General features: G+C 44.8%; 3 protein-coding genes and 1 long non-coding RNA gene across 9 annotated transcripts in view; 1 reads left to right on the plus strand and 3 right to left on the minus strand.

The window, feature by feature from the left end:
• The window catches only part of CFAP99 (cilia and flagella associated protein 99), a 33,319-nt gene extending 2,885 nt beyond the window's left edge, over nt 1–30,434 (minus strand). Inside the window, exons 1-14 of the mRNA XM_081911923.1 lie at nt 30,328–30,434; nt 28,705–28,835; nt 26,262–26,406; nt 25,682–25,776; nt 20,985–21,097; nt 16,723–16,891; nt 15,447–15,527; nt 14,191–14,262; nt 12,818–12,871; nt 12,265–12,353; nt 9,959–10,163; nt 7,892–8,033; nt 2,265–2,416; nt 1,224–1,429 (exon numbers count right to left, since the gene is read on the minus strand). Of these exons, the coding sequence (XP_081768049.1) occupies nt 1,224–1,429; nt 2,265–2,416; nt 7,892–8,033; nt 9,959–10,163; nt 12,265–12,353; nt 12,818–12,871; nt 14,191–14,262; nt 15,447–15,527; nt 16,723–16,891; nt 20,985–21,097; nt 25,682–25,776; nt 26,262–26,406; nt 28,705–28,818 (1,637 nt within the window). The 5' untranslated portion in view covers nt 28,819–28,835; nt 30,328–30,434. The remainder of the gene's footprint in view (nt 1–1,223; nt 1,430–2,264; nt 2,417–7,891; nt 8,034–9,958; nt 10,164–12,264; nt 12,354–12,817; nt 12,872–14,190; nt 14,263–15,446; nt 15,528–16,722; nt 16,892–20,984; nt 21,098–25,681; nt 25,777–26,261; nt 26,407–28,704; nt 28,836–30,327) is intronic.
• Nucleotides 30,435–33,714: 3,280 nt separating this feature from the next.
• MXD4 (MAX dimerization protein 4) lies at nt 33,715–57,301 on the plus strand. 2 transcript variants are annotated; one of them, XM_081911900.1, is made up of 7 exons: nt 33,715–34,104; nt 34,474–34,561; nt 45,047–45,076; nt 47,565–47,679; nt 47,993–48,152; nt 53,370–53,706; nt 53,967–57,301. In XM_081911900.1, exons 1-6 carry the CDS (start codon nt 34,041–34,043, stop codon nt 53,510–53,512), a joined length of 600 nt encoding a protein of 199 aa, XP_081768026.1. In that variant the 5' UTR covers nt 33,715–34,040; the 3' UTR covers nt 53,513–53,706; nt 53,967–57,301. The 2 variants fall into 2 exon arrangements, with proteins under 2 accessions (XP_081768026.1, XP_081768027.1); XM_081911901.1 differs by lacking the exons at nt 33,715–34,104; nt 34,474–34,561 and adding an exon at nt 34,586–35,623.
• On the minus strand, nt 55,941–58,332 carry LOC309370310. Its single transcript, XR_014168509.1, has 2 exons — nt 58,089–58,332; nt 55,941–57,707 (listed from the first exon to the last, which is right to left on the minus strand). It is a non-coding gene; the product is annotated as an uncharacterized lncRNA (long non-coding RNA).
• Nucleotides 58,333–74,918: 16,586 nt separating this feature from the next.
• Nucleotides 74,919–114,863, minus strand: NAT8L (N-acetyltransferase 8 like). Of its 5 annotated transcripts, none has more exons than XR_014168483.1 (6): nt 113,990–114,863; nt 102,861–103,025; nt 89,280–89,466; nt 88,974–89,026; nt 88,192–88,323; nt 87,404–87,674 (listed from the first exon to the last, which is right to left on the minus strand). XR_014168483.1 is itself a non-coding variant. In XM_081911876.1 (5 exons), the coding sequence occupies exons 1-4, from the start codon at nt 114,354–114,356 to the stop codon at nt 88,981–88,983; spliced, it is 765 nt and encodes a 254-aa protein (XP_081768002.1). In that variant the 5' UTR covers nt 114,357–114,863; the 3' UTR covers nt 87,404–88,323; nt 88,974–88,980. The 5 variants fall into 5 exon arrangements, 2 of the variants coding, with proteins under 2 accessions (XP_081768001.1, XP_081768002.1); XR_014168484.1 differs by having other exon boundaries at nt 88,177–88,323; XR_014168485.1 differs by having other exon boundaries at nt 88,161–88,323.
• Nucleotides 114,864–121,896: the final 7,033 nt, after the last annotated feature.

The following is a 121,896-nucleotide window of genomic DNA, read 5'->3' on the forward strand; positions in this document are numbered from 1 at the left end:
TTTGTCATTCCTTCATTACATATATAGCAGAAGCATCATTTTAAGACAACCATCATCACAAGCATGGCAAATTTGGAACTATACAGTGGTACCTCGCAAGACGAAAAACGCGCAAGACGAAAGAGTTTTCCGTTTTTTGAGTCGTTCCGCAAGACGAATTTCCCTATGGGCTTGCTTCGCAAGACGAAACGTCTTGCGAGTTCTTGCGAGTTTGTTTCCTTTTTCTTAAAGCCGCTAAGCTGTTAATAGCCGCTAAGCCGCTAATAGCCGTGCTTCGCAAGACGAAAAAAACGCAAGACGAAGAGACTCGCGGAACGGATTTTGTCTTGCGAGGCACCACTGTACTTGACAATAAAACAGCACTAATATTATTTCTTTATATGAAGACAACTTTTATTTTTGCTTTTTGCTTTAATGGCTTGGACATTGCTACTTAACTCATATGTCACACTCTCCAAAATCCCACTGACCAAAATCAAAGATGCTTGCTTTTTGGTCCTGAGCTCTCGCAGGAACCAGGTGATTTGTGAAAGAGTGCAAGACGGAAAAACCCAAGCGTCTTGATCTGGCACTCGTGTGAGCCGGCTGATTCCTGCAAGGCATTCCGGGATCCAATCCGAATCCGGAATGGCTTCTGTAATTCCAGGATGTCCCTCTTAATTCAGGACTGCTGAGGGGTATGATATGTAACTACTTATTCTACGTGCCTATTCAATGGTTTTGTTTTCATCTTTTAATTGGCATCTGTTATAATTGTTCTCTCTGATTTATATACATTATAGAATGAAATTTTTAAAATTACCCAAAACATCCATTTCAGTCCCCTCTGTAAGGACACACCCTGACTTTTGTGTTTTGTTCTGAAGGCATTTAGTGGTTCTTGTTCTGAAAGGGTGAATGACAGAATAATCTACTCTTGAGCCTTGTTTTTGACATTTCCCCCACATGCAAGGTCCTTTACCTCTGAAATGGTGATTCTGGTCATCGAGTGAGAGCACAAAGAATTCAGATTTACTATTAAATGTCAAAATTTACTCATGTTATCTGCTGGACCCCTCAACTTGTGAGTATTACTAAAAAGCAGTATTAATTAAACTTCTGAACTCCGTCACAGAATATAGCTATTTCCTATCTATTTACTTGAAGAGCAATTAATCGTTTTGTTTCTGTTAATACATAATCCACAATTATGTATTATAAATGCTACAGTGCTTCAAACTAACTTCAGCGCAGCTGCTCTTCCAAATTGGTCTCTGAACATGGAGATCTGCTCAAGTTTGTCCAAAAGAAGCTGTTCCTTCGCATATTTTTCTTGGATTATCTGATCCCTCTTCTCCTCTTCGGCCTTCTTCTGAGCTTGTTTCAGTAAGGCTAAGCGTTCCTGCAGTTCTACGATGGACATCTCACCAAGAACACCATGGTTAGGAGTCTATGGAGAAGAGAAACCGGCAAATTCTATCTTTTTTTTATTATACAAGCGTCCCCCCCAATTATGCATGATCAACTCGCGTGTGACCATGTATGTGTGCAGCGCCAGAAAATCAATCAATGAATCAACCAACTGATTTCAATTCAAACCTAGAAATGGTAGGAGAGAGCTGGAAAGTCCTCGTGGCTTGTGAGAAACCCCTTCCCGGAGCCCCAAAAGGCTTTAAAAAAGAATGCATGGGTTTCAAGATGGAATGTGGAAGCTCTCACTGCTACCACCCTGTTGGGCAGGGAACCCGTAATGCAGTAAGATTGGGCGTGCTGTTCACTGCCATTTCTGGTGCTCTGGAGGCAAAGGTTAAGAGTATGGGTTGGTTTGGTTATGTAGGGTTGTGAACAGCTCTGAATTTTTTGCTGCAAAAGAAAAGAAATTTCCCTAGTTCCCTGCTCTGACAAGGATCCCCCTTAAACACATTTTGCTTATGCACACAGCGGCCCGGAATGTAATCCCCCTGTAAGTGGGGAGTCGCCTGCACATTAATTGACACACAACTCTGACTTCATTAGAAAATTATTTGAGGTTTGAGTTGGAATGGAGAGCTATGACTGGGTATAGAAATGGCTAGTTATTGCATTGACCAGAAGTTGCTTTAAGGCAGTCAAGCCCTGGCAACCTACAGCTGGAGATTTCCAAGAACATCTCTCTCATCCTAATCTATCTCACAAAGGAGCTGTAAAGTCAGGTGCTGGACTGAGATCTTTGGAGGAAGAACAAGATGGGAAAGTAACAGATAAATGCACAAAAGCACTTTTGTAATCTGTCTTAATGAGCTCACCTGGGTTAAGTCAACAAAATTTTGCTTCATTAAAGGCAGATACTCTATCGCTCTTATTTGTTGAATCAGTTCATATCTTTTTTTGAATCTCTCTTCTTCTTCTTTCAAACTCTGAAGTAGGATTTCCTGGCTTTCTTCAGCAACTTCCTGAGCTGTTAAATGGTAGGAAAGATGTGCAATCTCCATAGCAGTGCATAAGGTTAAGTAGAGGGGATTAGTAATGTAGGTTGGAATGCTGTCCAATTCTGTCAAGACTGGAATTTGAATCGGATTTGGGGTTCTCAGTAAGCAGAACACATGGTGATCTTTCAGGCAATCATACCAAAATCTGCCCTTTTCTCTGGTGTTTAGGAGTCTGTGCTTATTGATTCTATCAGTGTAGACTTACAGGGATATACCATATTTTTCACTCTATAAGATGCACCAGACCACAAGACGCACCTAGTTTTTGAAGGAGGAAAACAAGAAAAAAATTATTCTGAATCTCAGAAGCCAGAACAGCAAGAGGGATCGCTGCGCAGAGAAAGCAGCAATCCCTCTTGCTGTTCTGGCTTCAGCGATAGCTGTGCAGCCTGCATTCGCTCCATAAGACGCACACAAATTTCCCCTTACTTTTTAGGAGGGCAAAAGTGAGTCTTATAGAGCAAAAAATATGGTATTCCCCTCTACCCTTGCTTATCCAGAGACCTCTAGCTTCTGGAGTTTTCTAATGACACAATTACCGAAATTTGCAAAAAGTATCTGGGCTGGCCCCGTAAGACCTTTAAGTGTTATGGGAATCTCTGGACCCAACAAGGCTCCCGAACCCATTTTGAGGCCCCTACCTCCAATTTTCAAGCAAAATATAGCTGGACAATTCATGGGATTCTGGCTTTCAAAAATCCCTTGGTAGCTCACCAGCTTGGAGACTCAATTATTCATTGTCTCAAAGCTAGTGCTGTATTATATCCTGTAAACTCTGAAAGTGACATAGGAGGTGCATGCTTTGCACAGGAATGGCCCATTGACTCGCTTACCATGAATGAGCCTTCTGAGCTCCCACAGCAAAGCTCCCACATGATGAGTTATTTGTCCCAATTCATCTGAGCAGCGGCCATGTGATTTTGCAGATTAATTTAGCATCCTTCTTCCACTTTCCCTCCAGTTGTGGTCTAAACCACTGAGCCTCTTGGGCTTGCAATTCGGAAGGTTGGCGGTTCGAATCCCCGCGACGGGGTGAGCTCCCGTTGCTCTGTCCCAGCTCCTGCCAACCTAGCAGTTCTAAAGCACACCAGTGCGAGTAGATAAATACGTACTGCTGCGGCGGGAAGGTAAACGGCATTTCCATGTGCTCCGGTTTCCATCATGGTGTCCTGTTGCGCCAGAAGCGGTTTAGTCCTGCTGGCCACATGACCCAGAAAGCTGTCTGTGGACAAACACCAGCTCCCTTGGCTTGAAAGTGAGATGAGTGCTGCAACCCCATAGTTGCCTTTGATTGGACTTAACCGTCCAGGGGTCCTTTACCTAGTTTTTTGTATGTGACAAAGCTCTGACTAAGTCGGATTCAGAAGAAGGATGATAGAGAAAGAAAGAAAAATCCACAGAACAGACCAACCCCTACAGTGGCTTCCTCCCCTTCAACTCGTGAGTCTGAGGCATATGTCTTCACCCCGGTATGGCTCCCCTTTATCACATATGCAGCACAACAAAGCAATGTCATAACCCCGCCAACAGCATACAAACCGATATGCCTAATCTGACCCAACACCCCATCGAGCATACAAACAAACCCCACAGCAACCACCTGAACTCAACCAACCAAGCTCTGCATCCTCTAATCTCTTGCACTGCCAACAAAAATAAATATATAAACAAAGGACCTACTCGAGTGACACTGACACAAAACCACTGCACAAACACTATGCAATAGAACAAAATAGCACCCCACTATATAAATGTGACCCCTCTACATTTTGTAAAACACTTGGAGATTGATTGATTGATTGATTGATGGATTATTTATTCATTCATTCATTCATACATACATACAATCAAGCATTATACAATGGACCCTCTGGATATGGATTTAATTTGTTCTGGGGGTCCGTGTGCACCCTGAAATATCCGTAACGAGAGGCATGTGTATGTGTGAGTGGTGAAACCCAGAAAAATACTTTCGGGTTTGCCACTTTCGCAAAGCGGCCAACATTCTCCTTTCCCTTCCTCCCCCACAACCAACACTCTGTGAGGTGAGTGGGGCTGAGAGACATCAGAGAAGTGTGACTGGCCCAAGGTCACCCAGCAGCTGCATGTGGAGGAGTGGAGACGCGAACCCGGTACACCAGATTACGAGTCTATCGCTCTTAACCACTACACCACACTGCTGTATGTGAAGCAGAGAATAGGGAAATGGTAGCAGAGGCACCTGAGGCCTTAGGAACTTGGCAACTGTGCAGAGACCTGTGAATGGATCCCCCTCTCTGCCCACCAAGAACCTTTCCCCCTACCCCAGCCCTGTTTCAGGTTGCAGGGAGCAGCATGAGGGTGATATGGCATCCCTGTTCCCTCCAACTCCCACCTCCTGACTCCTGCAGCCGCCAGACTCCTACCATTACTTCCTGGGTCCCCAGTTGCTGCCATGATGGCAAACAGACTACCACACTGCAGCTGTGCTAACAATCCTACTGTTAATGATTGGAAAGCTCTCGAGCATGTTATCTCAAAGGTACTATGCACTACATACAGACTCAGATTCACTGGTCAGGAGTCTGGAGGTCTTGAAATCTTTGCAGATGCAAGTTTTGGCAGTGACACCAAAGATGCCACAAGTAGATCCAGGAAGAGCTACGTGTACAACCAGTGTCTGTTTGACTGGCTGTGCAAGAGGCAAACCACAGTTAACCTAAGTTCTTGTGAAGCTGAACTCAATGCACTGTCATATTCACTTATGGATTGTGAATGGTTGATGCAACTGTTTAAGGATGTCAGGGTTACTGTGCAATGTCCTATACAGGTGTATCAAGACAACAGATCCTGTTTGGCTTTGCTAGCTTCAGAGAGCTGCAAGCATGCCTGTTCCTTAAGGTGGAATGGAAATGTCAACAACGTCTGCATTTTAGTCTCCAGCATACTTCCATTCCAGGAGAAATCTAGAAAGCCACAGAAGGAGCCTAGAAAGCAAAAAAAAAAAAGAAGGGAGAAAAAGACTGCCCCTGCTCAAAAGAGAGCTTCCTCACTAAAGGCATAGCTATAGGAAGGTGGGACATATGGTTGGCAAGAAGCAGGCATCTAATTGAAAGAGGCTCTACGACAGCAGAGAAATTCATCAAATGTGTGTCTCATCAGAAGAACACATCCTTGTCCAAACACTTCAAATAGCGTCCCTTTGGTCTGGTCAGTCTTGGCTGGAGTCCAGCATGGCAGCAACAGCTGCCTGGCCCTGTGGTTGAAGAGCTATGCTCTAGAGAAAATGAACGCTGCACCAAATGTGGAGGCAGGGGTAAACGCAGAACAACATGAGTAGTGAGCTCAAATAAATAATAATAATAATAATATTTATTTGTACCCCGCCCATCTGGCTGGGTTTCCCCAGCCACTCTGGGGAGCTTCCACAGAGACCAAAATACACTAAAATGTCACACATTAAAAACTTCCCTGAACAGGGCTGCCTTAATGTCTTTTGAATGTCAGGTAGTTGTTTATCGCTTTGACATCTGGTGGGAGGGTGTTCCACAGGATGGGCGCCACTACCGAGAAGGCCCTCTGCCTGGTTCCCTGTAGCTTTGCTTCTCGCAATGAGGGAACTGCCAGAAGGCCCTCGGAGCTGGACCTCAGTGTCCGGGCAGAACGATCGGGGTGGAGACGCTCCTTCAGGTATACTGGGCCGAGGCTGTTTAGGGCTTTAAAGGTCAACACCCAACACTTTGAATTGTGCTCGGAAACGTACTGGGAGCCAATGTAGGTCTTTCAAGACCGGTGTTATGTGGTCTCGGCGGCTCAAAACCCTGATGCCTTCTGCTTTCAGATACATGGAACCTGGTCCAAGCTGTGGCTGGAAGCGGATGAGGATGTCTCCTTTGCTCTCCCCACAACTATGCATCTTGCAGCCAAGAGATGAATCATTTGGGAACGTCCATGGCAGGGTGAACTTACCGTATTTTTCGGCCCATAGGGTGCACCGGCCAATAGGGCACACCTAGGTTTTTGGGGGCGAAATAAAGAAAAACATTTTTATTTCCCCCCCAGGCGTGGGGCTGGGTTGGGGGAAGCCCAAGCTTTCCCCGACCCCAGCCCCCAGAACAGACAGCTCTCCGCAAACCGTGGGAGAGCTGCGCGAAGTCGCACAGCTCTGCCACGGCTTGCGGAGAGCTTCCTGAAGCCTGGAGAGCGAGAGAGGTTGGTGTGCACCAACCCCTCTTGCTCTCCAGGCTTCAGCGAAAGCCTGCATTCGCCCCATAGGACGCACACACATTTCCCCTTCATTTTTGGAGGGGGAAAGGTGCGTCCTATGGGGCGAAAAATACGGTACTCTTCCAATGCTGGGCAATGCATGCTAAGATCCAAGAGAAGCCCCTGGGGGAATTCAGGGTGGGCAGCTGAGGAGCAGTGGCCTGGCTGAAGATAGTTTTAGGCATGGCTTCACTAGAAGCAGATATTGTAGTGCCTTGGTTGGCAGCCACCCATTTAGGCTCAATGTGCTCATCCTTGCTTGCAGGCGCCATAGAAAAGACAGAGAAGAAGAGGAGTGGAGAGAAAGGTAAAGACTTTGTATGTGTGTGAGACACACGCATCAAGGGGGAGTCAGAAATAGCTGTGGTAAGCAAGGGATCCAAGAAAATGGAGGGGGAACAAACAGAACACCTCTTTCCATATGAACCTACCTGGACCCTGAGATCATCCTCTGAGGCCCTTTTTCGTGTGCCTCCTCCTCGAGAGGTCCGGAGGGTGGCAACACGAGAACGGGGCCTTCTCTGCAGTGGCTCCCCGCCTGTGGAATGCTCTCCCCAGGGAAGTTCGCCTGGCACCTTCATTATACACCTTTAGGTGCCAGGCAAAAATGTTCCTTTTTAACCAGGCATTTGGCTGACCTAATCAACATCCTATACCCTTTAAAATGTGACTGGGTTTTTTTGGGGGGGGCGTGTTATAGGATTATTGTTTTTATTCTGATTTTATATATTGTGACCTTTTTTGTGAACTGCCCTGAGACCCCCAGGTATAGGGTGGTATATAAATTCAATCAATCAATATTAGAAGGATGATTGGCTGCCTCACGGGGGGGGGGGGGCAAGGACAAAGCACTGGAAGGAAACTATAGAAAGGATGCTATACTAATTTGCAAAATCACAAGGTCTTGGCGAATCAGGACAAGCAAGCCATCATGTTTCCCATGCCAGCCTACACACAGTAGGCATATTTTAGATGAATCCTTCAACAAAAGCAAATTTGTCCCTTGGCTCTCAAATTCTGTGCACACATATTTATGGGTGGAATGTCTCAGGATTTCATATATCTCTCAACAGGAGCTTTTCAATAGCTATTTATAATACAGCACTTGAATCTCTCTCTATATATAGCAATGCTTTGCTGAGCAAATCAGAAGAAAATGTACCTTTTAAAAAGACACACAGATCTGGCACTACTCGTACCTATTTGGTGCTTCTGTTTTTGGAGCTTCATTCGTGCTTGCTTCACATTTTTGCGTCCTTCCACCACTTGCTGCACCATTTTTTCCCTTTCCTTCCTTTCTTGAATGCGCCTTTCTGCAATTTGCTGGCTCATTTCCGCTTCCTAAACTCCAAGCAAAATTGAAGCCAGATAAATTAATTACAATGAAAGCTTCTTGCTTTATTTGTTTTTTAAAAAATCTTAAGCATGCATTTCTTAAATAAATAAATAAATAAGCAAGCTTCCTTGACCTTAAAATGTTAAGCATTTTTTTAAAAAAAATAATATTTATTACTTTTAAAACTTACAAGAAAGAAAAAAGAAGAAAAAAGACAAGAAAAAACAAAAGAGAGAAAAACAAAGACAATACAATACAATACAATATAAACAGTACAAAACACAACCTTAACACACTAAATTAAACAAAACAAAACAACAACATTTTAAAAAAAACATACATCATACCATTTCATTACTCTATCTTTCATTCCCTTGTTTCATAGACCTCCTCTCACCTCCCTTTTTGTATTCCACTTCTATCAATTGTTTCAGCAAATCCTTTCCATCTTTCTCTATTTTTTGTCATATAAATATCTTAACATATTTTTAACCTTATTTTCCATTAATGCTAAAGTACTTATTTATACTTAACTCCTTATAACATTTCTACTAAAGCCATAAAAATTCATTCCAACAATTTTTCTAACACTCATTAATTATACAGTATTTCTATATATAAACTTTAAACTTTTCCAGTCTTCTTCCACCATCTCTTCTCCCTGGTCTCGGATTCTGCCAGTCATTTCCGTCAATTCCATATAGTTCATCAACCTGGAGATCTTCTGTCCGAGGCTCTTAACGCTTTTCCAAGTCCCTTCTGCAGGTCTTCTTCATATTCTTTAATGCTGAAGAGCAGGTCTCGGGGAGAATCCAACCTAACAATGCTTTTATTCCTTCTCGACAGGTCAACCAACTCTCCATAGTTAAAACCAAGGTCCATATAATATTTCAAGACATGTTTCAAAGTTCCTCCAAATCCAAAGGCCCCCACAACTCCAATCACCTCCTGACCCAAATCCAGGACCCAAAGGTCAGTAAATCCCTGCATAGAAGGGTCTATCCAACTTTCCTTCTCCAGTCCAAGCAGGGCTCCGATCCTCAAAATCTGACCTTTTTCTATATTCAATCATAAAAGGCCTCAACTTATAGTCCTCAATTTGCCTCTGGAAAAATGCTAAGCATTCTTTACTCTTTCAAATCTGAACGAAAGCCCTAAACCTGAGATTGTTAGAGCTACAGATAAAGAAACAAACCTGATTTTAATCATTTCCCTACACCTGGCTGAAGATTACCTGGGTTAAACTGCTGCAGCAAAATCGGCAAAGATTACTGTTGTACCTTAAAGGCTAACAACTTTATTATGACATTCTTGGATCTCCTTTGTCCATTTCTTTAATTCTGATACCGGTATTGTTTCTGAGGCTGTAGACTGCATCATGTTCTACAAGGTAGCCGCTGAGTGGCAAATGATGCTCGATATTGATATTGATTATTGATATGCGCTTTATTGATTGGGCATGATGGCAGATGCACTCCTTGTAAAACTAATCTTGTGTGATGACCCCCACTGCCTCACAAACAGTACTGACATCAGCATTAAAAAGGCAGATAAAGGAAGTTGGTCCAACATGGTGTAGAAATTTTCCACAAATCTTAATTGAACAATTTATATATCCATATTTCTCCCCTCCCCCCTCTTTGGCTTCCCCCGTATTTCCTTATGGATTTATTAAACAAATTCTGTACCCTGCTGGTTTTACCTCTTATATAGTTGCGAAAGTTTAGTCAAAACCTGCCAATGGGTCCAAATTTTTATACTGTCTTTTTATATAGTTTATAGATGGTTCCCACTCCTTTTTGAAATCGTTGTTGTCTCTCGATGTGGACTTTGCCTCTTCTCCACACCCTCTCCCTCATTTTGCCACTGAACATACCCATACACAGGAGTCGCGGCAAGATAAAATACGAACAGTATACTAATAGAGTACCTCTTCCCTCTTCCGCTCAGCTTTTCTATGGTTTTCCAGAATGCGATTCTGACGTGCAAGAATGGCCTCCTCGTGGCTTAGCTGTCCTTGCAGCCTCTTACATTCTGCTTCTGCCAGCTTTTGGTTCAACTCTCTCTCATACATTTCTTTTTGCCAATCCAGAAATTCAGAAGGATCCCGAGCCCCTCGTAAAAGCTGTTCAATCCTGTAAGAAAAAGAAAACAGGCTGCTCTGAGGAACTGAACAGAGTAGAGCTGTCAAGGTGAACATGGCATTACATAGCAACATAGTAAGTGAGTTTAAATGAGGCAAAAAAAAATTAAAATTAAAATCAGGGTGCCTGAACTGGTCTGTGGCTACCTTGGGAAGATTTTGGGACTATGGTAAAGAACTCACTGAAAACATTACCTCAGAGTTCATGAGTAGTGAAAATAAAAAACCCATTCATAAATTTATAGTACCGTATTTTTCGCTCCATAAGATGCACCTGACCATAAGACGCACATAGTTTTTAGAGGAGGAAAACAAGAAAAAATATTCTAAACGAAACAGTGGATGTATGATTTTTTGGGTGCAGGCTGTAGCCATGGACATGCTATGTGATCTGATGGTGATTTTGGGGTGACCCAATGTAAAAATCCTGAGGATCCATGGGCTTTTACCTCCCCCCTCCCAGGCAGCCTCCGCTAGCGTCCCTGATCTCTCTCCCGATCCCACCGATCAGCTGCTTCCTTTCAACACTCCCTTCCCTCTTGTTTGCCTTAGTGTCTTTTCCTTAGCTAGAGCAGTTTTTTACTCCTCCTTTTCTTCTAATTTCTCTCCTCATTGATTTAGTCTTCCTGTTTCCACTCTTTGCATGTTTGCTGTTTTTGCCTCCCCCCTCCCAGGCAGCCTCCTTTATTGATAGCATCCCTTATCTCCCTCCCCGATCGCTTGCTGATTAGTGCCTTTGTTTCCACACCCACTTCCCTCTTTAAAAAAAAAAAAAAAGCACGATCTGCTTTTTGCCCCTGGGAAATTCGGCTCCAGGGACCACACATTCACTCCATAAGATGCACAGACATTTCCCCTCACTTTTTAGGAAGAAAAAAGTGTGTCTTATGGAGCGAAAAATACGGTAATTGCTACAAGGTCTCTGTTGAAGTCTTTGCTTCAGTTAGTTTTTATTTCATTCATCTAATGAAGCATTCTGTTTTCAGCAGTGGTCAGCTCCTAAGTAGGGCAGGAACAATTGCATTCACATGTTCTTTGTCTCCAGTAGCCAGTCCACAGGTATCCCACTTCTGTACATGTGTCTATTCTGCAAATATTTGATAGAGCTTTCCTCCATAAATGTCCCTAACTAATCCCTTTTTTTAAAGCTGTCTAGGTTCCTGGTCACCACCAATCTTGCACTAGTGGATTCCAGGTATTGCTTGAAATCATTCCTTTTGCCTGGCCTCAACCTACACTCACCAGCCCTACTGAAGAGGCTCCTCATGAGGCCGGAGGAACATCGCAGGGCTAATGTTTTATTGATTTAAAATGCTGTAAAACGCTTTGAGATTTTTATTAAAAATATAAAGCGGTTAATAATAATAATAATAATAATAATTTATTATTTATACCCCGCCCATCTGGCTGAGTTTCCCCAGCCACTCTGGGTGGCTCCCAATCAAGTATTAAAAACAATACAGCGTTAGAAATTAAAAAATAATAAACATACTGTCAGTCAATGTCATTTGTCTGGAACTCGTAATACTGTACTATGAAAGAGAGAGCTTTCTATTATCTCTATAATTTTATACAGATAATTATATAAACTTCTATCAAGTCATGGCTGCATATACCTATTTAACTTTGTTTTGGAAAATAAATGATTGTATTTCAGCAGTGTGATCTTGGGGTACAGTGATTTGAAATACTGATTTGTTTTGTACTGTATTACCAGTAAAGCACTATTTAAGAGGCCTGCATTGCAGTCCTTCACCACCCCAAATTTGGGCTGGACTGTAGAGAACTGTATGGCATATTTTTAGTATGCCTTCTCCTCAGGCAGGGCTCTGGCCTTGTCATCACCTGATGAAGTAACAAGCTTCTGATGAGCTGGCTTCTGGAATCTTTCATGAACGTTTGGAAAAGAAGCGAATAATTATATTAAGAACAACTGATTAATTCACTTTGATGCAATGCTGAGATTCCAGAATTACAGGGGTGTGGACTACATGACCCTTGAGGTACCGTCCAACTCTACAATTCTATGATTCTGTGACATCTTTCAGTTAATGCATATTCACAAACAGAAGCAGCCAAGGAGTAAAAAGTACCTATTAAGCTCCTGCTCCACTTTTCGTTGGTAAAGGACACCTTCTCTTAAGATTGCTGTTGTGTTTAGTTTCACAGGTACGTTGTCAATCTGCCAGGAAATTTAGCACATAAATAAGAGAATTACAAAAAGCAATATAAAAAGAATTACAAAAGCAGTAACAAATCTTGGAATGATTTAAATATAATAAAGGCAGTTTAGAAAAGCTTTAATAAATGGTGCTGAAAGTTTGAATCCACAGCTGATATTCAGCCAATAAAACCAGCCAATAAAATTCTAAAGAACTTTTTAAGGACTTCAAATGGTTAATGTAATACCTTAATTTGTATTCTGAACACTTCAACATCCCCCATGTATTACACTGAGCTAAGGGTATGATGGACAAGGAAAATATCATTAAAACTGGGATTCTTACCTAACTAAGATATTTAATTATTAAAGAGAGGTGTGCACTCAATTGCAGAACTATTAACTTTTATACCAAATCTGAAATTTTACCTCTTATTTCCTGCTGGTTGGAACATCAGGATAACATAATCAAACAAGTTGCTCACCTCCCCTTGGATCTTCTGAGCTTGAAAGGTCTCCGGAACAGTCTGAATTATACCCTAAAAATATAATATAATATAAATATAATAATTATTTCACTTAGTGGTATATTGCCTCTGAATACGAAAAGTCAGTATTTATTTATTTTACAGTTACAGATAGGTAGCCGTGTTGGTCTGCCATAGTCAAAACAAACAAAAAAAATTCCTTCCAGTAGCACCTTAAAGACCAACTAAGTTAGTTCTTGGTATGAGCTTTCGTGTGCATGCACAGTGTTTCAGTGTATCTGAAGAAGTGTGCATGCACACGAAAGCTCATACCAAGAACTAACTTAGTTGGTCTTTAAGGTGCTACTGGAAGGAATTTTTGTTGTTGTTGTTTTTATTTATTTTACGTAAGTTCTATCGCGCACATTCTCCATAAATTTATGTCCCGATGGTAACTAACAGAGTAGTAAGAAAAATAACACTGATGCTACTAATACTATACTATACTAATATAGCAAGTTCAAAAGAACTAAAGCACTGGCAGCCCACTCAAATGTTTAATAGACAGCAAAATCACACTCTGGTAAATTTAAAAGGGTAACATCAGCAGTTCTTGAAAGCCTGGGGAAACAAATGCTTTTGCCTGGTGCCTAAATGATAGCTTGGAAATGTGGCAGCAGATAGATCAGGAAGGGCAAGAAAGAAACCCTAGCTGGAGAAGCAAAGTGCCCCATCTTCCTCTCCCCAGAAAGCCTTCAATTTGCTTACTTAGGGTTATGACAGGATGGGGAATGTGTGGTAGGTTACATTATTTATGCAATGTTTGCAACAACCCAATAAGGTGGCCCAGAGTCATATCCTTCCCCCCACTATTACAGGCCAAGGAGGTGGGATTGAGGCTGGGGTAGAAATATCTTGCCTAGGCCACTTAGTGAGCTTGTGGCCCCAATGAGATGTGTGGTAGGAACTAACTGGCTCATAGCTGCAATCCAAGTAAGCAGTGGCGTAGCGTGGGGGGTGCAGGGGGGGCCGGCCGCACTGGGCGCAACATCTGGGGGTTAGGGGATAGGGGGCGCAAATCCACGGGTTAGGGGGCGCAAATCCATGGGTTAGGGGGCACAAATCCACGGGTTAGGGGGTGCAAATTACTTGCCTTGCCCCGGGTGCTGACAACCCACGCTACGCCACTGCAAGTAAGGATTACACCGTATGTCATTCTTCTATACTAGTTGTGTTGTTTTAATAGTCAATACAAAAACTGCAGTTCAATATTATGATCTCAACAAGGAAATCTCAATAAAATGATTGATCCTAACATCCCAATACTAGAGGCAGACTTATTATTCATTCCCACACTACTGAATATGTATATTCATGCTGATTTTACTTACAGCACCACAGTGACATCCAGGTTTGGGGGCTGCACAGGAGAACTGGTTAACATTTGCTTCCAGCAGCAGTTCCTAAAGGGGACACGATAATTTTAGTAACATGATACCTTTCCCCACTTTGTGCAGTGGGGGCGCAGCTGGTGGAGAAAGAGAAGATAACGTTAAAGTGGATGTTTGGCTGTGTGAAAACATCAATGAAGATATTAATGGTAAGCTAGGGATGAAAAGGTTTAACAGTTTGTGGGGAGAGTAGATCAAATGCATCCAGGGTAGAGGACTGGGATGCATTGAAGATGCAAAGTAGAGTGTCTAAAGGTCCCCTGAGACATCATTTTTATTGCAAATCCATGGTTATTTGTGCGTGCCCCATGCCCTGCCATTGTCGCTGGTGCGGCTCGCCCCCGGATGGGCACCCAATAGGGTGACAGTGCGGGAGTGTGGTTTAGCCGCTCAAATGCGGCCACGCCAGTTCTCCCCGCCATTGCACTCCGATTTCCCTCGAGTCACCCACCCACCACTCCCTTTAGGGCGTAGCTTCTCGCTTGACCTTGCTATGGACCCATGGTTGGTCACCCGGGTTGCCTAGGGGGCCTGGTAGGAGTTTTTTTCCAATTGGCAAATTGGCACCGGCCTTTTGGTTTTTTTCGCCTACCTCGTAGCAATCGTCACAACTTTCTTGGTATTTGGCGGTTAGGCATTGGAATGTGTTGATGGTGTATGGAAGGGCAAGGTGTGACCATCGCCTACCCCTTCACTTATGGGTATTCCGTTAAAGGAATCAGGCGGTCGTGGATCCTGTCCGATGCCCTGTGGGGCGGGGGGCCATGGCACGACCCCCAGTGACATCAGGGGAGAGCTTATAGTTGTGTTTGCATCAACAGACTCCCCCTAATGGTGGTTAACCCTCTTCAGACTCACCCCTCTCCGAGTGGGTGGAGTCATATTTGTGATTTTCCAATGCCTAAACCAATACCTCTCACATGCTGTAATCAATAAAGTTGTGGCCTTTTCTAGCGCATTAACCTTATATATTGTGTCCACGTGTCTTTATTATTCCCAAGCGGGGGTCGGGTCCTTGAATCACAAGTGGTTTTCCAACTGCCCCACTCTTTTCTGCTCTTCGCCGCTGAATTGGAGCAAATGTCAAGCCACAGAAAACCTGCTTGACGTTCAGTTTCCCCTGAAGGAAAGTGGTGGGGCAAGCAGCAGTGCGGACAAGCCCTAAATAGATTATAAAGAGACAATACTGAACTTGCCTCTGCTTTGCGACGATTCTTCAGTTTAATTCCTTCTAGCTGCTGCTTCAGTTTTTGGGGTTTATAAGTACTTTTAGGAACCTAGGCACACAAAAGCAATAATTTAGAGTTAGAAAGTACTAGGTAACAAAGAGGTTTGGAAGGATTTGAATAACATATATTTCAACAGTTTGCTTTAGAACTAAAGAATACCCCTGCTGATTTAGACCAAAGGCATATCTAGTCCAGCACCCTGTTTTTGACAATGCCTAACCAATTGCTTGGTTGACGGTTTCATTTTTGGAATAATAATTTTTCAGAGTAGTTTTTACAGTTATATCAAAAATTACTGATTTGGTTATACTATGAGAAATACATAGACATATAATTAGGAAATTATTGCGATGTTTCATAAGTTAACTGTTTATATCTGGACAACTTTTCTGCTGTGCTTTATTGGAAGGAAAAAAATAAGAATTTCCTTAATAACAATTTATTGAACTAAAACAATATCATTATAGCATATGTATCCATATTTGTTAACTGATGTGGTTAAACAATTTTTAAAAAACTTAGACTGAGTTTTAGCACACATGAAAAACTTAAAATGAATCCTTATTTCCTGATGAATAGCCTTTGGACTGTAATGTAACTTAAATGGATAACTATCTTTAGAAAGATTTTCCCCTCAAAAGCATTTTATTTTAAAAATCCAATTTAAATTTTAAAAAAATCTGATTTAAATTTAAAAAAACAATTTATATATATATATATATAAAATCATTGATTTTTATCCACCCTGTTCAGTGGCATATTGTCTTCGAATCTACAGTTTCCATATAGTCATTGTGACAAGTAGACATTGAGAGCTCCATGATCATTCATGGATTTGTTTAATCTTCTTTTAAAGCTGTGGCCACCAGCACATCTGGTATACTTTCTTTTCTGGATCTACTTCCAGTCCCAATTATAGTATTATGAAAAAGTATAGGTGCTGGGTACCGCCAAACTTTGGGGGCACCTGGCGTGTACACATATGGCCCAGGGAGGCTCAATAGGGTCTGCCACAGGGAGACCCACTGGGGACCACCGCAGCTGCAGGTAGCTCTGGCAAGGCCCAATGGCCCAATGATACTGCCCTACATAAAAACAAGATTTTTATAGGATTCATCTTCAATAATTAATACGTAGCGCTTTCTTCAACTGAGGCTTGTCTTTTAGAGTCTGTTAATTTATTTAGGGTTCAGATATTATCAGAAATCAGACAAACTTTCTTTGGTAAAAAAGCAGCACTCACAGGCTTCGTTTTTTCTACTGGTGGAATTAGCTCAGGAACCATAATAGCTCGTGGATTAGGGACTGTCAAGTTAAACGCCTTTGGTTCAGTTGTCTTTGACGCTGTAGCAGTGCATTTAATTGATCTGTCATCAAGCTGATCAATCAGTTGTTTCATTTTGGGCTGCCATCTTCAAACAAAAAGAATATATAACCTTATTTTCATTTTTTATCTTATATTATTTTCTAACAGACTATGGAAGGGAGGAATCACAGTTCAGTGGGAAGTACATTTTTTGTATGTAGAAGTTTCCAGGTTAAATTCCTGGAACCTCCAGTTAAAAGAATCAGGTCATGTGAAACACTTCTGCCTTGAGAGCTGAAGCCATCTGAGTTAGGTGGAGAAACAGTCTGACATGGTTAAAATCAAGTCTCTTTATGCCTGTTAACTTTGGTAAATATAAACTCTATACAGTTTTCCCCAATGCCTTTTAAAATTTTATTTACCCTGTCCTTTAGGTTGAGGGTAGTATAAACATTAATATAGAATGTCTTCCAGTTTTATGAAATCCATGACCATATCATATGTGGCCTGAATGACCCAATTTGTAGTAAATTTTTGGGAAGTACAGTTTCAAGTATTCGATGTTGAGATCCACATTTCCTCAACATACCATTTCCAATGGAATGCACCAATTGGACTCTGGGAAGTACCTGTGATGCTATACTACCCAACAGCAAGATAGTGAGGTCTCCCTGCTACCCATCAGAGAATCCAGCAGGCCGTATAAAGGGCAGCCTCATCTTGTAACATCTATTGGAAGATATCTTCTCTCAACACCAAAAAACACCAATCTGAAGCTGCTAATCTTTTTTAAAATGTACAAACAAGAATACACACCACTCGGTCACTTCTTAATTATTTTAAGGTAGGAAAGTACAAGAGACAACCCACCGCTCCCCTCCCCTCAAATACATAAAACGAATATGAATTTAAGAGTTTTAGTTGGCCTAAAGAAGGAAGGGTTTGCCCTCCATAATATGGATTACAGAGAAAAGTGAATCCCTTTTACTTTCCCCATAACAACCCCTGGACCTATATGTCTGCCATTTGGGAGGTTTAATACACTTGGTTTAATACACTCCTGTGCCTTAAAAAAACATCTAATTCTGCCCAAAGGGGAGCAAGTTATAACTAAATTCCCTAGAAGAGTGAACCCAGAGGCACAGAGCTGTATTTTATACGGAGTAGCTTGGAATCTAAATTACAAATCAAAATGGACAGAGCGAGTAAAAAACATATTGGATTGTTATTATTGTTTAAAACACAGATACAAGATAAATCTGCCTGTAAGTCTAAAACAACACTTAGCTAGAGGATCCGATAGTCTGACGTGGTATAAGGCAGCTTCCCCTGTTCCTAAGAACCTTAATAACAAGAGGTTTACAGAGAAAAGGTCATGCAGCACTGAACTGATGCGGAAACCACAGTGCCTCAGACACTTCCTGTATGGCAAAGCAAGATGGCCAATGCACTATAGTTACTTAGGCTGCTTTCCTAGGCACACTTACCTGGGAGTAAGCTCTATGGAACACAGTTACTAAATAAATAAATATGCATAGGTTTGTACTGTTCACAACTTCAATGTTCAAGGTTTCTGCTTCTGCTTGTTTTGGGTCACTAATAAAGTCCCATATTTACGTTTTATTCTGAATAACTTTTGTTTTCCTTGCTTATTATTAGTTATTATTATTGTTATTACGCATTACATTTGTTAGTTGCTATACACAAAGGTTTAAAAGCAAGTTAAAGAGATAGAATACAAATCAGGTAAAATCCATTAAAAGCCAGAAAATGTAAAAACAAAATAAAATATGAATTCCTAAAAATGCTCAACAACACAGAGGTAGCCAAGGCAGCTTCCATGGCAAAACCAGGGCTGAATTCTGATTGAAATGGAGCTTAAAAAATCAGTTACATCCAAGAAAGCCTGGAGCTAGTTAGTGACCACCCACTCAAAAATCCTGCCCAGGAAATGGACAATATTAATTTAAATTTATGGATTTAGAAGGCATGTCCTTACCACTGCTGCCTTTACTTTATTTACTTTGAGCATTTGTACCTGCTCTTCAGGCAAAAAGGCTCCCAGGAGGTGCCTGATGGAGCTGGGCCTCCAGCAAAGCGGATTCAATGAACCCTGCTTCCTAGCTCTCTTAGACCCAAAAGGACCATTTTCTATAGGCTCCCTGACCCAAACCTCCTTGCTAGCTTTTATCAGCCATAAGGGGCAAGGAGCCACAGTTTCCCATACTAGTCCAAGTTCCTTGTCCTTGAGTCACCACTACTGAAATTTTGGCAACAAAACAGGACTAGACTGCACTCTAGAGACTTCTTGAGATTCACTTGTGATGATAACCTAATCAAACTCATGAAGGGTCCAAGCAATTTTATCTTCAAAATGTTTTTCAAAGTGAAAGCAGGCCACTGTCTGTTCCACCTGCCGTAACGTAAAATGCCTCATTACTACCTAGAAAAACTCCACTGGGTGGCATAGTGAAAATGCAATGGAAACAACTAAGTTCTTCTTCTCTAACAATGAGGAGGCTCGTTCGTCTTGAGTTTTCATCCACTTGCGTTCAAGCCACTGCCCAGCTTGTTTCATTGCCCTAAACTTTGGAATAAAACAAGCAGGCAAGTCAGAAAGGGTGCCTAAGGATGACTATGTCAGTGGCCTAAATCAGCTGTATATTCCATGGGTCATCCTGGGATTTGACAGGACTGCCAGTCACATCAGATGGAAAATCCTACAGAGCTGTCTGGAAACCAACTGCCTCCATTAACCTCCGAGGGTAGATAATTCTATCAGGGCCTCCACGTCTGAGGAGGGGGAAAATGCCTGAAGCCATAATAATAATAATAATAATAATAATAATAATAATAATAATAATAATAATAATTTATTTATACTCTGCCCATCTGGCTGGGTTTCCCCAGCCACTCTGGGCAGCTTCCAACAAAGATTAAAAATACATTAAAACATCAGTCATTAAAAACTTCCCTAAATCTCAGCAGGATGTGATCTCACCTGTTGCATTTTCAGATCATCCTCTTTCTACCTGGTTGAGAAAATCAGATGAGGGCTGAGGACCATAGCTGTCAACTTACAGATTTGAAAATAAGGGGCCAGCAGCTTCGAAAATAAGGGATCAGCAGCCAGAATAAGGGATTTTCTGGTCACAGGTATGTTCAGCTTCTGAGCCCCTCCGAGCCAAAGGCAGAAAGCCCAGCCAGCAGCCAAACGAAGCCTCAAGCGGTGGTTCCCACAGCGCAGCAACCCGGCAAAGGGGATGCAGCAAGGAAAACCACCGTCGCCTCTCCGCTGGGAAGCGCTGAGCAAAGGCGAGTCCCCAGGCAACGCGGCCGATTTGATCGGCACAAGGCATGCAAGCTCCACCCCCCAGTCGTTCTTAGACTCCTTATTGGGTGAGCAATGCAGCCAAGCAACACAGTTGGAGCCTCCCTCCTCCCTGGCCGGCAGGGAGGGAGGGGGAGGAGCTGCTTCCTTTGAAACCCGGGACATTTAAGGGACATCATCAATCCGGGACAGCAGCGGGACACGGCGCTGGGATAAGGGAGTTTCCCGCCAAAGAAGGGACGGTTGACAACTATGCTGAGGACTGCCACATGATATTGGGACAGACCCATGGTTGTTATGGTGGCCATGAAATTCTGAGACACCTCAGATTTAGTGGACTAGGCATGTATGCTGAAGTTCTCCAGAACCAACAGTCTGGGAGTCTCAAGACCACATCTGAGACCACCTCTGTTGGCTCAGGCAGGAAGACAACTGGACACCAGGGCAGGTAGTAAACTGACAGAGTCCCTAATCTGTCCTGACTTCCCAGTACAGACACACTAGATCCCAACTTAAGCAGACTGGAAGAGAGATGGAATTCCTACAGACTACAGCCCCACCCTGCTCCTCAAATCTGCCCTGATGATGCATCAAGTACCCAGGTAAGACCAATTCCACCCTGTTTGCTTACCCAAGTCTTGGTAATACAAACAGTTCAGCCTCCTCACAAATAAATATATAAATTATAAACTAACCACGGTGAACTGGATTTTTTGGGGTGCAAGTGATGCTTAAGATAATTAATTATCATTCATTTATTAACAGACAAACTGCAATCCTATGCCACTTTCTGGGAGTAATCACCATCAGACATAATGAGACTCACTTCTGATTTAACACGAATGGGACTGCACTGATTATTGCTTACCTTAGCAATGGTTCGATCCAGTTTTCTTTTACATAGGCAGAATCATATATCTGGTTCCATTCATCTTTTATCCATGTGTGCAAATTTATAACATCGAAAAAAAATCTAAGGAACTAAAAAGAATTTGCTTTAGTTAAGGAATTAAAATCAGAGAAAACCCAGTAGCCACCTTAAACATTGGGTCAGATATTGTACTTTGTTTGTCCTAATAACTGCATCCAGTGCTTTTTTCGGGGGGGGGCGCAGGTGTATGCATACCCCTAAACATTTTGTGAATCTAAGTTTGGCCTCATTGAGGGGCAGTATTTCAATATGAGTAGGAAAATGAGAGTACCCCTAAACATTTTTTTAGGAAAAAAAGCACTGACTGCATCCAGTCCACATCCGTTCCTATGTCTATTTGAATTCTGTTGAGATTACTGAATATCCTGCAACCACAGGGTTAGATTGAGAATTATCAGGGGTGGGGGGTTATTGGGTTGTTGTTTTTATTTTGATTGTGTACTTTGTGGTTTTCTATTCTGATTTTATCCTGTGAACCACCCTGAGACCTGAGGGTATTGGGCAATATATTAAACAAATAATTAAATATCTAGAAGAAGTTGAGAGGCAATTTTAGCTGATTTCTACTTCTTCCTGCAGTCCCCTGTGTAATAGAAATCTGTTTCACTAGGCTAGCAGAAAGTACAGAATATGGGAGGAGACGGGAAGGCTGCAGGGGGAACTGAAAATTGTTAGGATATTTCCGTTCCACCTTAAGAGAGAGCAGGCTTGTGAGTCACAGAGTCTGCGCATGTCCTGTTTCTCAGGATGTTTTAAGTTTGCTATTGCTTTCGTTTTCTCTCTCTGCGCCAGAACACGCTAGCAGTCGGTCATGTTTTTCTTTGTTCTGATCAACGCTGAATAAACATTCTAAATGATACTCTCCTGAGTGCAACTTTTGCTGTGTGAACTCTGCTGAAAGAGTGTGCACCAGCCCAGGAATGTGGCAGGAATGTTTCTGAGGCTTGGTGCCGCTAATTCCAGATACTGCGTGACTACAGAGATCAACAGATCGTCCGGAGACGACGTGAAGGCAGTGATGGCCTTTGTCTCCCTGGCAGTATCCCAACAACAGGTTATGGGCCCAGCACGCTTCCGCTGCGCCGCGGTATCGTTACGTTTAGGGGGGATTCTGACTTAGAGGCGTTCAGTCATAATCCCACAGATGGTAGCTTCGCCCCATTGGCTCCTCAGCCAAGCACATACACCAAAGGTCTGAACCTGCGGTTCCTCTCGTACTGAGCAGGATTACGATCGCAACAACACATCATCAGTAGGGTAAAACTAACCTGTCTCACGACGGTCTAACCCCAGCTCACGTTCCCTATTAGTGGGTGAACAATCCAACGCTTGGTGAAAACAAGGTTTTGCTTGCTGCAAAGACTACTCCAAGGGCTAAAGCCAAGTTTGTTGTGGACTCAGGGTGCACGCGCCATTTAACAAAGGATAGGCACCTGTTTATCTCCTTTACACCTCAAGAAGGAGAGATCCACCTGGCTGATGGAAGGACGTTGCAAATTGCAGGAGAAGGGACTGTTAAACTTGCAAGTTTGCATACAACCATAAGTAATGTGCTTTTTGTACCTGGAGCCAAGGACAATCTACTGAGCGTCCCACAGCTGACTGGGCGTGGTTTTGAGATTTCCTTCAAGAGGAGCGTCTGTGTCATCAGGAAAGGCAAAGAGGACTTTTTGCATGCAAAGTTTATGGATGGTTTATTCTGTATAACTTATGATGACAATGCTGTTATGTCTAGTGTTGATTCTTGTTGTGTTGCACTGACTAACTCTAAATCCATTAAGTTCACCAAGAGTGTTGAGTACAATCCTAAGTGGGGGGAAAATGTGGGAATTTTCCAGAGTTACCCAGAGGAGGATGAAGGTGATGGGGAAAAGACAGATGATGTTGAGAAAGCTGAGGATGAGGATGATGATGATGATCAGAGTTCGGATTCCAGTTCAGTTGGTGGCGCTGCTGCTGCTGTCAGTGACAGTGATGACACAGCAGACTACAAGAGCGCAAAGGCCTCAGTCAGACCATCTGATGCGTCTGACAATGAACTGGAAGAACCACTGTTCACCATTGGTCACTTTTCTCCTAAGAAGGAGGAGATGAGTCCAGAAGACTTACGTCTGGTTCGCAGATCTGAGAGGGCCACCAAAGGCAGACCTCCAAAGAGGTTTGCTGATGAGTTTGCTAAGACAGCAACAGCTGTTCTTAGTAGCTCAGAGAAGGTGTGGGAACCTTCAAGCTTCAAAGAGGTTCAGGAGTTGACCTCTAAAGATGCTGAGCCTTGGCTTAATGCCATGAAGGCTGAAGTTGATTCCTTGAACAGGAACCAAACTTGGGAATTGGTACCGGTAGTCCCAGGAATGAGACTGGTTGGCAGCAAATGGGTCTTCAAGGCCAAGACAGACCAGAATGGCAAGGTTGTCAGACACAAAGCCAGGTTGGTTGCCAGAGGTTTTTCACAGGTACCAGGACAGGATTACCACGAGACCTACTCACCCACCGTCAAATATGAGAGCATTCGGCTAATGCTCAAGATAGCTGCAGAGGAGAAACTGCATGTTTCTCACCATGACATTAATACAGCTTTTTTGTACGGGATTCTGGGGGAGGAGCTGTATATGCTTCCACCTGATGGAATGCAGATACAGAAGGGAATGGTCTGTAAACTGCGGAAATCCTTATATGGTCTCAAGCAGAGTGCCAGGTGTTGGAACACAAAACTCACTGAGACGTTGCTTTCTCTAGGTTTTCACCAGGGCAAAGCTGATCCATGTGTGTTTGTCAAAGAGGAGGGGCAAAACAAACTGTATTGTTTATGTTTTGTTGATGATCTTCTGATGTTTTGGAAGAATCAGGCTTTTTACCAAAGCACCCTAGCTCAGCTGAAGGAGCACTTTGACATGAAGGATCTTGGTGAGGTATCCAACTATCTTTCTCTGCAGGTGGAGAGGGACCAAGCAGGTAATTTTCTGGTACACCAAACACAGAAAATTGCTGATGTATTAACCAGGTTGAATTTGGTTGATGCAAACCCAGCAGACACGCCGATGGTGACGGGATACCAGGTAGATAGTACTGCTGAAGAGTTCTCTGACACTACGCTGTACAGATGCATTCTAGGCAAGTTGAATTTCATTGCTAGATGCTCAAGACCTGACATTGCTGTAAGCACTAACCTGCTTAGCAGACATGCTAACAATCCTACTGTTCAGGATTGGAAAGCTCTGAAGCGCATAGCCCGCTATTTGAAAGGGACTATGCACTACAGGCTGAGGTTCACCAGTCAGAAGACTGGAGGTCTTGAAATCTTTGCAGATGCAAGTTTTGGAAGTGACACCACGGATGGTACAAGCACTTCTGGAGTGTGCTACATGTACAACCACTGTCTGTTTGACTGGTTGTGCAAAAAGCAGACAACAGTGAGCCTAAGTTCCTGTGAAGCAGAACTCAATGCTCTGTCATTTTCACTCATGGATTGTGAATGGTTGATGCAACTGTTTAAGGACATTGGGGTTTCTGTGAAATGTCCTATACAGGTATATCAAGACAATAGATCCTGTTTGGCTTTGCTGAACTCGGAGAGTTGCAAGCAAAGAACCAAGTACTTGCAGATTAAGCTACATCGTGCAAGGGAGTGTATTCAGAAAGGACTGATTCAGGTGTCCTACATGCCAGGAAATGAAATTCCTGCTGAACTGTTGTCTAAGATTGTTAACAGAGAACAACTTAAGGTTTACGTACAGAAGTTGCAATTGGGTGAACCACAGGCACTACAGGTTACACGGAAAGGGGGAGGATGTTAGGATATTTCCGTTCCACCTTAAGAGAGAGCAGGCTTGTGAGTCACAGAGTCTGCGCATGTCCTGTTTCTCAGGATGTTTTAAGTTTGCTATTGCTTTCGTTTTCTCTCTCTGCGCCAGAACACGCTAGCAGTCGGTCATGTTTTTCTTTGTTCTGATCAACGCTGAATAAACATTCTAAATGATACTCTCCTGAGTGCAACTTTTGCTGTGTGAACTCTGCTGAAAGAGTGTGCACCAGCCCAGGAATGTGGCAGGAATGTTTCTGAGGCTTGGTGCCGCTAATTCCAGATACTGCGTGACTACAGAGATCAACAGATCGTCCGGAGACGACGTGAAGGCAGTGATGGCCTTTGTCTCCCTGGCAGTATCCCAACAACAAAATAACAGTCTTCACTGGATCTCAGTCCCTTCTGTGAATGGAAGAAGCCCTTCCTTTTGTGGACAAATAACTTTGGATCCGACCCATCTGGTTTAGAATCATAGAATTGGAAAGGGATCCCAAGTGTCATCTAGTGATTCTAGTCGAACCCTCTGCAATGCAGCAATCTGAACAGTCTCCCATCCAATCTGAAACCATAAATGACCCTGCTTAGCTTTGCAAATGTGACAGCAGTTTTATTGCTGCACCACTAGGAGGGGTAGCTTGCCATTTGCTGAGGCAAGTAATTATATGGTGGACAACCTTTGTCTAGTTGATTGACAATGACATTTTTTCATTATTGATGTCCAGATATGTAATTTAATACATTACTGGGGGGAACCAGTTAACCCATAATGGATAACAAAAATGTTGGATTTTTTTAAAAAAAACAATTGCTTAACTACATCAGTTTTATTTACCTTACATATTTTAACAGGATCTGCTGCCTTGACCATTCTTGAGAACTGCTGAAGTCCAAGTTCATCCAATTGAAAAGTGGCCAAATAACAAACAACTATCAGAAACAAAATAGATTTGTATTTTATAGATGAATATGGATAATGATACAAAATTGATAACTTTACAAATTTAGTATATAGAAGGGTTCTCAAATTTTTGATCCCCAGGAGTCACATGAAAATTACTGAGGCCCACCAGTTACCAACTTCTTTGCCACAATGATTTCCTTGTGGCAAGGAGTTCTCTGGTTCAGCTTTTCTCAAGCTCATTACAGTGTGTCTAGCGGTTTCATGACTCAGCCTCACAATTTTAGGCAGAATATGCTTATCCAAAGGCTCTGAGTCAGTGGTGGCGAACCTATGGCACACGTGTGTGTGTGTGTATATATATATACACACACACACACACACACACATATATATAGTCTGTTGATTGCAAATAAATGATAATGACAACCCCGTGTAAATTTCCTATGTCATTATATTGTAATTATGTAATACCCAACACTAAATCATTATATTCTGATTAGATAATACCTACCAACGTAAAGATTATGCTCAGACAACAGGCAATGTTTTCCATCTCTGGTATAAAATGCATTGACCACCACATCCAACAGAGGTTTATATTCTATACAGCCAGATAAAGTTGCCATCAAAAAGGTTTCATCTGTTACACTGAAAGCCTGTAGAGATTAAACTGATTACAATTTGGGGAGCAAAGTCCAATGCATGGAACAAAACACCACATTTCTCGGCCCAATGATAACATGGATTGGCCATTAAGGAAGGAACTATACGAAGACTGCCACTGGCTTGAGTCACTACTCCATAGAGCTAACAATCCAAGGTCTCTGACAAGATGAAGCCCACAAATAATTTGCTGGAAAAGGAAGCTCCTTGTTATGCACTGTGCTCGTGAGTTTCTCCAGCATAACTACCTGGGTGAGGTCAGCCATTGGTTCAAGATTACTTTGAAAGAGAGGTTGGTCCAGTTCTTGCAGTGGACAAACATCATGTTATGTGTAGAGGAGTGTTTCCTGTATTCCACCTTGTGCTCTATGTTGTAGCTCTTTCTAAACCATTTTCTGTAACAGTGGAACATCTGGTGGACCAATTCCTTTTGTCCCATAACAAAATCTACAGTGAGGTTTGTCATGATGTGCTGCTCTCTGAAGTCCGTTGCTGCGTAATTTATTTCATACTTGTCAAAGTGAGATCTCTGCAAAGTGTTGGTGCCCCTCATCTCATAGTGCTAAGGCATGGGTAGGCAAACTAAGGCCTGGGGGCCGGATCCAACCCAATCACCTTCTTATTCCAGCCCGCGGATGGTCCAGGAATCAGCTTGTTTTTACATGAGTAGAATGTGTCATTTTATTTAAAATGCATCTCTGGGTTATTTGTGGGGCCTGCCTAGTGTTTTTACATGAGTAGAATGTGTGCTTTTATTTAAAATGCATCTCTGGGTTATTTGTGGGGCATAGGAATTTGTTCATTTTTCCCCTCAAAAGGTCTGAGGGACAGTGGACCCCCACAAGGTCTGAGAGACAGTGGACCCCCACAAGGTCTGAGGGACAGTGGACCGGCACCCTGCTGACAAAGTTTGCTGACCCCTGTGCTAAGGCAAGAAACCACAGCTGGTGCATTTTACTGTCACACATGCACAACACATACATGTTCCCAAATTATACATCTATTTTGATATTTAATCAAGAACTACAGTTCCTCACAGCAAAATCTGAGCTTCCTAATAGGAATTATCAAGACAACAAGTCAGGGTTTAGAGAAGGTATCTCAGGCCTGTGGGCCAGGTCAAGCTTTTTATCGACCCCTGACCTGTTGCAGCAACATCTGCAGTGGTGGAAAATAACAATGCAAACATTCTGTGCTTGTGGCACAAAAGCCTCTGACAATGGTTGGGTGAGCTAATGTGTTGCCACTGAACTCTCAAATGTTCCAGCTGCTAAAGGGACAAAGGTTTGTTTGACAACCAGCTTTGCAGTCCAGCCTCTTTCTGTGAAGGAAGGTTGTCAGTCAGTCTGGGATTAAGATCTCGCATGTTCTAGGGAGGAAGCACTTCTGAAGCATATTAAGGAGCTGGAAGAGGATGAAGGGAGGCTAATGGGCAGAAAAGGGGGAACAGGGAAGAATAGGAGGAGATTTATGGGGAAAGAGCAGATGAAAAAATGGAATAGGGATAAGAAACAGAAGCATTATTCCTTTCACCCACTTGATGGCAGTTGTGGAGAGAGATGATGTGGGGAGAGGTGAATGGATGAGATTTCTGTGTAAACGTATTAGGCATAGGAAAGGAATCTGGCAAATTCAGCTTCCAAAGCAGACTCACTTGATTCACACTTCCAAGATTAATGAGTAGATTTGACGTAGGTCCACTTTGGAATCCACACTTCTCCTATTTTTAAGAATCTCTTCCCCCACTGCTCCTGCCTCCCCGCTTATCTTTCCATCATATAAAGTAGCAGAGACGAAGATAAGGATGGTTGGCATACATCCCAAACCAAGTGGAGCTTCTAAGATAAATCCCACAGTCTAGCAACTGACACCTGGGCATACATTAATGCATCACACTCAGGCTTGTTTATGTCAATATTCTTGTGCTATTCCTAAAATTAATTTCCTTCTTCTAAAGTAGAGACATACAATCTTCTTACTAGTTTAAATGGAAATCCAACCTATAACTAATGCATTTATTTAGAGGCTTCAAAATAACAAACTTTAAGTGTTTGCACTTAATATTTCAGAGGACTAGTCTAACAACATGCCAAGCCAGATATTTCAGATTATTCCCCACCACAACCACTATGGGATTTTGATCTCGTTTGCTTGCTCCTACTTCTCCCCCCATCCACTTAAAGCATTTTGATATCTGGTGACATTAAGATTAATCTTGTTTAGTTCTAAGAAAGGAAGAAAGCCAATTTAAAATGTGAAAACTGTGCAGGATGAAGTAGGATTCTGCATACCTGGAATGCTTTAGCAGCTGTTTCATCCAAGAAATACCCAACACTCTCATTTTCAGGATTGAAACGATTAAGCTGTTGGACTACAATTTCAATGTGCTTCAGCTGGCTGGCCATCTTCACATGCAAGATTCCTGTAAATCATTAAATGTACGGTATATATTGTCATCAGTTACAGTTTAATCTAAGTATAAATACTATTTTTCATGAATACACTAGTGCTGCTACTAGTATATGCTGAGATTTATGCTGAGGAGGTAGTATTTGAAAAGATAAGAGGGAAAACTTTCAGAGTTGAATTCTAAATGCCAGGTTTCTTTACAATTACTATTAAAATACATTTTGTGACATTTCAATTTCTTTCTTTTCAAAAATATGCATTTAATTATTTAATGCCGCTTTGCTTATTTCGAAGTACGTACTCTTGAGTTCACAACACAATTGTTAAAAAAATAAAAATTCAAAAGCCCTAAACTATGCGCTCTCTGTTGTATCTAGCCCCTGCTCCCAGATTTCAGGGGACGGGGTATAATAGTTTCCTTGCCTGGGTGTCCTTGTGCATAGAACCACTGTGGGTCTGGATGCCACTGAAAAGGTTTACTGGGGCATAGAAGCTCAGAATATGCCAGAAGTTCCAACTTAATATTTACACACTAAATATTAAGTTGAGACTCCACATTCATGATGCCAGGTCATACTAAATAGCTCAATGAAGATGCTGACCCAGTGTGAGGTGGCCATTAAAAAAAATAAGGCAAATTCCACACTACAAAGAAATTGGGCGGGGGGGGGGGGCGGTTAATATCATAATGCCAATTATCCAAATCTGTGGGGTGACCTATTTGGAGTACTGCGTACAGTTCTGGTCTCCTCATCTCAAGGAGGAGCTGGAAAAGCTTCAGAAAAAAAGCCACCAAAATCATCAAGGGGCTGGAGTGACTCCCTTGTAAGGAACAGTTGCAGATGTGCTTCCCAACAGGGGGGCAATTTAATTTTTAAGGGGGGCAATTCAAGCTTGTTTAGACCAAGTTTATGGCCTTTTAGGCTTCCTCCACGTGAATAGGAGTTCACTTTTTGAATAATAAGAATTATATGTCGTGGGGGGGGGGTCATCAGGATTTTAGAGATGCTTAGGTGAGGCATGGCCAAAAAAAGGTTCGGAACCACTTGGTTTAGACTAGGAAAAGCGATGAAGAGGCAACATGACAGAAGTCCTCGCAGCCCACACCTAGGGGCCCAGGCATAGCTGTCAACGTTTCCCTTTAAGGGAAATTCCCTTATTCCGAATGGGATTCCTCGCAAGAAAAGGGGAAAGTTGACAGCTATGGGTCGAGGTCCCTTTGCCCCCCCCCCCATAAAATATTTGGGGAAGCTGCCCTCCCCCCCCCCCAAAAAAAGTTGATGACCATTGAAATGGTGTTTGTGTGATTCATTATGCGGGACAGGGCTTAGCTGACAACCCCCCCAAAATATATATATATATATTTAAAATTCAAATTGGCGCCCTGATAGAAGTTCATGGAGAAATGCTTCTCTCCCGCCTGGGCTGCTTCATTACGACGGGCTCCTGCGAGGCTGGGCTGGCTGGGCCAATGGCCGCATCCAGCAGGTGAGTCTGGCACTCACCTGGACGACGCCCCGAGAGATGGAGAGAGACGCCGCTTCTCTCACCTTCCGCAGAGAGAGAGAAACGCTTTCCCCGTCCCGAGCGAGAGAAAATGGCCGCCCTCGCGGACGCCGCCGCCTCGGTTGCCTGGCAACCAATGGAAGCCGGTGGCGGCGGCCTACGAAGCCCGACGAAGCGCGGCCGCGGGATTTAGAAAGCTGGCTTCTTCCCGCTTCCCAACCGGCGCCCTCTTGCTCCGGGAGCTGCCGCGGAATAGAGGGTCCCGGGTCCCAGTTCACCCACCGGCTCTGCTCTTCCCGCTTCGGGTGTATAACGTAACGTGAGGATGGGGTGTGCGAGCGTGAGGGAAGAAGATCCGAGTTGGAAGGAGACGCCACGTGCTTTTCTTCCCGAAGGGAAACTGGGTCAGAGGCAGGAGGGAGAAAAGGAGGGAGTTCAGTTCTGAACATGGAAACCAATTCCCAGATGTGCTCAGGTCTTTTTGCACTTGACTCTGCCTGGCAAAGCTTGAGGTTGTGGGGCTGTTGTTGTGGTTTAAAGTGGATCACACAAGTCTGAAGCCTGCCCATCCTTGATTCATCTCACCCATTTCCCCCAAATGCATTGACACTTAATTCTGCTGCAGGTGTAGATCCAGCCTTTACACCCCTGTAGCCAAAATTCTGCTGGCCTCCTTAAGCTATTTCATTTAAAAAAAAATAAATTATTAAGTTTCTTACAAATATACCACACACTACAACAAAAAATAAAGACAAAATCACAAATATAAACAAAAAAGAATATAAGAAAATAAAAATACATACTAACAAACACCCAGACCATACAAATTAATTAGCTGCTCAAACTTCTAACGTCATTACCATAGTTTGGACTTCCTCTGAGCCCTCCCATCTGAATTTCCTTTTATTTAAATGTAGCGGTTTTCTAATCTCATTATTAAAACACAATGTTCCAATTAAGTTCTAGTTTCTTAACTTTTCTTGAAGTTCTGAATCTCAATTATTTTACAACTCTCACTTTCATCCTAGGCCTATTTAGTAGTTTCTAGTAGTTTCTAATTTTTAGTGTTACAATATTTGTTCAAATAGTCTTTAAATTTCTTCCACTCTTCTTGATGTTCTTCTTCTTTCTGGTCGCGGATTCTTCCAGTAAGATCAGCCAGCTCCATATATTCCATCATTTTCATCTCCTTAAGCTATTTCAGGCCTTTGCCTGAATTTTCAGCTTTTTGTTCTCTAAAAAAATAATAATCTCTCTAGCTCTTTTATTAATGGAAATGTAAAAGCATGCAGGCAACATTTATATCCAGCTGGTCTCTACAAATAAACTTTTCCGATGCCTTGAAATGTCCTGTTGAGTGAATGTCAAAAGCACTGGAATAACTTAAGAACGATGCAATAGACGCTTCCAAATTCCATTTGATGGTTCAAAATATTCAATACCAATTAGATACCTTATTTATTAAACAAATTGGGATATTTGTGTTTATTTGGTGCATTGCCCTGTACCTTCTGCACTAAATCACCAAAATTGCTGGTTCCTGGCTTGTGTTGCTGCAAATATAGATAATTCCTGGATTCCTGTACTGTTTGGTGATGCAACCCCAGCAGAGATTCAGAGTCACAAAATACGCAGTAAAATGTGGAAATATGGGTTGTTAAAACGTTTAAAATATGCCTTTCAAGCCAGTTCCAAAATGTCCCTCTTCCTCCAGCATAGAGGAAAGATGTTCGGCTAGTTGAAAATTGGCTTGCTTACAAACTTTTCAAAAGTCAGGTTCATGTGCTTTGCTGTGCATGAGCCAGAAAGGCTGCAGAGACAGTAAAAAAAAAATCAGTTTAGTTCCAAAGTGGTGTGAATCCCTAGATTATTGGTATGTTGTTGTTGTTGTTTAGTCATTTAGTCGTGTCTGACTCTTTGTGACCCCAAGGACCAGAGCACGCCAGGCACTCCTGTCTTCCACTGCCTCCCGCAGTTTGATCAAACTCATGCTGGTAGCTTCGAGAACACTGTCCAACCATCTCGTCCTCTGTTGTCCCCTTCTCCTTGTGCCCTCCATCTTTCCCAACATCAGGGTCTTTTCCAGGGAGTCTTCTCTTCTCATGAGGTGGCCAAAGTATTGGAGCCTCAGCTTCAGGATCTGTCCTTCCAGTGAGCACTCAGGGCTGATTTCCTTCAGCATGGATAGGTTTGATCTTCTTGCAGTCCCTGGGACTCTCAAGAGTCTCCTCCAGCACCAGAATTCAAAAGCATCAATTCTTCGGCGATCAGCCTTCTTTATGGTCCAGCTCTCACTTCCATACATCACTACTGGGAAAACCTTAGCTTTAACTATACGGATCTTTGTTGACAAGGTGACGTCTCTGCTTTTTAAGATGCTGTCTAGGTTTGTCATTGCTTTTCTCCCAAGAAGCAGGCGTCTTTTAATTTCGTGGCTGCTGTCACCATCTGCAGTGATCATGGAGCCCAAGAAAGTAAAATCTCTCACTGCCTCCATTTCTTCCCCTTCTATCTGCCAGGAGGTGATGGGCCCAGTGGCCGTATAGGAACTTAAGATTTGCTATGCTTCACAGTCATTTTCTGAAAGACCATGGGCTTGAAGTTGAGGAGAGGGCTTCATGTTAACTTATATTTACAGTACAGTGGTACCTCAGGTTAAGTACTTAATTCATTCCAGAGGTCTGTTCGTAACCTGAAACTGTTCTTAACCTGAAGCACCACTTTAGCTAATGAGGCCTCCCGCTGCCGCTGCACCGCCAGAGCACGATTTCTGTTCTTCTCCTGAAGCAAAGTTCTTAACCTGAAGCACTATTTCTGGGTTAGCAGTGTCTGTAACCTGAAGCGTATGTAACCTGAGGTACCACTATACTAAAATGGGGGGGGGGGTTTGTATGTCACTATATATTTTTATTGTGTCCCCATATCAGTATGAAATAGTTTATTCTACGCTTTTAACCCCTTCCATGCACCAATTAGACCAGAGCACGCTGGTTATCCCCGAGGCTAATTTTCCCCCCATCAGGGCGGCCACGGCCTCGACGGTTCCGCCCGCTCGCTTCCTTCACTGCGCAAGCGCGCCCAGATGTGCTCCCGGCACCGCCCTCTCCCATCCCAAACTGAGGCGCCGCCTCCCGCGAGGCGTTCAACTTGAAAGCTCATTTGCATGGGCTCCCCGTGCCCAATCACTGGCCGTCGCCTGTTTTGCATGGAGCCCGGCCGGCCACTCACAGAGCCGGGGGGCCGGGCTACCACGTGCTGTTGCTAAGCTTCGGCTTCTGAAGTTGTTGCTATAGTCGCCGGCCTATCAGGGGGCGAGGCTCTTGATCTGTCAACATTCTCTGCGCCGGAGGGAGGGAGGGCGGGCAGCTGGTTGGGTTGTGTGCGTGTTTTTCCCCCTTTCCTTCCTTCCCCCTCCCACCCACCTCGCCTCTGATTGGCTCCGCGGTGTCTCAGGACCCTGCGGGGGACGCTATCGACTGGCCCAGCCAGCCGTCCGTCAGCTGGGAAAGTAATATGCTCAAAGTGTGGGGGTTTGTAGACTTGGGCTCAGAGAGCAACACTTTGGAGGAGCCTCCCTGCGCGCGCTTGTGAGCTCCCGAGTGCCGGAAAAAAACAACACCACCCAAACCATTGCTAATTGCTACTATTGCTGTTATTTTTTTCCTTCCTTCCTTGCTGCTTAAATTGCAAAAAAAAGCAAAAGGCTGTGAAAATGGAGTGGAATTCCCTGCTGATGTTGCTGGAAGCTGCGGAATACTTGGAAAGGCGAGAGAGAGGTACATACAGCAAGATTCCCTGCAAAAGTTGGGGGGCTCCCACCCCAGGGCTGCGATGCACCCCATTTATTTCATTTTTTTAAAAAAAAGTCACCTTGAGTGGGGGTGGGGGGTGGGGAGATGGGTTTGTTTTGTTGCAAAAAGGACTTTAAGAAAAAAGCAAAAGCCACGAAAAGAAGGAAAATCTCCCCACCGTTGGTCTGGTGGCGCTGCAGGTCCGCCTTTGCTCCCTTCTCTCCCTTTGCAACTGCTTCCTCCCTTTGCAATAAGTTGCTTGCAACGTTTGCACGGGCGGCAGCAGCAATACGCGGCAGTTGTCACGAGCTCAGCTTTTGTGTGTGTCTTTTTGCCTCTTTCCCCCCCAACCAGAAGCGGAGCACGGCTACGCCTCGGTGCTGCCCTTCGACAGCGGCTACGCCAGGAGGAAAAGCAAGACCGGGAAGCCCCAGAGCAGCCGGTGAGTGCGGGGGGCTGCGATCCCCTACCCCCCACCCAGGATCCCTCTGGATAAATGCAGCTCTTCCCACGGCCTTATTTATGGGTGGGCTGCATGTGTTTCTGCACTACAACTCCCATCATCCCTGGCCGCTGCTCCTGCTAAGCTGAGGATGATGGGAGCTGTAGTCCGCCCACCACCTGATAGGACCCAGAGGCTGTGTTGATGCACTAGCACAAGGTATTTTGCAGCGACTTCAGCACCAGCCCAGAAGCAGGAGGTCGCCATTTCCTTCTGCCGACCCCTCTTTTCTGGGCTGGGTTTATGCTTCGGTCTCTCCTGGAGAAGCTGCCACGCGTACAGCGGGGGTTCCTTTCTCCCAAGCAACCTCTACTGGATGCTACCAACACCAAACCCCCGCAGGCCCCATTTGCTCTTCGGCTCCAGGGATTTTGACTTGGGCGAGGGCAGGATCGCTAACACCCCAAAACTGCCAACTTCAGTTTTCAAAAGCAGGTGCCTTGTGGGGGGGGTGGAATGAAAAGCACGAAAGTCGAACCTGCTGAACTTGTTTTAAATTGCAAGAATAAGCAGCGCAGCGATCTTTGATTATCTTTCTCCAATACAAAAAGGTGTTTCGGCACACAGATCGTTCTGAACAATCTTGGGAACTGCTTGGTGTTAAAAGTATCTTGCGGGTTTCAGTTACAGGCGCATCAAAACTGCACTTTGTGCATCTTTTCCTTTGCAAATTTTGTCACCTGTTCCTTCGGGTCGAGGGCTGATAATACGGGTTGAACTAGTTGCCACACCGACTGGTCTGTTTCGCAAGATTGTCAATCGCATGTAAGCTTGAGCTTTGAAATGCTGCATTAAAAATAAAAAGTAAAATGTTATCAGGCAGTTATAACAAAAACTAATCTGTATAAAGCTGTCTCCCTCTGAGGTCTGCATCCTAATGATGATGCCAGCCCTTCTCCTACCACATACCACACTTGTAAGCCTCTGTGTCTGTCTGTTTTTGCTTTTTTTTTGCATGCTTAACCTGGAAGTGATTTCCACTGGATTCAGTGGGACTTGCAGGTGAGATTCTGCATGGTCTCTATAAAAAGTACAACTTAATAGATGCACTAAGAGCAAGGTGGCAGAACGCTGTAAGATTGGCATAAAGGGAGTTATTTAATATTTCCTTGCATTTCCATATCTTTGTCCAGGTTTATAAAGGTAAAGGGACCCCTGACCATTAGGTCCAATCATGGCCGACTCTGGGGTTGTGGCGCTCATCTCGCTTTATTGGCCGAGGGAGCCGGCGTACAGCTTCCGGGTCATGTGGCCAGCATGACTAAGCCGCTTCTGGCGAACCAGAGCAGCGCACAGAAACGCCGTTTACCTTCCCGCCGGAGCGGTACCTCTTTATCTACTTGCACTTTGACGTGCATTCGAACTGCTAGGTTGGCAGGAGCAGGGACCGAGCAACGGGAGCTCACCCCCTCGCGGGGATTCGAACCGCCGACCTTCTGATCGGCAAGTCCTAGGCTCTGTGGTTTAACCCACAGCGCCACCTGCGTCCCTATCCAGGTTTATAATGACACATGATTAAAAGTGCATCCCCCGGCTCTGGGTGCTTTACCCTGAGCTTTCCTGCTCTGCTTAACTGGATGTGTGCCTGGATAGAGTGGGATGGTGCATTTATTCTTTGCTTGTTCTATATACAGTAAGTGTTTGAAAAGGGAGTTTCATCTGGCCGTTTATACTGGTTGTTGAAGAGAGCACCAGGGAGGCCTTGGAAGCAGGAGCTTGTGAAGCACAAACTACACACACACACACACACTTCAAACCCACCCCCCTTGCAGGGACTCCTGTCCTAATGATCAGAATGAGCTGCTAAAGATTGTTTTGCAGACTCAGCAGATTTGTCTGGCTTGCCCCAAACAAAGTCCAGGGCACCCTGTGCTTTAAAGAACGTGCCTGCTTCTTCCTTGACTTCCTGAAATACCCATTCATTGTTCTTGTTGCCCTCCTTTGCTTATCCTTCTCTTTGTTCGTGCAAAGTATCATCTTGGGGTGAGAGAAAAAACTACCTACAAAGGAATCTTAAATAATCGCAAGCACTCGCAATATCAGACCAGCTTCACAGTCGCTCGCTATCCCTAAGTGCAGCCAACAAAACGTTGCAGTATAACTGAAATCAGGAATGAGTCTAGTGACATTTTTATTACCATAGCCAATTAGATACTTAAGGCACCACAATATTTAATATACAATTAAATGCAGGGCTCCTTCCAACGCATATGAGCCCTGTCGCATTAGATCACAGGCCTCTCTGGTCCAGATCCTGTTTCTCACATTAACTACCCAGATGACTCTAAGAAGCCTACAAAAAGAACATGAAAGCACTTCTTGTTGTTGTTTAGTCATCTTAGACGTGTTCAACTCTCTGTGACCCCATGGACCAGAGCATGTCTTGGAAACTCTCACTTTCTTCTCAAAGCTTCTCCTTTTTTATATCCACGGAGTTTTCTTGGCAAAATACTGGAGTGGATTGCCAGTTCCTTTTCCGGGTGGATCACATTTAGTCTAAATTCTCGGCTATGACCTGTCCGTCTTGGGTGGCCCTGCACAGCATAGCTCATAGCTTCTCTGAGTTATTCAAGCCCCTTCGTCACGACAAGGCAGTGATCTGTCCCCTACTATTGTCCCTCCCGGAATCAAAATTAAGTACCCAGTTTTCTTAACCTTGTCACAAACCATCTCTGGGTTCAGGGGTGCCAACTATGGGGGACTCTGGATGCCTGAGCCCCCACAAAATTTTTGTTGTGGATGCTCAGGTACCCACACCTTAGGGTTACCCACGCAACTTCTAAGGTCTCACACTGGGCACGCGTAACCTGGGACCCAAGTCGGTTCCCCTGTCTGGGTTCAAAGACACAGCAGCAGATGGAAGTTTTAGCCATCGGAAAGGAACGTTGTTTTTTACTTTGCAGTTGGATCAACTCAAAAAATCTGATGTCGAATTTTGTTTCTGGAAGTCCACCTTGTAGATGCTGGGAGACTTTAAAGGAAGAACCCTGGGAGCGAACTCGCCGCAGCCAGCATGGCAAATGGTCAGGGTTGGCAACAGTTGTAGTCCAACAACAGTTCAGTCACCCTGATACAGACAACCTTCCTCCAGTTGTTTCACTTTCAAGAAATAGTATGCACAGCCTCAAGAAATTCAAAGTCTCTTCTGTGCATAGCAGGGTCACCGTTTCAGATTAGGGAGGTGGGTGGAATTCTCGGCAGACAGGGTTTTCAATATATTCAGAGTTAAATACCCCGTTTTAAGAGCATCTGTTGCATTTTTGTGCTTCATCAAAGCGGTAGCAGTGTAATATTGTCAAACGCATAGTTTAGATGTTCCGTATATATCCGTAAAACGTTGCCCCAATGTACCTTCTTAAAAAGAAAAAACTGCTACGAGGGACTGAACAAAATGGATGCACTTCTCCCTGCTTCAAATTAATCTTTCCAGCCCTTAATTAATCTGCATTGTTTGCAGGGGTGGGGAAAGAAATTCCCCCTAAAATTTCCTTTTCCCAGTAGGTGCTCAACACTGGTGCATTGAAGAAATTGTGGCTTGGGGGACAATATTATTCAGTTAGCAATACTGAAGAAGAATAAGCCCTACCTTTCGTTTCCTAACACGAAACACTCAAGGCGGCTAACATCACAAGGAAATGCAAGGTTGAGAACCTCGTCCTTCATTTGCAATGCCAAGTTTGCTTCTTTCGTACACCATTTTGTAGAAGTAGACAACTAGGGTAGGAATCACCTCACCTTGTGAAATTTCTCCTGGGAACTCGCTGAGTACAAGGGTCCCCTCATGGTTTGCAACCTAATAATCCTGAAGAGACAGAGCACCCATGGGATTGCCCAGGCAGAGCGATGGAAGCTATATATGACAAACAAATCTGAATTAAATCGCAGTAGGATGAGGGTTCATGCAAATTCATCATGGGAAAGGCTAGGCTGGATTCATCCCTAGCCGGAATTAAGATTGTCGGAAGAAATATCAAGAATCTCAGATATGCAGATGACACAACCTTGATGGCAGAAAGTGAGGAGGAATTAAATAACCTTTTAATGAGGGTGAAAGAGGAGAGCGCAAAATATGGTCTGAAGCTCAACATCAAAAAAATGAAGATCATGGCCACTGGGCCCATCACCTCCTGGCAAATAGAAGGGGAAGAAATGGAGGCAGTGAGAAATTTTACCTTCTTGGGCTCCATGATCACTGCAGATGGTGACAGCAGTTACAAAATTAAAAGATGCCTGCTTCTTGGGAGAAAAGCAATGACAAACCTAGACAGCATCTTAAAAAGCAGAGACATCACCTTGCCAACAAAGGTCCGTATAGTTAAAGCTATGGTTTTCCCAGTAGTGATGTATGGAAGTGAGAGCTGGACCATCAAGAAGGCTGATCGCTGAAGAATTGATGCTTTTGAATTCTGGTGCTGGAGGAGACTCTTGAGAGTCCCATGGACTGCAAGAAGATCAACCCTATCCATTCTGAAGGAAATCAGCCCTGAGTGCTCACTGGAAGGACAGATCGTGAAGCTGAGGCTCCAGTACTTTGGCCACCTCATGAGAAGACTCCCTGGAAAAGACCCTGATGTTGGGAAAGATGGAGGGCACAAGGAGAAGGGGTCGACAGAGGACGAGATGGTTGGACAGTGTTCCGAAGCTACCAGCAGGAGTTTGACCAAACTGCGGGAGGCAGTGGAAGACAGGAGGGCCTGGTGTGCTCTGGTCCATGGGGTCACGAAGAGTCGGACACGACTAAATGACTAAACAACAACAACAGGATGAGGGTTGCAGGTTAAGCAGCAAATCATGGGCTGGGTATTCCAGTCCTGACTCATCAAAGTAATTGAGATGTCATTGGAGAGGCAAGGGAAGGTCATTGGCAGTAGGTTGAGCATCTGCAGCACTATTGTTCTCTGTTTTACACAATTTGCTTTTCTGCCTTTCTAACTTGGGCGAACACAGTTCACACATCCGGTGAAGCTGACTTCAATTCAGAAAAGCTTGCGCCATATTAAATTTGGCACCACCAGACTGTTGTTTTTGCTGCAGCAACCTAACAAGGCTACCCCTCTGGAAAGCATACAACAAACTTTGCTTGTTGTATTTCTGCCAGCCATGGACCTTTTAAAGACGCAGGAGCGTTGTCAAGGAAGAGGAGGCATTTCTCAGAGTAGGAATGGGGGACTTTAGATCCAGCAACCAAGTGTGGCCCTCCAGGCCGCTCTGTCTGGCCCCTCTGAACCCACCCTTCTGAAACCCACTCCTCCCCAGACCTGCATCCTCCTTGATTGTTCTCCCCTGGCTGGGTTTCATCCTTAGACCTCTTCTCTGCCTGGGTATTGCACGGACCGCGTGTGTAGAAACAAGCTTACTCTGCAAAGATAACCTTCTGCATTCATTGCTCTGCCCATTTTTGCCTCCAACCAATGGCATGGAAGGTTGCTGAATAATAATAATAATAATAATAATAATAATAATAATAATAATAATAAAATTTTATTTGTACCCCGCCCTCACCAGACAAGACTGGGCTCAGGGCAGCTAACAACCAATAATAAAAACAAGTTGATTAAAATACAGTTTAAAAGATTAAGATACAACATTAAAACATTAGGCTGCAATCTCTTCACAGGAGGAGAAAGGGAAAAGAAAGAGGAGGAGGGAATCAAACTGATTCTAAGCCAAAGGCCAGGTGGAACAACTCTGTCTTACAGGCCCTGCGGAAAGAGATCAGATCCCGCAGGGCCCTGGTCTCAAGAGACAGAGCATACCACCATGCCGGAGCCAGTGTTGAGAAGGCCCTGGCTCTGGTTGAGACTAATCTAACTTCCTTAGGGTCTGGGACCTCTAGGGTGTTGCTATATATGGACCTTAAGGTCCTCCATGGGGCATAACGGGAGAGGCGGTCCCGTAGGTATGAGGGTCCTAGAAGGTTTCAACCCTCAGGTTGAAAAGGTTTCCCCTACCTTAGAGTAAGCTAACCACAGGAAAACAAGCAAGGGAGAAAGAGGCAGATACTACTACTACTACTACTACTACTACTACTACTACTACTTATTTATTTATTTATTTATTATGGAAAGCACTCAGCTGAATGCATTTTGGTGGGACTCATGTTCCGTCTCATAATACATTGATGTTCCGGACTATGTAGCTCAGGCATTTCTGCATTTTCCTACAAAATTAACAATGTTGACTCTCCTCCCTTGATAGGTAGCAGCCTTATAAAGTTGCACCGAAAGAATAAGGCACTGGCTTGCTAACGGAGAGCTTGAGGCTAAAGCTGTGTTTTTATAATGTAAATTGCTCTGTGATCTTCGGTTAACGGGTGGTATCAACTTTTTATGCCATGGTTTTTAAAATTAAAAAAACAAATCCTTTTTGTGACTTGAGAGGTCTTTTATTTTATTTTTATTTAGGTCTGCAATGATCTAAGTGTGCAATAACATCAGTAACAGTCTTCAGACCGTTGAGATTTTCAGATAGTGGCAGCCTTAGTTACTAGCCGATACTAATAATATGCCACTAGATTTTGTGACTGTCACAAGGTGCCTCCTGGCATCTGTTTACTGAGTTGTTGTGGAGGGGGAAGAAAGGATTAACGAAAGCATAGTGGACAGGTTAGACTAAGCTCTTGCAGTGTCTGAGGAGAAGAGCTAAATGTTTCGACAGGATGGATAAAGGAGTAGGGACAAAATCTGGGACTTGAGCAAATAAATGTTTGGCAGACAGGGCCAGAGGGGTGGCCAAAGAAAAGGTGAGATGGGGACTAGCTTACACATGGTTAGGGTTAGCGATTTCGCTGCTCGGCTTGTGTGCCAGTAAAAGTTTCATATAGTACTCGGTTGCTCTGCTGCTGCCTGTGTCCTTCGCAAACAGCTTGACCCAACGAATTTGCCTTTTAAATTTCTTAGCCACCTTTCTCCGAAACCACCCAAGGTCAAATGATAGGAAGATAAAATCCTGAAAACATGCAAGGTTTAAAACCACAAACGGTAAAAAAATAACGAATCCATATGATACTAAAAGGACACTTCCCCGTCAAAGTTAACAAAATCAAAACCAGCAGAATATACAAACAAAACAAAAATTTAATGGTCTTTAAAAACAACCCCAATTCACTTGCCTTCAGATGCCTGGTGCTGAAGAGACACCTGGTGGGTTTTGCTGGGAGAGCATTTCACGGACTAGTGGAGGGGCCACAACCCCAAAGCCCCTGCCCCCCCTTGCCACTCCGTGAGCCTCTCTGAGGTGACAGGCGAAAGTGGGGAGCTTTTTTTCCGTTGACTTTTGTGCCCGGCTGTTTTTAAAGGTGCAGGAGAAGGGCCACTGTACAAGCAGGAAAGGTCTGGAATCCATGCACCACAGAACAAAGGAGCTATATAGAGTTGCTGGATCCAAATTTAAGGACTCTCCCCTTGAAGAGATGCATATAGGACAAAAGTTTGCTTCTCACGTCTTTCAAGATGGCAGCGAGAAAAGCCACACCTTGCGAAATCCTTGCCTCCACAAAGCTTAGAAGCACAGGAGTCCCATCAAGATCTCGACTTAGCAACTCTCAGGAGACGGTGATGCCTATGTTATCAGTGAGGACGGGAAATGACTTTCTCAAATTGATCTGAACTAAATTGTTGTTGTTGTTTACTCATTTAGTTGTGTCCGACTCTTTGTGACCCATGGACCAGAGCACGCCAGGCACTCCTGTCTTCCACTGCCTCCCGCAGTTTGGTCAGACTCATGCTGGTAGCTTCGAGAACACTGTCCAACCAGCTCGTCCTCTGTCGTCCCCTTCTCCTTGTGCCCTCCATCTTTCCCAACATCAGGGTCTTTCCCAGGGAGTCTTCTCTTCTCATGAGGTGGTCAAAGTATTGGAGCCTCAGCTTCAGGATCTGTCCTTCCAGTGAGCACTCAGGGCTGATTTCCTTCAGAATGGAGAGGTTTAATCTTCTTGCAGTCCATGGGTCTCTCAAGAGTCTCCTCCAGCACCAGAATTCAAAAGCATCAATTCTTCAGTGATCAGCCTTCTTTATGGTCCAGCTCTCACTTCCATACATCACTACTGGGAAAACCATAGCTTTAACTATACGGACCTTTAAACTAAATAGTGCAGGGCAAACCCTAGGCTTGGCCTCATGTAAAGAGGTGAACGAAATCAAGATGGCGCACACCAGCGGTAAAGTTGTCTTTATCTACCAAGCTGTGTCCACAGCTGTGCCCGTGAGAGTCACAGGTAGTACCACTGCTGGGGGAACTCTTTAGGCAGGTTACAAAAGCAACCACTGGCTTCTGGTTGATGGAACTAGACAGCTCAGGCATGACCTATGTGCAGAGAGAGTTATATGTGCTGATCGTTGACCTCAGTTTTCAACTAAGCCATTATCTCCTTATCCATGCTCTTGAAAACTGTAGAGAACATACCTAGAGCAACAGTAAGTTGTGTTAGATCCTTGTACCCAAATCCTAGTGAATTAAATGGCTGAGGAAGCTCAGAGGAATCGTTCTATAGGCTGTGCCTTTCAAATCCACCTTGGAGTGTTCTGAGGTCTGCAACTGTTGTTCTTGAGTCTTCCCTTCTTGTCCATTGGAGCTTATCTGGATATTTTACGAAAGCAGGAGCCTTCTGGCTCGAGAACTTCCTACACCTTCCTCTCACCTGGCCTTTTCCAGGCTGCAGTTCCATTCCTCCAAGATCGTTTCCTTGGAAGACAGAACATGCAGATGACTTCTCCCAGCCTCTCTCTTAAACTGTCCGGTTTTGGAACTGTGAAATGATGGGCCTTTCCACCACAACAGGGCAAATGTTCTCTTGATAACAGTTGCAGTGACATAGGCTGCGTTTTGCGCCTCTTGTCCAAAGTAGGATCTGCCGCATAACAGGCTCACATTGCCAGACGTTAGTTCATCTGTTCCCAAAGGAACACGAGAGAGTTCTTCTGCTGATCATACGGCTTAAGTGTACTACATTTGGCATTTATTGTAGAAAACATGGTGCCCTCCAAATGCTGTTGGCAAGCAACTTCCGTCAGCTCTGACACTGGTCACGCTGACTTGGTCCAAAGGCAGCTGTGGTCCAATAATAATAATAATAATAATAATAATAATAATAATTTATTATTTATACACTGCCCATCTGGCTGAGTTTCCCCAGCCACACTGGGCGGCTCCCAGTCAAGTGTTAAAAACAATACAGCGTTAAATATTAAAAACTTCCCTGAACAGGGCTGCCTTCAGATGTCTTTTAAAGACAGGATAGCTGCTTATTTCCTTCACATCTGAAGGGAGGGTGTTCCACAGGGTGGGCGCCACTACCGAGAAGGCCTTCTGTTTGGTTCCCTGTAGCCGCACTTCTCGCAATGAGGGAACCGCCAGAAGCGCTCGGCGCTGGATCTCAGTGTCCAGGCTGAACGATGGGGGTGGAGACGCTCCTTCAGGTATACAGGACAACATCTGGGGGCACCATTGCTCCTGCAGTAGCTAACTGCCATAAGCAATACGGTGGTACCTCGGGTTGCATACGCTTCAAGTTACATATGCTTCAGGTTACAGACTTCGCCAACCCAGAAATAGTACCTCGGGTTAAGAACTTTGCTTCAGGATGAGAACAGAAATCGTGCTCCAGCGGCGTGATGGCAGCAGGAGGCCCCATTAGCTAAAGTGGTGCTTCAGGTTGAGAACAGTTTCAGGTTAAGAACGGACCTCTGGAACGAATTAAGTACTTAACCTGAGGTACCACTGTAGTGGGGACACAGGTGGTGCTGTGGGTTAAACCACAGAGCTTAGGACTTGCCGATCAGAAGGTCGGTGGTTCGAATCCCCGTGACGGGGTGAGCTCCCATTGCTCGGTCCCTGCTCCTGCTCCTGCCAACCTAGCAGTTCAAAAGCACGTCAAAGTGCAAGTAGATAAATAGGTACCGCTCCGGCAGGAAGGTAAACGGCGTTTCCGTGTGCTGCTCTGGTTCGCCAGAAGCGGCTTAGTCATGCTGGCCACATGACCCGGAAGCTGGACGCCGGCTTCCTCGGCCAGTAAAGCGAGATGAGCACTGCAACCCCAGAGTCGTCCGCGACGACCTAATGGTCAGGGGTCCCTTTACCTTTTTTTTACCACTGTAGTGCTGTTTAAGAGACATGTGTGCAGACTTCAGTCCTACAAAACTATCTTCCTTTTTTTTTTTTTTTTTTTACTATTTTTGTATGAGGAGGGGTTATTTAATTTTGTGAAGTGTGAAATATAAAAATCCCAACCAGATTCAAGGTTGAGCCTTGGGGGAGAAAATAAGATGTGCTAATAGTGTTCTGGATATGTCAAAATAGGTCTCTAAGATATTTTTTTAATGGATTTCTGACAGGAACTGATTGAAAGTGCGTTGTTTCATTTGAACTTTGGGTTATTAGCAAGTAAAACTCTATAATATATCATACTTTCTGTTGTTGTTTTTATAGGTCTTCACATAATGAACTAGAAAAGCATAGGTAAGTAATACGAATCAAACAGAACCTGTACGGACACTATTATTCTGCCATGGCACAATCCTGCAAGAGAAATTGGAAGTCACAGGGAATTATATCTGTTTAACTCGTGTTAATGAAAGTGTTTGCTGTCAAATTCCAACCACCATTTTTAGAAACAGGTATCTAAACGCTGAATTATACTATGTGCATAATGCTGTTTATACTTAAGGTTTCAATGACATTAAAATATTTCTGAATTTGTCTACTGTAGCTCTTAAGGGGCGCGTTCCTGGCTAATAATTGGCAGCTCTGTTGCTTGCTGGAGCATCAGAAACAAATGGCACCTTTCCACAGACACTAGAAAAGTAAGACAGTGCCTAGCGACTACAGAGAGCCGAGAGAGAAATTGCACACGGTTTCTCACCTCTGACAGCAGAACCTCCTGAAGGGTGTCTATAGAAGCACCAAAAAGTTTGAGCAGTTAAGAGGGTAGGCAGACAGGGCATTTGCAATGCATTCTTCCAGCAAGGACAGACATAAAGCTGGAGAAATAGGGCTGGAGTGAGGAGAAAGGCAGAGAAACAGTGCAACAAATTGCCTCCCAGTATTGGTGCTGGGCTCCTGGTTGTAGGGGCACACACAGTAGAGAATGGAGTTTCGCTCCAGCAGCTTGATTCCCCCCTCCAACTTAGCACTAGCGCCCATGCCCCCACACACAAACACACGGGTCCCAGATTAAATAAACCAACCTGCTGTTCATTGTTGTTGTTTAGTTGTTTAGTCGTGCCCAATTCTTCGTGACCTCCTGGACCAGAGCACGCCAGGCCCTCCTGTCTTCCACTGCCTCCTGCAGTTTGGTCAAACTCATGCTGGTAGCTTCGAGAACACTGTCCAACCATCTCGTCCTCTGTCGTCCCCTTCTCCTTGTGCCCTCCATCTTTCCCAACATCAGGGTCTTTTCCAGGGAGTCTTCTCTTCTCATGAGGTGGCCAAAATATTGGAGCCTCAGCTTTAGGATCTGTCCTTCCAGTGAGCACTCAGGGCTGATTTCCTTCAGAATGGATAGGTTTGATCTTCTTGCAGTCCATGGGACTCTCAAGAGTCTCCTCCAGCACCATAATTCAAAAGCATCCATTCTTCGGCAATCAGCCTTCTTTATGGTCCAGCTCTCACTTCCATACATCACTACTGGGAAAACCTGCTGTTCACTGGAGCTCAAATAAAAAGGCACCAGTAGGCTGGTGCTTGTGTGCTGGCTGTCCCTCTCACTCACTCACAACTTTTTCTGTTTCAGCAGGAGGCAGGGCAAGGGCAGCAGCAGACAGTACACAGAAGGCATGCTCCGAACAAGAGCGAAGCCTCCTGCAGCCAAGATCTCAAAGCCTGCTGCTGTTAGTCTGTGCAAGCTCAGTGGAGCAACAGCCAAAGGCATGGCCCCCTAATTGGAATGCCATGACCCTCACCCTGTCCCCTATGTTTAGTGTGTGGCTATCCTATACGCTAATCCTTGCATCCTGGTGGGGTTGAAATGCAAGTCTGCAAGATCGTAGGGTCCAGATGCCCTACAAAAATGCTATTTTTGAAAAGTAAAACATCTGCATGGAGATGGGTAGAAAGGACCAGGTCATAACATTGTTCTGTGTTTGTTTGTTTGTTTGTTTGGTTGGTTGGTTGGTTGGTTGGTTGGTTGGTTGGTAGATATAGGGAGTTTCTAGGTGGAAATTGAAGGCTATCGATCAGGGCCATCTTTAACATATGTGCTGCTGGGGTGCAAAGATGCGCCTCCAAATGTAGTTTAAGGTAAAGGGGACCCCTGACCATTAGGTCCAGTCGTGACTGACTCTGGGGTTGCGGCACTCATCTTGCTTTATTGGCCGAGGAAGCCGGCATACAGTTTCCGGGTTATGTGGCCAGCATGACTAAGCCGCTTCTGGCGAACCAGAGCAGTGCACGGAAACACCGTTTACCTTCCCGCTGGAGCGGTACCTATTTATCTACTTGCACTTTGATGTGCTTTCGAACTGCTAGGTTGGCAGGAGCTGGGACCAAGCAATGGGATACCAATTAATTTCTGAGCAGGTCTTCACAGGTTCTTATTATAACTGTCAATGTGTCATTTAGCTTTTAGTCCAGGGGACGCTTCCAACCATGGAACGAGTCCTTGTTGCATTTTCTCCTCTGCCTCTCAACATTCTGTGTCCTTGTAGTGTGTTGAGTCTTTTACATGGTGCCAGCTGGAAATCAAAAACAGGATTTAAATGTGTTAAAACAAAGACTGCGACGATTGGGGGTGGGGTGGGGACAATGACGAGAAAAAGTGGGTTTGATGCTTTGAACTTTGTTCAGATCTTTACAAGGGTTGTCATTTTAGTGCTGGGATGAATGTCCTTTTTGCTTATTTGAAGGTAGCATTGTGCAGAAATCCTAAATTTATATGCTATCTATTGCACTCTAGTGAGCTAAAGTGCACTGTAACAACACTAAACGTGTTTGTTTTTTTAAATTTCAGACGAGCTAAACTACGACTATATTTAGAAGAGTTAAAACAACTTGTCCCTTTGGGAGCAGATAGCACTAGACACACCACACTCAGTCTGCTGAAAAGAGCCAAGATGCATATTAAGGTAAGAAAAAAGCGAGTTACCTTTTATTTTGTTTTACTTAAACAACAATCTGACACACACACACCCTTTTTTTGTGAGATGGCAGGATTGCAGATTTCCTAATTTAAAAGGTGCTGCTCTTACTTAATGGTATAATTTTTTCAGTCTTCGATGCTGATGTGGTAGGTTAAAACCCAAATAATTTAGTACGTGGAGAACCTCTCCACTTTTTAAGCAGTTGGTTGTTGTTTTTAATGAGAGCACCGGATAATCGGTGCAGCCAGAACACTGTTTTTACTGTTAAATTACTGTTAAAATTATTCTAACTCCATAGAAATTGGAAGAACAAGACCGGAAAGCTCTAAATATTAAAGAACAGTTACAACGAGAACATCGATACCTCAAGCGCAGATTGGAACAGCTCTCCATGCAGGGCCTGGAACGAATTCGCACAGACAGCCTGGGATCAACAATATCTACGGATTCTGAGCAAGGTAGGGGGGCATAGAAATCACCATGGGACTGTTAACTAAACTTAGACCGTATATTTCTCTAGGGTATATACTGGGCATCTCAAAACAAGTACCGTATTTTTCGCCCTATAGGACGCACTTTTCCCCCTCCAAAAATGAAGGGGAAATGTGTGTGCGTCCTAAGGGGCGAATCCAGGCTTCAGGAAGCTCTCCGCAAGCCGTGGGAGAGCTGCGCGACTTCCCACGGCTTGCGGAGAGCTGCCTGCACCCAGAAGTCTGGGGCGCGCTGAGCTCAGCGCCCCCGGGCTTCGGGCGGCTCTCTGCAAGCCGTGGGAGAGCTGTACGAAGTCGCGCAGCTCTCCCACCTCTTGCGGAGAGCTGCCTGCACCCAGAAGCCAGGGGCGCGCTGAGTTCAGCACACCGCAGGCTTCTTTATTTCCCCCCAAAAAACTAGGTGCGCCCTATGGGCCGGTGCGCCCTCTGGGGCGAAAAATACGGTATGTATGTTAGAATGTCCAGCGCCAGAAGTAGAGACAGTTCAAAGCATAATAGTCAATTCTTTAAAAAACAATAAATCAGGAAAGCTGTGGATGCAGGATATTTTGATTGCAGTAAGGCTTTTGACAAAAGTCTCCTATTATATTCGTGCAGAGAAGCTGCTAGAATGTGGGCTGGACGAGGTAACTGTTAGGTGGATTTTTAGCTGGTTGACTGACTGAACCCACAGAGTACCCATTAATGGTTTCGCGTGACAAGTGAGGTGCTGCAGGGTTCTGTCCTGGGTCCGTTGTTGTTCAGTGACTTTATAAACGACTTGGATGAAGGAATTGAGGGGGATGCTCATCAAATTCACAGATGACACCAAACGCGGAGGGGTAGCTAATGCTGCAGAAGACAAAATTGGGATTCAAGATTACCTTCACAGATTGGATTACTGGGCCAAAACAAATGAATTTCCGTAGGGACAGGTGACAGGTTCTATACTTAGGCAGGAAGAACCAGCGGCCAAATGTAAGATGGAGGACACCTGCATTGCCAGTGGTACATGTGAAAAGGATCTAGGGGTCAGAAAGAAGATACTCTAGCCATATAATTTTTTAATAATTTTAACATATTATCATACATACAACAAAACTTCACTTCTTATACAATCTTTTTGGACTTCCATCAGCACCTCTGATGATCCACCATTCTTATCACTTCTTCTGCATTTCTTAAACTCATATTGCCTTTAATTATCTTAACTAACAATTCTCCTCTTTACCATTTTTGCAATAATTCAAATAATTCACCTTACAAAACTTCTTGCAAACCTACAAGCGTAATCTGATCGCCATAATTCCTTTTCAAATAGTCCGTAAATTTACACCAGGTTTCGAATTCTTCTTGTTAATTTGTCTAATTCTGCATAGTCCATCAGTTTCATCCTCCATTCTTCTTTTGTCGGTATTTCTTCTTGCTTCCAATTTTGTGCCAATAATATTCTTGCTGCCGTCATTGCATATAAAAATAATTTACAATCCTTTCTATTGATATAATCTCCTACAATGCCACGTAAAAATGCTTCTGGCTTCTCAATAAATGTATATTTCAACATTTTTTTCATCTCATTATATATCATTTCCCAGAAGTTTTTCACTTTTTTACATTCCCACTACATATGATAAAACGTTCCTTCTTTTTCTTTACATTTCCAACATTTGTTACTCACTTTATACATTTTAGCTAATTTAACAGATGTCATATACCATCTATACATCATTTTCATCACATTTTCTTTTAAGGCATATTGTTGTTGTTGTTGTTGTTTAGTCATTCAGTCGTGCCTGACTCTTCGTGACCCCATGGACCAGAGCACGCCAGGCACTCCTGTCTTCCACTGCCTCCCGCAGCTTGGTCAAACTCATGCTGGTAGCTTCGAGAACACTATCCAACCATCTCGTCCTCTGTCTTTCCCAACATCAGGGTCTTTTCCAGGGAGTCTTCTCTTCTCATGAGGTGGCCAAAGTATTGGAGCCTCAGCTTCAGGATCTGTCCTTCCAGTGAGCACTCAGGGCTGATTTCCTTCAGAATGGATAGGTTTGATCTTCTTGCAGTCCATGGGACTCTCAAGAGTCTCCTCCAGCACCAGAATTCAAAAGCATCCATTCTTCGGCGATCAGCCTTCTTTATGGTCCAGCTCTCACTTCCATACATCATTAAGGCATATGCAAATATATAAAGGGCTGTCACACGGAGAATGGAGCAAGCTTGTTTTCTCCTGCTCTGGAGGCTAGGGCTTGAACTGAACAAGAAGAGATTTCAACTAACGCCAGGAAGAACTTTCTGGTGGCAAGAGCAGTTGGACAATGTAACAGACCCCCTCTTGAAGTGGCGGACTCTCCCTCCTTGGCGGTTTCTCAGCAGAGGTTGGATGGCCATCTGTCATGGACACTTTAGTTGAGATTCCTGCATTGCAGGGGGTTGGACTAGATGACACTCGGGGTCCCTTCCAACTCTACAATTCTGTGATAGCAGCACCACAAGTGAAGGCGCTTCTCTGCATGGCGATGTATTGCATTCACACAGGAAAGCTAGTTTTATTACTATAGGCATTGCAATTTAGAGTCAAGAGATGCTAATAAAAGAACCAGGAGATGCCCCTCCCACACAAATACACCATTTTGTTTCTCCGCTAAATTCTGCAGTGCCAAAGCTGTTTCTCCTTCTTAAAATAGTGTCAAGGCATGTTTGCCTGTTGCTTTGTTTGTTTGTTTGTTTATACATACATACATGCATACATACATGCATGCATACATACATACATACCCTTCCCATCTGGCTGGGTTTCCCCAGCCAATCTGGGCGGCTTCCAACAAAATATTAAAATACAGTAATGCATCAAACATTAAAAGCTTCCCTAAACAGGGCTGCCATCAGATGTCTTCTAAAAGTCTGGTAGTTGTTGTTCTCTTTGACATCTTGGTGGGAGGGCGTTCCACAGGGCGGGTGCCACAACTGAGAAGGCCCTCTGCCTGGTTCCCTGTAACCCTGCTTCTCTCAGTGAGGGAACTGCCAGATGGACCTCGGCGCTGGACCTCAGTGTCTGGGCAGAATGATGGGGGTGGAGACACTCCATATATACTGGACCGAGGCTGTTTGGGGCTTTAAAAGGTCAGCACAAACACTTGCATGTAGTAAGCAGTGGTTTTTTTAGGGGGTACGCACACCTCTTTTTTATGGTTAAAAAGTGTGGCACTCACTGTAACAACCTCATGGTGACTAAAGGTAAAGGGACCCCTGACCATTAGGTCCAGTTGTGGCCGACTCTGGAGTTGCGGCGCTCATCTTGCTTTATTGGCCGAGGGAGCCGGCATACATGTGGCCAGCATGACTAAGTCACTTCTGGCAAACCAGAGCAGCGCACGGAAACGCCGATTACCTTCACGCTGGAGTGGTACCTATTTATCTACTTGCACTTTGATGTGCTTTCGAACTGCTAGGTTGGCAGGAGCAGGGACCGAGTAGCGGGAGCTCACCCCGCCTCGGGGATTTGAACCGCCGACCTTCTGATCAGCAAGTCCTAGGCTCTGTGGCTTAACCCACAGAGCCACCCGCGTCCCTTACATTAAACTTATGTAATTTGAGTATCTGAATGGAGACATGAACTATTACACAGGAAAGAAATGTGGTATATGGTTGTGGCTAAGAGACTGAGGTCTGGGTTGGCAAGTCCCTGGTTTGAATCTCGCACCTCCTGTGAACTTGGAAAGATTTCTCAGACAAGCCCTTTCCACCCTGCCCTTCAAATGTGTGCACACATTTACATCATAGGAATAATAATGACCTGTCTTACAAAGTTGTAAATATTGCTACAGTGGTATCTTGTTTCTCAAACTTAATCTGTTCCGGGTGTCTGTTTGACTCCCCAAACCGTTCGAAAACCAAGGTGTGGCTTCCGATTGGCTACGGGAGCTTCCTGCACTCAAGCGGAAGCCGCGGCGGACGTTCGGCTTCCGAAAAAGGTTCGCAAACCAGAACACTTACTTCTGGGTTTGTGGCATTCGGGAGCCGATTTGTTCGACAACTAAGCCGTTCAGGAACCAAGGTCCCACCGTGTAGGAAGCCCTCTGAACACTCTATTTTTATTTTTTTTTAAAAAAAGTTTTTATTATTAAAATAATTCAGCATTAATACACACATATTGTGAATATACAAGCATACAAACATACATTTCATACAATCCTTAAAAATGTTCAAACATACCTACACTCAATCCCACAGATAATTCCTTTTCCCATCACCACCCACCACCCCTCACCCCACCTTTATGTTAGACTTCCAATCTACTCAACTGCAATTTCTTTCCACTTCCATTACTTTCTTCCACACGCCTCTAACCTAATTTCATGCTTCTTTTTCTATTACACATTGTTATCCATCTTATTTAGTATTTCAGTATTTAAAACGGAACTTGTTTATTCTAATAGGAGTTCTGATTTTTTAATATGGTTTTGCAAGTATCCTTTAAACACCTTCCAGTCCCTGTCTATCTTCTCTTTTGAGATCCTTCCAATTTCTCCCATTGTTTTGGATATATTGTAATACTCCAATAATTTGGCAAGCCACTGTTTTTGTTGGTATAATAACCACTTTTCCAGTTTTTCGCAATCAATAGCCTTGTGGCTACTGTTGCGTATAAATATAATTTCATGTCTTCTTCCTTTAGACTTCCTGGTTCTATTCCCAATAGAAAACCTTCTGGTGTTTTCCTAAATGAATATCTGAACATTTTTTTTCATTTCGTTATATATTGCTTCCCAAAATTGTTTGATGCTTAAACAATTCCACCATATATGCATCATAGTACCTTTTCCAGTGTTGCATCGCCAGCAGACAGCGCTACAATTTTTATTAATGATGTATTTTGAAGTAATTTTCTTTCAATATATAACACATAGTGAATTTCATATCTTCTTTCCACAATTTTTCCCATTGTTCAAACTTAATATTTTTCCCAATATCTTGCGCCCAGTTAATCATGGATGCTTTAACCAGTTCATCCTTTGTTTCCCACTCTAAGATCAGATTATACAATTTAGATATATTTTTTAAATTTTTCTTCTATTAAGTATTTATCGAATTTTGATATTTCTTTTTCAAATCCTAACTTGAACGCTCTAAAGCACTGTATAAAGATGGTTCGGTTCGGCTTGTCACAGTTCTGAAACTTCCGTCTTCTCTCCCGTTTCAATTTAGAAGTAGACATCGAAGGAATGGAATTCCCACCAGCTGAAATGGACAGTAGCAGAAGTCCCAGTGATGCGGAAGACAGTTTGCAAGGGAGCTCAAGCGACAGCAGCTACACACATTCGCACAGACTCAATCCCAGGCTTCTGTAGCGTCGAAGGGCAGCGCTCAACTCAGGACGTTCTGACTAAAGCACTTACACGAAATATGCCAGACTGCCATTCTTCCAGAAAACCTCAGCCCACAGTAATCTGAAAGGAGGTTTCGTGCCCAGGGTTCGCCGAACGACGATTGGTATATTCAATAAATTGCAAATCATGTTTTTTTTCTACAAAATGTGATTACCGTATTTTTCGCTCTATAAGACGCACCAGACCACAAGACGCACCTAGTTTTTGGAAGAAGAAAACAAGAAAACAAATATTCTGAATCTCAGAAGCCAGAACAGCAAGATGGATCGCTGCGCAGTGAAAGCAGCAATCCCTCTTGCTGTTCTGGCTTCTGGGATAGCTGCGCAGCCTGCATTCACTCCATAAGATGCACACACATTTTCCCTTACATTTTAGGAGGGAAAAAGTGAGTCTTATAGAGCAAAAAATACAGTAGATACACTTGCGGCTTAAAGTCCTTTATTGTAGCCATTGTACACACTGTTAGTTCTGGGTGTGTGTGTGTGCTTTTTAAAAATATTTTAAAACACAAAGTGGGCATAGCAAATATTTACACATGAAGATGAAGATTTTCTGTTAGCCACTCAAAAATGGGTTTGTCTCTGGCAATAGGAACTTCTGTAGCCGAAATGGCGCGTTAAAGGCTCGTCCGCAGTTCTGCTTGCCACAACAGTCTTTCCCAGGAAAACCTGCTTTTTACCGCTGAATCCGATTGGGATTTCTCTGAATTAAGAGCGGGTTTTCCAGGAGAAAGTGGCATGGCAAAGGCAAAACTGCTCAGACCATTTCTTTGCACAGGTCAAATGGAAGCGTGGACTTAACCCTAAATCTCTGCTCGTGGTTTGTTTGGGATCACCCCCTCGTTCTTTGGATTCTGGCTATAGTGGACCAAGGATTGAAAAGTTAGTGGGGAGGATATACTTTTTTTTAAAGTACATTATCATTTTACAAAAAACCCCAACAACTTTGGTTAGCAAATATTCCTATAGGAGTAGTTCTTTCGATATTTTTGAGACACACACACACAAAAAACGTATATTCTCTTGATTTATCCTCAAGCGTACTGTTCGTCTTCAAAAGATGGAGGGAAAGCTGATTCGAATCAGGACTTAATGTGCAATGACCCTAGCTTTCTGTGTTTTTATAGTGACTAACTCCGGAAAAAAATGAATCGTGTTTGCTTGCACATGTAAAAAAAAAACACTCTGCTAACTTTTGAGGGTCAGGATTATTGTGCACAAAGATCAGTTGCCTCTCATTTGGTGATTTTTAGCAAGGGTTGTTTATTGTACTCGTTTTTACTCTCCACGAAATGCTTTGACTGCGTATGTAGCACTCGGCCCTCAGGATTTTCATTTTTTGTATTTTCATTTATTCTTCCCGCCTTCTCAGACCGTGATTCTGATGATTGTGCCACATCCAAACGAGCGAATGTCAATTCAGCAAAGGCGGCCCATGTCTGCAGCTGATACATATCATATATTATGATGCTTATCTAGTTCCCATTTTAAATGATGGAAGCGTCAGGTGTACATTGCATTATGCATCTCCATTCAGGTCATTTAAGTCTCATGTAGTCAGATGGGACAAGCTGGATTGGGGCCAACACACTCTCTTTTTTTTTCCTAATTGATTTTAATGTTTACCATTCAATATTTCAGTATTCTTCGTGAAGGATTCAGAGCTCGGATGAACCAGAGCTGGATTATCAAATAGTTGTTTAGAAGAAAGCAAAACTGTTTGCTTAAGTTTTTCTTAATGTTATATTGCTTTCTACAGCTGCAAATACACTTAAACGGAAGGCATGGCTTTAAATTACAGTATTCATATTAAACCTTTTTCTTTCTTTTCTTTTGTATACGATCATTGAAATTTGAATTCCTTACAAAACGCAAAGAAAATGCTGTAAAATTGCATCGTTTATTTAGCGTTCATCAATATGTTTAGAATATAATTACCCCGAATGTAGCAATACTGCAACCTTGCCTTTTAATACACTTTAAGCTTAGTGAAGTCATTAGAGTTTGGCTTGCTGGTAATTAAAAATGGACCAATCTTTGCAATCGCTACTTTAAGGTCTTTTTTAAATAAATAAAAAAGATTAAAAGCTATATAGACTTTAGACATGTTATATTGCCTGTAAATACATTTCCTATGAAATACTCTGTATTATATTTTTCCTAACTCTTCCCATTTGCTCATATAGAGAAAGGGAATAGTTACATACCTGAATCGGAGTCTCAGGGACTCTTCACCTTAGTCAAATTGTGCCTTGGTGACCATTGATCTATTCCTTTTCCTTTCCTTGTTTTTAAACCTTAGTGTGGTTACTTCAGAAGACCCAGTCAGCATGTTTGAGTGTATCATCTTGCTGAAGGTGAAGCTCTGAGACCTCTTTTTTTCTTTCAAAAAATATATTTTTAGTGCAGGGAAAATAATCATTCCAATGCCTATACCCAATAATTTAACCCCACTTTAAAAACGTGTAATATTCATGCGTCTCTGATCAGTGGCTTCCAAGAAAGCCATATAAACCCTGTTCCAGAAGTCCATGTGTTCAGATGCACATAAGGATATTTTCTGCTCCTGATTTAAACGGAGAGGGGTCCCTCTGTGAGAAAACTATTCTTTCCGTTTAAATTAATTGGGAGACTTGCTCTACGGACAGGGATCTACTGAGTAGACCGCAGGATCAGGGCCATGCTGTCAGCTGCTACAACCTAAGGCTGCAATTGAATGTTTTTAGCGTTGAACTAAATTTTATATGGCAACGAACTGGTGAGAAGGATGAAACAAAATATTTTGGGTGCCTTTCTCGCATCCCAGAGGCACCCTGGGGCAAGGCCTGCCCCTATCACTGCCAGCTCCTGCTTCTGAGCATCAACAAACCTACCTTCCTACTATTTTCAAACTGGGTTAACAAGTGGGGATTTTAATATTTTTTAAATCAGGCAGCCTAGACATAGACGGAGGCAGGCATGCTGGTGTTCCGCTCTTCGTTCTGCCAGCTCAAGCCCCGGCAGGATGTAGGGCAAAGCATTTTCAAAACACACCTTAAGATTGCAGCCTTTGCTGCTTCCTTTAATACTCAGTGTATTATTTTCCCCGTGGTGCTCACAATGCAGGAAACAAAAGGTCGGCAATACTTTTGGCAGCTTACAGACCTTGTTAGCCCGGAACTTGCTAACCAAACCATGCTGCTTCAAAAGCAGCCATCTATTTTGTAGTCATCCTTCCTTTAGCCAGGGGGAAGACGCCTAAAGCTATAAACCGGCAGCTAAATTGGAAATAAACCTCTGTTAATGCTCTTGCATTGTACACTTTGCATATGATTAAAACCTTTTGTGAGAAAAGATACACAGCAATATAAGCATTGTGTGTAGTGAAAAGCAGCATTAATTACTAGCTCCTCTTGATTGCATTTAATGTTGAAAATCATGATCTATATTTTTTAGAAGTTTACTTTAACTGTTACCGGGGAAAACAGTTGCGTTGTTGTGTTTCTTTTACTATATAATGAATGGATTCATGGCTTGTAAAATGTTGGCTTTCATGAAAAAGCAGCTCTTGCACAGAACATTTCAAACATAAAAATCTGAGCGAATGGAAAAGAGATCTCATGTAAAACATTGTTGACTTTATGCTACTCTTTAAAAATAATAATGAATGTGTACAATTTAATGAACTCTTCCATGCTGGGTATAAGTGGCTTTGTATATCTTTTATATTTTCAATAAAGATTACTCCAGTATTCTAAGTTGCATATAAAAAGGTTTTCCTGGTTTCTCCTTGTTCAGTCATTGCTGTGATAACTTCTAGCTAAGCCAAGGCATATTGGTAACGTGAGAAACTCCCTAAACGTTTTAGGGTAGCAAAGCTTAACTTAGGACACAGAGTTGCAAAGTCTTCAGCGCATAAGTGGAATTTCCTAAGGAACACTTCCCCAAGATGTTTTGATACGCAACTGACATCAGTCCCAACCACCATGGCCTGTGGTTGCTAAGGGCAGGCGAATCTTGTCCATTTTGGTTTTTTGCCACGTCTCATCGCCACGTCACTATAAAGTTCCGTTCTTGACGTTTCCACATCAGTATGCGAATTTTTCAAAGTTACAGGTAGGTAGCCGTGTTGGTCTGCCATAGTTGAAACAAAATAAAAAAATTCCTTCCAGTAGCACCTTAAGGTAAAGGGACCCCTGACCATTAGGTCCAGTCGTGACCGACTCTGGGGTTGCGGCGCTCATCTCACTTTATTGGCTGAGGGAGCCGGTGTACAGCTTCCGGGTCTTGTGGCCAGCATGTCTAAGCTGCTTCTGGCGAACCAGAGCAGCACACAGAAACACCATTTACCTTCCCACCAGAGTGGTACCTATTTATCTACTTGCACTTTGACGTGCTTTTGAACTGCTGGGTTGGCAGGAGCAGGGACCGAGCAACGGGAGCTCACTCCATCGCGGGGATTCGAACCGCCAACCTTCTGATCGGCAAATCCTAGGCTCTGTGGTTTAACCCACAGCGCCACCCGCGTCGTGACAGCGCCACCCGCATCCCAGTAGCACCTTAGAGACCAACTAAGTTTGTTATTGGTATGAGCTTTTGTGTGCATGCACACTTCTTCGGATACACTGAAACAGAAGTCACCAGACCCTTATAGATAGTGAGAGAGTGGGGAGGGGTATTACTCAGAAGGGTGGTGGGAATGGGTGATTGGCTGATAGGTGTGGTAAACCTGTTGACAACTGTTAACGACTGCATTTGGTCTTACAGGAAAAAGCAAGGGGTGAGATGGCTAAAAATAGCTTTATCGTGTATAATGACATAAGTATCCAATGTTTCTATTCCGACCAGGTCTCTCCATGGTTTTAAATTTGGTAATAAGTTGCAATTCTGCAACTTATGTTTCCAGTCTATTTCTGAAATTCTTTTGTAATAAGACAGCTACTTTGAGATCTTGTATAGAATGTCCTGGGAGATTGAAGTGTTCTGAAGGCAGCCCTGTTTAGGGAAGCTTTTAATGTTTGATGTATTATAGTATTTTCATATTTTTTGGGAAGCCGCCCAGAGTGGCTGGGGAAGCCCAGCCAGATGGGCGGGGTATAAATAATAAATTATTATTGCTATTGCTATTGTTCTCCTACTGGTTTCTCTGTCTTGTGATTCCTGAATTTTTCAAAGGAAATCTTCATGAAAACTCAAAAGCATCTTAGTATTAATTTCTCCTCATGGCAGGTCTCCTGTGGTGCCATTTCCCCTAATATACACATTTATTTCCCCTAAAACAGTGTGTTTTTGGATGTCTTCAACAATGCATGCATTTTACATGGCTGGAAAACGGTTGCAAAAATTCAAATGTCAAAGGATGGCTGTGTTTCGGTTCTTGTTCAGGAAAGTGATGATTAGGCAAGTCTGCCTTAAGATGTGAAACGAAATGAATTTCCTCTCCCGAACAGTTGAGGGTATATAGGCATTGCAGTGGTGCTTCACAAATTCAACAGGTTTTCTTCATGCCAATAGAGGTTCTGACAGCAGCTCTGAAAACCATGGTTCTAAATTGCAGGGGGAATCCTCAACCTCTCCCTTGCATGTTTACTTAATCTAAAATAAGAGTGCCTGTAGAGGGCTTGTCTTGCACTTAGATCTCTAGAAATCTTTTGTGTGCTTTATAAACAACAGCTAGCAAAAGCCCACTTCCATGTGGCTTCAAGGTTGACGAGTCCTTTTGGAGCCTTTGCCTAATCCCCTTTTGTCTCCCTGACCCACAGACCCCTATCTCCCAAACTTCCATGGTCTTTTTACTTGTGTGCTGAGGTCCCCCAAAACACCCCTACCCCAATAACTCACACATCAATCATAAATTTTTGTTTAAGGTTTTTGGCATAATTTTGGCCACAAATTTATTAAACATACAAATTGTGAGTGGTTGCTTAGGCATTGGTTAGGACTATCTGTCCCCCCCGCCTTGCGGACAGCACTGACTCCCGGATTCCAGCGAAAGCCATTGTGGAGGAACAAGATCAGGGATAACTTGAGCTGCAGCACAGACCCTCAGCCCAAACCCGATTCCAGGGGTTTGGACGAAAGGATGGTAAGCCCCTGAATTCCTTTAACGGAATTCCCGTGCAGCAGCAGCATTGGAGGGGCAGGCACAGCCAATCCATACCCCTCCACCAACCAATTTAAACCAATGCCTAACCGCCAACCTTACAAGTTGTGACGATTTGCTACGCAGTAGGCAAAAACCAAATGGCACACACTAATCAGCCAAATGGAAAAATTCCTACCAGGCCCCCGCACCAAGGCGGACGACCCCATGAGAGGCATAGCAAGGTCAAAGCACAAGCCCAAAAGGGAGGGCGGGTGGGTGATCCGGTTCCCACAGCGAAAGAGAAAGCAGCTTGCTGTGAACCTTGTTTAAATAACCTCTGTTCCCACCCCCAAATTGGCAACATCAAATTTACCCCAGCAACACCAACCACCAATCCAAGCCAGGCCCCATCAATCTATCCTGCCTGGCAACTACGGGGTGCTTTGCCTGGCCCCATCCGCAACACGTGCTCTCCTTTACTGAGAACATGCTTTCTCCCATGTCTATCCAGTACAGTGGTGCCCCGCAAGACGAATACCTCGCAAGACGGAAAACCCGCAAGACGAAAGGGTTTTCCGTTTGCGAGTTGCTTCGCAAGACGAATTTCCCTATGGGCTTGCTTCGCAAGAAGAAAGCCCATAGGGAAATCTCCGGGGACCTCTTTTAAATGCTGGCGGTGGGGAGCAAAGCCTTCCCCCCCCCCTCCGGCCTTCAGAAGAGGTCCAGGAAGGCCGGCGAGGGCCGAAAGGCTTTGTTCCCCACCGCCAGCATTTTAAAAGCGGTCCGGGATAGCAGGGAAGCGCTTCCCGCTATCCCGGACGGCTTTTGAAGGCAGACGGGGGGGAGCAAAAACTTTTGCCCCCCGCCAGCCTTCAGAAGAGGTCCTGGACCTCTTCTGAAGGCTGGCAGGGGGCGAAAGTCTTTGCTCCCCCCTGCCTGCCTTCCCGGGGGCTTTAAAATCGCCCCGGGACAGCGGAGAAGTCCTCTGCTGTCCCGGGGTTTTTTAAAATGCTATGGGTGGGAAGAAAAGCCCTTGTCCCCCCCCCCCAGCCTTCAGAAGAGGTCGGGGGACAGACTGTCCCCGGACCTGGTCTGAAGGCAGTTTCCATAGGAACGCATTGATTGATTTTCAATGCATTCCTATGGGAAACCGTGCTTCGCAAGACGAAAAACTCGCAAGACGAAAAAACTTGCGGAACGAATTAATTTCGTCTTGCGAGGCACCACTGTATGAAGTTCTGACCTGGTTCTGCTTTCTCCTTAGGTCTTTGTTCCAACCACACATTTTCCCCTCGGGTTCTTTGCCCCATTTCCCTTAGCTGATGGTTTTGGCCAGGGCTTACCCAAAATGTTTTGGTACCTGAAGTCGAAATCAGTATGGACCAATGCAACGCGCTCTATGTGGGGCTACCTTTGAAGGTGACCTGGAAACTGCAGCTAATCCAGAATGCGGCAGCTAGACTGGTGACTGGGAGCGGCTGCCGAGACCACATAACATCGGTCTTGAAAGACCTACATTGGCTCCCAGTATGTTTCCGGGCACAATTCAAAGTGTTGGTGCTGACCTTTAATGCCCTAAACGGCCTCGGTCCAGTATACCTGAAGGAGCGTCTCCACCCCCATCGTTCAGCCCGGACACTGAGATCCAGCGCCGAGGGCCTTCTGGCGGTTCCCTCATTGTGAGAAGTGAGGTTACAGGGAACCAGGCAGAGGGCCTTCTCGGTAGTGGCACCCTCCCATCAGATGTCAAGGAAAGAAACACTTTTAGAAGACATCTGAAGGCAGCCCTGTTTAGAGATGTTTTTAATGTTTGGTGTTTTTAATATCCTGTGGAAGCCGCCCAGAGTGGCTGGGGAGGCCAGCCAGATGGGCGGAGTATAAGTATTATTATTATTATTAGTGCCCCACAAAGTGGTGCCTCCCCTACCCCACCCCCAGCCAGGGAATAAGGGGTGAGTGAAGATCTACACCAGGAACAAGGAGGGAATAAGGCCAGCAGGACCTCCTTTTCGCCAAAACCCTCTGTAGATATGGCATTGGTCGGCTGCTAAAGAGAAGGAGGCAGAGGGGCAGCAACAGCAGCAGTGGGCAATGCATTCCTTGGAGGCAGGATCTGCTGCCCCTGTGGATCCTGCTGCCTGAGGCAGTTACCTCACCTTGCCTCATAGGTGAGCTGGTCCAGGTCCCAGCAGTGCTGTTGCCCAGCCAGTTTCTCCTACTTGTGCAGTGTTATGTACTGAGTTGAATAGGATCCAAAATGCAGCAATCTGATTGGTCCTAGAACAATGTAGCAGTATGATTGGTCCACAGGAGCCACCCAATCCAGCTCCAGGTAGAAGTGAATCCACAACCTGATTGGCCTACAGGAGAATCCTGGAATTAGCCAATCACGTGCAGCCCATTGTGTAAATAATGTATATAAAGCAGATATTGTGGGGGAACTTCCATTCCTCCTCACCACTATGAGCTGAATAAAGAGCATGAAATCCACTCTCAACTCCGAGTATATTTCATGCAGTCTAACCGAACAACCGTCTCCTTCAACTCCCAGTTCTCCTCGACAGCCTGTCTGGCATTCCTCTCTTTCCACCTCCCCTGCGAATGAACACCCTGTGAATTTCACATATTGATTTCGACCAGCCAACCCAGTCGTCATTTGTGTAATCCTTGGTAAATCAGGGTGGTGTACTTCAGGCAGAGATAAATTTCCTTATTGGCTGGTGCTGATTCCTTACCAAATTGCTAGGCAACAGCTTTCGGCAGGACCGCTTACAGCACCCATAATCCCCTGCATGTGAATTTTCAAACTTAATTCCACTTCCCTTGGTTCCAAGCCAAAGGTTGTAGCATTTCACTGCAGCCAGAGCAATTAGCAAGGAGTCGTTTCCTCACGCAGCTGAATTACAGCAAGCGAGAAATGAAAAATTACCATATCGACCCCTTGGCAACACAACCAATCTAAGTAGAACGGCCATCAAGACACATCTTTCCTGAGGCTCCTAAGCTTTCTCAAGATCTTGTTTCATTCGATGAAAGGCAATACTGAAACAAGCCGGGCAAAATAATTATTACTCATTGTTTAATATACATGGGGTTCCCCCCTCTTCCCCATAGCGCTGAAAAGCTCAGTACAAACATGGTGGAATGCCCTGAGAAGGGAGGGAGATCTGTCATGATGCTTGCAAATTAAGAAGACAAAACACACAGGGAAGGGACTGAGGGGGAAGGCAGAGAAGGGAGATCAGTTCTTCAAGGCCAGAATAAAGGGGTGAGCTATTTCCCGCGTTGCTTGGGGTTGGACAAGATAATATTATTATTATTATTATTATTATTATTATTATTATTATTATTAACAACAACAACAACAACAACAACTTTTATTTATACCCCGCCCTCCCCAGCCAGAACTGGGCTCAGGGCGGCTAACACCAGTAAAATTACAGTAAAAAAATAATAGGGGGAAAAAACCACCAATTTAAAATGCAGGTTAAAATGCAATTTAAAAGGCAGCCTCATTTTAAAAGTAGCCCATAGATCAAAAACATAAGGGTCAGAGTGAGTCTTGCAGGCCCTGCGGAAAGATGTCAAGTCCCACAGGACCCTGGTCTTTTGTGACAGAGCGTTCCACCAAGTCGGGGCCAGTACTGAAAAGGCCCTGGCCCTAGTTGAGACCTAGCTAACCACCTTGCGACTTGGGATCTCCAAAATGTTGTCATTTGTGAACCTTAAGGTCCTCCACGGGGCCTACCAGGAGAGGCGGTCCCGTAGGTACGTGGGTCCTAGGCTGCATAGGGCTTTAAACGTCAAAACCAGCCTTAAACCTGACCCTGACCCTGTACTCCACCGGGAGCCAATGCAGTTGGTAAAGCACTGAATGAATGTGATCCCTGATGTCCTTCAGGATCCCCCTCTGACCCTACAATGTTATCATTCTATTATTCTAGGTCATTTACGAAAAGGCCACACAAACCTCAGCATTATACCTGCGGAACTAGTAATTTGGCATTGATGTGGTCTATGAGTGTGCTACGTTGCCTGCCAATCCTGATCAGAATCGCCGCCAGCAGTAAAAGGCAGTTAAAATGTACTGAAAAGCGACACATTTACTTTATGTGAACGGGCACACTGATTTGGGCGAAAGAGAGCGATGTCCGTTAATCGAGCTTGTCAAAGAAATCTCACTTTCCTTGATGTGGCCATGCTCCAAGCCGCGTCTCAGGCGTTATGATGGTTTTCCTGACCCATGAATGCCTATGACAAAATTAGGCAGTGTGCGCACAGATGGATGATAACGTGAAAATCTGCGCAAAATGTAAGAAACGGAAATTTCCTGCAGAGTTATTTGCTTAATTGATATGCAGACATAATTGACTGATAAGCTTCCATTCCCACTGACTCGTGCATCTAAGTTTAGTTTCATAGGACTGAAGTGTGCAGAGTAAAAAGCGCTGCCTTTCTTTCGTAAGCCACAACTGCTGCAAGGATTTTACTAGCAAAAATTGGAAAACACAAGAACTAGCAACGGTAGAAGAATGGCAGATGAAGATGATGGAATTTATGGAGCTGGCTGATCTCACCGGGATAATCTGCCACCAGAAAGAAGAGGAATACCAAGAAGATTGGAAGAAATTTAAAGACTATTTGAATAAATATTGTAATATTAAAGATATGTAATCACTTGAAAGAACTAATTAGGCCTAGGATTAAATATATAAATAAGAAAATGTACGATAAGAAAAGTAAGGAAATTGGAATGTGACTGTAATGTGGTTTTAGGAAATAATGATATTGGAAACTGCTACATTTAATTACAAGGAAATTCAGATGGATGAGATTAGAGGAAGTCAAGCAATATGTTTATGAAGATGGGTTTCAATTAACTAATTGAGTTTTGTTTTTTTTTGATGTTATGGAATATGGGGTGCTGGATGTATTTTAAGCTCTTTCTTCTTTCTTTTTCTCCCCCCCCTCTTGTTATTGTATATTTTCTTTTATGTTATGTTTATTTATGAAAATCAATAAATATTATTGGGGGGAGCGCTGCTTTTCTCTTACGTGGAGGTTAGGAGGTCCATGTGATTGGGGACACCCCCCCCCAATTATGCCAGTGCTTGTGTTCGGCTTACTTTTCACATGAAAAGTAAGGGGCTGCCCTTGAGACTGACCCAGAAACTCCAGCGGGTGCAGAATGCTGCAGCGAGACTCCTTACGGGGTCTTCGCTGCGAGATCACATTCACCCGGTGCTACACCAGCTGCACTGGCTCCCGGTGGAGTACAGGATCAGGTTTAAGGTGCTGGTTTTAACCTTTAAAGCCCTATACGGCCTAGGACCCTCGTACCTACGGGACCGCCTCTCCTGGTATGCCCCACAGGACACCCACAGGTATGCCCCACCTGGCCTTTGGCCAGGGCACAGCCTGACTCCCTCCCTCGGCAATCTTCGCGGAGCTCTGGCCCAATGGTGGCCAATGGCTTGAATTTAATTAATTTTATAATGAATGATTTTAGAGTCTTGTTTGTGCTGTACTTTTGTACTGTTTTATTGTTGTTAGCCGCACTGAGCCCAGGTTCGGCTGGGGAGGGCGGGATATAAATAATTTATTATTATTATTATTATTATTATTATTATTATTATTATTATTATGAGACCACATGCAAGATATGTTGGGGGGCCAGCATCCGTCCCCCCCCCTTTGCTCCCTACAAGCAAGCCATGTGTGATGGACAGGAGTCTTCTGAATATTGAATGGAAGATGTCCCAAAATTAAACCAACAACCATCTACATACAAATTCCATAGAGTTTTGCTGTAGCTGTGTTCCTTCCTATGGCTTTGTTGTTATTTATTTTTTGTTCCTTTTCCATAAGTTTTTTTTAATGGCAGTATTGGAGTAATACAATTCAAGTAACTTATGAACAAATATATATATAAAGGGGCAGCCAAAAGAGGAAAGGAGAACATGGGTTAAATGTGTTTTGGACCTTATAAACGGTTGATAAAAATATTCTAGATGGCTGACAACACTACGTACTTCTCAAGAAAAGCCAATTGAGGTTCTATTCCTCTTTGTGCTCAAACGAGAACAGTTAACAGGAATAATCAATTCACTGTTATATGGAAGACCATTACTTCTTCCAGTGTCAAAGCACCAAGACAGGCTTCCTCAAACTCGGCCCTCCAGATGTTTTGAGAATACAATTCCCATCATCCCTGACCACTGGTCCTGCTAGCTAGGGATCATGGGAGTTGTAGGCCAAAAACATCTGGAGGGCCGAGGTTGAGGAAGCCTGCATCAAGTGCTTGGCTGCCCAACTGCACTCAGGACCTGTACAGTACTTCATGGTCTGATGGTGCATTCAAAATAGTTGGAATCAGTGTTATTTTTGTAGAAAAAGAGGTGGTGGAACTCACCATGAACACCTCCCTTATTCTCTTGGAACGGCAATGATGCCCACCTGAGAGGTGCTGGAATTGAGTTCCGTCTGAAAAAAAAGCCCTGGTTGGAATGCAATTTAACAAAAGATGCCGAACTTCTTAAATGTAGTGCACATTCCAGGACTAAGACCAAGACTTCACCAGATAATGGGCCTACAATGAGGTAAAGGTAAAGGGACCCCTGACCATTAGGTCCAGTCGTGGCCGACTCTGGGGTTGCGGCGCTCATCTCGCTTTATTGGCCGAGGGAGCCAGTGTACAGCTTCCGGGTCATGTGGCCAGCATGACTAAGCCACTTCTGGCGAACCAGAGCAGCACACGGAAACGCCATTTACCTTCCCGCCAGAGCGGTATCTATTTATCTACTTGCACTTTGACGTGCTTTCGAACTGCTAGGTTGGCAGGAGCAGGGACGAAGCAACAGGAGCTCACCCCGTCGCGGGGATTCAAACCACCAACCTTCTGATCGGCAAGTCTTAGGCTCTGTGGTTTAACCCACAGCGCCACCCGTGTCCCTCCTACAATGAGGTAGCTAGTCTTAAAGATAAATTATAACCAATATTCCACGAGCTTTCTGCAAGTTTCATTGTTATATCGTCTCCTCTGTCTTCCCTGGAAGAGCCCCAAATAGCCATAATACGGCTTTAAGACCAATGCACAGGTTGCGCAATTGAACTTGTCACAAAAATATTGCAAGAAATCAGATCTGGAACAAAACAGGAAATTGTTCAAGAAACATGGGAATGCAAACGGCTAACGGGTGCTCCATTAAAAATGATGGCAACAAAGGATGGCGATTGCATGGGGAAATCCCACTGTGATGGAGAATTTGCCTTCTGTAAGTCGTCGACAGAGCCTGAGCCTCACAGGGAATATAGGGATTTGAGTTTTGTAGGAAGTTGGAAAGTGGTCCACTTCAACCATAGGACAATATGTAAGAAATCAAATTTCCGTTATGATGAAACAGCAAACATTAATGTTTAGTTATGGATACGTTTGCCAAAGACAACTGTCATATTTTTTAACTCTGCAAGACTCAAGTGTCTGTCTGTTTTCAAAATATAGGAGTGTAAAGTTTACCAGCGGCACAATTTTTATTAAATACATATATTTAAAGGATCAGTAGATCATATATTGAAGACAGAAGTGCCTGGCGTGCTCTGGTCCATGGGGTCACGAAGAGTCGGACACGACTAAACAACAACAACAAGATCATATATTAAATATATTAAATTGTTTGGGGGAAGGCAATAGATGTTTAGGCCACAATTAATGAATTTTTATAAAAAATGTTATCAGTGATATCTCTTCTACTCCACCCTCTCATTATTTACAGAAGTGGCACTTGAAAGTAGAATTCTTTTATTTTTTTCCAGTTCCACTAATAAAATACAACAAATTAGTCAATTTTTAACCACAGCAAAACTTGCTTGATTTTCACAGCTATTGCGGCTACTGAAAAGTACCAAGCAATTCATTTATCCCAATGTTTGTTGAGGCAAATTAACAATAATTTAAGTCGTATGTACATATAGTATTTCAGTAATGTGGCAATGGAAGATTGAGTGCTGACCACCAGATGCGGAGGGGAGCAGCTCAGAGCCAAGTATCAAACATCTAAATTGATGAAAAGCTTGCGTGTTGAACATTGGCTGAAGTAACAGAATAGCACTGATACCTGCTCAGTATTCAGTGTCCAAATAATAATAATAATAATAATAATTTATTATTTGTACCCCGCCCATCTGGCTGGGTTTCCCCAGCCACTCTGGGCGGCTTCCACAAAAACCAGAAATACACTAAAATATCACAGATTAAAAACTTCCCTGAACAGGGCTGCCTTAAGATGTCTTCTGAAAGTAAGGTAGTTATTTATCACTTTGACATCTGATTGGAGGGCGTTCCACAAGGCGGGTGCCACTACCGAGAAGGCCCTCTGCCTGGTTCCCTGTAGCTTTGCTTCTCGTAATGAGGGAACCGCCAGAAGGCCCTCGGCGCTGGACCTCAGCGTCCGGGCAGAACGATGGGGGTGGAGACGCTCCTTCAGGTATACTGGGCCGAGGCCGTTTAGGGCTTTAAAGGTCAACACCAGCAAAGGTCACCTTCAAAGGTAGCCCCACGTAGAGCGCATTGCAGTAGTCCAAGCGGGAGATAACTAGAGCATGCACCACTCTGGCGAGACAGTCCGCGGGCAGGTAGGGTCTCAGCCTGCGTACCAGGTGGAGTTGGTAGACAGCTGCCCTGGATACAGAATTGACCTGCGCCTCCATGGACAGCTGTGAGTCCAAAATGACTCCCAGGCTGCGCACCTGGTCCTTCAGGGGCACAGTTACCCCATTCAGGACCAGGGAGTCCACACCAGCCCGCCCCCTGTCCCCCAAAAACAGTACTTCTGTCTTGTCAGGATTCAACCTCAATCCATTAGCCGCCATCCATCCTCCATCCTCCAACCGCCTCCAGGCACTCACACAGGACCTTCACCGCCTTCACTGGTTCTGATTTGAAAGAGAGGTAGAGCTGGGTATCATCTGCATATTGATGGACACCCAGTCCAAACCCCCTGATGATCTCTCCCAGCGGCTTCATATAGATGTTAAAAAGCATGGGGGAGAGGACGGAACCCTGATATGTTCCCAGAATAGTTCCCCCCCTTTCTCTTCCACCAAAGGAAATAATACATTCAGTCGATATTTTATTGTTGAGATGCGAACTATATTCAGGCATTTGCCTGAATAGAAACCGTGAACAGAGACAACATCTCTAGGCACCTGTACTTTTAGATCCAAGGACAGAAGAGGTTTTTTTTAAGTGTGTTCCCTTGAATGCACTGAGAAATGTTCCCTCTGGTTAGGAACGCTGAGAAATGAGAGTTTCTTGCACACAGGTTTCCAAGTGCATTCACCTTCCTGACATTAGAATGCTATAAAGGTATTTTTGTACCTTAATTGTGTGCTCAGCCGCCTGGTGAAATGGCCAGGAAGTTCTCCCAAATTTTTGCTCTATAGGAGGAGAGTCTTCATTGCTTGACGGCATTTCAAACACAACAGAGCCAGCAAGCCAGTTTTAATCCACAATATGAAATAAGGTTTTTTTTAACAAGTGATGCTGAGGAAGATTTTAGTCTGGAATGTCGCAATTATAGAAGATGTGACATTGACAAAAATGCATTCAAAAATCAAATGGACTTTCTAACGAGCCTAGGTCTTGCATTTGAATTATTGGTGCAATGAATGGAAAAGCCAATGTAAGCATCACTTGTGAAAATATAGCCTTGAAGCGCAGTTGCTCTTGGCTATAACTAAACATTAAAAGCTTCCCCAAAGAGGGTTGCCTTCAGATGTCTTCTAAAAGTCTGGTAGTGGCTTTTCTCTTTGACATTTGGTGGGAGGGCGTTCCACAGGGTGGGCGCCACTACCAAGAAGGCCCTCTGCCTGGTTCCCTGTAACTTGGCTTCTCGCAGTGAGGGAACTGCCAGAAGGCCCTCAGCGCTGGACCTCAGTGTCCAGGCTGAACGATGGGGGTGGAGATCCTCCTTCAGGTATACTGGACCGAGGCCGTTTAGGGCTTTAAAGGTCAGCACCAACACTTTGAATTGTGCTCGGAAACGTACTGAGAGCCAGTGTAGGTCTTTCAAGACCAGTGTTCTGTGGTCTTGGCGGCCGCTCCCAGTCACCAGTCTAGCTGCCACATTGTGGATTAGTTGTAGTTTCCGGGTCACCTTCAAAGGTAGCCCCACATAGATCGCATTGCAGTAGTCCAAGCGAGAGATAACTAGAGCATGCACCACTCTGACGAGACAGTCCGCAGGCAGGTAGGGTCTCAGCCTGCGTACCACATGGAGCTGATAAACAGCTGCCCTGGACACAGAATTGACCTGTGGCCTTCATGGACAGCTGTGAGTCCAGAATGACTCCCAAGCGGCGCACCTGGTCCTTCGGGGGCACAGTTACCCCATTCAGGACCAGGGAGTCCTCCACACCTGCCCGCCTCCTGTCCCCCAGAAACAGTACTTCTGTCTTGTCAGGATTCAACGTCAATCTGTTAACCGCCATCCATCTTTCAACCGCCTCCAGACACTCACACAGGACCTTCACCGCCTTCACTGGTCCACTGAACAGACATAAATCCATCCAATATTGTCCCCTCCACACATCACTGGAGAAATGCAGATGGTGGAAGACAGCAGTCTTTGAATCCAGCATATTCTCAGTTTTGGAATATGCTTGGAAGATCTGTTAACATAAACTGAGAATGCATGCTAGAGGAAACATTGGCAAAAGAGGATAAGCTGTCTTTCTTGCCTGCAACTAATCATCTGATTGTGGATCTCTTTGTAAGTTTGTGTTGAACTCCCAGTTGGGTCTGAACAATACTACTGGAAATGTGTTAAATCACACATCTAACAGACTTAATACAGAATAGAAAAACATAAGCATTTCTGGTATAACCCTCTAGTTTTACTGATTTAAAATATCAAAACAATGCTTGCCCTCCTTTTTTTGTCTTCAAACACAATGACATGATCCTTTTCTATGTGGGCTTTTTCACTACTCCCCAGAACGTGTGAACAGGTGTGAATTCAATAGTTGTGATAATAGCAGCTCTTGGGGGGTGTATTTGCTTTGGGAAACTCATACATGGGGAACAGGTTACATGCCATGACCCCTGTGCAAATCAGACAATCTGTGACTGCTTTTCAGAAAAGTATATCAGAAGATCCAGGCCATAGCTGTCAACCGTCCCTTATTTGGCAGGAAAGTCCCTTATCCCAGCGCCGTGTCCCACTGCTGTCCCGGATTGATGATGTCCCTTAAATTTCCCGGGTTTCAAAGGAAGCAGCTCCTCTCCCTCCCTCCCTGCTAGCCAGGGAGGAGGGAGGCTCCAACTGTGTTGCTTGGCTGCGTTGCTCACCCAATAAGGAGTCTAAGAACGACTGGGGGGTGGAGCTTGCATGCCTTGTGCCAATCAAATCGGCCACGTTGCCTGGGGACTCGCCTTTGCTCAGCGCTTCCCAGCGGAGAGGTGACGGTGGTTTTCCTTGCTGCATCCCCTTTGCTGGGTTGCTGCGCTGTGGGAACCACCGCTTGAGGCTTCGTTTGCTGCTGGTTGACTAAAATCCCTTATTTTGGCTGCTGATCCCTTATTTTCGAGACTGCTGGTCCCTTATTTTCAAATCTGTGACAGCTATGATCCAGGCACAGATGTTAGATGCATTTGGCCCTCACTGGAAGACTTCAAAGGTTTAAGTAAGAAAGAATGAGGTGCGAAAGGAGGCAATTTGCTACAGGTTGTCCTTGCAAGCCTGAAATGTTTGTTTTTGTGATTTTAGAAGTCAATGCACTAGTTGTTCATTGACAGTGCAATTATAGGAGTCGCCGTTTGCCTAAAGCAGAAATATAAAATTATTCCTAACTGAGCATCAAAACTGTAGACCCAAGGGACTATGAAATGAGGTTCAGCAATAATGAAAGAGGAATATAGTCTGGCAAAGGTTGTTGTATTGGAGATTTGGAAGAATGGCAAGAATGGTATTATGGGGAATCTGTAAAGATGGGAGATTGTGAAAGGCAGTTCCAGCTCTCATTCGTAGAAAGATCCAGCCTTCCGTTTTGTTATTTGGGCATGCACATATTTGCAAGCAAGATAGGGCCAAGTTTAGAAACCATCTGAGCTAGTGGCAACCCCCATATTTTGTGATGATGATGATGACGATGATGATGATGATGATAATAATAATAATAATAATAATAATAATAATAATAATAATAATAATAATAATAATAATAATTTATTATTTGTACCCCGCCCATCTGGCTGGGTTTCCCCAGCCACTCTGGGCGGCTTCCAACAAAGCTGAAAGATACACTAAAATGAAAGATACACTAAATTATGATTTCTGTATGCCAATTCTGCTTCACATGAAGCTCTTCCTTTTGAGTCCTTAACCTATCACAAATCAACTTAATCGGAAGGACCTAAATTCTAATACTAAGAGGTTGAAAAGCTTTTTTCTGTCCAACTGCAGCCAACCACTCAGTTCATAATTTCTGGTAAACATTCTACTCACTCATGTTCAGTTTGATTGTGCTGTGGTGATAGTTTCTGAGTGGTTAGACAGCACTGACATCCTGCACCAGATCAGATCTGACAGTTCAAAGGCAGCTCACTGTTCCAAGGCACCATCATTTATCACAACTTTGGTGGGGCAGACCAGACAGGACCTCACAAGTTCAACCGGGGAGAATGGGAATTTTTGCCCTCCGGAATCAGGACCACTCTTCCTAGCTTGAAAAATAATAATGGCGAGGACAGTTTGTCTCGACAACATCCTGAATCATGGGACAAAGCGATGTAGAGGCTTTTGGAAAACTGTGACACAACCGCTTCCCCCGATTCATGACGGGAAAGATCAACAGTTGGAAGAATGAAGGACACAACACCATTTATGTTGGGACAACATCATGGGGGGGGGGGGTGAATTACCACACTCAGGAAAGAACCATCAATCCAGTCGGAGTACCTCACTTTATAAAGTACTTAATATATTAACATGAATTGAAACCATAAGATGGTAGCCGTGGTAATAAGGGATTATTATCTTGAAGGGAATGTAATTGAAATTATTAAGCTCTTGGAACGCAGAAAATAAAAAAAAACAAAGAGGAAGTCATCAAATCTAGCACATGAGGAGGCCACTTTAACTAAATTGTAGAATTTGGTATATAAACAATTGGTTTTAATGGTTGTATTAACTGGATAAAATTGGCATTGCTATAACAAGGCTGTTATTGGAATGATATTGGAAAAGCAATAAAAATATTTATTCTTAAAGAGAGAGAATTTTTGCCCTACACAAATCATGGCACCACACCTTGTGTAAGTAACCCATTCATTCCCAGATTTAGGGTTGACATAATGGCCAGACGAGGCTCTTTGGGTTTGGTTGGCTATGTCATCTATACAATGCAACAGAAAGAACTCACATCAGCTGTCACAACCGTCTTTGGCATTAGCGAGACAACGGCTGACTGTGTGAGAGAGGTTCTGCCACCGATACGCAGCCAAAGTAGTCAGAGTACCAGCAATTTAGCCACATTATTATTTAGAGTTCTATGGTGGTGGAAGTGGCAAGGTCAGGTTGAGAACACTACTGAAAGCCCATAGGCACATTAGTACATTTAGGCAGACTTATTAGGGTGCCATTCACTTTCTGTAGACAGGGGCTATGGCAACCAAAAGCAATGCTCATCGCCAGAACACTAAAAAAGTATAAGGCAGACACTGCTGAATCTACAGGCCAGATTTGCCTCTTCAAGAAGTAGGGACAGGTTATACCAAACTTACGGATGAGCAGAGATAGCTAAGCGCAAGGTTTGGTTCCTAGGCTGAGTTGTGCATTGCATAAATGTGTTCAGAGGTTGTTATGCCACCCATATTTGGGTCCTGTTCCAGTGATGACACACAGACACGCAAAAATGAAGGCACTTTATGAACAAAATCCATTGGGTCATTAGAGGGGTTCCACACTAGGAGAACTTAAAAATGGAAAACATAGTGCTGGTGGTCAACAAGGCAAATCTTAAAAAAATATTAAATCTTAAAAAAAATGTAGTATAAACACCAACAATTGGGAAACACCGGCCTGCGAGCGCTCCAACTGGAGAACAGCCTTTACCAAAGGTGCCATGGGCTTTGAAGACACTCAAACTCAGGACGCAAGGGAGAAACGTGCTAAGAGGAAGGCACACTTGGCAAATCCACACCATGATCAACTCCTGCCCGGAAACCTATGTCCCCACTGTGGAAGGACGTGTGGATCCAGAATTGGTCTCCACAGTCACTTACGGACTCATTGTTAAAACCGTGTTTATGGAAGACAATCTTACTCAGCTCTGAGGCATCATCAAAGAAGAAGACACTAGGAGAACCTTTTTGCCCTTTGAGACGTAAATGTTTGCTTGTAGAGCTCCTGGCTCCCATGGCTACTTCATTCCAGTTATGGTGAGCTGAGCTTGGTATTGTTAACAGTTTTCTATCAGGCCAATGAATAAAACCACAGATGAAGACTACATCAAAAAGAGTGCCGTGAGATGAACAGTGGCGCCGATGGCTTTTTGTCTTTGAAGACTTTAATGTGTTTTTTTATGGGTTCTCCTGAATGACATGTGGAGCATGCTGTTAGTCTAACATGATGTTGGAAATAATATTCACTTTATGAACTATGGGCCACTCTCATTCCCAACCCCACACCCCCCGCTCATTCAAATTGGGCTATAAAGCATGATTTAATTCTCTAGAAATCATTTAGCGTAGTGACAACACAGGAGAGAGGGGGGGGAAGAAGATTAAAAGGCACAAGCAGTCATTTTCTTTCACTTTTTTCCTAATACTTTATATTATTCTGTGTTATGCAGTTTAATGAAATCACTGAAAACAGCTAGAAAATATTATACCAATTTCTGTACACTTTACACCTCTATTCTACACCTTCCCACGATACACATTTTAGCTTCAGGAGAAATGTACAGCATAGAAATTTTTAAAAAATACATTCCGTGTCCACACGCACTCAGTTCCAATAAGTACATTCTGTAAATCAAATTTAATCTATATTACTAATCAATTTGTTTTTATTGCTGGGACATAGTTGGATGCTGCCATTCTTAGGTATAGCAATGTCTGAGGCAGGAAGAGTACCAACACTGACAAGGCATTAAGTAGTTAAAAATAAAAATATTTTGGCTTTTGTGAATTATTCTTACCACTTTATTTGGCTGAGATCTTATTGTGTGCATGGAGGTTGCAATGGCTCCTCTTGCTCTGTGCTAGGAATAGGACTGTGGATGCTTCCAGGATGTCACTATTTGGGGGGGCGAGGTTCAATCATATACCTGCGAATTCGGGTTGTGCAATTAAAGTTGATTTGGCGATCTTGCGCAATAAACTCCCCTCCCCTCAGATTGGGCTTTTTTTGCAGTAAGGAAAGTGATGGGGAAATTCAGTGTGGAATAACCAACGGCCTGATGCAATCTTGTACAACTTCCCCACAAACAAATTAGAATGAATGCTCCGTGAAATCACCAACGTCTAACCTCCCTGCGAATTTGTGCAAACAAATCAATAAAAAGGTCGTCTGGTAGAGACCTATCAGTGACATTTGTCTTCCATGAAATACACCCTCTCTTGGATACAGAGAAAGTAGAAGCTGCCTTCTCCATGTTGGTTGGAGGAATAATGAGGGCAACAGCCATTCTCATCTTGACCCTACCAATTTTTCTGAAAATTTTACACAGAAAACATCCCGTCTTTGCGTCAATGGGCAGAGACCTACTTTTTGCCCTTGAGCATTTCTGGTTCTAGAAAGAATCACTTCCTCCTTTGAGTTCTTCCCTTATTGCATCTTTGAAACGGTACCCTCAAACATTTTACCTAATTTCTATCGAGGTGGTTTAAAAACAAAACAAAACGAGGAAATACGTTAAATGGGGTTTCCCTTTAAAAAGCAGACTCTTCTGACCCACCCAAACTCAGTGCAACCAGAAATGTACTTATCATTTCTGATATATCACATTTTAAAGTTTTAAACATTCTGATTTCCCTCGAGATATACGTCATGCAAAGTTGCTTTTTATTAAAGTAAGTTATAGAAGAAGCTGTAACCTTGGTTGTTGTTGCTGTTTTTTTGTGACGGGCGCTACAGACACATGCCAAATCTGTGTTGCATTGCCGATTGCATTGTACTGTACAGTTCACAAATCTGACATCTTTAAAAAGCAGCGGTTACTTTTAATGGCAGGCTGTCTATATTTATGCCACTAGCAGTTGCTTGAAGGAGCATTTTTGTTTCCCCTGCTGCTTTCAGCCAAACTTGCCACTTAGAGTTATCTGTCTTTTTGCATATTGCTTTTCTGAAGCATAGATTTTGGTGCACATAGTAGCATACAGGTGTGTTGCCATAGAAATAGAAGCCTCCATTTTGCCTCTGTGAAACGAGTCGGCAAAAGCTAGAGCTTGAATAAAGGAAGCAAAGAATAATAAACAAAGCTATACATGGTGACAAAAAAGTAATAATATAAAATTAAACCAGAAGGATTTCTACTGCATATACAGATGTCTGGCACAGAACTGCAGGTTATATATACATCAGCGCAGATGATATTTCAACTATTTACATATATTACACTGGGCTCAGGGTTCAAAATACTTCAAGTCTTTTTGCTGGCTTAAGAAGGAAATGAGGATAAAAGAACAAGTCATAGTTATCAGATGCACCGAGATTCTTTCAGACAGTTGACAGAATGAGGTACATCGAAAAAGTGCAAGATCAGAGAGCCTACTTGGCAGTGCTGTGTGTTTGTATGCATGCAAAAATTTCCTCTTCATGCATTATAGCAAGCAGGGTTTTTTTCCACATTTTTCTTTCAGTATTATTAATCAATATGTCATGGTAAAACAAATGCATACCTGTCCATGAAATACTGAAAAATGCATTCAAGTAAAATTTCTGCACTTAGCTGTATCATGAAGTATTACTATACTTTTGTTAATATTTCGGGGGGGCGGGGCGGGGGGGGAGCGGATATTCTATTTACGACACACACCGGACAAGCTATATTGTTATGCGTTTAAAGTTCCTGTGCTTATGTAGGTAACCTGGGCAAGACAGAGAGAGGGCAGGAGGGGAGAGGGTGGTCCGTCCTGAACTCCTAGGCTGTCGGGCAAACGTACGCGCCTTTAGAGCAGTCCGCCGTAACCTCCTGCATTTAGCACCGTCACTCTAAAAGCATGTCAGGGGAAAAGAAGGGAGCCTTTGTTTGTACATCTGTACAAAGCAAATGAAGAGGGGTGGGATGAAATGATGGAACAGGGGGAAAAAATAAAACAAAACAAAAGGCAACCTGCAAATAAACAATGGCAAAACTCCCACAAAACACAGGCAGAAAAGATCTTGGGGAGGAACGAAATAAACGCGGGGCAGGTTTTATTATTATTATTATTCTTCGCGCAGCTGCAGGCAGTAACGGTGGAAGCGTAGCTGGAAAAACATTCGCTCTAGAATAGAATGCGTCATCCCAGGCAGTGTGTAGTCTTCGGCGACACCCACATGCTTGAATCCCAAAGACTCGTACAACTTGTGCGCCGCCACCTTCACCGCCGTGGTTCCCAGTACAATCGACGAGTAGTTATTGACCATGGCAAACTCAACCACCTTCCGACCCAGGGCTTTGGCGATCCCTTTTCCGCGGTATTTGGAGTCGACCGACATGCGGCGCAGCTCCACCGTGTTGTCTTCCTCGTTGCCCCTCGCGGCTACGATGCCCACCACGTTGCCGTTCAGCACGGCCACCCAGAAGCAGGAACCTGCAGGTACAAAGCAACATGTGAATCTGGGAAACAAAACACAAAAGGCTTCTTCAAATACACATCTCTGGGGTTTATCGGACCTTTTCCCTATTTCTTTCCGAGCTCAGAGCAACAGTCAATACGAAACAGTTTGCCCTCGAGAGCAAAAACCAAGCAGAGGCGGCACATTTCTAGAAGGTTCCCTCTAACATTTCTTGCGTTCCTGCAAGCTTCATCAGTGGTTCTTGATGCCTAGTGTAAAAAAAAACCTGAGACCCTGAAGAACCAGAAAATTGTCTGTGTAACTCTCGTCACCTGAGAATCTTATGAATGCCTCTACAGTGGTACCTTGGTTCACAAACGTCTTGGTACTCAAACGCATTGGTTCCCAAACGCTGAAAACCCAGTAAGTGTTCCAGTTGTCGAACATTTTTTGGAAGCCGAACGTCTGGCTGTTAGCTACTGTTTCCAGGGCGCCTGCACCAATCGGAAGCTGCGCCTTGGTTTTCGAATATTTCGGAAGTCAAGTGAACTTCCAGAACAGATTAAGTTTGGCGCTTTTGTTTTTGCTACTTTGCATTTTTGAGGCTTTTGGAACCCAGTTCAGCTACTGATTGTATGACTGCGGAAATGGATAAAAGCCCCCCATCCAAATAACAACTATCATCAGTGCAGGTAATAAAATTTTTTTTAATTCTGATCATCTACAATACTGTCTTATTTATTTTATAATACAGTACATTGATTATTGCTTTCATTTTATGGCTCAATGGTCTCGTTAGACAGTAAAATTCATGTTAAATTGCTGTTTTAGGGGTTGTTTTTAAAAGTCTGGAACGGATTAATCCGTTTTGCATTACTTGCTATGAGAAAGCGCGCCTTGGTTTTGGAATGGACTTCCAGAACGGATTAAGTTTGAGAACCAAGGTATCACTGTATATTGCAGTTTTTTTCTCACTACGGTATAGTAGAGCCTCAATCTTTTTCTAGCAAGACCTGATGAATGTCTTACTCACATAACGCAGTGAGGGCTTGGGGCTGCAATGATGGACCCGGCAGGCCAGGAAAATGTATTTTCCTGTCCAGTGGAGTTTGCAATGCTCCAATTTTTCTCATCTTCAGCTAAGAGCGTAAGATGACAGCCCTCCTCCGCAATACACCCTCATCGTCTGTTTCTATTTAGCTGTTATGAACGAAAGAACTGCCTTCCATTAATTTGCTCCTGTTCCTCATTTGTAATGAGACAACAAATTTGGTTTTGTTTTTTTTTAATTTAACTTGCCAAACTGGCATCAAAAGTGAGCCGTCCTTTTGGGCAGACCGGCCGGTGCCCTTGTTTGTTTTTCCTCATCCAATCGCTCGCTTAACGTAGGATGAAACCAGTCACTTGGTCATCACCAGTTGCCTTTCCTGTCCTGCAAACTGGTGAGGAATATCTCACCATACTTCTGCAATAATCAGAAATCTAGAAGAGCAAAGAAAGATCAGCACACCTTAGCAGGATGATACAGATGGCACCAAGCGGTAAAATACGAACTTCCACATACACCATGGCAAAAACCACAAGGTATGTTTTCCTTCTGTTATCATGGTACATACAGCACAGTTTGAATTTCTTTTTAAGCTTTGAGGTTTGTTTGCCTTTTCCTAGAAGTTGCTTTGGAACTCAGCTAATGAATGATGCAATTTCTTATATTTCTTAAGCGCTTCTGGGTCTGCTGCAGAAACTAATATACTGATGTTCACTCAGAAGTAAGCCTCATTAATCAACAAGGCTTGCTCCCAGGTAAGTGGGGATAGCATTGCAACCTAAATGATATTTTGAGAGCTCTGACTGAACATGACCCTCTGATATTGCTCCACAATTTGATTTGATTTTTGTCTTAGAATAGATTTGAAAGGCAGGAAGAAAAGTTGTCATCCGTTTCTCGCTATCTTGTGCCGTAGTAATCCAGCGCTTCTCACCGTCATAGCCCAAGATTTGAGGCTAGGCTTTGAAATAATATTCACAGGGACGAGAAACGCATGTACATTTAAATATTATTTCTGCTAAATCAGAAGGCAAACATTACGGGTAATAATATTCACAAACAAACGAATGCATTCTTAAAGAGTGAAACACCCCTGTGAAGTTTAACTTTGCTTCTTCTCTCTCCTTGCAAGCTATTTGATGGACTTTATTATAGAGGTTCCAAATCTATAAGGCCCTGGACCTTATAAAACTCTCCGAGGTCACTGATACATTATACATTGTCCCCCACATCTCACCACACAATTCAGCCAGTCCATGCCCTTAACGGAGCAAAGAGCATAGCTTGCAAATGGTTCTCTCTCAGTGTTAAGTTGTGGGTGAACATATCAGACGACAGCGATTCTTCAAACAGCTCTTCACAGGCCAGAACAGAACTGAACTGAAGGGTTCAGTCAGCCTGCTTATATAGAGCTCCACTACAACGTAACTGTAACAATTTTCTGTAACTATCCAATCACTGAACGTCACTTTCGATCCCTTATTTGCATAACTATCTACAGTATCCCCCTGCTGGCCCAGGGTGAGAACTTCAGTACATAACACTCAGGATCGGTTCCCACATGGTAACGATAAAAAAGGACGGAAGCTAAAATAAAAATAAACTTTGTGTGTTCGTAGTTCATTGGGATTGCTTGAGCAGGAAAAACAGCGACGGGGTCAGGATCCGGCATCCTGAGGCTGCTGCTGGGCCACAAAACCTTAACCCCCCCCCCAAATAATGTGCAAAAACTATAAAGCGGGAAGTGTTTTATGAGAGACAATGTACGGTATTGGATCATTACAGTTGAGGACAAGCTGTGATAGGAATTTTATGGTCTTAGATATATGGTAATGTTCATAAGCGTACCAACCAAGCGCATACATAGATCAGCACAGGAAGACCGACCTGGAACCATTTTGATTCCTAAACTGAGCAAATGTTTTCTCTGCAAGGTCAAAGTGGGAAACCTCCCATTGTCTCCTTCCTCACAAATCCTGTCTTAAGGACACATTTAAGATATGAATAGGGTGTGATCCTGTGACATGGCCCAGGAACTAAGTATTTATCATTACAAAAGACTGGCAATCCAATCAAGTAACCTGCCAGACAGGAGATAAACAACGACAGGAGAAAAACAACATTCAAATTTCTGTTTTAGACCACCTTTTCTGTGATGTAGGTGTGATGTATCTGAGGGGTCGTCTTAGGTTACACCCCTTCTGTGATGTATGTATGATGTTTCTGGGGGCGGTCTTGATCTACTGGGTGGCAATTTCAAAAGTCTTTATAAGGCCTTGTGCGCCATTTTTCTGGATCCTCCTCCTCTCCTGCGGGTGAGGGGAGCACCCTGTTGCAACAGATCAATAAAGATCAAGCTTACTAGCTGCTTTGCTTCTCAATATTCTCTGGTTGGCCTCTGTTATCTTCTCCTACCAACAGGGAACCTATGTAAGGACTCTATATGGGCTCTTGGATACCCCATAAGGGAAAAGGGCAATTTTTATTTACAGCAAAGCAAGGCCTGACTTGCGCATGGAAAGTACAACTCTCAAACACTAGAGCAAAATGTGGCTTTCTGGAGTGCTGTCATAGGCTGACTGAGTTAATTACTTCTATGCTAACTCCGACTGCTTCGTTAGGCATTTGTATATTTGTGGGAGATTTCCTGATGTTTGCCTGTTTTGGTCTTCTGCTTGCTGCAGCCAAATGTATATATCCTGAGCTTTTACAGTTTCTTTGCTTGTTTTTCCAGGACACGGGAAGTCTTAGCAAGCTTTTATCTAAAGATAATACTAGAGCAAGATGCCTATCTTCAATAACTGGATGATCTGGCGCCTTCCTTGCTTGGCGGCTACCTGACTAGGAGGTTTCAAAGGGAATGGAAGTGCAGGAAAATCCAGAAACTAATAGTAATAACTAATGAGACGGATTAAATTGCATACAGCATTCGCTGAGTCTTGGTCCCCTGTTTCTCAGCTTGTCATATGGAATAGCCTGCTTCATATATGCTTGACACTGATGGAGACGTTATAGTTTTCATAGTACATCAAAATTTTATTTGTTTTCCTACAGAGCTGTTGTTTTTATTTTATTTTTTTGCCTGCTCCTCAGAAACTGGCAAAACCAAAGAGATGTTCCATTGGAAGCTGCAATTTCATTTTTGCATGCTGATGATTTTTTAAACAGATGGCGTAATGAAAACACATGTGTGGCTATTTTGGCATTCTGAAATCTTTGTTCTGGTATTTTTAACGATTTGCCCTCAATTTAAAATTTAAAAATATATATATAATATTTTTTCTGACTCTACAATTCCATGATTCCACATATCTGTTTTGCCCTTTTCACGGAGGAAGGATGTAAATAAGCTAGCCGTCTTGCAAATGAACTCCAAGTCTTGCATACTACAGATTTTATAAAAATCACAGAGATCCTATAGGACTTTAGTGTTTGGTTTTTCTATACATTTCCAGAAAAGGTCTGTTAAAAGCACAATCACGAGTTACCTATCAAAGGCAGGTTAAAACCAAAAGCATCCAGGTGTATTAAAAGCTACAGAATGAACTAACTTAAGACAATTTCCCCCCAAAAAGGGGAAGGAGCTGCCTGGGCAATAAACATTTTAAGCAGAGGCCACAGGAAAGCCTGTCTTCACTAAGGCCTAATTTTAATGTGATGCATGGTAATTAAGATGTTACTTTTGAAGCCTTGCATGTATCCAGTATTTCAACTGACCACCTCAGCTGTGAACGCAGTATTGGGATGCTAGAAATCTGTAGCTTGGTTGGCCATGTTAATCATGACAAAAGAAAGAAAAAACCGCAATGTAAAATCACACAGAAAAATTTTGTGCTCAACAGCGCCATCTGGTGTTGCATGTTTAAACAAATTTAAAACACTGCTTTTTGACTAATGTAGCCGAGTCCATACCCTCAGTCAGAATGCATCCAAAAGAAATCAAAACCATGCATTAAGTTTTCAATATACCAAGCTATCATGATTCACAGTTCTCACCTTGAGCCATAAACTCAATCTATTTCTAGTCCCGAATCAGTACAACCATAGTCACAAGTCCGTAAACTCCAAAAAGTTAGGACAGGATGAGCTAAAATAAAAATAAAAATATTTGCTTCTCCTAACCCAGGAAGTATTATTATTTTTAACCCTTAGCACCAGCACCCGTAGCTTTTTCAACCAAGATTTCTGCACACTTGCTACCCAAAATTTCACCATACATATACTTGCCACAGTTTCCATTGATGGATTAAAAAACACAATGCTTTACTTATTAACTCATGAATATAACCCAACAAGGTAGTTCATGGCTTCTCTGGTAGATCATAGCTCATCATATCGTACACTAACAGCAGCACCATTTTTAAAATAGGTTTATTTTAGGAGAGCCCTACTAAGTAAGCAGATACATCCCCCTTCAGACCATTATCAATATGCATAGTTTTGCTAATTTTTCAAGATGTAAAATACTGAGATACCATTTAAAGTAAGACTACATTAACATAGCACAGGGTGAGAATACCTTTTATTATTTCCAGTTGCTCAGCTTAACTGAATTCCACATTTCTCTATTACTGCTTTGAATATATCACCCCAATCCTGCTTTCTCAAGAAATTGCTTCTTAAATAGAGAACTATTTTTTAAAAGTTTTAATTTTTTTTAATTTTTTTATTTTTAAAATTGTACACTCTTTACACCAGAGGATTTTACAACCCAAATAAACCACAATACTGTACAAACAAGAACATGATTTTGCTTTTCATTCATGTTAATCTCCTTCTTTTAACTCCTTGTTCTTAACCTCTTAAATCACATATATTTCCAAATGCCCTCCTATACCTCCCTTCCCCCGGTTCCCATTACCTCCCTTCACTCATCAACCTAATATTGTTTCCCATTGTGTTAACAAAAGTTTGTATTTGTTGTTCCATACATTTCATTTTATTGTCTTGTATCCTTGCGCATTCTACCTACCGCATATTAAATTTAAGCTCCAAAACCAAATCTTTCCATCAACTGTTTTTTATGTCTTTATTTAGGAATGTTGCTAAATAAAAACTAAAGATTATATGAAAAAAATCGGAAAAAACAACAACCAAATTCTGTGTTTCTCCTCCTGTCGTTTATCATTATCGTTAACTTTTCAGATAAGTGTTTACTCTCCATGCAAACATTTCAGCAAATACCGTATTTTTTGCTCTATAGGACACACTTTCCCCCCTCCCAAAATGGAGGGGAAATGTGTGTGCGTCTTATGGAGCGAATGCAGGCTCCTTGGCTTCAGCAATAGCAACGTGAAGCCTCCGAAGCGCAGAGAGAGAGCTCCCCCCGCACTCCGGAGGCTTCGTGTTGCTTTCGCTGAAGCCACCAGAAGCCCCTGGAGCGCAGCGCCAACTCCTGGTGCGCTTCGGGGGCTTCAGGCAGCTATCCACAAGCCTTCGGAGCGCAGCAGGAGTTCCCGCTGCGCTCCGAAGGCTTGCGGATAGCCGTCTGAAGCTTGGAGAGTGAGAGGGGTCGCTGCACACTGATCCCTCTTGCTCTCCAGGCTTCGTTTCACTGGAGAGGCACTGCACAGTTTTCCCTCTCTGCACAGCGCCCCTTTAGTGAAGCCGGAGAAGAAATGGAAGGGGCTCCGTTTCTCCTGCCGCTTCGCTGAAGGGGCGCTGAGCAGAGAGGGGGAGAATTTTTTTCCCCTGCTCTCCCCCTCCTATGGTCCGGTGCGTCCTATAGAGCGAAAAATACGGTACATTAACCAGTTCCCAGAAAATCAGCAGACTCTTCCAGATATACCAGGTACAAGCGATGCCAAATGGGTAAGTTCACGACCACGTGGTATCACATTCAGTTGAGGGCGTACAACCTGAGCCACAGCTAAATTCATTTCCTTACAGTTGGCTTTAGCAGCCAGGATGACCTCTAAACCTGTCCCAACCAAAACCTGGTACAAATTCCAGGTTTCCAGCAACTGGGGCGAAATTGTGATTTGACATTCAAATAAGTGATTTCAAATACGAACTCAAATAATAAGAATTCAAAAAAGTGGGACTTTTTTATTTTCCGGTGTGTTTTTCCCCCCAGTGAGAGAGCGCAGGCAGTATATAATTTCTAAAAGAAGCAGATATGTACGCATGTATTTTTTTTATTCAAGGGTGACCAGTTCATAATAGTCCCTCCACACCCAGCCTCTTCCATGTTATAATCCGGGCACAGGCAGACTTCGGCCCTCCAGATGTTTTGGACTACAATTCCCATCATCCCTGACCACTGGTCCTGCTAGCTAGGGATCATGGGAGTTGCAGGCCAAAACATCTGGAGGGCCGAAGTCTGCCTGTGCATGTTATAATCACTCATACGCCACTGGTCTTCCTGCTGGTCTTCCTGCTTAGAGTATACGTTGCAGTGGCAGCAATCCCACTTGCTGTTCTGGCTTCTGGGATAGCTGCGCAGCCTGCATTCGCTCCATAAGACGCACACACATTTCCCCTTACTTTTTAGGAGGGGACAAGTGCGTCTTATAGAGCGAAAAATACGGTACGCCTTCTGCATGGAGTCCCTGAATCCCGTCAGAATTTACTCGAGATTTTGCTGATCTCACTGACGCTGCAATTATGGTCTCAGCGAGAGCAGCTCAGCCGACATAGCCCTCTGGAGACTGGGTGGGAAGCAGCGGGCGGGTTTTGTTGCTTTGGCACAGATCACAACAAGAGTTTGCTTTCCTGGGCTCTCCCTCCTGCTGCCCCATACACTCGCCTTGCTCTTTCTTATCCCACTTTCAGCCCCAGTGTTTCTGCCCCCTCGCAGCCCCCTAGTCTTGCTCTTTCTCCCGCAGCCACCAAAATCCCACACGCGGGTCTGTGCCAAGTCTGTGCTCTGCCAATCAGACCCCAGGGCCCAACCTGAACTGTATGTAACCCGAGGTACCACTGTAAAGTTGTGGCCTATTTGACCCATTCATTACTCATTCCCCTGTCTGGTTTTTGCACTAAATGTAAAAAAAGAAAAAGGTAAAGGACCCCTGGACAGTTAAGTCCAGTCAAAGGCGATTATGGGGTTGTGGCGCTCATCTCACTTTTAGGCAGAGGGAGCCGGCGTTTGTCCACAGACAGCTTTCTGGGTCATGTGGCCAGCATGACTGAACCCCTTCTGGCGCAATGAGACACCGTGATGGAAACCAGAGCGCACGGAAACGCTGTTTACCTTCCCGCTGAGGCGGTACCTATTTATCTACTTGCACTGATGTGCTTTCAAGCTGCTAGGTTGGCAGGAGCTGGGACAGAGCAACAGGAGCTCACTCCATCGTGGGGATTTGAACCGCTGACCTTCCAATCAGCAAGCCCAAGAGGCTCAGTGGTTTAGACCACAACGCCACCTGCATCCTGGTTATTTTTCTATATCAGGGGGTCACAGGGCCCTGCCATGCAACTATTGACCTTGTGAAGTGACCCATGGATCAAGACTTGATTTTAAGTTTCAGTATTCTGAAAACTGGGACGCGGGTGGCGCAGTGGTCTAAACCACTGAGCCTAGGACTTGCCGATCAGAAAGTCGGCGGTTCGAATCCCCACGACGGGGTGAGCTCCCGTTGCTCGGTCCCTGCTCCTGCCAACCTAGCAGTTTGAAAGCACATCAAAGTGCAAGTAGATAAATAGGTACCGCTCCGACGGGAAGGTAAACGACGTTTCCGTGCGCTGCTCTGGTTCGCCAGAAGCGGCTTAGTCATGCTGGCCACATGACCCGGAAGCTGTACGCTGGCTCCCTCGGCCAATAAAGCGAGATGAGCACCGCAACCTCAGTCGGTCACGACTGGACCTAATGGTAAGGGGTCCCTTTACCTTTATTCTGAAAACTAGACTGGAAGGGAGCTATATTAGGGTGAAAATGCTGAGAAGTTGCATTTTCTCCTCAACTGAGGCCAAAAGCAACTTGGTGAGGGTTAAGTGGGAAAAAGCTGTAGTAAATAGTCTCTCAGCTCTGCTGCTCTGACCCAATTCAAGTTTCTTCTTTCTCTTTAAGGTTTGGACAGTAATGGAGGGCAGTTTTTTTTAAAGGAAGGAGATTTCACATGCAGAGACACTTCCTCTTCCTTCTAAACCTGGAGGGTTGATGGCAATGTGGGGAAGGAGCTGGAGGAAAAAACCTTTAAATGTAAACAACACTTGTAAACAGGCAGAGAACCAGTGGGCACCCCCTGGAACCAGCATTGCTGGGTCGTATTGCGGGGGTGCCCCTTCATGGCTGATTCTTCGGCGATCAGCCTTCTTTATGGTCCAGCTCTCACTTTCATACATCACTACTGGGAAAACCATAGTTAAAGCCATGGTTTTCCCCATAGTCATGTATGGAAGTGAGAGCTGGACCATAAAGAAGGCTGATCGCCGAAGAAATTGATGCTTTTGAATTATGGTGCTGGAGGAGACTCCTCCTGAGAGTCCCATGGACTGCAAGAAGATCAAACCTATCCATTCTGAAGGAAATCAGCCCTGAGTGCTCACTGGAAGGACAGACCCTGAAGCTGAGGCTCCAATACTTTGGCCACCTCATGAGAAGAGAAGACTCCCTGGAAAAGACCCTGATGTTGGGAAAGATGGAGGGCACAAGGAGAAGGGGACAACAGAGGACGAGATGGTGGGACAGTGTTCTCGAAGCTACCAGCATGAGTTTGACCAAACTGCGGGAGGCAGTGGAAGACAGGAGGGCCTGGCGTGCTCTGGTCCAGGGGGTCACAAAGAGTTGGACACGACTAAACGACTAAACAACAACAAATTGCCAGGGTGACAGTATGGTCTGTGAGCCAAGCCCTGAGATCAGAGGTTTCTGCTGGGTGTTCAAATCATTTGTTGCAGGTGTTGCTGACAACCCATCAGCTTGCGATGCAGACAGAAAGTGATGGAGCCAGCAGTCAATGGAAGAGGGTTACTGCGTTCCTTGGAGACCGGGGAAACTGAACTGGCGAAGAGACAAATGCACACGCAATCTGTTAATTTGGAAAAAGGCAAACTCCGTTTTTAATACAAAAAGAGAATTTCTAATAATAACTTGAAGAAACTTTGAAAGAAAGAAACGGGGTGGGGGGAGCCTCTGGAAGGTATACTGTACAAATATGCATTGCCTTTTTCTGCAAAATAGTCCATAGAATATTCTCTGTGACGTCCTGGAGATTTCCTTCAAGAAAGGCAGGCTCTGTAGGTGTGTTTGGTTCAGCAGGAGCATGGGGGTGGTCCTTGATCTCCCCGTACCCCAAGGATGCTGGTTCTGCAGGAATTAAAAACCCACCGTGTTATTGTTTCCGCTGCCCCTCAACACCAGAATACACTTCTGTGCACATTTCTATCCCAGGGCGTGTGGTTCTTATTTAAGCTACTGGACTCGGCTCGAAGAACATTATCTGGAAAGCCCTTCTGCTCTTAGCTATTTGTAAGGTGCAATCCTACACCCAGCTGAGGGGCCGCAAGAAGCAACGCCAGGGCCGCTCAGGTGTGCTGGTCAGGACGCCCATGGAACGTATTCTGTGTTCTGCCTGTGATGGGGCAGGTGTGTTCCAGGTGGTGTTGGCAGCGGGGAGGGCATGGCACCACAGGATCCTAAGCTTCCATGTTTTCTGACAAATGCCCAACCAGTGCCTGAAATAATGCCAGCCCTGGGACTGGTGTGGTCAACTCCCTCCCACCATAGTCCAAGGACGAGGGGAAGCTGCCTCCTCACACACACACACACACACCCCAACAATTTATTCAATACCAGCAAACTTTGCTACTTCATTGCTCTTAACATCTTGTGCTTGAGACGCGAGGGTCTGGTTGGAGCTACAGAGGCAGAGCAGACGAGCGCTCTTTGTCCACAAAGCAGACTTCAAGTAACTTGTGATACGGTGCTGGTTCTGCTGTTGCCGTTCTAGCTGCTCCTGCAACACAGGAGAGGGGATCTGGAATCAGTTGCTTTGCCCTGAATGCATTTTGTACTTAACCCCCCCCCCCAAAAGCTTGCTTGCAAGCAGACACGCAGTGGATGTCGCCAAGAGTTAAGAGGAAGCCGTCATCCTTACTTTTCCACATCCAAAACATGGCTGTCCAGGTCTGACAGGACAGCGCAAGCTTCAGCAAAGGAGAAGAGTAAGAGAACGGAAGAGAGGTGAGTAGTTGTAAGCACTAGCCCAGAACTTCCCAAACTTGTGTTTCCAGCTGTTGTTGGACTACAACTCCCATCATCCCTAACTAAATAGGAGGCATAGGCAAATTCAGATGTTTTGGGACTACAACTCCCATGATCCCTAGCTAACAGGACCAGTGGTTAGGGATGATGGGAATTGTAGTCCCAAAACATCTGGAGGGCCGAGTTTGCCTATGCCTGCTAAACAGGACCAGTGGTCAGGGATGGTGGGAACTGTAGTCCAAAAACAGCTAGAGACCCAAGTTTGGGAAACCCTGTACTAGCCTGTCTGTGGTCTTTCATTCTCCATATGCTTCCTGCTGCCAGTCCAAATGTCCAACCCAAAGAACAGCCAAGTTATATGGCCTGACCCCCTTCCCACACCATTCATTTGCAGAAACCTACCTTGGCTCTAGAAGCCAACATTGGAAGGTGCTGTGGCTACTCTTTTTCTCCACCTGAAAAGATAGAAAAGAAATCATCTGCACTAGCTTCGAGGATCAACCTCTACTTTCCCCTTATTCTTTCAGGAATCTACTCCTCCCCCAGACTCATCTCCTCCTGCCTCCAACCATCAAACACGTCCACCGTAACCCATGAAAAACGCAGCCTATGTCCACTTAACCCCAACAAAATCTCACACTACAGTTATGGACTTTCAGGCTGCCCAACCCATTAGCATGCTGACTGCACAATAACCATTGTACTTACCAGTTGGAAGCTGATGGACGCCTGTCGTCTGCAGCAGAGAGCTTCATACGTGGCCCAGCATCCTGGAAACCCCACATGTCTGAAGGGTCTAGGAGGTCATGGCTAGTGAAAGGTCCACGGTGAGTGGAAGCCATCACCATAGCTGTTGTCTGGGGGGTGTTTTCTCCTCCGTCAGTGCTAATGACTTCTGCAAACAAAGAAGGCCTCTCTACACAACCACTCTGATGCAATTAATGCACAGTGTCCAGGAAGCAAAACGTACACCGTTGAGACATGTTATGTGTGAAATACGGTTCAGGCCCAACAATGGAACCATCGGGGTTCTAAGATGGGTACCCGGTAGAAAGTCATCCCATTTCCATTTCGATATTACCTAACAAACACCCCCCCCCCAGAAGAACCATCAATACGACCTATAGCAAGTGAGTTTGGAAAATAAACTGTGTGGAAATAAAAATATCAGCTAAAGCCTTTGTTTTTTGAAATATCTGAAAAGAAAAGAAAACGCTCTCTTGTGACGCAGTTTTTAATCGGGATCCGCCATTATGAGACAGACTATGTTGCGAGATTAATAGTCATAGGAGGAGGCGAGCCATTACTCTGTTATCATGTTTGTATTCTAAGTCTGACTTGGCAAATCTTCCCTTGAAGGCTAATTTATGGTGCAACTTGTCTGGGAAAATTAATGATTTTATTTCATTGGAACTGAGAAAGATGGCGTCTGCCACCTGAGGAGGACTTTTGGATCAGCGTCTGAAGATTTATTGCAAACAAAAGACTTACCAGCTTTAAATAAAAGGGAGAGCCTTACAAAGTTCACACAGAAGCATAATATTGCTTACTTTAACTTGCCTGTGGAAACAACTCAGGGGCTATTAAGAAGAAAAAGGATAACAACAAGAAGATTGAAAGATGGGGCTGGTGAACAGTAAAAGCAGCAGAAATATGAGATGATTGGACCCTACTGAACTCGAAGCATGGGAACCCCCAACAAAAATTTATAATTTGGCAAAATATTTGGACTTTATGATATGTATTGGTATAATTTGGAATAATTAATGTGATATGATTGGATTGTTAAATGGAATACTTAATAAAAATTATTATTAAAAAAAGAGAAAGTAATCTCATTTCCCACATCGTCAGATTGGAATAAACATCAAACTCTCACCAAGATGAAGAGAAGAGTTTGGATTTGATATCCCGCTTTATCACTACCCAAAGGAGTCTCAAAGCGGCTAACATTCTCCTTTCCCTTCCTCCCCCACAACAAACACTCTGTGAGGTGAGTGGGGCTGAGAGACTTCAGAGAAGTGGGACTGGCCCAAGGTCACCCAGCAGCTGCATGTGGAGGAGCGGGGAATCGAACCCGGTTCCCCAGATTACGAGTCCACCACTCTTAACCACTACACCACACTGGCTCTCTGATGCTTCCATGCATCTCGGATGTCCCAAACGAATTGATGGTATAGCCTGAAACTGACCCAAATGTCCTTATCAAGCCATGCTTTCCCTGAAAATAAAGGAACAGAGGGAACATTTTTCGCTTAAACTCCTAGTCATGTTTGGTGTCTATGTGGTCTCCTTTCTGATCTCAGTGGGAGGGTGAGGAGAGGGCCTCCCCATCTTAGGCACTTCCTTCAGAGTGAGTCTCACTCTCTCCCACCCCTATAATTACTGAAGAAAACAAGATACAAAAGCCGCTTGCAATCCATTTGTGTATAGCTGGCCCCAATTCTCGAGTGAGTCACTGGTGGCAATTTTAATTCTGATTCACTGTACGCAGGCACACAAAGTCGCATCTTTCACCAACACTCGGGGGGGGGGGTGTGGTTTGTTCTTCAATAGGCATCAGTGTAGCACCATCGGAAAATTTTAAGGCCAGATTGCTTGTGCCTGGTGGTCTCTTAGTGTAGGTACATTGAAAGAGAGAGAGACTAAGAGAAGAAAATAGGACCACCAGCCAAACATTATCTAAGACAAAGCTGACAATTCCTGTATAACGGGTGGTGCTGTGGGTTAAACCACAGAGCCTAGGACTTGCCGATCAGAAGGTTGGCGGTTCGAAACCCTGTGACGGGATGAGCTCCCATTGCTCGGTCCCTGCTCCTGCCCACCTAGCAGTTTGAAAGCACCTCAAAGTGCAAGTAGATAAACAGGTACCACTCCGGTGGGGAGGTAAACGGTGTTTCCATGCGCTGCTCTGGTTCGCCAGAAGTGGCTTAGTCATGCTGGCCACATGACACGGAAGCTGTACGCCGGCTCCCTCCGCCAATAAAGCGAGATGAGCACCGCAACCCCAGAGCCGGCCACGACTGGAAGTTACAAGGGAATTCTTTTACAGATAGGTAGCCATGTTGGTCTGCCATAGTCAAAACAAAAAAAATTCCTTCCAGTAGCACCTTAAAGACCAACTAAGTTAGTTCTTGGTATGAGCTTTCGTGTGCATGCATGCATGTGTTTATCTGAAGAAGTGTGCATGCACACGAAAGCTCATACCAAGAACTAAGGGAATTCTTTGTTAGCTCACTCAGGTGAAGTTCCGGAGAGGCTTCCTGCATTCAAGCATGCGCTCAGCCAGTGTACTTATACCCCTTCACTGCTTTGAACAACATCAGCAATGGATACTAAAATCATCTGCCTCAAAAGATAGACGCTGTTTCTTTCCTGCTTTGCACAGGTAATTCCTACGGCTCCTTAACCAGGTGTTAAGAGATAGAATGATGCAACATAGCAAACAAGTCATTTGTCGCAAGGCCAAAGTTCCTCTCACAATGCTTAGACGCTCCTGCGGCGCTTTTTCAAACTGCTTTGACCTTTTCGTTGTTTTGCTTTGTTTTCAAAGGCAGTCAACAAGACTGCTGCTCGGGGGTGTATTTTTACAGCTCCCTGTGAGAAATGGGACGTACCAGCCATGTTAAATTTATGTCAAGCTGGAAAAGGAGGATGTCTACGGGGTGCGCCCATCTGCTGCACAATGAGTAGAGCTGATATGGCAAGTCTGTGCCTCTGCTTTTGATGTGTGTTTCCGCCATCAGTCAGGTCGCAACTACACAACGGTCTGGGTTGAAAACATTTGCACATTTCAGATGAGACAGTTGCATTGCATCAATGTTGTGTGAAGCTGCTGTCCACCCCCCCCCCCAAGTGTGAGCCCACCCCCAGGGTTGTACTGTCCCTGAAGACCCCTTAAGGTTGAGAGATACCACATTTTTCACACCATAAGACGCACCTAGTTTTTAGAGGAGGAAAACAAGAAAAAAAAATATTCTGAACGAAACAGTGGATGTATGATTTTTGTGGTTCATGCTGTGGCCACAGACATGTGATTTGATGGTGAGTTTGGGGTAGCCCAATGCAAAAATCCTGAAAATCCATGTGGATCCGTGCCATTGCAGCCCCACAAAACAGTGGATGCATGATTTTTTGATGCAGGCTATAGCCATGGATATGCTATGTGATCTGATGGTAAATTTGGGGCGGCCCAGTGCAAAAATCCTGAGGATCCATGTGCTTTTACCTCCCCCCTCCCAGGCAGCCTCCTTTATTATCTAGAGTCCCTTATCCCTCCCAATCACTTGCCGATCAACTGCTCAGCGGCTTTGTTTCAACACCCCCTTCCCTCTTTCTAAAAAAAAACAAAAGCATGATCTGCTTTTTGCTTTATCACTAATCGAAGGAGTCTCAAAGCGGCTAACATTCTCCTTTCCCTTCCTCCCCCACAACAAACACTCTGCGAGGTGAGTGGGGCTGAGAGATGTCAAGAAGTGTGACTGGCCGAAGGTCACCCAGCAGCTGCATGTGGAGGAGCGGGGAATTGAACCCAGTTCACCAGATTACGAGTCCACCGCTCTTAACCACTACACCACGAGCAGGTTTCGAGGTGGAGCAGGTATTTGACCACTGTTAACAAAACAGAAGGAAAATGCCTTTTAAAGAGATTTGCCCTTGGGCAAAGCACCAGGGAGAGACAAGTCATTACCTGGTGGTTTTTTTATTCCATACTGCCCCAGCCTGGTGGGCTCCAATGAGCCACTTCCGTTTTTTACAGTAAATTCAATTTGAATATTGCCAGCTGGCTGGACATTTTGTATTTTAGTTCCCATCTTTAATAAAGACAATCGAGATGTTCCTCCAAGACTATTGCCCAAGAAGACTTCTTGATGTTCCCCCAAAAATATATACAGGACATTACTTCCTTTTAGGTAAATTAGGATAAGGGGTTGAAGACAACCAGGTCTAGCTCCAGGCAACTTTTGCAAGGGACATGTTTGATTGGTCCTGGTAATCACAATTTGGCTTAAAATGTAATGCGAATCAAGCTATTCTCTAACATAAATGTCATCGTTCAGGAGCTTTCCCCTTCATGCAGGTGACACGGCCCTATTATATCAAGGGGCACCATTTTTTAGAAGCAATAGGTTTTGTTGCTAAAACCACAACTTGCTGTGTGCAACAATCTAGGGGTAGCTCTAGAAGAGACAAGCTGGATATAATCCAAAGTAAGTTCTTACATAAGGGACACAGGTGGCGCTGTGGGTTAAACCACAGAGCCTAGGACTTGCCGATCAGAAGGTTGGCGGTTCGAATCACTGCGACGGGGTGAGCTCCCGTTGCTCGGTCCCTGCTCCTGCCAACCTAGCTTAGTGGCCACATGACACGGAAGCTGTACGCCGGCTCCCTTGGTCAGTAAAGCGAGATGAGCGCCGCAACCCCAGAGTCGGCCACGACTGGACCTAACGGTTAGGGGTCCCTTTACCTTTACCTTTAAGTTCTTACATGCACTGCTGAGTCCCAAATAATGCACCCAATATACAATTAAGCGGAAGTAGGCTGCCGTTCTCTAAATGCACGCATTCATAAATCCGTGATTCTATACTAAAGAACAAAACAAAAACTGCCTAATGTGAGACCTACATTTAGCAAAACTCTTTCGGACCTGCAGAATAAAGAAGCTTGGGCACAATGTTGTAACTTTCAAAGCAGAGTTACTAAATTTCCTCCATTACATAATTTTTTACAAAACATGCCAAAATGGATTTAGGATTCTGAAGAATTCTAAGTCCTCTGTCTGGTATATTAAATCTGAACGTGAAAGAGCTGCTTATCAATGGGAAATAACACCCTGTTCTGTTTAGACCTGGTTTAGACCTCTGCTTAGATGGCAAACTGTGAGCATGCAGTTATTTAACGTGACAACAATGGATTGCCTGCTTAGGTAAACTGGGCCAGGTCCAAGACAATGCCTTCTTTTTACATATTCTTCACACAACTCAGCTAGGAAATAGATTAGTTGGGGAGTTTCAAAATTAGATGGCTGTGCCTTGCTTGTCTTTGTGAGTTACACTGTAATGGGCAAGAAAATGTCTGACCGAACTTCGCCCCCCCCCCCAGGGTTGGCACTGTTTATCCCTATGTACACATTGATGGGACGCGGGTGGCGCTGTGGGTTAAACCACAGAGCCTAGGGCTTGCCGATCAGAAAGTCGGCAGTTCGAATCCCCGCAACGGGGTGAGCTCCCGTTGTTCGGTCCCTGCTCCTGCCAACTTAGCAGTTCGAAAGCACGTCAAAGTGCAATTACAGTGGTACCTCGGGTTAAGTACTTAATTCGTTCCGGAGGTCCGCTCTTAACCTAAAACTATTATTAACCTGAAGCACCACTATAGCTAATGGGGCCTCCCGCTGCCGCCGCGCCACTAGAGCCCGATTTCTGTTCTCATCCTGAAGCAAAGTTCTTAACCTGAAGCACTATTTCTGGGTTAGCGGAGTCTGTAACCTGAAGCCTATGTATCCTGAGGTACCACTGTAGATAAATAGGTACTGCTCTGGCGGGAAGATAAACGGTGTTTCCGTGGGCTGCTCTGGTTCGCCAGAAGCGGCTTAGTCATGCTGGCCACATGACCCGGAAGCTGTACGCCGGCTCCCTCGGCCAGTAAAGCGAGATGAGCGCCACAACTCCAAAGCCGGCCACAACTGGACCTAATGGTCAGGGGTCCCTTTACCCTTACCCATTTATCAAAGCTATATTAAGGATGATTTTGATTATAATAATCACTATTACTGTTTACCTGCACAGGTCCTGTAGCAGGGTTGGAGAGTATCTCCTCCTGACTGCCCCTCTATTCTCCAGAGGCCTTTCCTATTCCCTCCCTTTAGCTCCATCCACTTCCTTGTCCTCTCATCTTTATTTCATTCCCCCTCTTTCCACCTTCCTCCTCCTCTCTTTTTCTCTGCTTCTTCCAGCCACCAACCCTCTCCCACACTTTCTCACCTCCTCCAACCAACCTAACTATAGCAGCCTAACTCTCCTCTCCACCTCTCTGATGTAAGTGTTTGGATATGATTTTAAATTTCTAGCTCGGAGGGATACCCCCAGTTTGACTGTCTGGCTTTGTTACTGATCTTTGTGAGCGGCACCGGAGACATTTTCAGGCTGAAGGGGTGTGTGTGAAATGCTTCGTGTTTCTGCCCGTTGTATAGTACAGCGGTACCTCAGGTTAAGTACTTAATTTGTTCCGGAGGTCTATTCTTAAACTGAAGCACCACTTTAGCTAATGGGGCCTCCCGCTGCTACCATGCCGCCGGAGCACGATTTCTGTTCTCATCCTGAAGCAAAGTTCTTAATCCGAGGTACTATTTCTGGGTTAGCAGAGTGTGTAACCTGAAGCGTATGTAACCTGAAGCGTATGTAACCCAAGGTTAAGAACAAAAAGTATGCGGAACAAAAAATATTCATGTCTCGGAACAGTGAGGTTCGCAAGCTCCTGAAAGCACTGAGTTGTGTTCACAGGTTAGCAGAACTAAAAAATAAACTGGACCCAAGAAACCACGTGGAAAGGAGCAGTACTTTCTTGAAGGAGTAATAATAATAATAATTTATTATTTATACCCCACCCATCTGGCTGGGTTTCCCCAGCCACTCTGGGCGGCTTTTGACAGAATATTAAAATGCAATAACCTATTAAACATTAAAAGCTTCCCTAAACAGGGCTGCCTTCAGATGTCTTCTAAAAGTCTAGTAGTTGTTTTTCTCTTTGACATCTGGTGGGAGGGCGTTCCACAGGGCGGGCGCCACCACCGAGAAGGCCCTCGGCCTGGTTCACTGTAACTTGGCTTCTTGCAGCGAGGGAACCACCAGAAGGCCCTCAGAGCTGGACCTCAGTGTCCGGGTAGAACAATGGAGGTGGAGACGCTCCTTCAGGTATACTGGACCGAGGCCGTTTAGGGCTTTGAAGTTCAGCACCAACACTTTGAATTGTGCTCAGAAACGCACTGGGAGCCAGTGTAGGTCTTTCAAGACTGGTGTTATGTGGTCTCGGCGGCTGCTCCCAGTCACCAGTCTAGCTGCCGCATTCTGGATTAGTTGTAGGAGAGTTTGTGGGGATCCCTTTGTAGCAGGCTCCTCTGGGATCCTCAGTGAGGAAATCCGATCACTGGTGTGGGAAGGGGTGGAGAAAGAGGATGCGGTGGGAGCGGGCCGCCACGGGTGTCACCACTGAGGGGGGTGACAAACTGCCGGGTGGCACTCACCTGAGCCACGTGTCTCTCTTGGGAGTGACGCGGTGGCTTGGGCGCCCGCAGGCTCCGTGCTGCCCCAAACGGTCTGCCCACCGCCCACCTGTCAGCTGTAGGGCAGCCGAGTGAGAGGAGGCAAGCAGACTCCACAGAGGCCCCGCCGAGCATCCTGCCCTGGACCGCCCCACCCCTGGGCACAGGGCACACACGTGCCGCTGGGTGTGGGGCATTGCAGCAGCCCTGTGGGGCCCCTTCCTGTCCGCCAGCAGGGCCATTCGAAATGTGAGCGGAGCCGGGTTAGAGAGAAGAAAGAGGGAGGCAGACAGAGGAGGATGAGGAAAGGTGGAGTAGAGTAGACCCAACCCCAGTGGCTGAGGAGGAAGTCCAAAAGGTGACCAAATGCAATTTTTTTGGGTTTCTGATTAATGGTGCCTCCCAGATTCAGAGGCACTGATACAGTTCCCTGCCAAGGGCACAAGGGAACCTAGGTATTCTCTCTTTTTTTGGGAAAAAGTACCATATTTTTCGCTCTATAAGACGCACCAGACCACAAGACACACCTAGTTTTTGGAAGAGGAAAACAAGAAAAAAAATATTCTGAATCTCAGAAGCCAGAACAGCAAGAGGGATCACTGCACAGTGAAAGCAGCAATCCCTCTTGCTGTTCTGGCTTCTGGGATAGCTGCGCAGCCTGCATTCACGCCATAAGACGCACACACATTCCCCCTTACTTTTTAGGAGGGAAAAAGTGAGTCTTATAGAGCAAAAAACACGGTAGGTTCTCGGGAGGACCTTTTTCTCAAATCCTGTCCTAGCAAAAGAGAAACGTATTCTGATTGAGTAAATGTTTGTGAACTTTTTACGAGATTCTCTGTGTGGTTATTTAAGGGGGAAATAGCAGGAGAATCCCATCTGTGTTAAAGCATCCTGGATTACTTAAACAAAAAGGCTAAAACCAGCCCCTCAAAGCTTCCCTTTTAAAGCTGTGAAAAGGATGCACTCTGCTGAACTCAAAGACATGAGGAAGGAAGGATAACATCTAATAAGTATATCCTTCTCCTTGCATCTATACACATCCCTACAAAATTAGATGTGTCTTGTGTTTATTTTTAGACTGTACGCCTGTGGGCAAATCTGTCTAGAAATTGTAGGCATTTTATAAGTAAAAGTTTAAAATACAAATAAAATACGAAATCTAATTCAGGTATTAACAGGCTCTGAAGGAACCAGGTGGCTTCCTGCTTGCTCTTTCTGGCCAAGCGACTTCCTAAACCCAACAAAAGCCATTCCAGGCTTGTTGAAGTCACAGTGGGCCTTTGTTACTTTTGCAAGTCGAGTCAGCTGTCCAGTTCTCCTGTTCAGAACTGGCCCCCCACCCTGAACTAGAACATCCTAAAGAGATTAAGTTTTGCCGGCTGCTATGGAGCCAAGAGGAAAAATGTAATCCTCATTTCAGTGGGCAACATTTTGCAACTCAGGCATCAAATGCGGCGCATTGGTTTTGGATCGCTTTGGTTTTGGAACGGACTTCCAGAACGGATTAAGTTTGAGACCCAAGGTACCACTGTATAATAAATACAAATACTTAGCAATCAGCTGAGACATGAAAAGAGTGAAGTAAGCAAACCTCAGTGGCTTTTGCACTGAGATGGGAAGAAAGGATGAGAAAGAAAGGATAGTATCTGGTCACGAGTTACTACTTCTTCTTCTCCTTTTACATTATCAGTATAAAACTGCAGACTGTTAGATTTCTGAAAAACCTGATCTTGCAGTGCAATCTTATGGGCCTCACTCTCAGAAGCAGCCCAAGGCCCCTAATGACTCGCCTATAAAACCACAGTAACAGTAAGTTCAAGTCTGAAGCAAATTGGATTGCTTCCATTATATACAGTGCAAACGATCAACTCAGTTTTGTTGTAACATGGCTTGGAACCGGGGCGGGGGGCGGGGGGGGGAGAGAGAATCATATTCCAGATACATTAAGGAAATAGCTCAGCAGAATTATACCTTGAAAGCAGTTGCAGATGGCAGTTTCAGATATCTATACATATATGCGTAATTTGAGAAAGCGCTCACACAGAGCAAATATGCAAATGGTTTTTAAAAAGAACAAGCCATTTTAGAAGTGGCTATCTTTAAAGAAAATCCACATATTATTTCACTATATGCCATATATATATATATAGTCAGGAATGCAGTACTGTTTTCAAAACCACAACCTGTTCTGGAATTTGCTATGTTCAGGAAACGGGCTCACGCACTTGTCAAAAGAAATCACTGTCAAATCAATTATAAAACGCATTTTAATATGCTGCAAGTTCACTTCCCAGTACCATGATACTGACTATTGGCTGCAAAAAAACCCCCCTCAAATCGACATAATCCAAAACAGCTTTCCTCCCTTTAATAGAAGTAACCTTTTTTGTTTCTTTTAGGAGAACCACAATTCAACTGCTTTAACAACTTTGCACTGAACACAAGAACACTGGTCCTCTATTGACATGTGCATTTCTACAATATATTTTGCTTTCAGACTGAAAGGGGAACATGTGAGAGACTGCAAGCACAAAAACTTGATATTCAACATTCCTTCCATGGAGGCACAAAATAGAAAACAAAAAAAGTATGTTTCTGTTAAGGAAAAGGTAAAGGGACCCCTGACCATTGGGTCCAGTCGTGACCGACTCTGGGGTTGCAGTGCTCATCTCGCTTTATTGGCCGAGGGAGCCGGCGTACAGCTTCCGGGTCATGTGGCCAGCATGACTAAGCTGCTTCTGGCGAACCAGAGCAGCGCACGGAAACGCCGTTTACCTTCCCGCCAGAGCGGTACCTATTTATCTACTTGCACTGGCATGCTTTCAAACTCCTAGGTTGGTAGGAGCCGGGACAGAGCAATGGGAGCTCACCCCATCGCGGGGATTCGAACCACCGAACTTCTGATCAGCAAGCCCAAGAGGCTCGGTGGTTTAGACCACCGCGCCACCCGCATCCCAGCAGACAGAGCCATGGATATGTGGACTGGAGGCAGAGGTTCCAAAGGCCTCAGTCCACCTCTAGCCTCTGTTGGGGGAAGTGTCTCACTTAGGAGCTGTCCGTGGTGCTGCAACACATTGCCTGGCCTGCCTTGCCCTGCGGAAATCAGACCCCGAGCTGAAAAACATTCCCCAATCCTCCTCTGCTTCCACTTCTGGAAGAGTGGAGCTTCAAGGCAGAGGGTGGCATTCCGCTTTCTTTCAGCTTTTCACTGCAGAGCTACAGTTGGCATGAAGCACAACGGTCACCCTTGCCAGCTTTCCTTCCCCCAGAATCATCTCGAGGGGGTGGGGCTGCCTGAAGCTATCACAACAACACATCTGCTCTGTAGTAAAAAGTTAAAAGGAAAGAAGGTGCAGGGAATCAGGGGAGGCTGCTGTGGCGCCATGTCCTTGTGCCCCATGGTTCAGCCCCCAAGGATGAACAGAATGCTTTGTATACGTAAGTGGCTTGTAATGTTGGAAGCATGTGGTAAATCATGAAGATTTGCTTTGGATCACGTTTGGTGGACCCAGCAGTCAAAGCCCGGTCTTCTGACTCAGATTAAAGGTGTAACGAGCAGATGCAATATGTTATGGCTTAAAATGGGTATCTTTATTTTGCTAACGAGGAATTGTCGGATCAAGTTTACTGATACTCCACATACCTTCAAATAAAAAAATAATAATTGATTTTATTATTTATTTTTTATGCACCACCTTGTCTCCGACGGGACTCCATAATAATAAGGGGTAAAGGAACCAAAAAATTGCAAGGAAGTGTAAGAGGAAGCAGCACGTTTTTCTTCATTAAAAATGCAGGAAAAAATTAAAACCAGAAACTCTTAAGGATTCTCTAAAAGTCGCTTTAGGAATCATACTACCCTGAGACACAAATTTTGCAAACTCATTCAGTAAAGCAGTTAATTTCATGACCCGAAAGGCTGTATGCTACTCTAAAGACCATCCTGGGATGGAAGCAATCAAGGGGCAAAGAAATCCGCTTCGTTTTTTTCTCTACAAAAATTACACAACAGTAACGAATGCAGTATAGTTTCTAACTCTTCCCTAGCACTTTGGCAAACAGGATTTCGCATGGAATGCCATTAAAATGTCCTCCTGAAATCTTACACATTCCTTCCAAAATAGTTGAGGAAGAACATTACAGCAACTTCATGTAAATGCATTCCTATATTTTGGAATAAATAATGACCCTAAGTAATTAGCTCCTTGTGGAGCCATAACACCCCCCAACTGTAATGTAGAACAAATATTCTGGGCAGAGGCAGTTTTTGGGTTATTGTTATTGGGTTCTGCTCATTAGTATATTTGGTCCATTGTGCTAGAAGATATTTTGCCTTATTCAAGTTCAAGTTGGGGGTGGGCGGGACGGAATATAGTACCGATAAAGCAGAAGTATAAAAATTGTTTTCCAGGGAATTATTCTAATCAATGCTATAAGACTCTTCACACATTAAGTATTGCAAATTAAAAATATCCTCCAAAAGTGAAAACAGCAGCCAACAAAACCCAAGCTTTCCTTTCTACCGAAATGAAGCGAGCTTATAGCCTAAGCAATGTTAAAGTCACACTTCCAGGAACAGCAAGCATTTATTAAAAAAATTATAATAGATACCTATATATATATGTATGTGTGTGTGTGTTTATATATATATATACATACACACTCCACACACCCCTACAATATGTACAAGTGATAAAACTGCCTCCAGTTTAGAATTTACACTGATATCCCACTCCTCTCCCCCCAAAAAATTTTTATTATTTTTTTCCAAATATCTTAAATACAATACAGCTTAACAATACTATTTTCCCACATCCCACTCCTGTAGACCAAGCAAAAGCTGAATTGCTGGTGATGTAACACTAACTTCCTACCAACCCTGGTTATCAAAGCCAGAGCCTGCCACAGAAATTCACACTCCTTCCTTGGGATAAATCATCTGCCAGACCACACGATCCCCATTCGTACTGCAGTCCTTCCCTAGGGCAAAATCTCTTTCCTCTTCGGTGGGAGCAAAGCAATTCACAGTCATCAGTGTTCACAACAGTTAAATGCTGAAAACATTCACTAGTGGCGAAAGAAACTCATATCTCCCAGATTCCGCGCATGATAGTGTCCGTGCTGTTTCCAGGGTGAAAAACTGAACAAGCTTTCATAGCTGGTCACTAATTAAACTGATTCAAGTGTTAGGGTTTTTTTATTCCTGATCCATAACATGGTTGAGCAAAATTACTAGACTTTGAGCTGATAGCAACACTGTTCCAATGTATAGCTCTGCACACAAATGTGTTCCAATAATTACCTGAGAGGCTCAGTATGCTTACTGAATACAAGCGGGTATATATTGGTAGATATATGAATAGATAGCAGAGAGAGTTTTTAAAATAATTTGGCACTCTCAAAAGAGGAGCAATGTTTTTAAAACCAAGCCCTCAGCTGTTCTTACTCTAGCAAGTTTCTCAAAGGAGTCCTTTATCCCCACAATGAATGAGAGCTGAACACTCGTTGCACAAATCTGTCCCAATTACAGTTGAGGAATTTCCAAAGAATAGCGCCATAGATGGATAAATATTCCCTGTGCCTGGCTCACATGCCTTTTAGATGTGCGGGAGCTGACCTGAACACAGATAATGCACAAAAAGAACTAACTACTGGAATTTCCAGGCCTAACCCAGAGTGTCTCTTCCATAGATCTGTGTCCCGAGAGTTTCTTTAAGATTTTGTGCGCTGCTGTTATGAAAGACATACAAATCACTTGAAAGGAGAGAGAAACTCAATTTCCATAAAACAGAACTATGTATATTTTCCAACAATACAAACCAAGGAGGTTTCAAACTTCCATTTGAACCCAAGTACCAAATAAAAAACAGATGAGACGTTTCCACCGATTTTTGGAATCCTGTTTAAATATAAACACTTTTCTTCTAGAGAAGAAATTGCGGTGTTCTTAGCAGTTAAAAGAACCCTCTGTCATGACGACACAATGAAAGATGTTCAGTTACTGATCCTTCCATGGACATATTACTCACCTGGCGATTTCATGTAATATTGCTCAATATCAGACATGTCCGTATTCAGTGCGCACTCCAGATAGCTGAGGATAACTTTTCTACTGAAGTAGTACCTCATGCCCATTAGAAAGAAGGGCAAACAGCAGGTCAGCATCAAGGACTTGGTCACAACAAAGCACATTACTATGGAGATAAGGAAGAGAAATAAACGATACCTGTCAGAAAAGAGAATTCAGTGTTGATTTTGGAACACAAACCCAAAAGTCACAGATATTATACAGCAAACATTCTCTGCACAATGCATTTCATTTTGCTTATGGAACAGGTCTTTTAAACAGTTTAAAAAATGTGCTGCTTTGTTCACTTAAGAGAGTCTTCTAGCTTCAATTACTTTTTAAAACACATCATCTCAAACGAGAGGCCTGTACAATGGTTATAAAAACTTGAACTGCACATTCCTCCCCCCTCCCAGAATGGCTGTAAGGAGGAATCTGGGATCCTCCACTTCTGTTTTAGATTAACCTAGCCCCCCACCCCATGTAGTTTCAGAACAGTTGGATAAAAATAAATTCATGGATTATATTTTTAAAAATGTGGTTGTCTAGCTTGTGGCAAAGACTTTCCCCCTAAGGGTCTGAGAGCAAACTGGGAGCTATGGGGAAAACTGAAGCGGGGTGGACTTTATGACAGATTAGTCAATCCTGAACACTTTAATCTCCAGTTACAGGTAGGTAGCCGTGTTGGTCTGCCGTAGTCGAAACAAAATAAAAAAAAATCCTTCCAGTAGCAACTAAGTTTGTTACTGGTATGAGCTTTCGGAGGTATCTGAAGAAGTGTGCATGCACACGAAAGCTCATACCAATAACAAACTTAGTTGCTAAGTCCCTAAGATGCTACTGGCTGCAAGAAGATCAAACCTCTCCATTCTTAAGGAAATCAGCCCAGAGTGCTCACTGGAACGACAGATCCTGAAGCTGAGACTCCAATACTTTGGCCACTCATGAGAAGAGAAGACTCCCTGGAAAAGACCCTGATGTTGGGAAAGATGGAGGGCACAAGGAGAAGGGGACGACAGAGGATGAGATGGTTGGACAGTGTTCTTGAAGCTACCAGCATGAGTTTGACCAAACTGCGGGGGGCAGTGAAGGACAGGAGTGTCTGGTGTGCTCTGGTCCAGGGGGTCACGAAGAGTTGGACATGACTAAACAACTAAATAACAACAAAGGTGCTACTGGAAGGACTTTAATCTCCAGATCCACCCATCAATGGCTCTGTTTGTGCCAGAATATGACCCCACTCAACCCTGAGGTTTTCAATGGAAAAAGGGTTGCCCACCGCTGCTAAACTGCTATTTTCACAGCTGGGTTGACATATTCATGGAGCTATCCACCACAACCCAAAGGTCTTGTTCCTGGCCAGTCACTGTCAGTTGAGACCCCACAGGACTGCACATGTGAAATAATGGTTTTAAACACCACCATGCCTGCTTTTACACTTGTTTACACTGAGTTGCACTCGCCGTTTTGCCGTTCCCTCCATTTGAAGAGGTCCCTTTAGAGTTCTTCGCAAACTCTTTTGGTTTTAACGCCCCCAAAATATTTCGCAGCATCAGCAAACTTGGCCACCTCACTGCTCACTCCTAACTCTAGATAATTCATGGGCAAGTTAAAAAGCATATTGTCAGGGAACTGCCATCAGCTCAGAGGCGAGAGGTGGAAGGGCAGTTGTGTTCTTGCGAAGCAGTTCTTCCTCTGGCGAGGAGGGAAGCCCCGCCTCCAGTGGGGAAGGGGCGCAGGGACCAGAAGATTCGAGGGAGAGCCTCAACACCGGGCCTGAGCAAAGGGGAGGGGAGGTAAGCCCCCCTTTGCCAGCGCCCACATTGCGCAGTAGGTTTGCACGCAGAGAGAGGAGAAGGATGGGGGTCACACGACTTATGCTGGGGAAGGTATAAGGACCACCCACTCCCAGATTCTGCTAGCGACTGAGCAGACATGGACTTGCGACGCTCTGCACTGTAAAATAGTTTGTACAGATAATAAAGACTGGAAAAGACAGGTTGGAGTCTTGTCTGTTTGCTCTTGAGCCACCACACCACCACCTGACACATATATACCATGGGTAGGCAAACTAAGGCCCAGGGGCCGGATCCAGCCCAATCACCTTCTAAATCTGGCCCGCGGACGGTCCAGGAATCAGCGTGTTTTTACATGAGTACAATGTGTCCTTTTATTTAAAATATATCTCTGGCTTACTGGTGGGGCATAGGAATTCATTCTCTTTTCTGCTTTTTTTCAAAATATAGTCCGGCCCCCCACAAGGTCTGAGGCACAGTGGACCGGCCCCCTGCTGAAAAAGTTTGCTGACCCCTGATAATATACCAATCCTTGGGAGACTCCACTTTTACAACTTTCCATTCAGAAAACTAACTGTCCATTAGTCTTCGCTTCCTGCAACTTAACCAATTCCTGATCCACAAAAAGAACTTTCCTCTTATTCCTTGACTGCTAAGGTACAGTGGTACCTCAGGTTAAGAACTTAATTCGTTCTGGAGGTCCGTTCTTGACCTGAAGCACCACTTTAGCTAATGGGGCCTCCCGCTGCCGCCGCCACACGATTTCTGTTCTCATCCTGAAGCAAAGTTCTTAACCTGAGGTACTATTTCTGGGTTAGCCGAGGTACCACTGTACCTTTTTGAAAGCCTTAAGTCCATTGTGTTCTAAAATCATTGAATTGTAGAGTTGCAAGAGATCCCAAGGGTCATCTAGTCGAACGCCCTGCAATGCAGGAATCTCAGCTAAAGCATCCATGACAGATGACCATCCAATCTCTGCTTCAGATGACCATCCAATCTCTGCTTCAAAAACATCCAAGGAAGGAGATTCCACCACCTTTCAGCGGAGTTCCACTGCCAACTGGATCACCTCTAGCTATCAGCTTGTGGACACTCTCAAAGAACTCTTATAGGTTTTTGAAACAGGACTGGCCCTTGCGTGTTGAGGTGCCCAAGCCACCCTCAACTAAAACACAATTCACACAGAATTTTTGTTTCAGGTTTTTGGCATAATTTATGGTCAATTTGTGAATGGGGTTAACTGTGCCCCTGAAGGACTAGGTGCGCAGCCTGGGAGTCATTTTGGACTCACAACTGTCCATGGAGGTGCAGGTTAATTCTGTGTCCAGGGCGGCTGTCTACCAGCTCCATCTGGTCTGCAGGCTAAGACCGTACCTGCCCACGGACTGTCCTGCCAGAGTGGTACATGCTCTAGTTATCTCCCGCTTGGACTACTGCAATGCGCTCTATGTGGGGCTACCTTTGAAGGTGACCCGGAAACTGCAATTAATCCAGAATGCGGCAGCTAGACTGGTGACTGGGAGTGGCTGCCGGGACCACATAACACCAGTTCTGAGAGATCTGTATTGGCTCCCAGTACATTTCCAAGCACAATTCAAAGTGTTGGTGCTGACCTTTAAAGCCCTAAACGGCCTCGGTCCTGTATACCTGAAGGAGCGTCTCCACCCCCATCGTTCAGCCCGGACACTGAGATCCAGCGCCGAAGGCCTTCTGGCGGTTCCCTCATTGCGAGAAGTGAGGTTACAGGGAACCAAACAGAGGGCCTTCTCGGTAGTGGCGCCCACCCTGTGGAACGCGCTCCCTTCAGATGTGAAGGAAATAAGCAGCTATCCTATCTTTAAAAGACATCTGAAGGCAGCCCTGTTCAGGGAAGTTTTTAATATTTAACGCTGTATTGTTTTTAACACTTGATTGGGAGCCGCCCAGAGTGGCTGGGGAAACTCAGCCAGATGGGCGGGGTACAAATAAATTATTATTATTATTATTATTATTATTAGGCACATCTCTGGCTCTCTAGATATCCAAAGGTCATTCCTAGAGTGTAGCACCCAGAATTGGGCACAGCAATTAAAATGAGGTCTGACTAGTGAGGAATAAAATGGAACTATTGCTTCATGTGTCTTGGAAACCCTGGTTCTATTAATACAGCCTAAAATGGCATTAACCTCCCCCCCCCCCGCCGCATCACACTGCTGACTCATGTTCAGCTTGTGATCAGCTGCAAAACTGAGATCCTGTTCAAATTTACTATTGTGAAGCTAGCTAGGTCCTCTCCCAATCCTATACACATGCACTGAATTATTTTGCTTTGCCATAACACAGGGGTTTGTATTTCTCTGTTTAATTTGATTTTGTTTGTTTCAGCTCAGCTTTCCATTCTATCCTGAACGCTTAATTTATTCCAACATGTTTCCCTCTCCGTTTGACGTCATCTGTAAAACTTGGAAGGAGAGTTAACACCTCTGAAAATCTAATTATTTGTTATTAAAAGAACTTAAATGCAGCCTTTCTGATTTAGAATTTGAACCACCCAGAGCAGCTAAAAAAAAAAGTGTAAAAACATAAAAGCGTGAGTCGTAATTAATAACTGATAGATGGAGTAGCAAACAGCAACACCCCTACAAAAATAACCTCAGCCTTTATATATATTTATATGAGAAAGTATCCCTCCTAGCTTCAGGATCATTCAGCCACATGGAATTGTCTACTAAAGATGTTTGGTTTTTTTCTTTTTTGGCTTCTGACTTAATGTCTGCTTTTCTGTATTAATCTGCATTTGTGCCCATGTGTTTCTATATTTGAAAATAAACAAACATGTTTTAAAACAAACACACACAGAACAACAACAACTGAAAGGGTGTCAGCAGGCAAAAAAATCTATTAACATAAAATAATATTGAGTATATTACAGAATGTCAACAGCAGGGGTATGATATACTGGGGAAGGGGGTTCCAAAGGCTGGGCGCCACCACTGAGAAGGCCCTGTTCCTTTCCATCTGGACATCTTCTGCAGATGACCTCAGTGAATGGGCAGCATCATTAAAGGTTCCTTTGGAGTTTGGGGGGCAATTTTGAATTGCATTTGCAAACAGACCAACAGCCAGTGCAATTGATGTCAAAGAAGAAGTCAAAGGCACACTGTGGCATTTGCCTCCTAGGTGGGTCATAAGGAAAGGGTTAAATGAGTGTGAAGTGATTGGCCAGTGGGAACCCAAGGGGAGGAGTTAGATTTAGAGTCAGCGTTGTGTGGAAGTCAGTTGAGAGTTGGGAGTTGGAGAAGGAAGAGGGAGGATATGTCTGTGGGTTGGTCGAGTTGTGTTGTGAGAGAGTGAGAGGAACTGTTAGGTGGAGTCAGATAGATAGTTGGGATAGTCAGTTTGAAGTTGTTAGGAACATATAGGTCAGTAAAGAAACTAAGATTAAGAAACTGACAAGAAAAATTAACTGAAACTATAAACTTGTTCATGCTTATAAAAATAAACTTGATTATTTGTTAATGTTAACAACCGTCTGGACTCAGTGTGCACCCGAGAGAAACGGGTTGGTGGCAGCGGGAAAGCAATCACAGTGGTGGCACAGGGATCAACAGACCATCAAACGTCTGGGGACCCTGTGTGATCGCCGCAAAAGTGGTGTCAGCGGTAGGATCACATCAATACCTGCCACCACAAAAATGGTAGGCAAGCGGTAGGATAACAGCAATACCTGCCACACACACCAGAAAACCAGCACCAGTCAATTGTCCAGCAATAGCATTTTGTCCTAGCAGCAGTTTCTGACAAAGGAGACCAAGTTACAGTGGTCCAGGCCATTTGACTGCGGCCAAGTCTGCCATTCCTAGAAACGGGCACAGTTAGTGAAACTGTGCAGAAACATTCCTGGTCACAGCTGCCACCTGAGAATCCAGGAATCAAGTCAGATGCAGAACATTGGGAACCTGGTTTTTCAACAGTAGTGCAACCTTCTTCAAAACAGGTTCTGAATCTATTGCTGGATTGGCATCTAGAAAACCAGATTCATCCAGGAATGCCTGGAGCTGTGTAGCTACAACTCATGGCTCACTTAGAAATGGCACATAGGGTCGTAGGTTTCTGGTATGACGGGATCAAGGGAGTAATGGTGTTAACCACTACTTCACTGAAAGAAACATTTGCAATATTCACCCTCTTCTGACTGCTTTACACAGCCAAGACTGGCAAGCTTTTGGTGTGCATGGCTGCCTTCCTCTACCCACCACCTATAAAAAGTCTTTGAGAGGTGAACTGCCATCATTTTGGCTTCCTCTACTATCTGTCTCTACTGAGTACCATTTCAGAGTGCATTAGGGGGCCCACAAGTCTCCACCAAATAAAAGAACCTTCTTCTTCTTCTTATGCCACCCATCTAACTGGGCGGCTTCCAACAAATTATAAGGTAAAGGTAAAGGGACCCCTGACCAACAAGGCTCATTGGATTAAGCCTACCAAGTTCAAACTACTGTTTGTTTGCAACCACAGTTCTTCAGATGCCTATATGAAACACACAAGGGAGATGTGAATGCAATGCACTTTCTGCTTTGTTCCCTGGCAACTGACATTCAAAGGCACACTGCCTCTGAACTTGGGAGGGAGCAAACAGCCCCTGCGCCTAGTATCCATTAATAGCTCACTTTCCCATACATTTGTCCACCCTCCCTCTCTCCCACATACATATCCCTTTGCATCTAAAGCTAGCCAAGATATATAAAGCAACGGGGCTTTAGGTCTTAACTTCCAAGAGATGCTAATTATATGTTGCTTGATTATGATGACATATCACTATTATTTATTACTTCCTCCCCCGTGATTACTCTTGGTAGCAAAGTACCATATTTTTTGCTCTATAAGACTCATTTTTTTCCCTCCTAAAAAGTAAGGGGAAATGTGTGTGCGTCTTATGGAGCGAATGCAGGCTGCTCAGCTATCCCAGAAGCCAGAACAGCAAGACGGACTGCTGCTTTCTCTTGCTGTTCTAGCTTCTGAGATTCAGAATATTTTTTTTCTTGTTTTCCTCCTCCAAAAACTAGGTGCGTCTTGTGGTCTGGTGCGTCTTACAGAGCGAAAAATACGGTATATCGAGAAGGAAACCTGAACCCTCCTCTCCCTTGCCAGGATCTTGAAGAGCACTCCCGCTTGCATGCAGCAAGTCTTTGGGGCCAATGGGAGCCTTTCCCTATGCCTATCAAATGGGGAAGGGGGGGGAGGGCTATGCTTGTAATTAAATAAAGAAAAACTGACTGCAAGCAATGAAATTAGTGTCAAGTATAGTTAGGCCCTTAGGAGCAACCTCAGCATTATCGTATAAATTTAACTCTTTCGATTCTGGCCTACAATTAGTTCTGTGTACAGTTTAGCCCCAATTATCTACTTGGGTGGACGCGGGTGGCGCTGTGGTCTAAACCACTGAGCCTCTTGGGCTTGCTGATCAGAAGGTTGGCGGTTCGAATCCCTGCGATGGGGTGAGCTCCCGTTGCTCGGTCCCTGCTCCTGCCAACCTAGCAGTTCAAAAGCACGTCAAAGTGCAAGTAGATAAATAGGTACCACTCTGGCGGGAAGGTAAACGGCGTTTCCAGGTGCTGCTCTGGTTCACCAGAAGCGGCTTAGTCATGCTGGCCAGATGACATGGAAAAACAGTCTGCGGACAAATGCCGGCTCCCTTGGCCTGTAAAGCGAGATGAGCGCCGCAACTCCAGGAGATTCTTGAGAGTCCCATGGACTGCAAGAAGATCAACCCTATCCATTCTGAAGGAAATCAGCCCTGAGTGCTCACTGGGAGGACAGATCCTGAACCTGAGGCTCCAATACTTTGGCCACCTCATGAGAAGAGAAGACTCCCTGGAAAAGACCCTGATGTTGGGAAAGATGGAGGGCACAAGGAGAAGGGGACGACCGAGGACGAGATGGTTGGACAGTGTTCCGAAGCTACCAGCATGAGTTTGACCAAACTGCGGGAGGCAGTGGAAGACAGAAGTGCCTAGCATGCTCTGGTCCATGGGGTCACAAAGAGTCGGACATGACTAAACAACAACAACCTTTTTAGGCAATCACTTGGGAGAATAGGTTGGGGAGAGAAATGTGACCCTGTTGGATTCTCCTGGAGCATTCAGTGCCTTTCTTGACTACTGACTATCTGTACGATATCCTTCTAGGATGCCTTGCGAGGATGAGATTAGGAGGCACTGTTTGGCAGTGGTTCCACTTGTACCTGCGAGGCTGATCCCAGAAGGTGTGCTGGGAGACTTGATGTTCCACCCAATGGCCATTGGCTTCCAGCTTGCCACAAGGTTCCATCTCGTCTCCCTTGCTTTTCAACATCTACATGGAAACAGTGGGAGAAGTTATCTGAAAGTTTGGGCTGAAGAACCATACGTTTGTGGCACTTCTCAGGGTTTTTTTTTTTAATCTTCTATTGTGTGGAAAACCATAGCTTTTACTATACGGACCTTTGTTGGCAAGGTGAGGTCCGTATAGTAAAAGCTATGGTTTTCCCAGTACTGTAGTGATGTATCAAAGTGCGAGCTGGACCATAAAGAAGGCTGATCACCAAAGAATTGATGCTTTTGGATTATGGTGCTGGTGGAGACTCTTGAGAGTCCCATGGACTGCAAGAAGATCAAACCTCTCCATTCTAAAGAAAATCAGCCCTGAGTGCTCACTGGGAGGACAGATCATGAAGCTGAGGCTCCAATACTTTGGCCACATGAGAAGAGAAGACTCCATGGGAAAGATCCTGATGTTGGGAAAGACAGAGGACGAGATGGTTGGATAGTGTTCTCAAAGCTACCAGCATGAGTTTGACCAAACTGTGGGAGGCAGTGGAAGACAGGAGTGCCTGGCGTGCTCTGGTCCATGGGGTCACAAAGAGTCGGACTCAACTAAACAACTAAACAACAAATTGTGTGGAGGTAACAGAAGCAACACTCAATTAATTCAGGAATGAGAGAGATAAACAAACGGAACTTGAACCATATAAGATGGAGACACTATTGGAAATTTGTGCGAAGATTTTTAACCTATTCTGAACAGGACTGCACTACTCCTGATGCAGCCGGAGAGTAACTGGAGCTGGTTGTCTATCTGTTTCATTGATTTAGAGTGCAGGGGCTGACCTTTAAAGCCTTAAATGGCCTCACAGAGGCCCGGTTGGTTCATATGGGGGTTTTTGAAATAAAATGTGTTGTCGTCCCCCAGAAACTCCCATATGAACTCATGAAATTGAGGCAAACGGGGGAGAAAAATGCAGTCTTCTGGGTTGCGGTATTTATTCTCTCCCAAGTTAAATCCACTAGGCTCCCTCTTATTTTTACAGACAAGAAGGATGACAATATTAAACTACCACTATTCATTATGGAGAGATGAGAGGACCCACAACTGAACTGACGCGCTGGGGAGTAATTCAGAGACAGAGGCATTTTTACTTGTTTCAGGGTGGATGCAAATACACTTTTCCTTTTCCCAGTCATCAGAGGCATCTGAAGTCTTTGCACCCCCAGAACTGAATGCACCGGAGCCGGGGTAGAGCCGTTCTGAAATTCCCCCTCACAACAGTGTTGTCAAATGTTATCTCCCCTCCTTGGTCAGAGAAAACATTTTCTGCCAAATTGAAGAGGAAGTCAGTGCCAAATGGCTGGTACCTGTGCAATCACAAATTCTCCTCTGCCCCCCCCCCTCCACAGTCCTCAGAGCAGTTTTGCCATTTGCTACAAACTTCAGTTTTCCTTTTTAAAAAATATGTCTATTAAAATTAAAAGCAGGCAAGATTGCTGGTAGAACGGAGGGAAAAATAAAGACGGAAAATGCAACCAGTAAGTTCTGGATACTAATCGACAGCTGGGGGGGGGGACTGCACCAAAGTCCCTTCAGAATGGGACCATGAAGGTCCCATTTCCTGCAAAATTATAATGTGCAAGGCTGGATTTTCTAAGGAAATGAGCAACCCAAGCTCATTTGCTGTTCATAATCAGGTGGCATGGAGGGGAGGATAAACTGTCTGGAATAGTCAACGATAATTAGTGCTTGCTGCAGTTTGTGTGCATAAGCTTTAGCAGGGCACGGTTGATCTGTTTAACTAGCAAGCACTTGGCCTTGATGGTCATATAACGCTTTGAGTGATCACTATGGACATTTATAACGGCTAGTTAGCCAGGCAAGATATCGTGGTCCAGGCATTCTGGTGTGGCTGGTAGCGTGTCCTCTCGGGTCTATGCTGAAAAAGCACCTCTCTCTGAGCTCTTCCACCAGCTGGGGGAGGCGCCTGCCATAGGAGGCATGCACAGAGCACATGTAAAAGAGGCATGCACAGGCAAAGAGCTCCCCTCTCTGCCACAAGATGTGTGTACTGCACAGAGTATGTAGTGCTTTGAGCACACCTGCCAGAATGGAATGTGCATGGATTTGGCTCCGATTGCAAAAGCTAACTCGGGGCCGCAGTGCTTGCATGCTCTGGGCTGCAGGAGCTTCCTCCCCCGGAGGCCGCTTGCCAACTTTGCACCTCCGCGAAGCGAAACCTGCGACAGTCCCCGCTTGGCTGACCCTGCCTGCAGCCTCCAGCCACGTCCCTGGGAAATAGGAGACTCCTAGACACAAGGCGGCTCCCTCTGCCCGGCAGCTGCTCTGCTCTTCAGACATGCTGCCCCCTCCCCCAAACGCAGCGAGGCAGGCTCGCCCGTCCGCTGGTTGAAAGTGGCAACGCTCGCCTGGCGCGCGTCACGTGTGAACGCTGCCCCGCGAGGTCTCAAGCTGCAAGGACTAGCGAAATCCGAGTTCTGCGCCAAGCCGCAGTAAACTCGCGCAAAGGCCCTTCGCCCAAGTTTCCCTGCCCCGCCACTGCTGCGGAGTGACTCCGAATCGCTGGCGTAAAGAGGAAGGCGCGCATCTTCCGCAGGAGGGACCTTGCGGAGGAGATGCTCTCTTTTCTCCCACCCGCAAGCAGGAACGTGCCCGGCGCTGGGGGGAGCCTAGCCCCCGATCTGGAGGCGATCAGGCCGGCTTGGCTTGGCCCGGAAAGGCGCCCCATCTCCGGCCCGCAGAGGGCTCCCTTCCCTCTCTCGCGCGCGTCTGCTGCGCGCTCCGGCTCGGCGATGGAGATGCAGCCGGGCGCGCCGTCGGTGCTGCGGCGAAGGGAGCATCCGCCGCCTCCTGCCGGTACCGCGAAGGCGCATCCAGGCTCCCCCGATCCTCCCTGCTGTGCACCGGGAGAGGCGTTGGGGGGGGAGTTAAGGCGATCGCTTCCGGTTCTTTCCCAACCCCCCGTGTCCGCAACCGCGATCGCGCTTACCGGCCATTGTCCCGTAGACCATCTGCGTCCAGGGCTGGTGTTTGAGCCCTCGGAAGGCGGTGTTGGGGATCCTCTCCATGATGCCCTCGTAGAAGATGCGGCGCACCGCTTCCTGCTCGGAAGGGTGAAACTCCCTGATGCAGACGCCCTTTTTCTGGTCCTCGCCGTCGGGCGCGGGGCTCGGCGGCGGAGGCTGCGGCTGCAGCTGCGGCCCGGCGGCGGGCGATCCGGATCCGGCCCTCGAGGAAGGCCACATCTGAGCGGACGAGGAGACCAGCAAGCTCTCCTTTTTGGCTCCTGAAATCGAGTCATGATCTTCCGCCACTATCTTAGTCTCACAAACCATTTTGGGAGACAGACAATGCATGCAAACCGGCCGAGGAGGGGGGTGGGAAAGGGGGGGCTTAGGAAATGTCGGGTGGGGTGGGGGGGAGAAAAGGAAAAGGGGGGAGAAAAAAGGGGGGAGAAGCTTGCCTGCCAAGAGGCTGCTCTACGATCGCAGCTTTTTTTTTTTAATGGTGCGGAGGCGGCGGTGGCGAAGGGAGAAAGGAGCTCCGCCGCATTTTGGAGAAGTATTTATAATGCAGCAGAGCCGATTGCCGCTTGCAAGGGGGTCCTTTCCCCCCCCCGGCTCCTAGCGCCCTTTCCCCATTGGTTGTTGCGTTCGCTGGCTGGTGGGGCCGGGGGCGTGGCGGGCCGGGGGAACGCCTCCTCTCCCGGTGCTCTTGGTGGCAAATTACTACAGGCTTCGTTGCGCCCCCCCCCTTTGATGTCACCTTTCAGCGCTCCCAGTTTCCTGCTGAGCATTACAGAAATCCTGTGCCAAACTGTTAGATGTGGCGCCTCGCTGGGGGAGAAGAAGGCGACTGACTTCGCTTGCTAGGGTGGGGGGGGGGAAGGTGGGAAGGCTCGGGGGGCGGGTCGAGGGGGCTGCAACTTCCAGCAGCTTGCCGTGTTTCCACTTCAAACGACACTCGAGCGAGGGGAAAGGGAATCTAGGAGCAGAATGCTGCAAACGAACTGCATTCTTCATTTCAGCGCGAGGACATGCATGTATATACATATATATGCATGCGCGACTTTTGGTTTCTGTGAACGAGGGGGAGACAATTTATTCGAATGCACACTTCAGATATAAATCAGATCCGCAGCTTTTATTTTTGCAATTTTTTGGCTTTGAATTAATTTCCTGCCGTGGGGATATAGAAGATACATTTGTGGGAGCCCCAGAGCGGATCGTGGTGCTCTGCAGATGTGGTTGGACTATTTCTTTATTATTATTATTATTATTATTACTACAGTATTAAAGATTTTCTTGTTTTACAGAAGTATGTGTAATGTCTCTCGTATTTTTTCCGTGTAACATTTTTACAAATCAGTTTCATTTGTTGAGACATTGGGGGGGAGATGGGGGGTCGGGTGGCGATGTTTCTCTTTTGCTTAACGTATGTAGGGTTTGGTCTCAGCGTTTGGTGGGACGACTTCTGAAGCCCACCACCACTGATCATCGGCCACGCTAGCAACATCTGGAGCTGCCCCCCGTCCAGACTCCACATGCAGCAAATCCCTCCCCCGCGCGCGCCCTTGACTAGCCCGGATCCGTTCGCGTCCACTTGGTTAAGTCAATCCATCTAAGGTGAGCGCGCGTCCGGGATGGCGGCCTTTCAGAAGACGCGAGATCCTCGTCTGAAGGGTTCCTTTAGGACCCGCGCCCCTCTTGAGGGATGATGAATCCCACCCCCGTGGGGTTCCCACGAGTGAAAGTGACATCGCTTATTCTCTTCCGCGGAGACTCCGATCCCAGCTGCTCTCCTCCTGCTCCGCGGTGATTGGATGAGTCATTCACCACTGCGGTAGTGCGGAAGGGGCTCTTAACGCTTTCCTGCGCTTGTGCGCAAAAATCCCCGGGGCTCGTCGCTGCTGCGCAAGGCTCCACAAGGCTGCGGAGAGCCGGGGGAGAGGCAGACCAGGAGACCCTCTCCGCGCGTGGCGAAGGCGGGCTTCAGAAAGAGGGGGGGGCGGGTTGTTTTCTTTATTTTAAAAAAAGGTTACCATATTGCCTTTCTTTCCCCTCTATGCCCAGCAGAAACCTCGGCGGGTCAGCCCTTTTTGGAGAGCCCGAGACCTTTGCGGGCACAGGGGCGGCGCGAAGCTCGCGTCTCCCTTTGTCTCCTCAGGAAACGCGTCCCGGACCCTCGCCTGCCCGAAATGAGCTCTCCAAAGCGCGGGCTTCTGCTCCCCTTTCTGCGTTTGCGCTGCCCGGAGCGAAATAAGAAGAGGCTCCCTCTTCCTCGCTCGGGAACCCGTTTCTCCCTCGGACCACGAGCGGGCGAGCTGGGGGTGGAAAGGGCGCGGGGAGAGCGAGGCGAGGCGCTGAGGCGACGTGGAGTTGCGCGGACCGGCCGCCGGCCTCCCCAGCGCGCCTGCTTTTCCTCAGAGGCTGCAGAAAAACATTCGACGGCCGGTCATCTCTTAGTGGAGGGGGGCCGAGCGGAACCTCCTCCTTTCCCTCAGGCAGCGACATTTTTCTGCTCGGCGAAACGCCCCACAGCCCGGGCAGCGCCGCCGAGCCACGGGGCTGCCTCCCGTCACTTTCCTTCCAGCGCCCTTTGGGGCAAAAATCGCCAGCGAGGAAGGGGCGACTCCTTCGGGATTCACGGAGGAAGGGAGGGAGGGTCTCTTTCTTCTCCCCTCCTTCCGCCGGCCGCCTCCTCTTCCCCGCCGCTTTGCCTGCGCCTCCCTTGCCCCCCCCCTCCTCCTCTAGTATGTGGCCCATTTTATTTCTGCCGCAAAATCCAGCGGCAAAGCGTCGCCCCCCTCCCCAGGACTGTACCACTCCAGGTGACGCAGGGGTGCCAACTCGAATAAAATATGGGGGGGGCTCAGCAAGGTAAGCCCCACCCCGCGCTATCGACCACAAGACGCTCCAATTGAATAGCGAGGCCCATCGACTTGGGGGGGGGGGAAGGGGCTAGCAGCCCCCTCAAATGTTTTATTGGGGGGGGCGAAGGGACCTCGACCCCTAGGAGCTGGTTCCTATGAGCACGTCCGAAAAAACGCCCATCCCCTTGGAAGCCCAACCTGTCGCCTGCTTTAACCGGCTTTTATTTCTGCTGCAGGTATCGCTGCGCAGGAGTCTCCCCCCATCGCAGCTCGCCTCCGCGCCCTCCTGCAGCTGACAGGCCAAGGCGCATGCGCAGCTTTGGTGGGGGTCCCGAGCCCCGCCGCCTGCCTAGAGAGGATGCGGCGCTGCAGCGGGAGAGGGCGTGGAGTGGGGAGGGCGCCGCGCCCTCTCTTCGCCGGCCGAGCCTGCTTCTTTGCGGAGGAGCGGCAGAAAGCCGCCTCCTCCCGGGCGGGGAGCATGCGCCTTGGCGGGGGGGAGTGCTGTCAACAGTGGCGTAGCGTGGGTTGTGAGCACCCTGTGCAAGGCAAGTAATTTGCACCCCCTAACCCGAGGAGTTGCACCCCCTAACCCTAACCCCCAGATGTTGCGGCCGGTGCGGTCGGCCCCCCCTGCACCCCTCACGCTACGCCACTGGCTGTCAAGATGCTTGTTGTTGTTGAGTCGTTTAGTCGTGTCCGACTCTTCGTGACCCCCTGGACCAGAGAACGCCAGGCACCGCTGTCCTCCACTGCCTCCCGCAGTTTGGTCAAACTCATGCTGGTACCTTCGAGAACACTGTCCAACCATCTCGTCCTCTGTCGTCCCCTTCTCCTTGTGCCCTCCATCTTTCCCAACATCAGGGTCTTTTCCAGGGAGTCTTCTCTTCTCATGAGGTGGCCAAAGTATTGGAGCCTCAGCTTCAGGATCTATCCTTCCAGTAAGCACTCAGGGCTGATTTCCTTCACCATGGATAGGTTTGATCTTCTTGCAGTCCATGGGACTCTCAAGAGTCTCCTCCAGCACCATAATTCAAAAGCATCAATTCTTCGGCAATCAGCCTTCTTTATGGTCCAGCTCTCACTTCCATACATCACTACTGGGAAAACCATAGCTTTAACTATACATTAACCATGAGATGATTGGACAGTGTTCTCGAAGCTACCAGCATGAGTTTGACCAAACTGCGGGAGGCAGTGGAAGACGGGAGTGTCTGGCGTGCTCTGGTCCAGGGGGTCATGAAGAGTCGGACGCAACTAAACGACTAAACAACAACAAAAAGGGCTAGTGATTACAGTGGTACCTCAGGTTACAGACGCTTCAGGTTACAGACTCCGCTAACACAGAAATAGTACCTTGTGTTAAGAACTTTGCTTCAGGATGAGAACAGAAATCGGGCTTCGGTGGCGCTGTGGCAGCAGGAGGCACCATTAGCTAAAGTGGTGCTTAACCTTTTCAGGTTAAGAACAGACCTCCAGAATGAATGAAGTTCTTAACCCGAGGTACCACTGTACAACTACGGTACTCACCTCTCTTTCTTTCTCTTACGCTTCTCCTTTGCTAATGCTTGCGCTGTCCCATCAGACCTGATCAACCATGTTTTAGATGTGAAAGAGTAAGGATGACAGCTTCCTCTTAACTCTTGGCGACATCCACTGCGCGTCTGCTTGCAAGCAAACTTTGGGGGGGGTTAGTACACAGTGTGTTCAGGGCCACGTTTGCCTATGCCTGTCCTACGGGGCTAAGGTCCCTTCAGCACCCCACCTCCAGTCAATTATTTGAGGCGGCTGGGCCTCCCCAAAGTTGATGGTCCAATGATGTGAGTGCGCCGCTTCTTGTGATCGATTATGCAGGGCGGGGCTTATCTGCCCCCTGTGGGGATGTTCAGGGTGGCAGGAGAGGATATATTGTTTATTAATATCCTTCCTAACTTGCACCAGCAAGTTCCTTTACTTAGCAGACAGAGTGCATTCCCCTTTACACTGTGGATAGCTGGTTGCAGGCTTGTGTGAGCCTCTCACTATTATACAGTTCAATCTGTCTCAGATTGAATTGTGAGTTCCTGGTAAATTCCCTTGAATAAAGACACCGCATTCTTATTCAGAGTTAATAAAAGAAGTTTACTCACATCAGTTCACAGTTGGATTCCTGAAGGCAGACTTAGTTACAAATATGTTCATGTGGGTCTATCCCATATGGGGGAATAATCCCAGTGCTTCTGCTAGCTGAAAAGCAAGCACAGCATTCCTACCAAAAAGCTGGTCAGACGTAGAAGGAAGTCCAAAAAGAGAGAGTGCTGCGTGCCTCATCCTTTTGTTACCTGGACAGGTAAAGTCACACCCACCTTCTATCATATGCAGAAGGAAGGATGTTCCTTTTTAAAAATATTTTTATTAGTTTTTTTAACATATCATTTTCAACAGTAATTAAACATACTTTTACATCTTATTCAAATTTTTGACTTCCATCAATCCTGTCTGAAAATTTTCCAATCTAATCTCTCAGTATGCATTTCTTATCTTCCCTATTACATTTCAAACTCATAACCAATATCTCTATCTTTTTCTACATTGTAACACTTCGTATATTTCTCCTTACAAAACCTCTTGTAGTCCTACTAACGTAATTTGTTGGTTACAGTTGCTCTTCAAATAATTCATATACTTCTTCCAATCTTCTGTAAATCTCTGGTCCCGCAGGTTTCGAATCCTTCCTGTCATTTTGTCCAATTCTGCCTAGTCCATTAATTTCGTCTGCCATTCTTCTTTTGTCGGAATTTCTTCTTGTTTCCATTTCTGGGCTAACAATACTCTTGCCGCAGTTGTTGCATATAAAAACAATTTAACATCTTGCCTATTAATGTCCTGACCTATAATACCAAGTAAAAATGCTTCTGGTTTTTTAATAAATATATATATTTCAACAAAAGGAAGGATGTTCCAGCCAGGAGGAACAGGAAGTTTTGACCAAAGATCCCTCCACGTGTTTTCTCTAGCATTACAAGGAATGTTGTACTTGACTGCTCCTCGTGGATCACATCCCCCCACACATACCCCCCCCCCCAATATTTTATTCAAGCTGCCACCCTCTTGGCCAATACGGTAACAATTGGATCAGTAGAAATTCCTAATAAATCCCTATTTATTTGACTTCTTTAAAAAATGAAAGCCATTCAGATCTATTCCCTAAAGGTCCTGCCTTGCATGCAGCTGTTCTAACTGCTAGATCTTTTTTTTTAAAAAAAAAAGAAAATATGATGACTGACCGCACAACTGTAAGGCAGGTGCAGAACTTGACACAAATAGGTGTAGTTCTCGATTATTATTTTTTAAATGCAGGAAGCTCTTCGCTGTTTATTTTTTAACACAGATCACCTGAAATCCAAGTCCAGTGTGGCCTAATGGTTAAGAGTGTTGGGCTATGACCTGGGAGACCAGGGTTCGAATCTCCATGAAGCTCCCTGGGTGACCATCTCTTAGCCAAACAAGGTTGTTGTGCGGATGAAATGGGGAGGGGAACTGCATACACCACTTTGGAAGATAAATGTCCCAAATAAGAGTTATTTGGGCTGAAATCTGGGACTGTCTCCAGTCCCCTTGATTAGGAACAAATTAGGATCACGCTAGCAGGATTTTCCAACAGTATGGATTTTCAAAACAGTATTGCAAGTTCTGTAGTTACCAGCGTGAGAAATGGTCACATTAGTTTGTTGCTGCAAAAGCAATAAAGTCTTGTGTCACCTGAAAGACTAACAAATATATCGTTGCAAACGTTTAAAGGTAAAGGGACCCCTGACCATTAGGTCAAGTCGTGACCGACTCTGGGGTTGCGGCGCTCATCTCGCTTTATTGGCTGAAGAAGCCGGTGTACAGCTTCCGGGTCATGTGGCCAGCATGACCAAGCTGCTTCTGGCGAACCAGAGCAGTGCACGGAAACGCCGTTTACCTTCCCGCCAGAGCGGTACCTATTTATCTACTTGCACTTTTATGTGCTTTCGAACTGCTAGGTTGGCAGGAGCAGGGACCGAGCAACAGGAGCTCACCCCGTTGAGGGGATTCGAACTGCCGACCTTCTGATCGGCAAGTCCTAGGCTGTGTGACGCTGCAGTAAATTAGTTTTTAAGTTGCCACAGGCCTCTGTTGTAAGTTTTTAAAGACTGTTTCTGCTAAGACTTCAGCCCCATATAGCCTTTGAATTCATCCAGTTTACTTTTTAAGTAAACACAGCGTTGTGCTTGCAGATTGTAATTTATCAAAAATTCAAAATATCAGCATCCAAAGCTTTTTTGCCTTTCATTGCATGTCAGTTATTTCCCCTGGTCTGATGCTTATAAAACAGTATAATCGTCGTTCTGCAGATTACTTAATTTGCATAGTTTATGCAAATGAATGGAAACATTTATTTCATCTTCCTTTCAAACTATTCTAGTTATAACCATAGCCCACCCTGATCATTAGTGCTACCCTGGAAATGTTTTACCACTTAATTCTGCTGGTATAATTATCACTAGGATATAATGGAGCCCTTGAAAGTGGCTTTGATTTATTGACATCAAATTCAATGACATCAAATGTGTTGTTGAGTTGTTGTTCTGGGAGTGTATACCTTCCAAGCCAACGGAGGTGTGTCCCCCAGTTTTGACTGTTGCAAAGAAGTCTGGAAACAGGAAATGAGATGTCTTGAAGATCTCATGCAGCTTTGTGAGATAACCATCCGCGTAGTTCTCTTATCACTTCCTGAGGTGGAGGGAAGTTTGTGCACACGCTAGCCTGGTGGCTGGTCTGGTGTAGATTGGACTGCTCTTTGATGGAAGGGCAAATATCACTCTTTAATAACTCCTTGGTGTTCTTTGGTTTGGGACATCTGCTATGAAATTAAGACTAAGGTTCCCTTTAGGGCAGTGGCGTAGCGTGGGGGGTGCAGGGGGACCGGCTGCACATCTGGGGGGCAACATCTGGGGGCGCGCTCGCACTCGCAGCTCTCTGCCCCTACCTGGCTCACTCACTTTCTCTCACTGCAATGCTGG

The sequence above is a fragment of the Podarcis melisellensis genome (genome assembly GCF_964234715.1).
Source record: "Podarcis melisellensis genome assembly, chromosome: 5".
Taxonomy (NCBI): Eukaryota; Metazoa; Chordata; class Lepidosauria; order Squamata; family Lacertidae; genus Podarcis; species Podarcis melisellensis.

Bases quoted from the DNA above. Each gene is read 5' to 3' on its own strand.
- MXD4 (XM_081911900.1), top strand. From the start codon at position 34,041: ATGGAGTGGAATTCCCTGCTGATGTTGCTGGAAGCTGCGGAATACTTG. The intron at 45,077-47,564 runs GTAAGTAATACG...TTTAAATTTCAG, and splicing joins AATGAACTAGAAAAGCATAG to ACGAGCTAAACTACGACTAT. The intron at 48,153-53,369 runs GTAGGGGGGCAT...GTTTCAATTTAG, and splicing joins ATCTACGGATTCTGAGCAAG to AAGTAGACATCGAAGGAATG.
- NAT8L (XM_081911875.1), bottom strand. From the start codon at position 114,356: ATGCATTGTCTGTCTCCCAAAATGGTTTGTGAGACTAAGATAGTGGCG. The intron at 103,026-113,989 runs GTAAGCGCGATC...TTATCTCCATAG, and splicing joins GGTCTACGGGACAATGGCCG to TAATGTGCTTTGTTGTGACC. The intron at 77,412-102,860 runs GTGAGTAATATG...TTGTACCTGCAG, and splicing joins ATATTACATGAAATCGCCAG to GTTCCTGCTTCTGGGTGGCC.